The 144,179-nt window shown below is 42.6% G+C and overlaps 2 protein-coding genes and 1 long non-coding RNA gene across 27 annotated transcripts; 1 reads left to right on the forward strand and 2 right to left on the reverse strand.

The window, feature by feature from the left end:
* Nucleotides 1-39,726: 39,726 nt before the first annotated feature.
* Nucleotides 39,727-82,065, reverse strand: EMSY (EMSY transcriptional repressor, BRCA2 interacting). Of its 20 annotated transcripts, none has more exons than XM_075742574.1 (21): nucleotides 81,912-82,065; nucleotides 80,667-80,775; nucleotides 75,557-75,656; nucleotides 74,834-74,908; nucleotides 72,437-72,612; nucleotides 70,984-71,136; nucleotides 67,292-67,551; nucleotides 62,464-62,740; nucleotides 60,235-60,516; nucleotides 57,985-58,134; nucleotides 56,306-56,479; nucleotides 54,099-54,235; nucleotides 52,350-52,523; nucleotides 51,214-51,412; nucleotides 50,305-50,469; nucleotides 49,881-50,036; nucleotides 48,063-48,122; nucleotides 46,870-47,024; nucleotides 44,101-44,664; nucleotides 42,712-43,080; nucleotides 39,727-41,159 (listed from the first exon to the last, which is right to left on the reverse strand). In XM_075742574.1, the coding sequence occupies exons 2-21, from the start codon at nucleotides 80,734-80,736 to the stop codon at nucleotides 40,965-40,967; spliced, it is 3,891 nt and encodes a 1,296-aa protein (XP_075598689.1). In that variant the 5' UTR covers nucleotides 80,737-80,775; nucleotides 81,912-82,065; the 3' UTR covers nucleotides 39,727-40,964. The 20 variants fall into 20 exon arrangements, with proteins under 20 accessions (XP_075598689.1, XP_075598683.1, XP_075598690.1 ...); XM_075742568.1 differs by having other exon boundaries at nucleotides 49,881-50,039; XM_075742575.1 differs by having other exon boundaries at nucleotides 49,881-50,039; nucleotides 80,662-80,775.
* A 3,177-nt stretch (nucleotides 82,066-85,242) lies between these two features.
* LOC142599950 (uncharacterized) lies at nucleotides 85,243-89,469 on the reverse strand. Of its 5 annotated transcripts, none has more exons than XR_012833452.1 (3): nucleotides 88,934-89,469; nucleotides 87,119-87,197; nucleotides 85,243-86,235 (listed from the first exon to the last, which is right to left on the reverse strand). It is a non-coding gene; the product is annotated as an uncharacterized LOC142599950 (long non-coding RNA). The 5 variants fall into 5 exon arrangements; XR_012833454.1 differs by adding an exon at nucleotides 86,889-87,003 and having other exon boundaries at nucleotides 87,119-89,469; XR_012833451.1 differs by having other exon boundaries at nucleotides 87,119-89,469.
* Nucleotides 89,470-91,541: 2,072 nt separating this feature from the next.
* THAP12 (THAP domain containing 12) lies at nucleotides 91,542-106,878 on the forward strand. 2 transcript variants are annotated; one of them, XM_075742591.1, is made up of 6 exons: nucleotides 91,776-91,849; nucleotides 93,751-93,870; nucleotides 100,933-101,053; nucleotides 102,581-102,688; nucleotides 103,696-103,732; nucleotides 104,013-106,878. In XM_075742591.1, exons 3-6 carry the CDS (start codon nucleotides 101,039-101,041, stop codon nucleotides 105,959-105,961), a joined length of 2,109 nt encoding a protein of 702 aa, XP_075598706.1. In that variant the 5' UTR covers nucleotides 91,776-91,849; nucleotides 93,751-93,870; nucleotides 100,933-101,038; the 3' UTR covers nucleotides 105,962-106,878. The 2 variants fall into 2 exon arrangements, with proteins under 2 accessions (XP_075598705.1, XP_075598706.1); XM_075742590.1 differs by lacking the exon at nucleotides 93,751-93,870 and having other exon boundaries at nucleotides 91,542-91,849.
* The last annotated feature ends 37,301 nt before the right edge of the window (nucleotides 106,879-144,179 follow it).

Consider the following 144,179-nt stretch of genomic DNA (forward strand, 5'->3'; position numbering starts at 1 on the left):
TCTGACATGAGGGACAAGTCAGTACTTCAGGGGCTCCAGCAATAAAGCCGTGAAGATGCTGATCCCTCGCACAATGTGTTTCTGCTTCAGAAGGAGAGGCAAGTGGTCCAGAAACACTGCAACCTGGGCACCAAAGGGCTGAGAGACCGCTGGGGAGCTGTTGCTGGCTAGGGACCAACAAATGCCCTCAGTTAAGCAGGGTTGGCCATGGGAAGTTGGTAGGTAGAAAGAAGCTCAAGCAAAACAGGGAGCAACACGGAGATCTGGAGAACCCGAAAGTTATGGCTAGCAAAATGAACATCTCTGCTTTGGTGGGGGTTCAACACTGGAGTCTGGACTTTACGTGCTATCCACTATCCCAAGCCTTTAGGTATTGCATCCTTACAAAGAGCCACAGACTTTGTTACTTGGTGTTTAATCTAAACACCTTCTGTCAGTCCTACAGATATTAATGCAATTTTTTGTCACTACCTTGGTGGCTGTCATGTTCACTGTTGCATTTGCTGCCCCTCCATGAGGAGCAAGCATTGTGGTAGCCTTTTCTGTGACTTCCTACCAGGCCCTCTTCAAATCCTTCCATCCCCCAGGAAGGAAACTAACTACAGACAAAGATCAGCAACCAGCAAGGACAGCTGGTATTCTTCCTATCTCCCAAGCCTTCACGTCTCTGCAGAAACAGAGACTCTGAAGCACAAAGTGTGCACTCTGCTGTTTCATGCCCTTGCAAGCTCCCGTCTTGGGGACTCCCAGACTGCACTCCTATTTGCCCAAACCTGTTTGCTGTGTGAACTCAGAGCACCTTTTGCCTTCTCTGGGGAGCAAACCTCCTCACAAACTCTGTTTCAGATGCTCTCCCTGCTCCTTGTTCTTGCTCTTTGACTCCTGGCATTTTCTGCCTGTGCTATTTCAGCCACTTTTCTCTGTGTCTTTCCAGCCGGGTGGGGCTAAGCTATAAAAGGGATCTGACTATCTTCCATCATCTCTTGGTGCACAGCCGTAGGCTATACACAGCTCAGCTAAATCATTCCATGCATTCCTTTCTCTCCCAGGGAAGAACGTAGTTCATTGCAAAATGTTTCTTCACCATGCCCTCCTGAGACAGAAAATTCTCCGCTTTGCAGCTGCCTTGACACATTGGTCTTGGGATGAACTTATCTCAAGCATCATGTGTGCAGAAAGATTCCATGGCAGCATCAAATAATAAACATCTCAAAAAAGTGTGTGATGTGCAAGCAGCCAAGAAAATGCTCTGTGCTCCTAGAGAGACATTTCTACCCCAATCCTTCTCCTGCTGCCATTATCCAGTTAGAAATACATGGTTTGAACTGACTGTTCAAATATCAGCATTTTATTAAATCTGCTGCAGTTACTGTTGGGTGGACCATGATCCAGCTCCCTTTTCCATCACTGATCCTGACGAAACCATGGTTGCTGATATTATTATTAGCTTTCATCTACAGAATCTTGAGAAGCAAGACACAAACATCATCATGCCAACAGGTTGTCTTTGAAAGTGGGTCTCAGCATCAAGAAGGCCATTTGCCTGACCTCCAAAGTCCTTGGAAGGCATGAAAAGCCACAACTACTTTACTACAGGCATTTGCCCCAAGGAGAGAGCCTTGGCCGCAGGGCTGGAGGCACGGGGCACCTTATTTCTGTATATTCAATGCGTAGCTCTTGGCGCTATGCATATGTATGTTGTGCTTGTGTCTTCTCAGACAAAGTGTTTGAATTCACCAGCTCTGTGTTGCAGCCCCAGAATGGTGTTTTATACCGTGGTGGCAAGGACATGTGTCCATCGTTGGGCGCACGTGGGGTGTCCTGGAGGTGACTGTGGGTGCAGGGTTTCCTCTGGAGGACCATGTGTGGAGGGTGCAAAGCTACAGAGTTGGCTCATTCCTAAGGATAAATAAGCATTTCTTTAGTCTGGATGATCAGGGAGGTAGGACTGGGATTGATTCAGGGAGATAAATTACACAATTATATTGACAATCTGCTGTCTCCTGCAGTCAGAGAGAAAGCTATAGGACAAGGTAGGCTAGAGTTTTGAAACTGTATTGACATCTAGTTGTATTTCCCAGAAGCCTTCCATGCCACAACCCCATCTGAGTCCCTTATTACCGCCCATTTGCAACCCCAGGCTGGACATCCAACATCCAAGACTGCTAAAATTTCCAAGATCCAGCAGCTCACAGCCTGGTTTTTTTGCCCATCTAGGCAAAAGAACTGAGAATATCCCAAATCTGCCTGAGCATTTGGACTGAGGCACAACATCTTTCAGCATCTGGTGTAACTGTGGACATGAGACCATTCTGAGAGTTGCACATCTCCTTCCTAGAAGATTACCATGTATGTTTATTCACTTGCACACCATATTTTTCTTGTGTTCAGAGCAGTAACTGAATGTGTTGCAGAGCGAACACACATCATCTCTGTGGTCTACGGAGATGGTTTGTTGGGAATTTGGAAAGGCCAGTACAATATCATGCCTTTATGATCCTCTGTATTTCAAATTTCAGACCACTGGACAAATATTTGGCTTACGCTGTGGGCAGCTTCTGGAATGTGGCTGTGAACTGTGCAAAGATATGAATACTTGGTCAGGGTGAGAGGGCATGACCTTGCTCCAAAGGGCCTTATAACTGGAGAAATAACTTCTTGGAAGAGCTTTGCCATTGTGCATTGGATGTGCTGGATGGTCCCCAGAGGATGCCCAAGAGGAAGTGGCTTTTCTCTAGCACAGTTAGAAATGTGTCTGCATAATCTGGGCTGTGGGTGATGCTCTCGTTAGGAAAAGAGTGCTGGGATTTTCAATGAGAAACTCAAACCAGGACGGAATATTTTATATGGTTTCTGATCATCTGCTTAAGGTTTTGTAGAGCACATCCTGTCTGAAGAGTCCATTTTTAGTAAGCAAAGAGCTTAACTTCCATTTGAAGTGCAGGGGATTTAACATGTGCCTCTCTGCTTTGCTAAATCTGAAACACTGAGCATGGACTCAGTGTTTTGGCGACTTCAGTGAGAAAAAGCTTCTGGGGGTCTGCTCAAGTGGTGACTAATTAATTACAGACATACCAATCCGGATACTTATTCCTGTAGTTCTGAGCCAAATGTCACTGTCATATTTCTTGCTGCTGGCTCCATCTCCATTTCTTTTAGTAATGAACCAATTGAGGTCTATGAAATACTCAGAAGATAAATTAAGAATTCAAAGTTTATTGTCTGAAGATAGCACCACCACAGATTTATCTCACTGACACATGAAAAATTTAATATTTAGTATCATGCAACAGACTTGCTTGCTGACACAAAACAAGTCAGAAAAACAGGTGAGCTATTAGGACACTCACCAAGTGCTTAGTTTTGCAGCCCTTGCTCTGGCGACGGTGTCTGCACTTGAGGGAACTGGAGCACCAGGTAGTGCATCATCTGCATTTATCAGCAGTATTTCTCTTGTCACATCATTTATCACCATCTCATGGTTTAACATTCTTACTTTCATAGGAGCAGACATTTAAAATGAATTAAATGAATTCAGCAATTATAGAAAAACATGCAGGAATCTGACCACCTAACTAGGCATTGGGTATCATGCCTTAGCACAGAAGCGGCTGCCAAATGGGTGATCTGTTATTTATAGGTCACGGAGTGAAGTGGCAGCAAAAGAGGAGTTGGCAACTTCTGCCTAAGGGCAAAACTTTTTTCTTTGCAACAATTCTGTTAAAGGGATTGGTATGAGCATTAGAGGAAGCCTGTTATTGGAGTAAAACCTTATACTGTAGCCCTGGCTCAGGGCTCAGGGCTATTTTAGCAACAGATTAGAAATCTCCTCATCCAAGCAATATCCAGTATACATGTTGGAGTACGGCAGATGAGGTGTTTTCAGCTGGTTGCATGTTTTGTAAAGCAGGTCACAGCTCAGAACTTGCTTTGCACTTTCTCTTCTTGATTATGGCTTGTGCCACTGCTGATCTAAGTCATCAAATAGGTACGTTATCCAGACTATAGACTGTGAGAATGAAACAAGAAATATTTGTCCCTTTTGTGAACCCGGATTAGAAAAACATATTGGGAATGGCTGAGCAAGCATTAGCATGGGGCACACATGTTGTTAATTCCCACATATTAGGATGCCATTTAGTCTAGTTAAGAGGCTGAGGCCCACGTAAGAGGCTGCTTGTTGCGTGGTCTGATGCTGCTTGGTAGAGCCTGCAAGGAAGGAGATGCCTACAACCTGCTCTCCAGCCTCCTGAGGCAGCATCATCACAGGAGCAGGAGGAACAAGAAAATGCATAAACATGGAACCTGCATTTTGCATCAGAAAATCTCCAAAAACCTGGGGGGAAAAAAAAAATCCTTATGATCCACCCTTTACAGATGAGCTGGCCATGAACAAACATACAAAGAGAGGTCCTAAGGGTACCTAGCAGCACAGAATGTGGTACCCAATGCACGATGGTGAGTACAACCCACCCAGCTACCTCGCTATGAGGTTCTGCAAACAAATGAGCGAAAACATCCATCTCCCCACCAGCCCAGGACTGCGGCCAAAAGGCATAAAAGGCTTATATTCCATTAAAGGAAAAAGAGATTTTTAAGGATATAAAAAAAATGAGGTCAGGATGACCTGAAAGCCTGGAAAATATCAGCATCTTCCCATAGTGTCTTCTTCAGCTTCAAACTTTCTTTGAGTTTTTCCATCTAGGCTATAGGTAATTTTACAGATTCTTTCTGTTACACATGCTTATGCTATGGCCCTCCTAACCATCCTCACAGGTAGAACGTTCTCAAGATCTTGCTGCTTCGGTTATTGCAACTTCCTTTACTCTCATTCTGACAAATACAAACCAAGTATTTCTTGCCACTCATTAAATCATTCTAAATCATTTTAACCATCTTTCCCAACTTTATATACCAACATGAGCTTCTCTTTTTTTAGCTCATAATCAAAACCAAGCTGGTTTTCTTAGCTTGGGCCTCTTTTCAAGTTATGCTTGCCCTATCTTTTTTGTTTTGGGTCCAAAAGTTCATATCTCACCTACAATTGATGTATTTGCTGTGTCTTAGACCTCTAAGTAAATCATTATATATGGACCTGGAAGACATGGTTCCACTCCCGGCTGCATCCTTGTAAGATTTTTGCTCTGCAGTTCAATTCTCACACTGTATAGAGAAGAATAATCTTTTTTGCCCATTATTTTTAACCACTTATGGCAGTTGTTATGCCTGTTTAGTCCATGTTTGTAGAACATTTCACACAGCAGAGCCCTGATCATAGATGAAGTCTTCAGACACTACCAAGACCTAAACAAAAATGACATTTTTGGGGAAAATAAATTCTAGATTATCAATGAGGAATTCCCAATGATGTGAGCTATTTGGGTGCAGAAATATCTTCAGACATCTACCGTATCTTCAGGTTATGGTAGATAAAATACAGTAAATAGTGGAGGCCTATTCCTGCTGTCCCATGGGGATGGAGCAGAGGACGTCAGACTCCTGAAATCAAGATCCCCTGAGCAATAAAAAAAGGTATTGCCAATAGCAGTCTGGACATGATGCAGATGTGTAAGTGTGTTTCATACCCTCTCCAACTACTCAACAGGAACGGTTAGTAATTCTGAGCCCGGGGATATTTTGGGAGTATGCGTCTTTGTACTTTTTTTTAACTTACATAATTTTTTTTTCCACTCATAATCTGATCATCTTCATGTTCTGGGAAAAAAAAAAAAAAGCTCTGGTGCAAACAATTATTGCCCCACACAGTCAAGATTGTTTTCATTTACTCCATCACAGCACAGACAAGTCAGAAAAGAAGTCTTAGTCATGAATCTAACACCGCATGAAGGGAAATTCCTGGGGAGTGAATGAACGCAACAGTATCTCGATGTCTTTTTTTTCTTTTTTTTTTTTTCCTGAGTACTCTACAAGTAAACGTCTGCTAAACCTTTTTTAATGATTTGTCATCGTTCCAGTCTGAAGTCAGCACTTCACATGCAGCAGTTCTCTGCATGGAGTTAGGCTGTATTGACTTTACCTTTCCAGTGCCATGACGAGGTGTATTTTTGCTGGGAACGGGAAAAGGACAGGATTTCCCCACAGCCACCACCCCACCCTGGGTCAGTACTGGTAGGACACGGTTCAAAACCTCCTGATGTAGTGATTGCCTTGCAGCTACACGGGTTCCTGATTCAGGTGGGGGTTGGATTTACCCGTGATCAACCTGCATGTATATCTGCTACCCTGACAGAAATTTGGCCAATATAAATAGTGTTATCGAGCCTTGACATGCTTTACTCCATAGAAAGAAAGGCTTTAAATGGTTTAAATGATCCCAGTAAGTTTTTCTGAAAAACACAGCAGGAAATAAGTTATCATTAGTGAACTGCAGATAGTCCAATGCCCAATCTTTGGTCTTCATTTCTGTATCTGTAGCTCAACAAGTGCAAAGACAGCAAAACACCTGTGCCCAGATCCTCTGGGGAAACCTGAGGGCATGTTTATTGAAGGAAACATGAAAAATGGAGCTTCCTAAATATCTCTCCATCCATTGGAAATGATTAAGGTGGAAATCAGAGTACAAATACCACGGGAACCTCTTAGATGTATGCTCCTATGTTTTCATATTTCATCAGAGTGTGACCAGCAGGTCAAGGGAGGGGATTCTGCCCCTCTACTCCGCTCTGGTGAGACCCCCCTGCAGTGCTGCGTCCAGCTCTGGGGACCCCAGCACAAGAAGGACATGGAGCTGTTCGAGCAAGTCCAGAGGAGGCCACGGAGATGATGCGAGGGCTGGAGCACCTCTGCTATGGAGACAGGCTGAGAGAGTTAGGCTTGTTCAGCCTGGAGAAGAGAAGGCTGCGGGGAGACCTTAGAGCCCCTTCCAGTCCCTGCAGCGGCTCCAGGAAAGCTGGAGAGGGGCTGGTGACAAGGGCAGGGAGTGACAGGCCAAGGGGAATGGCCTGAAGCTGCAGGAGGGGAGATGGAGATGAGATGGGAGGCAGAAATCCTTCCCTGTGAGGGTGCTGAGGCCCTGGCCCAGGTTGCCCCGAGGAGCTGTGGCTGCCCCTGGCTCCCTGGCAGTGTTGAAGGCCAGGTTGGATGGGGCTTTGGGCAACCTGGGCTAGTGGAGGGTGTCCCTGCCCATGGCAGGGGATTGGAACTAGATGGGCTTTGAGGTCCCTTCCAACCTAAACCATTCTATGATTCTGTGATTCTATCCTTCTGACTTTTTAAGCACTACCACAAAAAATAACTGTACCTAACTCATTACATACCACCTCTGAACAACCCAGTGAAAAACAGCAGTTGTCACTTGCAAGTCATTCCTTGCATTCAAAGAGCGTGGACATGGACCAACTGTTGACATTGACTGGGGGGGGGGGGGGGAAGTGGATCCTATTTAAAGATCAGAAATAGAGGCATAGACAAAGCCTGGATCATCGAACCAAACACATCCTAGGGTTTGAGTCACCCTGGGCTCTCCTTGTAACCAAAGGGGAGAAACTCCCGGGATGCGATTCGCCTTCTTGGGAAGCAGATGTCTAAAACAAGCAGATGAACTGCACCCTAAAAATGCCCACTTCTCACTACTGACTGTAAAGGGAGTCATAGGTGACTCAATCACATATAGACACCGACACAACATGCATCTAAAGCCATGTGTGAGGAATCATATCTTCTGTGGGTTGCCCAAGACCTGACAGCCATTTAGGTATTGCAGCAAAGTCTGAAGCTTGTTTTAAAATGATATTTCTTTAATGAAAAGGGAAGGGAAAGGAAGGGAAGGGAAGGGAAGGGAAGGGAAGGGAAGGGAAGGGAAGGGAAGGGAAGGGAAGGGAAGGGGAAAGAAGGAAAGAAGGAAAGAAGGAAAGAAAGAAAGAAAGAAAGAAAGAGGAAAAGAAAGCAAAAAAAGAGAAAAAAGAAAGAGAAAAAAAGAGAAAAAAGACAATAAAAAAGAAGAGAGAAATATATATATATAAAACTGGTACTCTGTTCTGAGGTCTGACTACATTATCTGACTCAGACCCCGTTATTTGTCATTTTTAAATCTCTGTAGCAACAGGAAGTCAATACATTGTGGACTACAGGATATGTAGCAACTTTCTGCTGCAATAGGATTGCCAGCCACAATGAAAACTCCGGGGGACCTATGGGGGATCAGGTCATGCTTTGTGTACGAGGCATACAGGCGATGTGAGTACCTTCACATCCCACAACATGTTGCACAAAGCATGGAAGCTCGAAACACCACAAGTGGAAAACCTGACCCAAAATATCCTGCAATTTATCTTTTGTATTACTTTTTCTTCCCACAGTTACTGCTGCACTTCTGAATTGAAAACAACCGTGAAGCAGCTGGACTGCTCCTGGCAGGAGGAATGGGAGTCTGACAAATCCCCGTGGATTTGAGACTTGGGACAAATGGTATCAACTCCAGAGAATGAACCCAAACCACACCCAGCCCTACCAGTGCTACGAGCTGTGGGTTTTAGGAGAAAGTCGGCGGTAAGAAAATGCTGTTATCATCTGGCCATGGTTCCTTGGCCTGCGTTTGGTGGTCTCACGACATTTCAGCAGCGGTCAGGAGCCTACAGGAAAAATCACCACCCCAGTTGATGCTCATCTGGGGTAGCTTGCACTTGCATAAGCAAGGATAAGAACTGCTTGGACCTGTTCCAGTATCCTTAGCTCAGAAACCCCTTTTTCCTTTTCATGGGGAGGCTCCGGTAGACACAGCATGAAGAGCTGTAAGAGGTGAGGGAATTTGCAATGTCTCTAGATTGAAACCCTCAGAAAGCTTGAAATGGCCTCAGAAAGCTTGAGTGGTGCCTTCAGCTGAAACAAGGTGGAAAAGACCCAACATGGAGATTTTTCCTCTCCCTGGTATGAGCTCTGCTCTTTGCTGGGATGGCCCTGGCTGGGTTCAGCGGATGGAGAGTGATGCTTAAGTGCTGCTTGACTTCTTCTGCTACGATTTCTAAGGACTCTATACAAATCCTTACATTATGGGCACACAAGAGAGTCAATTAACATAAATCACTTTTATTACTGTCGGTTACCTTTCCTGAGGTGTCTTTGACACAACTTTTGTGGTCAAATTCCTTGGTAAACCTACATTCCCCTGCAAGGGATCGCAATTACCATGCATGTCTTTCACAAGCCCCTGAAGCATTGGGGTTTGCTTCAGTAATTATTTACAGTCTTTAGTTCAGACTCAGTTTTACTGTCAAATTTTCAGGCAAATGAGTCAAAACTGGGTGCCTACAACCGTATTTAGGTTTTCTGAGAAATGTGATCTCATTCAGAGAAGTGTCAAGAAGTTTTCTGTGTCAATGGAAAGCAGAGGTGCTCTGCACCTTTGAAATATTATCATCAGACTTGAAGGGTCTAAATATAGGTGTTAAAGCCTAATTTAAGAACATAGTTTAAAAATTTGTTTCCAGAAAATTCTGTGGTTGAAGTTTTGTTCCCCTTGCATATCTACTGAATGTAAAAGGTCTAGTGCAATGAAATACCAAATACTTGTGACTTTGAATACTTCACCCACCAAGCAGTTGCATTTCAGTAGGACTGAACATTCGTTCAAACTGGGTTTAATATGTTGTCCCATTGCATTTGGGGTGAATCCTGTTCTAAATATTTTTTTTTCAATCACTATTTTAAGTATCTATTATGAGTAAAGTCTTATGAATCCTTCAAGATGCAAAGCATGTAGACCTATGTTTTTACTTTTCTTGTGTAATAAAGCTAGAGTAAACAAATATGTACAAATATGTACACATCCCTTATGCTACTTTTCAAAAGCAGAGAACATTATTTTGGTAAGATGTCATTGAACCAAGACATCTGATGAACTTTCACTGAATGACATGAATTTACATTCTCAATTTAGTTTAACATCCTGCCTTGTATTTTTGTTGGGAAATACTCAGAAGAGCAATGGGATCATCTGGGACAAAAAAAAAAAAAAAAAGCCAGAATTTCTCAAACTTTGCACCTCTCCTAAACATGCTTTTTTCTGTATTGAGGCAACAAATTGAAAGAAATGTAGCTAGCTTACCAGTTGCTTATTGAAATCTCATTAAAATGTTTCAGTTGTCATTTATTTCTACCCAATTATTCTCTTACATGGCCTAGGAAGTTGGGGCAGGGGGGAAGATTCTTCTGATGCATAAATTTAATTATCTCATTTTAGGATCAGCTATACATTTTAACACTCGTTTTTAAAAATAACCATGACTTTTATTGCTGGTTTGCATTTTCAACAGATACCTGCTGAGTTTCTGAGCATGTGTATTATCTTCAGTAAGATGACATGTTTTCCCAGGCTTAGATATTTTAAGACAAATTAAGACATGATTTACAATTATTTACATCACTTTTTCCAAACAACCCGTCCCATGGAAAGTCCCCAGCTGTGAAGGTTTCACAAAAAAAGTGATGAACTGGTATTTGGCAACAAACCTGACAGATAATTTTAAAAATTAATCTCAAAATAAAAGAGGGGTGGAGGAATGAGTGGTTTTAAAAAATTAACCAGCTTATATTGTCCCCTCCCTGTAAGCCCACGATCTTGCTGCACAACCAGTTACATCCTTGAAAGAAACCTTGCTTGGTAACAGTCATGTATACAAAAAGGATCACACCACACATCACGGCCACAGTGATGCATCCTGGGCCTGATCCAGAGCAGGCTGGAGGTGATGGAAAGACTGTGCTTGCCTCTTAAGTCATCCCAAGATGCATGGCACATTGCCAAGCACCTCCTCACTAGCGAGGACTCCCAAGGAGAGTGCAGATCCCATCTCTCCTCTTCTCACCAACATTAAGTTGATTGAAAGTTGCTGGTCATCATCTCCAAGGCATCTGGTGGCCTTCCCTGGTATATCTGAAAGCCCCTCTGCTCCTCCGAGCAAACCCAAACAGAGCTCTGGGGTTGTGCATCAACTGCAGACGTGTGCAGCATGATCTGCTGTGATTGAACATGTCATTGGGCCAGATGATGTGTCCTGTGGCTGCCTCCCATCCCTTCCCCTCCAGAAGAACCTGCACCCAGGTATTATCCCAAAACACTTTTGAGATCCCTTATCCATCACCAAGAGGTGGGAACATGTGTTGTGGCTCCAGTAGGAAGACAGAGTTGGGATCAAACCAAGCATTGCATCACGTCCTGCAGATACAATCGTCTTTCCACCAACAATCATACAAAAACCACGTACCTCCAAGGAGTTATAGTGGTGTCAGAACAGCAAGCAACAAAATGAGCTATAACAAACTGAATCTGAAGTATGAAAAAAATTCCTAAGAAATGGGAAAGTCAGGCAAAAATCTAGCTGCAAGTTGTTTGAGTTTGTGCAACAAATGTGTCTGGCCGGGCTTTGAGCAATCTTTGCCAATTTGAGGTGAAAGTGTATGTGAGTCAATGGTTTGCCTAGGTCACTTGCTCTCTTCTGGCCTTGCGGTGGGAATGCAGCACAGGGAAATGTGGAATGAAGGAACAATTTTGAAAAAGCAAAGACTTGCACAAGATTATTTCTTTTGGCAGTAAGAATTTCTTAGGAAGAAACTACCGCTCATTGTGGACACATCCTAGATGTCCAGCCTCCTCACAGTTTGAAGGGGGACAGCAGGACACCTCTGCCTAGGGAAAAGCACATAGCTCCGGACATCAGAGCATCATTTGTTTAACCTTTTTTAATGCTCTGTAGGCTCCTATCTGTTAGGCTCTGCTTATTATTGACTATCAGACAACTCCTAGACAGCAGCTCTGTTTCTTTATGTTCAGTTTCAGCCAAATTTAGAACAGCAGCCTAAGCAACTTGACCTCTCAGCAAAGCTTGATGTGAATCCATCCCATGTCGGAGACTGCAAACATTCCTTAGAAGTGAAGAATTTAAGTGTTCGTTGCCTTCAGACCTGTAACCGTGTGAGCTTCTAAAGCAGTTAACTGGGCATGATGCTGCAATATTACACTTTAGCCCCTTTTTTATGAACAAGGACCCAGACTCCACCAGACACAGATATGAGACATCCTCAAAGCGTGTTTGAAAGCGAGTGCTGATAAAAGCAATTAAAATGAAAGCTGCTTTGAGGATGCAAAGGTCACTAGGTAGGAGTGAAAGCAGAAGACGATGTCAGGCTAGAGCAGAGGAAATGAAGAAATGGAAGCAGCTTATGCAATGGAGACCTTGCTACTGGAGGAAACATCTCATCATACCTCCGACTGGCATCATTCATCTCGCAGCAGAGCCGCAGCAGCAGCAGCAGGTTTGGGGAGTTTTTCCCCTGCAGATCTGCCAGCGGGGGGGGTCACACCAACTGTGACCTGCTTAGACTCACACTGAGCTCTACCCGCGCATGAAGGCGGCAGCGGGTTTGCAAGTACGTCTTGCTCTTCTCAGAAACGACTATCACAAATTAGGGGAAGACAGGCTGAAATCCTGCTAAACTTCTCAAGCTGCAAGTCCTTATAGCTAATTATAGCTGAGACAACCCTGAAAACATCTGGGCTATCAAAAGGCATATCTGTCACACAATACATGCTGATGTTGCCTCAGAAAATTTGGCCGAACACGGGACTCAGACAACTGAGTTCAGGGGCAACTCTAGCTACAAAGAACCTCTATCTTTTTTTAATGGTATTGTGCAGAATTGAATTTAGCAGCTGTCCCAAACAAATCCACTAGAAAAGCAGGTCAGTAGGCTTTCATCGTCTTACAGATAAAGACACAAATCCACAAGCCCAGTCTTTGCCAAATCCCTGCTCTGCCATTCCATCCCTCCTCCCAGGCTGCAGAGCAGCACCGCTCACACACCATCCAAGAGCAAAATAGTCAACTGCACTCCAGTGACGGGTGAAGTGACACCTAAGTGTTGCATCTCGGGGACGGTGCTTGCCTCAGTTCTGCCCACACTCCTCCATCACTGCCCATCTCTGTTGGCCTGCACAAGACGAGAATGGAATGGGGCTTGCACCAGCCATGGGCTCCTGATGATGCTGCAAGGACCCGTGCAGACCTCAACACCTCTGGAGAGACACTTCGTGGCCCCAGTGTGTGCAAGGTGGGGACATTCCCAGGGGTTGCCATGGGGGCTGTTTTTGCGTGCACGCTGATTAACAGCCTGGAAACCACCACGAGAGGTGAAACCAGGAGGTGCTCAGCAGCCTGTCAAGGCAGCAACTCAACTGCAGTGTTCACAAGGGCACCCTGAAGTGCTGATAGCAGTTGTGTAGGGACAGCTAAGAAATGGTCCCAACCCCTTTTGCCCCACAGGATCCAGGCACAGCAGAAACAACGTTGTTTCGATACATTTTGGGGCAGAAGATACCAAAATCCAGTTCAAGTCCCTCTTGAGCCTTCTTCATGTTCTTACAGGTAAATGAAGGGGAGTTTATACAGTGAAACTCAGCAATTTACATATAGCCACAGAAGCTGAAGCTACTGTGAGAAAGGACAAAAATAATTGTGTTGACCAGCAACTCCTACACATTATTCCCACACACCAGATAAGATTTGTCTTTCAAATTAAAAGACTGTGACATTTACAAACCACCAAACAGTGTAGGCTTCTTGATAAATCATTATTCAATGGCAATTTCCCAGCTATTCCAGGTCAAAAGTAAACACTCAGAGAAGAAGAGACTCGTGAGACGTTACAACGATGAGGTAGGACTAAAGGGCTGGAGAGAAGAAGCTAATCAATGCACAAGCGTAATTGGGCACACAGACATCCATGTCATTTACTGTGAGATGCATGCAGCACTTGTAAGATAGAAAGCCAATGAATAGTGCTAAGAAAAGAGACAAGTAGCAACAGTCAAGATTAATCCTTTGTGCACAGGTAATCTGTAGCTCTGTTCTGCATTGTGCAATGGGAGGTAGTTAGGTACCGCATTGAGCAAATACCTGAAGCCTGGCTGTTAATAGTCGCAACGATGCTCTGAACAGTTCTCGGATATGCTGAGATTGCTCTGGGAAGGAAAACTCCAGGGTCACCAAGATTTCGGTAAATGTCAATGAACTTTGTGTTGCGCTGGGCTGCTGGTGCAGTAGAGAAAGAAATCAATCTGCTTAGTCATTAGTGCAGCAGTTATTTCTATCCACATACCCACACTGGATCATGCGTGGGAGAGTGCCATATTGATTGCATTTCTTACAGACTTGATTGGGAGTGATCAGTACACCAATTTTCCTTGATGCTTTGCCATGTTTACTCCAGCAAAAACTTTCATTCCCATGGAGTTGTACTGGTGTGAATCTGGAGACCAAGGGAAAGAGCAACCACCGGTCTGGGAGCAAATGTGTGAAGCACTGAGATTGGACATTAATTTAATAATATTACATGGTTATTTACCCTTTGAACAAATTTCACTGGTGTTCGGGGTTTAGAATCATGGCATCATAGAACAGTTTTGGTTGGAAGGGACCTTTAAAAGTCATCAAGTCCACCCCCCCCCTGCAGCGAGCAGGGACGTCTTCAACTAGATCAGGTTGTTCAGAGCCCAGTCCAACCTGACCTTGAATGTTTCCACAGATGGGGTATCTGCCACCTTTCTGGGCAACCTGCTCGAGTGTTTCACCACCCTCAGCATAAAATATTTCTTCCTTATATCAGGTCTGAATCACAGAATCACAAAATTGGTTAGGTTGGAAAAGACCTTTAAGATCACCAAGTCCAACCGTTAACCCAGCACTGCCAAGGCCACCACTAAACCATGTCCCTCAGAGCCACATCTACACAGCTTTTAAATCCCTCCAGGGATGGGGACTCCACCACTTCCCTGGGCAGCCTCTTCCAGGGACTGACAACCCTTGCCGTGAAGAAATATTTCCTGATCTCCAACCTCAACCTCCCCTGGCACAACTTGAGGCCATTTCCCCTTGTCCTATCGCTTGTTATTTGGGAGAAGACACCGACCCCCACCTGGCTACAGCCTCCTCTCAGGGAGTTGTAGAGAGCCATCAGGTCTCCCCTCAGCCTCCTCTTCTCCAGGCTCAACACCCCCAGTTCCCTCAGCCGCTCCTCATCAGACTTGTGCTCCAGACCCTTCCCCACTCTGTTGCCCTTCTCTGGACACGCTCCAGCACCTCAATGACCTTCTTGGAGTGAGGGGCACAAAACTGAACACAGTATTTGAGGTGAATCTAACCTCTTCTAGTTTAAAACTGTTACCCCTTGTCCTATCACTACAAGTCCTACTAAAAAGTCTGTCGCCATGTTTAAGGTATGATGCATCACTGACTGTATCCCTTTGCTGCTTAACAAGAATCCTGAAGCAATTTTTTCCTCATTTATGTCACTGAAGCATAGCCTTGTCTTTCCTGACTGCTCCAATACACTGATGAATATAGTTAACAGTGATATTTTATGATTATTCCAATTCACTTCTTCCATTCAGCCTGAGCAGAAATTCACTTCCCTCTCAAAAGAAGCCAATGATTTTTAGTATTATTTTGTTTCAGACTCTAAACACCCTTCAATTTATATCAGTGAGTCAATCCCCTCCAGCTGTGAACCACTGATTGGCAGCTTCCCTGAAAAAGCAGCTTTCGTCCTTCCCAGCATCGCTGCGAGAGGGTAAAAGACATCGTGCTAAGCGAACGGTCCTCCTGCTATTATTTTTCAACATTTTTGCCTTCGCTCTGAATTTTAATGCAGACAAGAGGTGCCAGCTGGGGTGTTTTATACACTGAAGCTCCTGAGCAAGTTCCCTCTACTGTTGTGAAGCAGGAAAGAGCATAAACTTCATATAATCACATGGAGGTATCATCACAGGTATTGTGAGTCCTCCTGAGGGACTTCACGGGTTTTGGATAAGGAAACCTGTTCCCTGCGCCAGGGTGGAGTGAGAGATGGATGTGAATTAGGCATAAATGAAAGTATGGAGTTTATAAAATTTAGCCCAGAAGAGAGCTAGGTTTGGGTCCACATCAAAGTTAATCCCATGAGATATAAATAGTGGAAATTTCACAAGGTCAGAGATGCGGGCTGCACTTAGTTACATCTGGGCTGGATCAGGAAGCAAAACTTGGATTTAAATAAACAGCTTAAATCTATGGAGAGAGTCAGTCATCACAACTCTGAGGTTGTTGGTCCTGATCCTGAACTCAGTGACACCCCCTTTTGCTACAGGACTGATTCAGAGATGCCTTTAGCAAGACATTAACTTAGATAGACATATGGAGAGAGCTCTGCCCACCCATCAAAATGGTTATAAAGCCCCAAAACCTGGTTGTATAGCCACGTATTCCTCTTCCTCTACATGTGCAGTTCCTGCTAAATCACTGAGCAATTTACAGATGGGCTGAAGTCTCAGGAGGATTTTTTTTAAGCTTTGTTACTTTATTAGCTCTGTTTATCTTTCTGTTCCGTGATGACGGCTGAAATAACCCCAGCCTTTATGAATAAACTCAGAGTTTCACCTGTGTTTAGTTAAAGACTACGAGGTACAATACTTCCCACAAACACAGCCTTGTCAAAGGAGTCATGCATCATTCATTGTGCTGTAAATTATATTATCCAAATTTAGTGGCCATTTGATGCCCAATGAAGCTGATGGAAACATTAAAGATGCTGGCAGCAACTAAAGAAAACAGCTCTTTATTTTCATTCTGCCAAGATCTCAGCTGAAAGTTTGTTAAGAGATCTCCCAGTCCACCTCCTTTCATTACAAACTAGCTGATTCTCAATGACTTTTTTTTTTCCCCTTAAAAGAAACTGTAGATGTGACTGGCAAATTGTGTTAAAGTTGTGTTTGTTTGTTTGTTTGTTTGTCTGTCTTTCTTAAGTGTCTGACAATCTACATAAAAGAGTGAAACAGAGTGTTACTGGACAAGTTTCAACTTTGCAAAGAGAAGCAATAGCAAAACAAAACAAAACAAAAAATAAATCTCCAGTTAAAATGTTACATCTGATCAAACTACTGGCATCACTTTATGTTCTCAGATGAATCTTCATCCATTCTGCAGTATGACTTTTAGCCAAAGGGTCTATTGGCCAAGTATAGTTTCTTCAGCAAGGTCAAGCCCTTAACCTCCAGTCCTTCTGTTGCTGGCAGCCTGGAGCCTGAATATTTTGGGACAGATGTTCAGCACTGTGGATCATTAATAGGGGACCTGTTTGCCTTTCCCAGAGTTAATCTGGAAGATATCATTCAAAGCTCTTTTTGCTGTGTGAGGGATTTTCCATTTTAGTTTTTAACTAAGAGATCTGTTACCTGTTTACTTGCTGTTAGTGAAATAAACCGCAAAGAATTTCTTTTCTCATTAAAAAAAAAAAAAAAAAAAGAAAAAGAAAAAAAAAGAAAAAGAAAAAAAGATTGGAACAGTGGTCCTGTATGGGGGTCTTAAGAAAAGAGTGCATAACAACCACAAAATATTCAAAGCAAGTGGCAAGCTCCATAATCTTCATCCAGGAGACACCAACAGCAGCAATCTATGCTCCACAATTTGGGTTGTTGTCTAGTTGCTGCTCTGTGCAGGTTGTACAGGTGCACCAAGATAGTATTTCTAACAATCTCCTTGGGGACAAGGAGCAGAAGAATTTACATCCTGAATGAAATGGAGATCCAACAGAAGATTACACTGAGTTAATCACTGGATGCCCAAGCTTGGTCCCCAAACCCACACTTGGAAAACAGCATGGAAGGAACAGGGATTTGTCAGAAGGTCATTTATTGTATGTAAGCTCAAAACATGGTGTGCAAAGCCACATCTAGTAATCCATAAAAGATCAGGACTGATAGCGCCTTCATAATATTTTCAGTTTAGAGTTGAATAGAAAGGTGCAGCTTGGTCTGTATGAAGTTTCAAGGACTTTGAAGGTTTGTGGTCCAAAATAATTGGTAGCCTTTTCTCTAGACATTAAGAAATGGGCAAGGACTTTCCAGCTTCTGAAGAAAATGTAGTGTATCAGGACGACTCTAGAAGATGAGCAAATACCTTGTGAAAATCAATATACATCCCAACATGTCTTTCAGGCATCATCTACTCTAGTAAACTAAACTCTGTGAGGACTCAGATTCGGTGTGTCAGTGTCGGTGCTGCTAAGCTATCCCTGGTACACCTCTGCCCTGGATGAACCAGCCACTAAACTGCCACTAAGAACAATCTGGGAAAAAGCAATTTTTTGGTGACAAATAGACTATGGACATAGGTTATCTGTGCCAGTTGGCCTTGGTGCTGGAGAGCAATCATGGGCAAGTTCATTTGCTAGTGTAGACATAGCCTTGGAGAATGAATTACTTGTGGCATGCTCAGGAGACAGAAATAACTGGGGCTCTTGGATGGGACAGTTCTTGTGCAACTTCAACCCAAAAGAAAAGGAGGCTTCAAATTAATTTTCTGAGTCTAACAGAAACAATATTTCTACCTTCAACAAAAGGACTCACAGAAATCATGGAATCATAGAATGGTTTGGGCTGGAAGGGACCTTAAAGATATCTAGTTCCAACCCCCCTGCCATGGGCAAGGACACCCTCCACGTGCCAACGTATTTAGCTATTTGGGTTGAATATGGAGGTCATGATTAAAAGACATTGAGTTGTTGCTTACTGCTTCTTAGATCAAACACAATGAACATGATGAGACCCATCAGCATCCCAATTCTTCTTTGTTTTTGCTGTGCAAACATCCCTTTTGGCTACTTCGGAGATTCAGCCTGGCTGTACAACGCCAACAGCAAAGGAGCTGAAGGAGCAGCGCTGACACATGTCAAATAATTTTGGTTTTAATGAAAAAACTCTTGCACGAGGTTGATATTAGTCCACATGTCATGAGTGCAATCTGTTCCCGACAAAGCCAGTGAGTCAGTGGCAAAGCCAGAAAACGCACTCAGGATTTGAGTCCTAACCTGGTGCCCCGGTGTCTCCAGCAAACAAACAAACAGTGAAAAAGCAAACAAACAAACAAAACACCAAATAAGGAAGAATTTCTGATAACTTCTGCCTGGAAATGTGGCTGCGGATAATTGATAACAATACAGACACAAAACAAACGTGCTGTCCCACTATTTGTTGGCAAGAATTGTCCAGCAACTCAATCCAAGCTGCTGAAGGGAGGGTGAGATGGGATGGGAGCCTGAATATGTTGTACAGAGGAATTTCTATCACATGCTACGCTTCACATGTGGTGTTTTTTTCCCCCCCCACCTACTCACACAGTCGGTTTGCAACTTTAATCTGTTTATTTTTATTGGGAAGCACAAGAAGGTAAATATGTGCTCCAAGCTGATATTTTAGGCAGGGAGGTTTAATTATGTATGTGTGCTAATTGTTGTTATGTTTCTGAGTATTATTGATTTTGGACTCACTCCTGCACACCCCCACGCACCAGAAGAGGAGAAGAAGTTGTTTGGCTGTTATCACAAACACTTGCTGCTACTACTGTACAAACTGATCAGGGTGAAGGTTTTTCCGTGCCTGGTTCCTTGCTAAAAAAAAGTTGGAGCTGTTGGAAGCTGCCAAATAGGTCTTGGGAAAGAAGCCTCTGTTTTGACTGCAGGATAAGTAGAGGGGAGACAATGGCCATGCACATTGTCCCTACTCTACGCTGGCAAAATGCAGCCACCAAGATGTTCAAGTGAGACACGGACTGAGCCCCTGCTCTTGCTCTGCATTTGCTTCTTTTGCTGCAACAAGTGATGAGATCAGCTGAATCAACATGGAAACTGGCTATGAGCTCTGCTCACCCTGCTAAATGTGTTGATGACTTATGTCTTGCTGCCTCCAACAAGTCAATGAAGCGGCTCAGGGCTCAGGTCAGTAAGAAATGGAGTCTTTCTCCTTCTGCTTACATGGTAAGTCTGCAATCCTACAAGTAGTTGTGTAAGCACTTGGTCATGACCCAGTCACCCCAAATCCCACAAGCAGCATGAGATTCCTCAGTCATGCACAGATATGTCCTAGGACATCGTTGCACAGGAATGTTTGCTGATGAAAGCTTTATAAACTGGTAAATTTGCACTGAGCTTGAGGTCTTTATGCAAATGTCTCCTGACTACCTTTTTCATTCAGACTTCTTGGGTCAAAACCTCTGAGGATAAATACCTGTTTTTTGGGAGGAACACTCAAGTTCTATTCCAAACTTGATCTACATGGTTTGGGTAACATCATAAAACTAAAACACAGTATAAATAATGCTGAAAACCTCAAAGCAGATAGGAAAACATAGTACAAGGTATGATAAAATGACATAATTTTGATTAAAACCAAGAACAGAAAGGCAGACCAGAGTTCAGTCTTCAAATGACCCAGGCCAACTTGGACTAGCTGAAGACCTGTCTTAATATCAGCCAAAGCTTTATCCCACTCCATTTATTTGCCTAGTTGTAAATCAGGCTCTAACTAATCACCTCCACCCCAAGCAAACAATCTCCTCTAATCACCTTGCCATGACAATACATCTTTGTAATATTGCAGATGCTCAGAGACATCTTATAAACAGGATGTAAGTGAACGTCTATTAAAAAATTAACCAGATTACTGCAGTTGCTAAATATTATTACAAGTTTCATAATATTATGTGCTTCATGGCCAACATATAAACCAGCAGCTGCTGTTAGAGGAGTTTGTTTTTCCACTCATAATCAAATTTTGGCTTGTGGAAGGGTGTTATTTTGCTACCCTCATTCTTTTTCTGGGAATTGTTGCACGAAGCACAGAAAAAAACCTGTCCTCCTAGCTTTTTTTTATGGGTTTCTTTATTTTTGTCTTTAATCCACCCACCTACTCCCCCGTCGATTGCTGATAGCTCTCCTCTGTTACTTTTGTGCTGCTGGAGACAGCTCATTGTGTCTGCATTTATATTGCTAAACCAGGGGTTTTCCCAGATCCTGTGTCCGGGTAGGTGCCCCAAACCAATTCCTGAATCCATACGGTTATGATAATTTCTTCTCAGATTGAGTAAATTACAGCAGTGTAAAGATGGAGCGCACTTTTTGACACAAATAGCTGTACCCAAGGGAGAGAGCTCCACTTAGTCCTGCCAGAAAAAGGGTGACAACCCACCCAGCATCAGCTATCAGGGAGTAAAACGTAGACCAGGACATGACTTTCCTCTATCACTGCAGCACCCTGAAGGTCCACTGAAGGGTCTGCTTGACTCACAGTTAAAGTATAAAGCAAGGAGCAGACAGATGAATGCAGACAGGGGATCACAAGGAAGCACTGAGAGCAACCAGCAACTGTCATGCCCAACAAAAGTCATCATCGTTTCTGTATGCATTGATGATGTAGGTCTATCTGTAGGTGTCTATAGGGGAATTTTATCAAGGATAAGGCACAGAATGGAAAAGCACAGACTTGTGTTTTTGGAAGTGTAATAGATAAGCAATGATAGCCTCATCCAGGCAGAAGCAGTTGGTCTCTCCACACTGGGTGTGAGAAGACAGAGGGAACAATGTCTGCAACAGAACAGAGATGAAGTAGGTGTCCCTGAGCATTTTCCTACAGACCTATCTGCAAGGGCTCCTCTATCTCTAGTCTTACTCTGTGTATTCGTGTTGGACTGGATCCTGGTTTTGTTCCTCTGTTTCCTTCTATCCACCTTCTATCCTGACATACTTCATCTGTGCTTCTCCTGCCATACAGCCAAGATGCTGAACCTCAGCACTGGGCTCCGACCTCTCTTCCCCCTCTATCCTGACACTACCCATGGGACCCACCAGGACCTCTGTTTCAAACACACTTGTTTCCAGAAATGAACACATTTTCCTTCCAGATGCCACCTCTCCACCCTCCATTGACTCCCAGACCTTTGATTCTTTTTCCTCCCTTCCTGTCTTTACTGCAGCACATCACTTGCTCTTCTCTTTTGTTCCCAAGTCCACACTTCCCTCCTGGAGACCAAGGCCTCACACAGTACACAATCACACACCCGAAGTTATAAACACAGCTGTCCTAAGACTTCTCCTTTTCTACCTGCAGTGCCTCCCCAACCTTTATAACTTGAGTTTTTCCTGCCAGGACCAAGATGTAGACCATTATTTCACAGGGCACTGGCTTATCTCTGTCTTCTCATCTAATTTCTTTTTTTGTCTCTTCGCATTCTTGGCCCTGTGCCTTTGCCCCTTCCCTGTGTTCATCTGTCAAACATCCTCTTTTCTTCAAAGCGCTGCTTAAAATTCAGCTCTCCAAGCAGCACTCCTCTTTTCCAATCACTGGTAACCCCAGATAATCCTTATGATGAAATATTTTCTCATGTTCTGCCATGTGTTTAACTTGACTACTTTAGATTTCAAAGTCTCCTAGACAGGGAGTATGTCTTATCTGTAATCTATAAAATATTGTTCACAACTATGCTACTCTAGAAATGTTATCTAATAAATGGAATTCACTGCAGTGTATTTATGATCAGCTACAGAAGGATGAGGAGGACCAGCTAAGATGTGAAGTTAACCATTTAAAGCCTAAAACAAAGAACCCAGCGACATGAAGAGACTGATTTTGAAGAGAGGTTTTGCTTTGTACTACAAAGAAATTATTATTTGCAGCTACACTTGAGCAAATCTCTGGGTTTTGCTTCATCGCTTCCATCCAGGAGGAATTTACTCTGAACACGTGCTCAGATTCATGAATAGGCATCTCACATTGCTTTGTACTAATAGCAATTGCTGTGCTAACAGTTAAGGTCTTGACAACCACAGGACCATGCTCAGGACCCTGTTTGGCTTATTGGGAGAGTTGTAACCCGTGAAGTTAGGCTACCAGGAGTATGGGTACTACTGTAAATCAGGGCAGTAGGGAATGAAATAGAAAATATAAAAGTGACGTTTGAAAACTAAGAAGAATCCAGGATGACCTTCAGTTCTCTTATAGTCACTGAAGTGGTACCTCCTGACCTGCTACGTAGTGGGAAGATGATTTGGGAATAGAGGGAAAGGCAGCTTATATTAGACCCCCAGCAAAGATGCTCCAGCTCTAAAAACTACATCTCTGCAAACATACTCAGCATTTGCCCCGCCACCCTCAGCAAATGTTTTAGCAGAACATATGGCAGCAGCTGCTGTAAATTGCATACAAAGTCAGCACCTAGACTACTTTTCCTTGTAACTTTAAGTTACAATGTGCATCTGTTCCTAACATCCCTATATCCCACCAAAGTGAAGCATGAGTCTGGCTGACCTGCTGCCTTTGTAAGCGTGGCCTTGATGCTGAGGCCAGGAGGAAGGAAAAAGAATGTCAGCAGCAGCTAATAAAGCCTAATTGCTGTGAATGCTCCCCAGAGCATCTCAGCATCATGGGTTGCTGAGCCACGCAAACTATGGTGGTTCCAGGGGAGACCCAAGGAGTTGCTGTCATGAGCTTTCAGAAAGCAGTAAACTTAACCAATCATTAGCTGATATACACCGTTTAAGAGATATCTCTCTCTCTCTCTCAATAAATACATAACAATTGCCAGAAGTGGTGCAAACCTGGCTTCTAGCTAACAGCATTGAAAAGTCCATATTTTCCTATAGTGTGTGCACGTGCACAATATAATTTAAGGTGAAACCAGTAATTTCCTTCTCATTTGAAAAATACATCTCAGTATATAATTAAATGGAATCGAGGCTCATAGGCAGGTTTCAACTAGTGTAGCTCTACTACTATCAGTGTAGGCTGATCGATGTACATCCCCTTTAAACCCAGCCAAATCCTCTTAACCAAGCCCTACTAAATACTTTATCTCATATCAGAACTACAAACACCTTGAACATCATTGCATGGTAATACTGTAGCTATGACTTCTAAGGATTCTTCAGTCTAACTCATAATCTTGGCCTAGAATTAAGTAATAAAGATTATAAAAATATATATAGACATATAATCTTTATATATATATATATGTATATAAAACTCAACAGTAAAATAAGGCTAAAAATGAACACTGCTCATTATCAACAGCATAGGCTTCCTCCAAGGAGCAGATGGTGCTGGGAAAGCCCTGGAAGAGGATGTCAGCTGTGGTTTATTGTTCAGGCATCACCCAGGGACACTGCAGGGAAGGGAGGAATCATGCTGGAAAAGTGCGATGATTAGCCAATTAAAAGCTTCCAATTAGGGAGAGAAGTTGCAGGGCCCTGTGGGGAGCTGCTGAGCGAGGATACCAGATGAGCAGAAGCTTGGGATGGCAAACTGGCCCGAGGAATGACACAGCAGTTGGTAAATTACATGAGGAGGGCCAGAGACCAGAGGGAAAACTCTAGAAGATGTATTTTTCTATTTATTTATTTTTTTATTTAGCCCTAAGTCCACACAGTATCCAAGCAACTTGGAATCACAAATGGATTTTATCCTTACGCCACCCTGTGGAGTAGGGAGATGGCCAAATGCTCAGGGAGCCAAGGCAAAGAGCAGAGCAAGTGATTTATTGGCCTGAGGTCATAGAGACCATCTAACCCAGATGATGCGAGACCTAGTTCAGCATATTCAGCACAAAGGCATGCTTTCCCTGAAGGAGGGAAGCTGGTCAGCAACCTGCTGGTATTTATTGGAGAAAAAAGGCCTGAGGATAAGAAAAACAATAATACAGAAGAGAGAGAAATTTCTCACACACACACAGAAAAAAAATCATAGAATGGTTTGGGTTGGAAGGGACCTCAAAGCCCATCTAGTTCCAACCCCCTGCCATGGGCAGGGACACCCTCCACTAGCCCAGCTTGCCCAAAGCTCCATCCAACCTGCCCTTCAACACTGCCAGGGAGCCAGGGGCAGCCACAGCTTCTCGGGGCAACCTGGGCCAGGGCCTCAGCACCCTCACAGGGAAGGATTTCTGCCTCCCATCTCATCTCCATCTCCCCTCCTGCAGCTTCAGGCCATTCCCCTTGGCCTGTCACTCCCTGCCCTTGTCACCAGTCCCTCTCCAGCTTTCCTGGAGCCCCTGGAGGGACTGGAAGGGGCTCTAAGGTCTCCCCGAAGCCTTCTCTTCTCCAGGCTGAACAAGCCCAACTCTCTCAGCCTGTCTCCAGAGCAGAGGTGCTCCAGCCCTCACATCATCTCCATGGCCTCCTCTAGACTCGCTCCAACAGCTCCACGTCCTTCTTGTGCTGGCGACCCCAGAGCTGGATGCAGCACTGCAGGGGGGTCTCACGAGAGCGGAGTAGAGGGGCAGAATCCCCTCCCTCGACCTGCTGGTCACACTGCTTTTCATGCAACCCAGGACACAGTTGGCTTTCTGGGCTGCAAGTGCACACTGCCGGCTCATGTTGAGCTTCTCATCAACGAACACGCTCAAGTCCTTCTCCTCAGGGCTGCTCTCAATCCTTCATCCCCCAGCCTGTAGCTGTGCTTGGGATTGCCCTGACCTATGTGCAGGACCTTGCACTTGGCCTTGTTGAACTTCATGCTGTTTGCACACTCCCACCTCTCCAGCCTGTCCAGGTCCCTCTGGATGGCATCCCTTCCCTCCAGTGTGTCGACCACACCACACAGCTTGGTGTCGGCAAACTTGCTGAGGGTGCACTCGATCCCACTGTCCACGTCACCAACAAAGATGTTAGTGCCGGTCCCAGTACCAACCCCTGAGGAACACCACTCGTCACCGTTCTCCACTTGGACATTGAGCCGTTGACCACAACTCTTTGAGTGCAGCCATGCAGCCAATGCCTTATCCACCGAGTGGTCCATATGTCAAATCCATGTCTCTCCAATTTAGAGACAAGGATGTCGTGCAGAACAGTGTCAAATGCTTTGCACAAGTCCAGGTAGATGACACCAGTTGCACTTCCTTTAGCCACTGATGCTGTCACCCCATCATAGAAGGCCACCAAGTTTGTCAGGCACAATTTGCCCTTAGTGAAGCCATGTTGGCTGTCACCAGTCACCTCCTTATTTTCCATGTGCCTGAGCACAGTTTCCAGGAGGATCTGCTCCATGATCTTGCCAGGCACAGAGGTGACACTGACTGGCCTGTAGTTCCCCAGGTCTTTCTTTTTTCCCTGTTTAAAAATGGGGGTTATGTTTCCTCTTTTCCAGTCAGCGGGAACTTCAACAGACTGCCATGACTTCTCAGATATGATGGAGAGTGGCTTAGTAACTTCATCCGCCAGTTCCCTCAAGACCCTTGAATGCATCTCATCAGGTCCCATGGACTTGTGCACCTTCAGGTTCCTTAGATGGTCTCAAACCTGATCTTCTCCTCCAGTGGGTGATTCTTCATTCTCCCAGTCCCTGCCTTTGCCTTCTGCCACTTGGGCAGTGTGGCTCAAGCACTTGCCAGTGAAGACTGAGGCAAAAAAAGTCTGAGTACTTCAGCCTTCTCCATATCTCAGGTAACCAGGTCTCCTGTTTCCTTCCAGAGAAGGCCCGCATTTTCCCTCATCTTCCTTTTATCACTGACATACCTATAGAAGCTTTTCTTGTTGCTTTTCTTGATGTCCCTGGCCAGATTCAATACTATCAGGGCTTTAGCTTTCCTAACCTGATCCCTGGCTGCTCAGACACTTTGTATTCCTCCCAGACTACCTGCCCTTGCTTCCACCCTCTGTAGGCTTCTTTTTTGTGTTTGAGTTTGCCCAGGAGCTCCTTGTTCATCCACAGAGGCCTCCTGGTGTTTTTGCCTGACTTCCTCTTTGTTGGGATACATCGCTCCTGAGCTTGGAGAAGGTGATCCCTGAATATTAGCCAGCTGCCTTGGTCCCCTCTTCCCTCCAGGGCTTTGTTCCATGGTACTCGACCAAGCAGGTCCCTGAAGAGGCCAAAGTCTGCTCTCCTGAAGCCCAGCGTAGTGAGCTTGCTGTGCGCCCTCCTTGCCTCCTTGCTGCCCTGAGGCTCCTGATCTCCACCATTTCATGGTCACTGCAGCGAAGGCTGCCCTTGAGCTTCACATTCCCCACCAGCCCCTCCTTGTTGGTGAAAATGAGGTCTGGCATGGCACCTCTCCTTGCTGGCTCCCCTGTCACTTGGAGAAGGAAGTTATCATCAACACAGTCTAGGAACCTCCTGGATTGCTTATACCCTGCTGTGTTGTCCCTCCAACAGATAGCAGGGTGGTTGACGTCCCCCATGAGGCCCAGGGCTTGTGAACGTGAGGCTGCTCCTATATGACTATAGAGGACCTCATCTGCTCGGTCTTCCTGGTCAGGTGGCCTGTAGCAGACCCCCACTATGGTGTCCCCTGTCCCTTCCCTCCCCATCAGCTCTTGGTTGGCTCCTCATTCATCCCCAGGTGGAGCTCCATGCACTTCAGCTGCTCATTGACATAGAAGATGACACCCCCTCCTCATCTCCCCAGCCTGTTCTTCCTAAAGACCCTGTATCCTTCTACTCCAACACTCCAGTCATAGGGGCCATCCCACCACATCTCAGTGACGTCAATGAAATCATAGCTCTGCAGGTGTGCAGACATCTCTAACTCCTCTTGTTTATTTCCCATGCTACCTGTGTTTGCACAGAGGCATTTCAGTTGGGCCCCTGATGAAGCCGACTGACTGGCTGGAGTGGCTGGAATTCCTTTGTGCTGCCCTTCAGGTGCTCTCCTGCTGACCTGTGATCCTTCTCCAGGCTCTGGGCTTCTATTGCTGGCACTGGCATCAAACTGGTAGGAGCAGGATGGATTGAGGTTCCGCTCCCCTGTTTATAATCACATTTATTATACAAGTTTTCCACTGGAAAAAAAATACATTATTATATTTGTCCACATGCTGGGGCAAAGCTCAGTGCATAGCACTGTTGGGTCAGCTCATGAGAGAGGGTAGTGGGATGGGTCCTGATGAGAGGTGAGACATTGGTCCACTAACGCTATCCATGTTTTTTTTCCATAGGTTGCATGAAAAGGACTTCTCCATCCTTCCTGACCTGGAAGCCACAGGTTTCCCAGCTGTGCTCCCCACCACCCGAACAGCTTGGTGAGGGTAATGCATTTTCCCCAACACTGAAGCACTCCCATGTGGTTTTTAGACTGGGTGCTTAGTATCAACATAAAATTGACCATTGCTGGATGACCTCAGTCACTCAGATCCAGTATGGTCTTCCTTGCTTCAGTGAAAGGCTTTCATGCTCAGCAGCTTTATTATGAAAGACGACCTGAAAAAGCAGAGTATGGGAGATGTATCGTCTACGCAAGAGTCAGAATTCATCTTCCTCTGCTACACGTGCTCATCTGCGCGTCTCCATAAATAGGAGCTTTTCATTTTCCTCTTCCACCAGAGTTTTGCACTACCCCCGAAATATAAGCTGGATGGCAACCATGGAAATTTAGTAAACACCAGGACAAGAACCATGTCATCCCCACGACTCACAGCCAGTTTGTGTTTGGTTCCCTACAGGATGCCCCATGGTTTTGCCCTGCCCAGGAGACTTCATTAGGGTTTCCATCACCTCTCCTTAGAGACCATTAGAATATAAGAGAAAGTGCATTGGATTAAATATGAGGAAATATTATCTTTGCTCAGTTCAATTTCTCAAAAAAACCCCTGTGATATTCACCAGGAGAGCTGCTATCCCAAGCAAAGTTGTATAAAGGCAAGAAATTAATTATGATTTTCCTGCTCGCATTCCCTCCAATCTTCATTTCTCTTACATACGCTGCCTTCAGTGGTTAACATAAGCACTTTATTCCATTACATGCACCTACCGTCCTTCCTCCATCTCATAGGACAAATAACAGGATTTTCCACAAATATTTTAACCAGTGAACTTAATCCCATTGCAGTTTCTTCAACCGTGGACTTTGGAGAACAGTCTAAGATGCTTCTGAAAAGAATAATAGGTTTTCGATTCCTATGCATATCACTTATGAAATGTCGCCCTTGAAGAGTTGGAAAAAAAAAAAAAAAAAATTAAACTGGACTTTCACCAGAACCGTTTTTGTTCACTCTTGGACATCACTTCAAATGTCAAGGCATGAACGGCAGAATAAGAAATTAAATGCAGATTGCTAAAAAGCATAATTTCTCTCTTTCAGTTGAGTCTGGGAAAGAAGAGAGGAATTCATATTTATAATGTCATGGTACATAGTGTGACCAGATTAAATAATTTTGGGGTTTTCTGGTAGTAATTTGATTTTTTGAGCTATTTCCTTTGTCAAGCGGTCATGAAGGAGACTACCCTGCCATCAAGCTCAAACTGCAACATAAAAAAGTGATTAAGTATTATTGTTCTTCACAGGAAACTGTGTTTACAGCGGGATGCAGTTTGTGCTGTTCCGGCTTGGGTTTGCTGTAAAACATCTGCATAGGATTGTTTATGCTCCTGCAAAACAAGAGCGAGCTTGCAGCATGGCTGCAGAAGCCTGGCTTCATTCCTAGAGAGCTTCACACAGGTGGCATCTGATAAAGACACCTGACCCTTTGATTTGTCTTTTACGTCAATAAGTATATGTTTTCGGGATGGGGGTGTGAATCATATGTTTAATTCAAAACTCACGTATGTTTTCTGCCAGCTCAGTCCCTCAGCATCCAAAAAGGAAAAAAAACAAACGCACAACATTATGGGCTTATGTTTCAGAAATGAAGCATCCAATTAAACTAGTCAGTTTTTCCCAAACAGCAGTCTTTCTCCACTTCTATTATAATCAAGTTCTATTATTTTGACAAAACAATTTTTTTTTTAAATTTTTTTTTAATGAAACAAGAAATTATCAGTAGCTGAACCTAAAAAAGCAAACAGGAGTTGAAGCAGCGGCACAGAAACCCATGGAAATCCAAAGTAAAGGTGGCCTTTAGTTTCTTGGTTGAACCCATTCATGCTACATCTGGCCCTGAGTTCCTCACTGTCATGGACATTAGAAATTTCAAGGACTCCTTGCTGGTTTTATGACCACAAGCTAGAATTATCCTACATAGTTCATAAGAGAGCCATACCACCTAAATAGTAATGGAAAACTATAATTGTGTGTTAATATAAGACCATAGGGCAGAGGAAGCAGGAGTGAGTTGCAGAGTTTGTTTCACATGCATCCTCCATGGTGAGTCCTCTCTGGTCAGGAGAGGATGGATGAGCGCAAGGCACTAGCATGAAGAGGAAACTTTTCAAAAAACGGATGGTTTGTGGAGGAACAGGATGAATTTGAACACACCATGACAGCAAAGTGGGAACATCACTGCCACAAACTCAGAGGAACAAGACCGTAGCCAAGACACCATGCTCAGCACGGAGCGTGTGGTGTCAACACACAACGAGGCTGGGTCCCTGCCAAGCCAGCCAGAAGGTATCTACACTAAGCTCTCTTGGGCTGGATTATTTATGTTTTGGTATTAAAATCTGACAAATAAACCTCACAATATTTTTGGCAAGACTCCAACGGCAGCAATAGCTAGTGTTATGCTAACATAAGTTACGACTTACTACGCTGCAATGCGCAACACCTCTGGTCAAGGAAAGCAGAAGACAAGTCCACTGGACAAGTCACACCAGACAGTGTGAAGTGCAGGAGCAAGACTGCCCTGTTTCATTGGGCTTCTCGAAGTGGTTTGGTGGCAACGAGGGATGCACACTCAACAGCAAAGAGTATGATGAACAGGATGGGTGAAATATAATAAATGGATGGCTCAAATCACAAGCATCTGAATTTTGATAAATCAACAAAACAAAAAGTTAGAAAGAGAACAAAGAAATCATAAGTCTGTAGGAGAAACAATCACCATTTTCCACAGGCACAAAACCCAGGCTATCCAGGTGCATCCTGCCTGTTATCTTCCAGGGCTCACGAGTAATCTCAAAAACCAACAAAGGAGCTGTCGTTACTTTAAGGGACATTGCCATAGGACGTTGTAGCAAATGGGGTGTCCAGGAAGGGTGAATGTTTCTGCAGTGCAGGCCCGCTCATTTGCGGAGACCAGCATAGTATCACCAAAGAGCACACAGACACAAAACAAGGTGAAGAATGAAGGTACGTTAGATTCCTTGCAGAAGACTCCAGAGGTCCTTGGCGATTAGAATAATTTTTATCCTCACTATTGTACTGTAACATTTCATCACATCCGGGACTCTTCGCACATCCCATGGGACAGTGGCGGTGATTGCACGGTTGATGTCACCACACCTCTTGATGGCATGATTGACAACCTGAAGTTTGCAAGATCACGCATCAATTCACCTGTTGAGCTCATCAGTCCTAGGCTACAAAAGAGGTCTTCTTTCTTCCTTCCTGCTTCTCAATGACGCCGTGGGCTTCATCTACCTATGGGGGAGCTCATGCATCTCTCCAAAGACAACACACATGTGCAACACATCAACATCTTGCTTTATGCCATGCAGTCAGCATGCCATGCACACTCCTCCCAGATCTCTCAACCCACAACAGGCCTCTTCTATGTGGTGGTCTCCAAGGCATGGGAATCCTGACCTTCTAGACCTATGGTGAGGAAGTGGTCCTGTGCTTTTCCACAGCTGTCCTAACCAAATAAGGAACTTCTTGGTGATTTCCAATGGGAACTTCACTTAGATTTGACCTGAAAACCTCCCTTCATTATGTTACAGCTATCCTGCTAATCTCTATGCTGTAGAGATTACTGTAGCATGACCACAGAGTCCAGAAAAAAAAGGAGAGAGAAGAAGGGAAAGGAAAACCATGAAGTCCTTTGGCAACCACACAAAGGACATTCTTCCTGCCAGAACCAAGAACAAGAGTATGTTTTGTGATGAAAACAAACCTCACTCTCATAAGGAAGTTGTCAGACAGGAAAAGTGATTTTCAGTAGCTTTAAGAAAGAAGTTGGGGAATTTAAAATTTATTTTCTAGGGGTGGAAGGTGAGGAGGAATGATGTAATAGGGTGCTTAGTCCACCTCAGTCAGGAACTTGATAACTTTGTTTTACTTTGAGAGCCTGTGTAAGCTTTGCAAACAAGTGTGCCACCACCAACTCAACTATCTGGGTACAAACCAAGGCTAACCATGTCTCACCGTAACAGGAGCTGCACCTCTCAGCAGTGGATTTTGGTAGTTCCCCTCCAGTTGTCCTGCTGGCATAGGCACAACATCATTTCCCATGTCCCACTCACCATCCGCAGACGCCACATATGCCCAAGGCAAGCAATTTCCCAGATCACTTCTTCCACTCAACTCTTGCAAGGGGACTAAAGCTCCAGGCCCAGACTTGTCCTTGTGTCTTCCTGCACCTTTAAGAGAATTGAAATGATCCAGGTTACATTTACCCTCAACTTCAAAGTTTGCAACCCCCATCCCCCAATCCCAGTTTATTTCAGCTTGAGGTTCCTATTTTATTTCCAAACATGGCCACAACAAACTTCCATAAAGCACATGTGCTAACCCTAACGCAACGGTAACTCCCAGCCCTGTGGTACATTCACTGCGGTTGATCAGACCAGGCCATTGCTCACTGAGTCCAGGCACTAATATGAGTCTAACTTCATAAAAATTATTTGTAATAAAGCCACTTCATAACAACTGTCTGTAATGAAGTCTTATCCTGTGCTGTCTGCACTCAGCCAGCTCTGGTTTGCAGCATCTTCCTGGGTTCTTTGTCATTCCAGTCCCCAAAGGGGCTCCAGGAAAGCTGGAGAGGGGCTGGTGACAAGGGCAGGGAGTGACAGGCCAAGGGAGAATGGCCTGAAGCTGCAGAAGGGGAGATGGAGATGAGATGGGAGGCAGAAATCCTTCCCTGTGAGGGTGCTGAGGCCCTGGCCCAGGTTGCCCCGAGAAGCTGTGGCTGCCCCTGGCTCCCTGGCAGTGTTGAAGGCCAGGTTGGATGGGGCTTTGGGCAACCTGGGCTAGTGGAGGGTGTCCCTGCCCATGGCAGAGGGTTGGAACTGGATGGGCTTTGAGGTCCCTTCCAACCTAAACCATTCTATGATTCTGAGATGCTTTGGCAGATCTTTATTGTTATTTTGGTCTCCTCAATCCCATTGATCACAAGAGAACTTGTCCATCCCTCAGGACAAATTCAGAGGGCACTGAAGCAGTATCATCAAACGAATGCATTTGTGTGTCCTGAAGGCAAAGCTAGCCAGGCTCCAACCTGACCAAAATCACTGCTTTACAGGAAAGGCAGCTCTCCAGTTCTCAAATTAGTCCTGCTGGGCTTGTGTGTTGCACATTTACGTGGTGGGTTTGAGCAAAAATCATAAATCAGAGCTAAAACCATGCCGCAGTCACCCATGGGTCTACGTTACGTATTTTCACGCAAAAAGAGGTGGCTGCACAGTGCTCACTAACAGCTATTGCATCCAGCTGTAGATTGCTGCAGTTGAAAAAAAACATTTCTGAGCATCCAAATCCTTCTCTGGATTTTTTTTCAACATTAAGAAATACTAGAAAGTGGGAGCTCGCTACAGTGCTTTGTTAGAGCCTTGCGTCACCACAGTCCAAATGTGGCTGCAGGGAGAATGTACAAGTAAGAGTCCAGAGAGGAAAACAAATATCCCTATTTCTGGGAACACCGCAGCTACAAAACTTTGTTCTCACTAAACTTGTGCTACTTCCTACTTCTTGTGGTTTGTTCTCATGCTGTTTTTAACCTCTTCTCAAACCAATATAGTATTTCTATTTCATGTCCAAAACAAACCAAGGAAAAAACAGAAAACACAGCACATATGAAAAACAATTGAACAGAAACCTTTTCATTCCCAAAAGGATTTTAGCCACAATTTAGGTCAATTCTTTTTTTTTTTTTTTTCTTTTTTCCTAATGAGTTCACATGTTCCTATTTTAACTTATTACAAAAGCAGCACCATAGTGCCTCTAAATAAAGAGTAGGCTCTATTTTCCAGTTAAATAACAAAATTTGCTTTGGGGGGAAAAAAAAATCAGATAAATTTCTAGCTAGACAGACTGCTTTAAAGGTGATTTTTCTTATCTCATTACTAGATCCTCCTATTAAGAAAAATGGCCAGATGGGATGAAAGGGGATGTCCCCCACGTGCTTTGAGAACATGCAAAACCAATGTATGCAGCGAGTAAATATTTTTTAAGAGCTAGTGAAGCAGTGCTTCTTTTTCTTGACCCTTTACATTGGATTTTCACTTCAATGACAGTGGGATCCTGTGCCACGCACACTCCAAAGACCCTTCACGCCCTTAAGGATAATTTAATTCCCCACTGCAGACTGCTTGCAGGAGAGCGCAGAATTTGCTAAGCATGAGAGAGATGGCAACGTAGGACACTTCTTCCTACCATTGTGGACTGGAAATAACTTATTTTCAAAGAATCACTGAATAACTTCTACATTTCGATCTAAAAGCAACACGATCAAGTGAACATGAACCGGCCACGTTCCCAGCTGCAGCAGTAAGACACGTCCGCTCTTCGCTGCGATGAGAGATGGAAATAACTTGCATTTTTTTCCTTCCCGTGACCACCCTTCTCAGCAGATGCTAACAGGAGAAGGGTTGAAAACTGATGAAAGGAGATAAGATCCCAAAGGTGTAAGTACAGAGGGAAGAGCATCTTCTTCAACCACCTGTCAGGACAAAGAGAAAGGCAATCACAACAGAAAAATCTTACTTTTGGCTCAGGATCAGTAATGTTTTATGTAGTCCCGGTGTCCAAAAAGGCACCCCCCTCCCTCACGATACCCCAATGTGGCTATTTATAGTACAGGCTCTGCTTTTACTGCCTATTTCAAAACAAACCTTTGCCATTTCCTGACCAGAAAAGCTGCGCTTTTAATACTGTGCTAGAGACTTTGAAAGTCAAGATACTGCTGCTTTCCACTATAAATAGCCCAGGCTTGCTATGACATCTCACTGTGACATTTAGTTCAAACAAAGAAAAAAAATCTTGACAGGAAACAAACAAACAAAAAAAAGAAACAAAGAATAAAATAAATTTAAAATTATAAGATAATGAGTTCTTGTGTCTCTGGGAGAAATTAATTTCTGGATAAATTCAAAACCTTGAAGAAAGTCCTGTTTTTCCATCTTTGGGACACGTAGACACCCCATAGAAAGTGCCTGATCTGACTCTGGAGGAGGCAGATGATCTCCACGTGATACACAACAGGAAAATATTATTCCAGCCTCTCTGGGTATAATTTCAAACTATTTCCTGGTATTATTTTCATGCTCCCAAAACCCCATGGCTATCATCCCTCCAAGCTGCCTTGACAATGATTATAACTGCATTTATTTCCCAGAGCCCTGAAAGCAGCAGATTTTGCATTGCTTGCAGTTGAAATCCTCCCAGCACGCAAGTCAGAAGCCGAACATCCCAAGACAAGCGTCATGCCTTGGGTCAGGTTATTGAAAACTTAAAACAGAAGTGATTTCTCAAAGTATTTTTTATCATTGGTTTTGTGACCATTCAGGTTTCTGGGCGTAAGGCTGAACAGGGATTCCCTCCCCAGGTATAAATACCTGATGGGGGTGTAAAGAAGATGGAGCCAGACTTTTCTCAATGGTAACCAAGGAAAGGACAATAGATAACGGGCATAAACTCAAAACCATGAAATTCTACTTAAATACTGTGTGTGTGTGTGTAAATGTATGTGCAGGTGGTCAAACACTGGAACAAGTTGTTGAGTTTCCATCATGGGAGATTTCCAAAAACTCGGCTGGACATGGTCCTGAGCAGCCTGGCCCCGCTGACCCTCTCTGAGCAGCAGGGTCAGACCAGATGATCTCCAGAGGTTTCTGCCAACCTCACTGAGCACATGAGTGCATGAGGAACCATTCCCAGCCCTTTTCTACTCAGGTCTCAGGCACCGAGCAGTCTCTTGCAAGGAAGGGGTGCAAGCATTCCCATTCTCTCCCTGGAAATTATGTAAGTTACACACAGCTTTATCTTCTTGCAGGAAGAATGGGAGATAGCAGAGCAGATTACAGGTCTGAACTAAACTTACGGGGAAAACAGCTTTCTAGGAACAAAGAGAATTAGGAAAACAGTCTTGAACCAGACACCAAGCAAAAGATACCCTGCACATCGGCTTGCTCTGCTGTTAAAAAGAGGCTGCGGTATCAAAGAGTAACTTGGCAGTTAAGGATTAACTAGTCTGCAGGAAAAGTCTGGCCTGACCAAACATCCAGCTCAAAGGGTTTACGCTTATGGAGACAGTCAATGGCCACGGTGACGGCTACCAGGCAGCAGCGACAGACTCACTGTCATCTCTGTAGAGACAACCAGCCTGTTATGCCTTCCATATGTATATATTTAAAAAAGAAGGCTCCTTAACAGCAATAAAAACCTACTCAAAGAGACTTCCAGAGCCTTTAGTTGGCCTCTGGTAGAGGCTGACGTGAAGGAAGTCCCAAATTACCGGAGCCCTACAAGCCTCTGGAGAGTTCTGGTTGACAGCTGCAAAAAAGCTGGATTTCTTACCATAAAGACAGCAATTCCTGAATAATGTTTGCTGTAATAAGTTAGACAGGCTCACACACTAAGAATTTTCAAAGTTTTAGCAAAAACTCCATCACAGAAGATTTGTGCTAAGTAGTTTGGACATTCAAGTGGCATAATTTGATGATCTTTAAAGGTTTCTTCCAAACCAAACCATTCTATGGAGTCTAAATCCCATACATAGTCCATGAGAGACTGGCTGACGTGCCTACCACTCTCTGAAGGGTTCGGTGATAACCCAAAGAGCCCAAAGTCCTAATTACCCACCTCCCATGAGGTGATAGAAGTATCTTCTCTTTATGACAAAAATCCATTTAATAAAGGCAGCTACAGAAAACGGGATCCCAGAAAATCTCAAAACTGCTAAAACTTACTGAGATGGAAAGCTGAGAAAAAAAATCAAGATATTATCACAAGAAATTCTGTTTTTCAAAAGCAGCCAAGTACTGGGCAAAACCAAAATCATAAGAAGTTTTGAGTAGGACCTGATCTGGAGTAGTGACAATTCTAACAGTCCTGGACTCCAAAAATGATTCAAGGCCATGCCGTTACTTGTCAGTCCCCAGTGCTTAAAAACCCTCTTAATATCTTTCCTGCCCCAAATAATTCAAAGACCCTTTCTCTAGAAGCGATGAACAAGTTCCCTAATCCTAGTTAATTATCCTCAATCTATTGATTTTTTTTCAAGTTTCCATTTCTATGCCTCTAAAAAATGCCCCTAATGACAATTTCATTTTTCATAGGAACCCACGAATACATCTTAAGGCACTACTTTACTTTCTCTTTGATAAATGATATTAAGCTTTAAATTTATCATAAGCTGTGTTTTGCATTTTTACTGGAAGAAACCAGATTCACAGATTTTCCGGACAGAGTTTGGGCAGGGTTAAAATGCTAAGCCCCATAGCATGGAAGAAAACTTTGCACAAAGTTAGCAATCATTCTCCGTGGTTTACATCAGACCTAGGGAAAACAGCAAGCCCTGAGCCCAGCATTGACACACAGGCGCTTAATATTCTGTTTTTCCAATACAGGCAAACCCCCAAACAGTACAATTTTTCTACTTCATTATCTTAAATTAAGATCAGAGTCTTCTCTGGATTGAACATTTCCAAGCTGAAACCATCTGCCTCTGCAGCGTAGCTATGGGGATGCATAACCACCTTCATCGGTGAAACCCGTAGACTTCAGGAACTATTTATACACTAGAGGGGAAAAAAAAAAAGGCATATAGTCTTAAGTTTCCCTGACTTTTGATTTTTTCTTTTCTAAGCTCTTGTGTTATGTTGGGGTTTTTTTAATCCCACCTATTTAGTCACACATTTTGTTCAAAGGGCCCTCCTCATGTAAGATGATACAACTGCCAGCAGCTTCTGTTTTTCTACTTTGCCCTGAAATATCAAAAGCTGATTTTGTCAGTGGGAGAAAGACTGAGGCTGAAAATACTTTTACTCTGATGGTTAAATCTTTCCAGAAAACGCATAGTCCTCTATGATTGCACACATTTTTAAAGTCATGTAACTCCTCCCTTATTTCAGTACTTCCTCTAACTTCGTTTCACTTTCTCAGCATCCTTTTTTGAAAATTCGTGTACATACTATTGCAGTGCCAGAACACATTAAAATGCTGAATTCAAAGCGACTCTTTAATTTCTTGCTCTCCAATTCATCCACAGCTTCCTGCTAAGTTACAAGCCTATTACCTACTAATTCCTAGTACCAAAGATCATCATCACCACCATAGCTCGTCTTTCTTCTATTCCAAGGAGGGACATCAAAGTAATTTCAGGAAGGAAAATGCAGCTTATTAGGGAGAAGGGATATGCAAATGTTATCTTACACACTGATGTTTTATTTTTAGCGGCTCAGTGATATTTATAAGGCTGTGAGGAGTGGATACATGGCTGCAGTAGGATGAAGTTAGCATCCCAGGGACAGGTATGAAAAATCTGCACATCTGCAGGGCAGGACGAGGAACAGGCAGTGCTGCCTAGAGTTCATGAAAAGGGGGAAAAGGCCAAACGCTCTGAGCATGTCTTCTTACAGTTGTTCTCAAAAATCAAGTAAGTAGGAAAAAAAAATTAACATCTTGACCCAAAATTTTAGCATTTCAAGAATGAAACCACCGATTACAAAAGTTCTTTTTTTTATAAATTTCTCACATGGCCCCTTGGTACCCCCACCACGTGCTTCGCTTTGCCAATCTGAAAACAATTACCCCACAGAGCAACTCTAAAAGCTTTTGTGCTCTTAAAAGAGAGATTCGCTGCCTTCAAGGAACTGTCAGAATAGTTAGCTGTAGTTGTTCATACCTTTACCAGCTGTAAAGTCATTGCTAAAGAGGCGAAAAGGAATCTTACATAAAACATTAGAATAAATTGGACCAGAACTCAATGCAGTAGGAGCATTGAATTCACCTTACACCATTTTTTAGTATCCCTTTTTGGCTGGAGAGAGTACACACGTTCACCTAAACCTGAAACCATAACTTAAAGGCAAACTTCTCAGGCAAAAGGGCCTAAGAAAAATCTTGCTCTACTTTATGTTCTCATGGCCTTTGTCCTAGATATGCCAGGGACACTCAAAATACTGCAAGACTCCATGTGACAATGAAAATTTGATACAAGACAGGAGAACTACGCATCATCGGCTTTGGGCTTTTGGCAACTGTGTATGGAAAACCACAGACTATGCCTTACACTGGCATCTGCAAAGCACAACAGTCTGTCCAACCCCACCGATGGTAAAATCTGTATTAAAGAGCTTTTTTCTCTTTCTGTAGTAACAGGGAACTTTCAGGACTTAGATCATAACTTAGTCACTATTGTTGGTCATGGTTATTTCCACCAACACAAGAGTAGCAGCTCCCAAGCAACTACCAAAACCTGAACAACAGTACACTGGGTTTGTTGTTGGTGGGTGGTTTTTTTTTTTCCCCCTAGAGAAACATGGTATGTTTCATTTCATACATGTTATTCTCTTCCATCATGAGCACTAAATACAGCAGAAACCAAACGAATACCTATTCCAACATAAAGGTAACACAAAAAATACTAGCTTCCTACCCCACTATTCTGGCATTTGCACGTTGAATTTATCAGGACATTTACCCACCATAATAAACTATATTATTTTGGAAGTAATGCTATGGAAAAGAAAACTGAAGGGCGAAAAAAAGTGTATGAAAGACAGAGGGACTTAATTTATAAAATAACTGTTAAGATGAAAAACCAACAGCACCATCTAGGGGTTACTGTAGTTCTTACAAGGTGGATACTCAGGACAAGTAAGATAAATTGGGTTTTAGGTTTTGTGGGTTTTGTTTGAATTACTCTAGTTGGAATTTAATCTTAACTACAATATCAACAGTAAAATCACAGCTTAAAAAAAAGACTGACGCAAAAAAGCTGTATTAGACTTTGGATGAAATCTACTTACAGTAGTACTTCAGCACCAAAAAGTGGGCAGTTAGGCTGATAGATGTATATACAATTAAATGATATGTCAAAGTCTTAAAATGCTTAGTTATTTATAATGAAATCTATACAAAACAGTTAAAAACGTGTTTTTATATACATTTGAAAAAAAAAAAAAGTATTGTCTTCATTAGCAGAATGTATTAAAACTGGTTCTCTTATCCCATTCGAACCCAAACCTCTCTCTGTGGCTTGTAACTATCACAAAACCCCAATGTATTGCTTCAACAAGCCAAGTCATAAGGCTAATTTCTGAAACCTACCGCTGTATACCAATTTAAGCTTTTACACTTCCAAAATGGTCACTTTAAAAACAGCATGTAAGAGTAAAATACAGATTTTTAAAAGCCTTAGCTCACTTCTAAATTCAGAGGTTCAACTTCGAAAGATGCTGAACCAGTTATCCCCAATTTTCAAAAACTTGAGTTATAGCAAAATACATACCCCCCAAGCACGTTTGTATGAGAATTAACACACCTGCCTGTTTCACAGGAACTTTTTAAACAACTTGGCCTCACTTTAAATTTTATATTTAAATAAATAATCGAAGATTAACTAAAGTAGATGAGGTTTTCATGTGCTTATGGCACAAAGAAATGCCTCATACTCTGTTACCCTACTTCTTGTAAAGCATGAAAACAAAAATCCACTAGCAAATCCACTTTGCTACCAGTTAGTGATTTTGCTTATTTCCAAACATTCACCAACAAGAATTTTAAAAAAATAAACTATATTTTTAGGCTTATGAAAAAATCTTAACTCTAAGTGAGCACAAGTGCAAGAAAGCTAACCAATTCCAAAATTCCTGGGGCTTTTCCAGCACTGTCAGAGACACTTTTTCTCTCACATGCTATTTAAAAATACAAATATTTATTAAACATTCTTTTTTTTTGTTTTTGATGGTGTTTTGCTCAACAGCTAACAAAAAGACACAGCAAAATAACGATCCCTTTTCACTGAAAGCTGTTTCAGTATTTGGGCAAGGGCTTCAATAGCACGAGCTGTAGAATTCGCTGCAGATTTGCTTTTTTAACAGGAGTACATTCCACTGTCACAGGTTTACTAAATCTCAGTAGCTGCATATTTTTTTTTTTTTTGGAAACAATTTTTAAAATGCAGCTTTTGCAATACCGTCTTGTTAAAACACACTGATGCTTCAAGGGTCCAATGAACAACTCTAACAGGCAAAGTGCTCTAAGACATCACAATACAAGGGCATCTTGGATACTCAAAATCCCAAGATATTTTAAAGTGCACTCCAGTGTCCCAATTCCTTAGGATTGTTCAGCAGAACTTCGAGAGGGGCTGGGCTCAGTGCCGTCCTCAGTGCTACTGTCCACATCTTGCTCCATTGCAGTCTCCTCATCGTCGAGGCGCTGACTGGTGAAGTTGTTGAGCTCCAGGAGCCCGCTGGGTTCCACTACCACATTGGAGCTGGAGTGACAAGGGATGGAATAGTGAGGGATAGTCTGAAAGAAAGAAGAAAGTTAAGTTTTAACATGCAGTTTTCACAGGTAAAGGCATCTGCGCAAGCACAGGTACTCATGGAAAAGGGATGTTCTCTTTCCAAGAGCAATTTTCTCTAGATAAGGCCCGTTGCACATCACATTACGTGACCTAAATCTTCAAAGCTTTTCACTGCATTAGGTTGTGAAAGATAAAATTTGAATAATCTTGCTCTTAAGGAACTGATCTCGGCCTTGGATCTTCACTAAAAGTCTGTGACAGCATAACCAACAGCTGAACCACCAATGCCCACCATCCATCATTCCTCAAACACAAAGCAGACAGAATACTTTCTTCAGCCTTATCTTTTCCTTCTCTTTTTCAGACAAGACATTCAGATAGAAGGACTAGCTATACTTTTTGTATACAACACAAGCTCTGGCCTGGCTCAGAGCTGCAGCAGCATAGAGGGTGAGGAAACACAACAGATCTAAGCTATTTATTTCTGCTTATACTTTCATAGGTTCTAGAAACTAAATCTACAACTTTATACAGCTGAAATTCTGGGCAGTATTTTACTTTTGAAACAGCTCATAGCAAGCCACAATGATAAACAATACAGATTTGCAATATATACAGATTTGAAGTAAAACAGAAATCTACCTTTGTCTATTTAGGGAAATGAGGACTAAAAACAAATACAAAAATGATGATTTCTACAAAAGCGAAGTTAGCTGCAATGAAGATTTTACAAAGTAGCATGAAAAACTCGAAAAATTCTGTACACAAATTATTTCCCACATCAGAAGCATTTTCACTGTAACACAAATGAGATACACAATAAAACCATTTTAATCCACGCTGTCATTTGTGTGAACATATACCATGCCAACTTGTCTACAAAGATTCATATTATACCACTATGAGTCCTCAGATGACTTAAATACTTCCTCAGTTGACATTATGACCATGTATTACATCATCAAACATCATATTTAAGACAGGAGAACCAATGGAAATCTCAATCATCAGTTAGGCAATGACTCAAAGCATTTAGGCTAAAGATCAATAGTCATTTTATCTCAGAAGTGGCGAGACTGGCTATAAATGAAGTTAAACTTTCTTCTAAATCCAGACCTTATTTGCTGAACTTTCCCAGTAAGTAGAACCCCACTACATTTTTTCCGCTAATTTTACACTCAGAGGTAACACTAATAGATACTACAAAAATTCTAGATCGTAGTTCCATAGTAAGTGTTGAAAGTCACATTTTTAAGCATTTTAAATAAGTGTACTTTGTAAAATTAGATGAGCTTGGATTGTTTTCTTAACAGAAAAAGAAAGGAATACACTGAAGACATCGTGAATGATACAGTGCTAGAGAAATTCGAGCTCAATTTAAGAAGAATTACACACTTTGAAGTAGTAATCCATTACAAGCGCAATAGCAGAAAAAGAACCAAAAACTGTGGGAGGAAAACAAAAATACTCGAACATCGTTCAGTTGCTATCATCACATTAGACACGAGGTTGCTCTGCTCAACCTTTGCCTTATTTGCTCTGGTCTTCTCTTACCTGGATAACAATTTCTGATGAACTCTCTTCAGCTTTCTTTTGTGATATATTCTGAATGTGTATAAACTGGTTTGTTGTAGGCATTCCTTGTGCATCGAGTTTCCTCTCTGTTAAAGTAGGACCAACAGCAGGAGGACTTGAACTGGATTCTGTACATGTCTGTTGCTGGGGGATGGAAGTTGCCGTCATCCCTACTGCAGTCACCCTCGGCACCTGGGTACAAGGTGACGACTCTGTTTCGCTAGCGAGTTTACTAGTGGACATGGCCTTGTTTGGGGAATCCACTATCGTGCGTTCTACGTTTGTATCAATCTGAGCTTCCACCATAGACACTCTCAAAATATCTGCTACTGCTGTCTTCACAGATGCCTGCATGGGAAATAGGCTGGTAACCGGCAGTGCCAGTTTGGGCACACAACTGCCACCTGCTACCTCTGAAACAGAAGGAGGCTGACGCCCCTCAAAAGTTATCTTTGTAACAGTGGATCCTTGCGTTACAATTGGATGCTGCACCTGAAAATCAAATTTTTGTTGTGCATGTTACAGCTACATTATTTTATATTTTTTTTTATTGAAAATCTAATCAATATTTCCAAGGACAGTATGGCACAAATAACATACTTGCTATTAGGAAGACAGTTGAAACTCAGTGTTTTAACAAAGGAATTAGCAATAATATGGTAACAGTTAATTGAAGCCTGGGGAAAAGCAGCTTTTTAGGCTGCTAGATAAAGATTGTAGCAGTATAATACCACGGCAGCCTCGTTTTCCTTTGGGATTTACATCCCCATGTGATGTTGTTAACCCTCTTGTTTTCACATGTATTCCTGAAAGGGCCAAAAAAAGAGAAAAAATTGTACTTTTCCAGAGTTAGTTAAAATACTTTTTTTTTTTTTCTCTACATTGCTCAGTCTTTACATTTTCCCCTCCCCAGGAAAATCAAATCACTCCTGCACATGAAAACCATATAACTTCAGGAAGATGTAAACTACAAAGGAAGACGTACAATGGAGAGCCTTAGGAGACTGCAGTGTATTTATCTTTATTTCCACAGAAATAAAAAGTGCTACGGGAACGGAAATTAATAACGTGTCATATCTAAAAATTAAAAGAAAATAATTAGGGACAAATTCCATGCACCAGTGGTGGCAGAAATTCATAAAAACTGTCCAACAAAACACGTTTGTGAGCTCTATGGATTATTTTTCCCCTATAACATGTGCTTCTCTCTCCTAGTGTCAAACCTTCTGATGGGGTAATTAATACCAGCGGAATGAGGAGTTCTCTCTTGCCAGGACAAAACACTGCTACAGCGACAGGGTTGGTGTTTTGATTTTTTTTTTCCTTGAACAGCGACGTGTATTTTGCATGCTATCAATATTCCGTTACCTGGCTTGCTGGCTGTTTCTCTGAAGAGGCAGGTAGCTGCATTTGACTCTGGGGGGGTTGGGGTTGCACGTAGATTTTTTGTGCCGTTGGTGCCTGTTGCAGTTTGGGCAGCTGCTGCGTGGTTTTTACTGCAAGCACCTGTACTACAGTTTGCTGTGGCTGTGCCACTAAGGTAGGGAGTTGCCTTTCTTTGGCCATCATGTGGTGGGGGGGGTGCTGTGCATCTGGTTTGGTCTGTGCTTGCTCTTGCTGCAGGGGGGTTAGCTTTTGATGCCTTATAGAAAGCTGGGGCATTTGTGGGAGTTTGTGCTGGATTTGATCGGCCTGCAGGTGGATTGTCTGCTTCTGCTTAGTCTGGAAACACTGCAGAGTTTTCACTTGCAGTTGAGTCTGTTCCAGCTGTGGCTGACTCAGTTTTTGCTGTTTTTGTGCCTGTGATTGTGTCAGGGCAGATCTGTAAAACAGGCCAGTCTGAGGATCTAAGGTGTCCATCTCTTCCACTTCTCCTTCCTCAGTTCCAAGTTGTTCACTGTGTTTGGTAAATGCAGTGTGACTGCTTAAGGCCTTAATAAGAAGAAGTTAGAGCAAGTTAGTAAAGAGAAATATAAATTGTAAGAATGCACAATCTAAAAATATTTTTAATGTTTCAACTGGACTACTTTAAGTTATTTTACCATTACAGAATCCCAACTCATGTATAAAGATACCCTTACATGGAGATTCCACATTATGTAAGCAATCAATAGCTATTTTTATCATGTTAAAATGATAAAATGTCTCTATATGACATTAACTGCATAACAAATCCTCAGTGAAGATTACATAGCCCTCGTGTGTGTCAGACAAAGGTTGAAAGCCCCTAAGGTTGCATGGCAGTTGGATATGAAGCAGCAGAGATTATCAGGTGGTTGAACCAGTAGCTCCTCAATAAAGCCAGAGCCTCTCTGCACAATAAATTCTCATTCTGCCTCTTGAGAGCCTAGTCATCATCCCCATGATTTCCTCTACTGCTCCCCATATACCCACAGTCTACCCTATTTGAGTAGAGATCCTTTTCTCCTTCCTTCCTCAAAATTTTATTGCAATTTTTCTTGGGTATTGCAAAAACACTGGTTGATTTTTTTGGAAATTGAGGGAGGAAGAGATCTACACTACTATGCTTTGTATACCATGGTATAAATGTATTAATAAATGGCCTTAGCAAGATGAAGCAGCCTACTCAAACACCTGTGAAAACACACTCTCTGCAGTAGGTTTATAACTCTAACACAGTACTGCCCTGGTCCACAACTGAAGTTCTGGAAGTTAAAGCACTGCAGAGTTGAGCAGGTATTGAACAAAGGCAGTGGAGTGTCTTCAGTAAGATTTCACCACAATCTGCACTGTTTGTTTGAAGTGTTTGGGATCCTTGCAGTACTCGTCTAAATATGATCTTACTTTTTGATTCTATGACACCAAGTTGTGCAGGACTGTTCATCTGCTTGAGGGCAGGAAGGCTTCTACAGAGGGATCTGGACAGCCTGGATCCATGGGCCAAGGCAACTGTGTGAGGTTCAATGTGGCTCAGTGCCGGGTCCTGCACTTGGGTCACACCAACCCCAGGCACCGCTACAGGCTTGGGGCAGAGTGGCTGGAAAGCTGCCCATCAGAAAAGGACCTGGGGGTGTTGGTCGACACCTGGCTGAATATGAGCCAGCAGTGTGCCCAGGTGGCCAAGAAGGCCAACAGCATCCTGGCTTGGATCAGCCCTGGTGTGGCCAGCAGGACCAAGGCAGTGACCATCCCCCTGTACTGGGCCCCGGTGAGGCTGCGCCTTGAGTACTGTGTTCAGTTTTGGGCCCCTCACTCCAGGAAGGACATTGAGGTGCTGGAGCATGTCCAGAGAAGGGCAAGGGAGTGGGGAAGGGTCTGGAGCACAAGTCTGATGAGGAGCGGCTGAGGGAACTGGGGGTGTTGAGCCTGGAGAAGAGGAGGCTGAGGGGAGACCTGATGGCTCTCTACAACTCCCTGAAAGGAGGCTGTAGCCAGGTGGGGGTCGGTGTCTTCTCCCTAGTAACAAGCGATAGGACAAGAGAAAATGGCCTCAAGTTGTGCCAGAGGAGGTTTAGATTGGAGATCAGGGGATACTTCTTCACTGCAAGGGTTGTCAGTCACTGGAACAGGCTGCCCAGGGAAGTGGTGGAGTCCCCATCCCTGGAGGGATTTAAAAGCCGTGTAGACGTGCTGCTCAGGGACATGGTTTAATGGTGGCCTTGGCAGTGCTGGGTTAATGGTTGGACTTGATCTTAAAGGTCTTTTCCAACCTAACCAATTTTGTGATTCTGTGATTCAGAGAAGTTTGCCTATTCACAAATTAAAGCCCTCCAATGAAAAAGACGTGTGCTCTGTGTACTGATCAGATTCTGCTTCATCCCTCTTCCCCCTACACTTAACACCAACATAATCTGAAGAGCCTAGGCCCTTGCAGTACAAACACACAGAAAAAAGCAGCTTGTTGCTTTTGAAGAGATGACATACAGACAGCAAGAACTCCCCTAGAAAGCATTCTTTTCCACAGTGGCTGTTAACACCTGTTAGTTAATAGTCTCAAGTAATCTCATTAATTGCTTTTCTTTTATCCCACCACCCTCACCATCAAAACAAGCAATACTAAAATTTTGTTATTAATTTCCTTTTACACTTAGCATTTTCAGTGGCAGCAACATGACATTTTCATTGAGAACAAGCCTACATAATTCACGTAACAGCTAGGAAAAGAAAGGGTACAACCTGCTGCATGATATGGGTAATTGCGCCTGTGGAGGATGCGGGGATAGATTTCACCACAACAGAAGTCTGTGTTGCTGTCTGCGACTGAGCCACGTGCTGCAGGAGAGTCCTCTGGGGCTGGGATGACTGCTGGTGGGGCTGGGACCGATGGCTGACTGAAAGTAAAGAGGTCAGTGGCACTTCTCCAGAACTAACTGCAGTAACTTCAACTATCTGCTTTGCGTTTAAGCTTCAACTGAAAGCACATATGAGTGAAATAAAGATCTGAGTATGAAAAACATCTTTTACTGTATGCTAGCTTCAACCTTAAAGTGTAGATCTATAATGAGAAGCCTCTTAAAGTAGCAACTCAGGGGTTTTGGTTTTGTCTCTGTTTCCTAAGTAATCACGCTTGGGACAAACCTCCCCTGGCGTACCTCTCCCAACACACCAACTTTGCAAGCGGATTTCCAGCTTGGTTCCTTGTACAGCACCAGCATTAACACTGTAGAGCACAAGTGACTCTGTGGTTTTTACACCAATAAAAGCACCTGCACAATTGACTGCAATTAAGAACAGCAAGCCTTGCTCACTGAACTTCCACCACTGATAAACTGCAAGAAATACTCTCCAGAGCACAGGCTAAATTTGAAAGATTAGCAATTAGAAAATGTTTGGGTATTACGAAAGCAAGTGATGTTGATCAGAAGTCACAGACCAAAAAACGGAGGGCTTGTCATGAGTCTATGTCACTTTTTAGAACCGACCCAGCATGAGTTATGGAGCTAAGGTGATGGCTCTGTAATTAGTAGATTGACAGAGAAATGATCTTCTGCTGAGGGAAAAACCACTACAAACCATTCTATATTGCAGTCACTGATAAGACACGAATCCAAATTACTTTATGCCTCTCCACACTAAGATGTAAATATTTGCTTAACTTCTTAGTTACAAAATAATTAATAACTGAAGGAGAACAAGCAAAGTTTAAATTCAGTTGTAACATAAATTAAAGTTAAAAACTTTCTAGACACCTTCCTGAAAGTTAAAAGAAAGGTCATATTTTGAATTAATATGATAATTTTACTTTCCCACTCCAAGAAAGGAGTTGGGTTATATCAATACCGGCCTGCATGCTGTGCCAGATCCATCGTGGATATGCCCCAACAGCTCCTGCACAATGGAAAACTTCATTTAAAAATAAAGTTTCTAACCTATATGGTTGTGTAGATATTCTTCCGAATGTGAACCAATACAGTGTTGTCTTCCTGAGTCTGCAGACAGACAAAAAATGGTGACACGAAGATGTGTGAACCGCTCCCTTCATCTCACAAGGAAGCACGCGCTGAATCCCAGCTCCCATATAGATTAAAGTGTGCCTAATCCTTTGGTCTAGGCGCATGCAGGAGATTTCACAATGGATTACAGACTGTTTACTATTTTACTACGGATTTTTTAGCAGAAAATATAGCTACGGGGATTACTGATGAATAAGAAGAAGCACAAATTAAAACAAAAACTCAGTTACCTGCATTCCCTAGCAGTGTTCTCTCTAGGGAAGGGACAATAATTTAAGAGCAAAGTAACCAGTTTTGTGCTGTAGCAGAAACTGCTGCTAGTCAACCCACAGCAGCCTGCATTTCTCTGGTAGACTCCTGTATATCAACTGAAGGTTTATAAAAACTCCAGTATTTCAAATAGTAATCATAGCTCAAAGAAATTTTTGACTTTTGTACTTTGTATAGCTTCTAAGCTGCAGAAAAGGACTTAAGTCTACCAAGGTAGCAACTGTAAATTCCCGTCCTCCCTGCAAAGGGCTCTATTTTACATCAACTTTTACAGCAAGACCCAGCAAAAACTGGAACTTTGAATAGAAGCTCAATGCACAGTATCTGTGTCAGTGAAGATCAGTTTAACACTATTTATTGTACTTTTGAGTTTGTTTTAAAAAAAGATCCAAGGGATCATGACTCAAACATTCAAAATTGAAGCCAGATACAGTAAGTATTATTTAAAAGAATAACAGTAACATCCCACCCAGCTCCAATTTCACACAACTTAAATTTAGACCATACAAGGGATGGAAGCAAGGGGAAGAGGTACAGAGCAGGCAAATGAAAAATGAAAATATCAGATTAAACATTTAACACTAAAACCACTGGAGTTACAGATATGTACTTATACAATTTAATATAATCAAGTTTTATTCCTCTTTTCCAATGTGGGTTTTCAACACACTTTTGCTTTCATTTTCCAAGTAAAGTAGAGAGACCAATAATGTGGACTTGAGAAATTAAAACAGAAAACAGCTAATTTGATCCTCTCACATATATATGGGAAGTGGCTCACACCTAGTGTTCTGGGGTCGTAGGGAACATCAGAGAGACAAGGGAGTCGAGGACTTACACAAAACAGACAACCAGAGAGGAGGAGTCAAGAGTTTAAAAAACTTAGAGCTGAATCCCAACTGTAATTTCAATTTGAATAGTTTACTTGTTTAAAAAGCACAAATTTATCAGTTCAAAGCCTCAGGAATGAAGAAACTGGGGACTACATTAGCATGCTAAATGCACACCTGGCTTAAAAACTCACTTAGTCCCAGTAAGAAAGTAACATTTTGCAAATATGGGTTAAACTAACCCAAAGTCTAACTCCTCTTGACATGCACAAAAAATAGTATACAGTTCCTGTAACTTCATTTTCTACTTTTTCCTTAATAGACATTTTCCTTAAAGACAAGTGGGACAGCCTGTCCTCTCCATCAGATCAGGGAACAGAAAATCTGTTGAACTAGGATGTCCTGAAGAAACAACCCCTTGTTTCAGTTAGAAATATTCTCCACTACGCCCCAGAAAAGCAGATGCAACCTCCATCCCCTGCACAGGGTCTCAAGAGTGGAAGAAAAGACTCATTTTCTCTACAACAAATTACAGTGAAAACATAAAAACGAAACCTATCGTGTAAGAAAACTCCAAAATTAAGTCCCCAGACTTCAACTGCAAACCCACCATCATATTACCTTAGTCACTTACCAGTTGTGATATATTCAGCAACTAATTCCGACTCTACTACAGCAATTGAAGGACTTTCTGGAGAATGCCTCTTCTCTTGGGTCATCTGGATTGGGACAGCCATTTGGCTCAAGTCAATGGTAGGCTGCCTTGGCTTTGATTCTAACTTTTCCTTCACTGCTTTAGAAGAAAAGAAAAACATAAAATAAACCTCCAATATATAAACCTCCATAATAAAATAAACCTCCAACATAAATGCAAAAGTTTAATTAAATAGATAGTGAGCATTTTCTAACAGATTCAAACAAACCGTTACAGGATAAGAAGAAAGGAATCAAGTTGATTCCAGATACGTGCTTTTCAATTATGAAACTTATTAGAAACTGCTGTTTAAGCAAGCAATAGCCTTTGAAGTTATCCTAAACAACCGCATGTGTTTTCATACCTGTTGTCTGCTGAAGTTCCAGCAAAGCTTTTATCGTGGAAGTAGCTGACTGAGATTCATTGGATACATCCTGGTAAATTATTGTAGGGCTTGTGTCCACTGCAATTTCATGTTCTGACCAATCTTGACTTCTTGAAGCTATCACATGGACTACAGGCTGAGAATCTGTTTGCAAAAGAACGAAGGCACATCAAGTCATGACAGAACCATTTTGGGTTGGAGGTCTCTTGTCCAACTTCTTGCTTTAAAGGAGGGCTACAGTTCAAAAGTTAGACCAGGCTACTCATTATCCATTAGCATTTTGAACACTGCCAAGGATGCATATGCTCTTTCTGTAATACTTCAGTTTTTATCGCAATTGACTCTCGAAGTAAAACACTGCTGATGCAGCAAAAAAAAAAAAGATCCTATATCTTGGCTGTTTGTAAAAGCTTTGGTTCAAACAGTCAAAGTTCAGCAGGTTTCTTTGTATGTTGTATTTACTTGGATGGAACCAAAATTTATGTTGGTCACATGACAGCTTTCAGTCATGCAGTGGAGAGATTCTTCAATACACTCAGGAAAGAGGGTGGTGAAGCACAGGCTGCCAAAAAAACCCCCAAACCTGCTGCACTGCCTACCTCTGGCAGGCTCCCCAAAAAGAGGGAACAGGCTGCAGGCTACAAGCATTGTAACAGCAAGTCAGAACCCAGCAAGAAACCATTATCTCCACTTTTCACATAGGAAACGGAGACATAGAGTAAATGGCTCATAAAAGTTAAATAAAGCTGTAAGGGAAGTGAACAATGACACTCACTGCTAACAAAATGGGTGAAAACCTGTGCTAAATGGAGACACAGTGAGTTATATGAAACTAGCTAGCATGCTTGGGGACAGTCCATTTGTATTTCACGCGACATGAATACACACCTTGGGAGCTCTGGGAGGACTCTGTAGAAGAAGAGCTGCTATCGGTGTAGGTTTGTGGTTCTTCTTTCACCTCTGGGAGAGACGAGTTTCCTGTCTCTGCTACTCTTGATGCCTGCTGTAACGTTTCAGTCACCAACTGCCTAGTCTGTTCACTCACAACTGTCGCTTGAAATGTCACTGGCTTTGGTTTTATGAGAACCTAATTAGAAAGACAAACTTTGTGTGTAGTAAGAGCACTCAAGAAAACAGATTTGAGCAATCAGAGTACAGGGTGCCACTCAAATAGATCAATGTACAAGACCTATGTAATATTCATAATTCACTAAAAAAGTCTACCTGTAAATTCAGCACCTCTGATTATTAAACGACAAAGCCCAAGTAAATGACAATGCACAAGAACGTACCTCTCAGTGATTTGGAGTACTTAACACAAACCACTGAACAGTCATTTTTCAGGGCTGGATACAACTATGGCGTGACAAGAGAAAGCTACGCGAGTGAGCTGGAACAGGCATTGCGCTGTAAGGACAAGCATGTCTCTTCCTCAGCCCGCAATTAATACAGTCTTGAACAATCAAGACATGCAAAATATTTTATCTGATAAAAGTTCAGTTCTTTTAAATACGAAGTGCAACCAGAGAAAAAGCTAAAACTGAAAGCACCCAGAAATAAGCCAGATTCTCTGTATACAGCCCCACCAACTGCACAAAGTTGCAGGGACAACCTGAGCATACATTAACCAGAACATAACTTCAATAAAACCTCAGATTTGATGGATAACCTACGTCCAGACTCTGCATCTTTGTTTCTCATGATGTAGCCATTACCTGTAAGACTTAAAAAGGCATCTAGAGCCATGACCAGACAGTTTCAGCTATGCAGAGACCAGACAGTTTCAGCTATGCAGAAGGCTTGGTAAATCCTTTTGGTTTGCTCTAGGCCTCCAGGAACAGCTGACAAATGCAAACGCTGTGCTCAAGAAATCAGAATCAAGGCCACCTCATTATACCCCTAAGTCTTATTCCCCACAGACAAATATTAATCCTGCAACAAATGTGGCAACACAGTGAAAGATTATTTACTTCCCATTAAAATTCAGGAGTACATTTTAAGACAGAAATGGGTCCTCACTGTACCTGCGTTTTCCCTTGCTGACCATAAACAATTTTAGTTGGGATGATTTTGGTGGCTGGCTGGACCGTGGACCCTATTCCTTTTGGCTGTGTAACAATCATTTTTGTGATGGGTCTTGTGGCAGTGATGATAGCAGGTTTTGCTCCTGCTGGCACTGCCTGAATAGTTTTCTCCCCCTGTAGAGAAGTCAAAGTTTACAAGTTAACTTAGTGAAATTCTTCAGACACCCCCACTTCTCTAAAAAAAAAATAAAAATACACAGTTATAGGTGAGAGTGTGTACCATGAAATCAACCCACTCCTGCTGCAACTAGACTTATCTGATACAAAAAACACTCAAGGACCAAAACCAAAAACCCCTATGGCTTTGAATGGAAAAGCTACCAAAATCCCCTTCTGCATTATCTTTTGAACAGCTCTGAAGGGATGAACAAAAAGGAGTATCTAAAAGACACTGACAAGTTCTTTGAAGTTGCTTCAAGGAATTCACATAAAGTGGAACTTTCCTCAAATCCTTCGTAAATGTTTTTTTAAAAATCGCTTATTTCTATTAACACTAATTTTGGCATCTGAAAAATTTGAACTGAGATTCTAAAATGAAATTATTTAAATATGGATCTTTGTATTATCCTCATGATCAGGACATTAATTACGTATGGACTTTTTCTCTTTTAAATAAAGGTTCACTTAAAAAAAATGCAGATTCAGAGCTGTTTCACAGGAAACTTTTCACTTTGGAATAGTGCTGATTTATGACTAGACTCCAGACAGCTTAAGAAAAACAAAGACATGGAGCATGCTTTTTTTTTTTTTTTTTTAGCTCTGCACAGTAACAAACCAGATGAAGAACAATATTAGTCGCCAGTTCTCCCAGTATTTCTACCAATTCCCATCAAGTAGCTGGAAATCCCAAGAACCATGCTTGTCTTGGAAACATCATCACATTCTGGTGGTTCTTACTGTGTAACATCATGAGATTTCCGCTTGTGTGAATTTACCAAGCTCTAAGTTTTGCAAACTAGGAAAGTTCAAAATCTTTAAAAAAAAAAAAAAACCTAAAAATTTTAAAAAAGAACAATCCTCCCTACTCAGCTCTGCTACTCAAGTACATTTTTAAAGATTACATGATTAACACATTAAATTTCACAGTTCTATCTAGGAACATAAAGCACGTTCATAGTATTTATTTACTAGCACTTACAAGTAAATCAAGTTGAAGCCAGAAACTTGATTTTGTTCTTAGTACACATCAGGTTATCCAAAAAAATAATTCAACACCATACAATACTCAGGCACAGGATGTTACGGTGTTACGCACCACATAAATTGAAAGGTGGTGCCCTTACTGTGAAGGGACAGTTTATTTCTGCCCTTTACATCCAAAAGATAAATGGTTGGAGATGCAAGTTTATAACAAAGGACTCAGGTTCTCACTAGAGCAGAAACAGGGTAAGAGTCTAGTAATTTTCTTCCACTTAATCCCTTCAGCATTACAAATCATTAACCATGGACAAAAGGTAAGCTCAAAAGTTTTTATTTTCCTTTGAGAACATTCCCAGCTTGCTTTAAGCATCTTTCATATCCTGCAAAACTTACTTGCTTTTCAAACATCCCTGACGTCAAGGCATGCTGCATCTGTTAAGGAGCTGATGCACAGTTCGCTTTTTAATAGGGATTTTAGCCGAATGAATGCAGCAGCCACCACACAGCCTGGCACTTGGCTATCGATCTGAGACTTGAACTTTTACTTACCCCAGCATTCAACAGCGTTGTGACAACATTTTTGCCTGGAAGCCCTTGAATTGTAGTTCCTTTTCCAGTAGTCTTTTGCACAACAATCACATTGGGTTTCGATGTCATTGGAATTGTAGTGATTTTGGTTGTAGTTCCTAAATTGTTGTGGGAAAGAAATAATGTGCAGTTTAATCACATGTACATTTCCTTCCACTGTACAAGTTGGTGAGCTATATAGGAATCATTGCATTTAAATATGACAGCACGACAACAAAAACAAAAGGGCAGCATCTGGAATGGGAATTTATGTCACCCAACTCAACATACAAAGATTAGATTCCCACTCAACAAATCTTTCACCTACAGTAAAAACAGGCATGCCCAGGACAGAGTAATTTATTCTATATTAGGACAGTCAGCCCCTTCTCACAAATTACAGAGCTAATACAGCTTTCTCAAGCTAACAGGTCTAACTTTTCAAAGGCTAGAATTAGGGGGGGGATAAGGACACCACTAATACTCAAGGCCCTATTTGCACCGACAAATATTCTTCTACAGGTAACTTCTGTAGAAGAAACTACATACCAAGAATGTATCTCTGGTCAAGAAAAATACCCAGCTCTCTCTCTGGCACTGAACTGTTGTAATACAAGTGACCAGTAGTGGATTGAAAGAAGGAAAAAAGAAAAAAAATATGCTATTGTTTTACAATCAGTTCTTAAAAGTTGAAAAGGGTGGGGTTTTTTGTTCTTTCTTTGAAGAGCTCTGTTGGCTATTTCTGTTCCTCTACCAGTATTTAATTAATTCCATTCCCTGTATCGGGTTTTTATTTACCTGCAGTGACAAGTAATTCTGGTCAGCCCTCTACAGTCTACAAGAGTAGATACGCTGATACATAAGTTATCAGTGTTATCAGACTGCCACTTCACTATCGACTCAGACAGCTTTTTAGCAACACCTTCCGCTTTCTCCTTGAAGAAAGTACCACTATCACAGCAGAGCTGCAAGCCCAAGGGTTCATCTCACTACCTTCGACCCATTAGTCATGCCTGTAGATACTTCATTCCATATTTCAAATTAGTAATTCTACTAATTCTGGGAAAGAGAAGACATACTGAGACAAGATCATGATTTACTTAATTCTAGTGATTTCAGAGGCATCTAAAGACTGTTCCCTTAGGAGAAAAAAAACACAACAAAACTACCCAACCAAAAAAACCCCAACCCCCAAAAAAACCCACCACAAAACAACAACAAAAGCAGCAGGCGTCCTTTCCAAACTTGGATTGTTTCAGGTTATTGTCCTTATCAGGACCAGTCAAGGGTTTCCCTGCTTTAGCTGGTGCACAGAGAATACTACTTGCATTTGTGTATAAGTCTTAACAACTCATCATACCCACAACAGCCTAAAAAAGTTACTTGTTCCCAAAGACGCTACTGAATATCATTTTGTAGAAATCGAATCTGAAAAACTGAGGTACACCCCATAGTGGCTTTACTGGGCAGCTTGTGCAACACCTTCCAGTGACAGGAGCTGCCTGGTGCCAGGTCAGGTCTTCGGTAAGCACCAACAACTTAAAAATACTATTAGACAGGATGAACAGACCCAGTGGATCTTAGAAAAGATCTTCATAGCTAGGAATTCATAGCTAGGAAATGCAGCAGACCTCCTCTGCATTAGCACTGTTAAAAGTCCAAAACAGATACTAAGAAATTGTGACTGGTGTGAGCGTGCTTGGTCCTGGTCCTAAAGAGACCATATGTTTAGAGGCTGTACTGGCAGAGAGCATCAAGGCTGGTCAGCAGACAAACAAAGATAAGCAGCAGGGTCTGCATGAGGCTGGGAGGAAAAACTTAAATTAGAACATGGGGTAAGGGAAAGACAGGCTGACACTGATAAAAGAAGAACAAGATAAGGTGGTGACTACACAGCTAAATTTAACATAGTAGTAGTTCTCCTCCCCTACATTTCTCTTTTCCTCCCAGGCTTCCCTAACATTAGATATTTCCTTCTTAAACACAAGAACTACTGCAATCTTCAAGAACACTTCCCCTCCATAACTTCTACCCCCTATTTTCTTCTTTATCCTCAGCTGTTTTTCTTCTGAATTAACTTCTCCAATAAAGTTCCTAATAATTATTTGAGCATGTTACCCACAGAAAGCCCTGAACAATTAGAGCAAGTCTAAAGTTACTTTTGAAATAAGTTAAACTAGTATGCCTACCGGAAACAATATTACTGCTGATAATCTTCCCTCCCAGCGTAGCCAGTGATTTTGGTACTACGGTAATGATGCTACCACTCGTAGTTTTCACATAAGTAGCAGCTCCTGGAGTTCCAGCCATCCGAGCCCCTATAGAGGGGCTGACCGTTGGCCGTGTATATGTTGCTTGAGTTCCTGTTTTAACAAGAGAACGAGAAAATTCATTGTTAGAACCTGATCCTCTATTAGTATTTCTGGAAAAAAAATTTTTAAAAGCTAGTTTAGAAGAAAAGCATTAGATTTTATTCACAAATTTATTTACAATTCTCCTAGTACTTTTTAACCCAGCAGAGCAAAAGTGAAGCATATACCAAATTCAATCTAAGAGTTTTCTGAAGTATTTTACAAAGTGTTCCATGACTCCCGTATTTTAATTCATGTCCTTGTGCCTAAGATTGTAATTTTCAATAGGCGTTTAGATTCTACCCTGCAAGTTTGCCACGTGCTCCCTTAGATGCCCAGAAGTTCAGCATCTGGTAACACTACCAGAACTGATCCCTTCCTCTCTTGAAGGAGACCTATAATCTCACTTCTCCTATATGACAAATTCCTTTATAAAGAACATCGCCAATGACTGGTCTAAATATCACTCTACAAGAAAAATATAATCTATAATGATAATGCAATTTTATAGATTTAGCATTTAGCAGTACAAAAGAAAACTCCTGACACAAATACTGGGTTTTTTCCTACCCACTCCTTCTCAGAATGGAAACAGAGCTGAGTCCAGAAAAGAAACTTGATCAAAATAATAACAGGAGTCAAAAGCTACATAAACATTGTAATTCCACTCCTGCTCGTACTGCTGCAGGTAGTGCACTACAGACCGTAACTGCTAAAGATTACAGAGCAAAACAGTTTGTTATAACAAGAAAGCCATGTGTTCAAATGTGAGAGAGCACAATAGAGGTTTTACCAATTAAATGAACTGCAAAACTGCTGGATTTTTTCAATGTACTTAAGAATGTTTTAGTGCAATACTTCAAAGTTAAAAAAAGAATATTAACCATTAGTTTACGCTAATATTCCCAACCCATTCTCAAAATTCAGGAAGTAAGTTTTCTGAAAACTAGGATAAAGCTGCCTTTCAAGTTTTCCTCATGCAAGTTTACAATCTAAACAGTCTGCATTATTTCTGCTATTTAATCAATAAGAAAACACAAATACAATTAGATCCCCAGAAAAAATACTGGGAGTTTAAAATTCAATTTACTGGCCTTTTTATAAATTCACTGCAGGACTATGAGCAAGTCACTTGTCTTTTAAAGTCCATATATGTAAAATAGGAATGATACTGACCTATCTGCTTAACGTACCTAAAAAGTGAAATTAGTGTAAATTGTCTAATATAAGGTGCTACAGAAGTGCAAAGTATAAGTTGCAAGAAAACTTCCTTTAAAATAAACCCAGTGGGGAAAGAGCAATCATATTTTTGTGTACCGATTCAAAAAGATGCTACGAGGAATAAAAGAGCACTCAGTGCAAAAATCCTAATCTAGAAGAAATATCACCAGGATTGTGAATGTGCTGTTGTGCTCACTGTTCATGAGAAAGAAGTGGGTTTTTTTACCCTAATAAACCATGATTGAACCTGTATGTCTGGGTTTACCCTCCCTTCCCTTCTCAGAACCATAACTTACCAGTGGGAGTAGTGACCAGTTTAGTTGTCATGATTGTCCCATTACTGCTAACCACCATAATAGGTGAATTGCTACTGCTGGGCAAGGTCGCTGTAACTGGTTTGGGAAGGATTTTACTGGGCTGCACCTGTTGAGTGATTATTTTAACACCTAGGAAAGGAGAAAGGTCACTGTTAAAATACAGGCACGAAAAGTTACTTTCTGAAATGCTTTCTCAGACCAAGCCCTAGTAGGCAAAGAGCCTCACAAGGCTTCTATTCTGAGCCCGTTATATTCTTGATCCTGAAAAGAATTTTTTTGTTTTGTTTGGGCTGTTTGGGGTTTTTTTCTTGGTTTTTTTTTTCCATTTGTTTGTTATTTGCAAATAACAAGACAGTCATCATCTTTGCCTTTCATGTGCCTGTTACAATTCCTAGCTACTCCCACTGAGGCACGGGATTTCATTCCATCATTGATTTGTTGAAGTAATTTTTAACCTTTTCTGTTCCATGATTCAAAAAAATAGAACATTTCCCAGGAACCAACAGGTTACAACCAATACTGAATTGGTTCATATACAATGAACCATCTAAAAGTGAAATAGTTCTTCATCAACTTAGTCTGTAAATTCTGATGTGTCTTAATTCTCCTAGTTGAATTTCATCCTTCTGAAAAATTAAAAAAACTTTCAGCACAAAAGAAGGAACTCTGGCTAGGGAAGGTTGCTTTAAGTAAACTGCTCTCTTTCCTCTTGATTTACTGGTTATCTTGAAGCCACAAAGGAATTGGGCTGAAACAAGCCCTGAGTAGAATCAGCAAGGACAAAGGCCAAGGACAGCTTAATACAGCAAGGATTCTGCTCCCTCTCTCCCAATTTGTGTAGTGGAATGGGACCTCCGCAAGATTCACTTCTCAGCTGCAAACCAGGAGATTCATGACATCTGTTCAGAACTATGTCCAGGATGTTTGCATCTTGCGTTCTATTCCACGATGAGGTAAACGTATTGCACTGTGATGATAAAATGCCACAAAACACCCAGTCTGAATTAATCCCGTCTAAATGTAGGCACTGATATTCATAGAAAATTATTTCTAGGTGAACAATTTTGTCTATTCAGGATGTGAAACACCCTCTAGAGCTGTCTTCTTCTTTCTATGCTGACTATAAAAGCAGTATGGAACAAGATAGTTCCAAACTTAAATAATGAAGATAGGAAAGAGAAATCATCCAGGCACGATACTGGATAAAAAGAAAAGTCTCTGTGAAAATTGACTCTCATCTTCCAAAAAGAATAGGTATCAGATGGTATTTCAAAGAAACTTTAAAAAGCACACTGAGCCTAAACCCATGGTAGAAGGCAAGGAGTGAGGCTCTTATTGATCAAATACTGCTCAGTGACTGGAGGATGGAGGCCTCATCTATCTTCATTAGTAGATATTTTTTTCTGAGGCAATGGTCCTATAATCCCAAAGGAAGTTTATCAACAGACAGGAGTAGGGCTGTTTATTCTTTCATTCTACAGTCTATTTGAATTCTTTGATCTAAATAGTACGAATATAAAATAGTAATTTTACTGACATGATTAATATAAAATATGGACATAAAAATACTTTGCACTTTTATAGCACTTCTTCCTTTAGAACTTGATAATTTCACAAGCATTACTTCTTACTACATCTCACAGAGATAAAAACTGTATTCTACAGTAAAGCCAAGATAGAAAGATTACACGACTTGCCCAAAGTCAACTGTATGAATCAATGTTACAAGAAGAATCCAGTCCAACTTCCAGTCTCAGATCTAATTGTATTTGTTTTGACAAGTACCTCAAAAGTAGGTTTTGATTTCTCTGCCCAAGAAAAGAATTAAAACATGGATTAACTTCTTTTTCCAGGTGATACAGTTGAACAGCTCTTGAGTCTTCAGAAAACAGGTGTCTTCTAGGTTGCCAATCATGTTATATTTGAAGATACTTACATACCTTTCAATCTCTAAAGATAAAACATTTATTCCTAAAGCATGGTCTGTAGTACCTCAACCAAACAAGAAGAGTCACAGAACTAAATTCTTCAATTATTGTTAGCTGAAAACATTAAGACATCCTTCACTATCTACTCACATCCAGGTTTCATGCCAGATCTTGTACTCAAGCAATTATGCCTTAATGATAGCTCCCCATGCACATTTTAGGACAGAATTCTGCCCTACTTTCTTGAGTTGTGGTTAGACCTCACCAATCAGCAATATGACCCAAGATTAACTCCAACTACCTGATTCCTGTTTGATCTGAATGGTGGGCTTGATGCCAGGTGGCAACTGAGATTGCTGTGGCTGCTGTTGAGCTACAGAAGACTGCACAAGCTGTTGTTGTTGCTGTTGTTGCTGCTGCTGCTGCTGCTGCTGTTGGGCCTGTTGTATTTGGTGCAGCTGCTGTTTGGGGGACTGCTGATGCTGTTTGGGAAACTGTGCTAAGATCTGAGTTGGATTTCCAACCAAACCTTTTGGGGAAGGTAGTCTGGTAGAGGCAACTTTAATGGCGGATGTAGACACACCTGTGAAAGAGTAAATGGGTTAGGATTGAACAGTGCAACACGACAGAAAAATATTACAATTTCTTAAATACTTTTGGATTTAAACTGTCTTTACTACTGAAAGATGCGTAGATATACACGAGTAAAAAAAGGTCACACATAGCAGAGGTGCTCTGTTCAGAGGCAAGGGAGCTTTACACAGATTTTCAATGTGGCAGCAGAACAGTAGCTAATGGAAAGACCACAATCTTGGTCTACTTCCTGCACCTTTTGTAGTACAAATAATTCACAAATATTTTCAAAGCCTGATCTTCAAGCTTCAAGAAAGCTAAATATTTATAGTGAAAATCATGACTACAAAAAGCTAGGACATGAGGATGACAAATATCAAATGCATCAACATTAGAAGGGAGTACCTGTTAGTGAGCACAGTGTTATTTTAAAAGAATGAATCAAGTAATGCAATGTAATTTAAAAAACTGTGGAACACATTTTTTTTGTGCAGATAATATAATAAAGTTATTAGAACTGATTTGCATTAAGATGGAAAGACAAAGCTCCCAAATAAATCTTGATATTCATTTCTGTCATCCCCTTACATAGATGTCACAATGTTTCCAGCAAAATTTTACTTCATCTATATTCTAAACTGCACATTCGTAAGCACCAAAAAAGACAAACATACAGTCTATGTCTTACGAAGGCAGTTTTTAACCAAGTCCGAACTGCAGTGGAAAACAGAAAGAAAATCTCTCTTATTTGTCTACATTTACAGATGGCAGTGATAATGACAGAAATCATAATAAGCTACAATTCTGGCAAACTAAATAGGCAACCTTTTTGTCATTGCATCATCTAAGACAGTTTCTCCATTTCCTTGGTCAGCTGTTTTCATTCACGAATTTAACTTTCTTCACAGCTGGAGTGATTATCAGTTTATGTCAAAATGTTTCAGCAGCATCTTCTGCAGTGACACTGATAATCTTGGGGGGGGTGGGGAACAGAGAGAGATATTCCACTTCATATTTTAGAATTATAGCCTCTTCCATCATCAAACTAAAAATCCACAGTTCAAACAAAATGAAATTCTGCTCTGTAAATCAGTATCTTCGGGATCTGATTAACAGAAGCAATATAGAAGGCAAAATGCCTCCTCAGCCTTGATTTGGTTGCACAACTTTTTGTTGAATGGAATAAGAATGGAAAATACAGACCAGGAGAATCTGCCATGTGACACTTTTCATTGTCAGGCAGAGTATTTTTCAAGTGCTGGTCATTGAGGCCCTTTCATTCATCTACAGCTTCCCTTCCAAATGGTTAGGTAGTGGCTGTGGAGATGAATCAGTAGAGCTAGCATAGTTGGAATTAGAAATCGGAAACCTAGGAATTTTAATCCAGGCCTACTCAGGTCTTAATTCTTAAGGACTTGAAAAACTGAGATGCTGATAAAATGTACATATAAAAAGGTACAGGCACTTCTGTACCTTTCAGAACTGTCATCAAGATTAGTTAACCACAAGAAATATTCTAAAGACTGGGCATGTCAAACCTAAGTTGTATTTGATGTTAACTTTACATGTTTTTGTAAATCAAGCTTTAAGAGAAGCAATCATCTTCAAATATTGGAAGCGTCCATTGCCCATGCATCAGATAGAGTTCTTAAAACCAATCATTTTCAGGCTATAGTGTTTTAATGCTGCAAGTAAAATCTTTTCAAAATAAAAGCTGTCTCAACACGTTCTCTTCAAAAGAGGACCTGCACATTAATTGTTGAAGTAAAGAGTGAAAGAGTTCAACAAAAATTTTTGAGGAGTAGCTTGGATTAGTTTCATCTGTAGACCTCTTTCACATCTCCTGTGCTTTACCCATCATTTATGTAAACATAAAGCGTATCTCCCCTATGTTATTCGCAAAAAAATAAGTCCAATTCATCAGTGAATTTTAACAAATAGAATGTTATTGCCATACCTTGTGCTACTGTTGACATAACCACTGACGGTGTAGATGATACTACAGCAGTCACAGCAATAGTATTCGCAGTACAGGAAGGAGTGGAACAGCTACTGCTGCTGCTGCTGCTACTGACCAAAGAGGACTGGGAAGCAGTTATGACCACTGGTTGCTTCTGAGTAGTTGAGGCAATGACTGACGTTGGGACAAGTTTCGTAACTGCTGCATAGTTGTGGGACTTTGAAAGGATGTTGGGTACAAAAGTTGAGCTTGGAGAGGTGGTTACTATTATCACCTGAAAGAAGAAAGAGAACAACGAGAAATTCATTTGTTCTTTGCATTTATTTAAAATGCATAAAGTTTCAGTAATATATTTGCCTACCTGTGTTTAATTTTAGGGATACATGTTTATTGAGACTGTTTAAGTGTCATATTCACATTTGCTGGTAACAAAAAAATTCAACTAGTTTGAAGAAGTGGTGATGAACAGTTCCTTAAAATTAGGAGGGTGGAGTTTTTCGTTTGCTTTGGGTTTTTTGAGGAAAACAATTGCTATCTAATTAAAGAAGAATTATCTCATGTATGAAGGCAAATAGACAGGAATGAACTGCTTGGCTTCATTAAACTGGGCCAAGAAGCCTGAAGCTCATTTTAAATGGAACTGAAGGGATTTCAAGCAAGTTTTAAACACTATTTTCCCACACCTTGCACATACATCAAGAAATGGCAATGCGAGAATTGATGTATTTGGGTTTTTTTTCTTTTTGACAATTAACAAGCAGTTGCAGAGTCAGTAACGGGAAATATTTTTGATCCACAAGGCTATAAACAATATCTCACCAGTGAAAAATCTGGTTTAGGTTTAAAACAATTTCTGCTTTAATTAGTGCTCTCTATAACAAGAAATTCTCTTATCTGTCCATTTGTCTAAAGACAATAAACATTACCCCTAATGCGAGTTACAATTACAATGCCACGAATCTGATTTGACATAGAAAAAAACCCATAGAATTCATTACAACATTGGAAGAGGTCTGTTCTTATGCAACTGACCTAGAAAACTAAGCATTTCTTAAGTCTTGAATATCGGACTGTTTAAATAAAGAGATTCCTGTCATTCTGCTCATCCGTATCTCCTTGTACTTACAAACACACAGTTAAAATAGAAACATACAGCACAGAAATACAACATATTATCAGTTTACCACGCAAAAACATTGAGAAGTTGTTTTAAAGATGTAATTGTCCCAATAAAAATTTAATTTATTAAAAACCTTGAAAATTAAAAGTTATTAATTATTTGATTTAACAGAAGCAGATAGAAAAAAAGGACAGAAGGAGTAAAGAAAACCTGTGTCAGCTCAAACCAAAAGTCTTACACTACTACACAAGGACTACTGAAACCTTGCCTGATAGAGAAAAGAAATAACATGATAATGGCACCAGAAGTAGACTTATGTGGCAGATCAAGCACTAAGAGTTTAAGAATTTATAATTAACAAAAAAAAAAAAAAAAGAGAAGAAAAAACCCAAGAGATAACCACATGGATGGAATAAAAACAGCCAATTTCACCACCATGGCTGCCTCTCCTTTCCCTGCCAGTGCTGCTTAGTTTTATGGTTCCCACTACTTAGCTGAGCCTTTAATATCTTGATCTGAGGAAAACCAAAACCTTACTACCTCCATGAGCTATAGTAGGTTGACCACAACTGACCAATGCCTGAAGGAAAGGTTTCCACATCTGCTGCTCAACCACTTTACCGCATTCTCCAGGGAGAATGTTTCCTCTGCATCACTCTTATTTTTGCCTTCTGCCTAACTTTGATTTAATCAAAACACCCTTCTGAAATTGCTCTCAGGCTATGACCACATAGACGAGCTGAACACGACACAGCTTGATTCTGGTACAAGGCTTGCAGGTGAAGAGATCCTATGATGCGCCTCTGGAGTTTTATTCCATTTCTTAAATGGTCAGTTAACACCCGCAACACTTCCCAAGTGTTCAAATTTTAGGGACAGATCCATTCCACCTAGGATAACTAATTTAGGAACACAATCAAAGGACAACTTGCAGTTAAAAAAAAAGGCAGATTATTCACATTAAACCTCCTATATAATCCACAAGTTCAGCATCTCAACTAAGTACAGATATGAAGAAAGAATCTGTGCGTAATCACAAGTCCTGAACACTATTGCTCTTCAGTCAAAGACAGAGATAAAACCATCAGTCCGAGATTATCACTTAATAACACTTTATTTAATCACTCAAGGAAAAAAAAACCTTGTAAAGCATTATAGTTCAACAATGATTGCTGTCCTGTGACTACGCAGGTTTGGGTCTTGTTCTGTTTCTTCTTTCAAAATTAACACAGCAGAACAAAGTTTAGTGATCTCCATGTATAAAGTATATCCAGAAAAGATATTTTTTAGGTAAAAAAATAAAAGTATTAAAGCTTAAATCACAACAATTATACTTTCGAGATACTATTTTCTCACGAATTTTGCAATGATGAAAGTAACCTCATCATGGGTACCAAAACTGCATCACATCTTTTACAGCAGAAAGATTGCCTGATTAAAAAAAATACTTTACAAAAAGGCAATTTGTTTGTTTGTTTTTGTTGTTGATTTTAATTGTTCAGGTAAAAACTAATTCCTAACATACACTGAAATTAGTCCTGTCAGCTCTATTTTGAGAGACATCAAAACCTAGTCCCTGAAGAAATAAAGGCATTAACTGCCAGAAGCTCCGCTAGCTAGATTCCTTCTGTGTCCTAGACAGAGGACTTTATAATAAGAGAATCCAGAAATTGGAGCTGTGACATTATTAGTTGTTACGACAAATCTTCCTCCAACCTACTAAAATGTCAAAACAATTCAGAGAGCTGGCATACAGAAACGGAGAATTTCATTCATATCCAATAACTTCACTCATATCCAACTGCACTTGTTTAAAATAGTACATTTCCAATTTGAGTCTAACAAGTCTGACATTTAAAACCACTAAAAGGCATTTCTCTCACCAAAATGATCCAGTTACGTATTTTGGCATATCTAAATCCAACAAAAGAGGGTAGTGTGACAAGTTCAGATACAAACACCACTGTGGCTCCCTAATGAAACAAGAGATGATTTTCCTACCATTGCAGATTAGTAAGAGAGAGAAACAATACTATGCAAAGCAAACCCTATAATTTCCATGCCAGACCAAGCAGATGCACAAGTGCAGAAAAGGCCCTATCAACAGTCCATTCTCTTCCTTTTGGAGATTTAAGACACTCCATCTTTAACTACCATGATATATAACACTCATACTTGATACAACACTACGGCAGTTTAAGACAAAAAAATTCTTCCCGCACAAAAAGATGAGCCTAACAAGAGCAACGGGATGGGTCCATTAAGCCCTATCCTAGCTGTGGATTTGCTGCATTGAATGCAGGACATTTTATTTGATGGTTTATGCTCACTCACAGACTTCTATACGTGTCTCCAGGGACGAAATTTGATTGAGGATGCTGTTAAAGAAGAGTGAATCAAATGAAAGCATCAAAGAGCTCTGAAGTGGGAAAAGGCCAGAAAGCAAGTTCTTTATTGCACACTACTTCAGTTAATCTTCCTTGGTTTTAAAGTTTCCAAAAATCAGGACATGGGAACTCTGCTAATCCAAATAAGAGTCATAAAACAATTAAGAAGACTAATAGAACAAATACTCTGCAAAGGTTTGAACTCAACAGTCAAACTCTCACAGTTGGAAAAAAATGCTTGTTAGTGGCCAGCCTACCATTAGTCTGTCAGTATCAAGGCCAAATTAATTCCACAGACACCTCCCCCCCGCCCCAAGTCTGCCTTAATTAATAACCATACCAAGAATTAACTTGATCTGAGCCATTAATCTTTTTTTTTTTTTTTTTAAATCTTAAGAACAAAAGAGTAGACACATCTGAAACGCTTCCTAAAGCATGGGAAAATAGTCATACCACAGATCAGGCACGTAAAATCTAGGTCCAATACAAAATTTCGACACAGAAAACCTCTTCCACACACTGCATTCTGGTGAAAGCTGGGCACGATCAGCTGAAATAACACAACTGATTTGGACCACTGTTAACACTGTTATGTAGAATGATAAATGGCACACTAGTACTGAAAGGAAAATAAAGCCCCCCAGTCTTTGATCAGCTCCAAGAATAAGCTTTATAGCCCCCAAAAATAGTAGTCTCTAGACAAAAGGCTTAGCAAAGGAAAGCCCATGCCACCTCTCCTGGAATTCTACTACTGCAAAGAATAATTATAAATAAGGAAAATAGAAATAAGAAAGATTACCTTTGACCAATAGTTGTTACCATCTGAAGGCTGTTCAGTGGCCTATGTGATCCAGTTCTCAGTGGACTAGTGTCCATATCACAAAACCCAACACCACAAATGGTACTAACTGGCAACCTTGTTGGCAGTCTCACCAGAGAGGCCAAGAATTGAATGAGCATGGAGACTGAATCCCCTCTCATCCCTAGAAGTGGTCCCTTCAGGTCAGGGTTGAGGCACATTGGTGGGGCAGTCTGGGGGAAGCTTGCACTCCCGCTGCCTGTGCTGTACCTGTTCTGTGGATAAAAAGAGGGCTTCAGTCTCCACGGCTGTCAATCCAGGTCCTTTCACACACAGGTGAACTAAATTCATACAAGAGTTTGGTTTTCTCTTTGCTCTTTTTAAAGAGGGATTACTTTATCCCAAGTGCAATCCTTAAAAAACCAGCCAGACAGTTCATAGAAAGGAAGAGTCAAACATCACATCTTATTCATTGATAAAGCCAGAATAAAGTAACATTTGGCAGCTTCCCCCACATACCTTCTGTGTTGTTGTGTTTGTTGTCTGCGTTGAGGGCTTAGTGAAGGTTATTTTCACAGGCGACATGTGTGGTGGTAAGGAGTTGGCAATGCTCTGCATTATATTACTCATCTTGGGGCTGCCACTTACAGGCACTGTGATAGTTTTAGTGACAGGAGTCACTGCCTTCGGAACTTCTTTCAGGAGAACAGGGGAAGAACTAGAAGAATTCGTTCGCCGTCTTTTGCGGGGCTTTTCATCATCATCTGAGCAGCTGACACCTGGAAAAGAAGTACTTTTCCTAAATTATATTTTCCCCATCTGCAGCCCTCAGTGCTTTCTAAAACACAGCAAATTTGCTGAATCTTATAGTCACTTACAAATAAGACAAAAAGAAATAAAGGATAAATTACACCTTATGGTCACAACTAACCTCTACCACATCACAGATGGTCTTGGTCCTTGACATAGACCACACTTACAGTGTCATAAAGCAAGGAAACAAGACCCAAAAAACCACAAGCTACTCAGTTACTGGGTTACTTCATTCAGTCTAAGAGATTAAAAGAACATAAGAGCCAGTACAGGGTTTTCATTCTGTCTCCAGAAGTTTGACTAATGAGACTACACACACAAAGGGGTTGGGATAACATCATGCACATTTTAGTATAAAACTTTACACTACACTGTTGTTGTTGTTGCTAGTTTTTTGTTTACAGCAACCAGACTACTGAAGTTTATCCTCCTGCAGTCATCTCTGATTTCAACCTTTGTACCTGCTTTCATGCCATGCTCATCATTACTATACCCTTCTCCCTTTCACCTCAACGTAGCATCTTGAGATCCTTTTTTTTTTTTTTTTTTAATGACATAATTTAACTATGAAGGTCAAACCTCACTTCATCAGCTTCTGCCCTGTTTGGTTTATATCTGTTGCATAAAACAGCACCTAACACACAACCATGAAAAACAAAAGAATTTTGGCCTCAAAGGAGTTCATTCTTCCTCACAATTACCTACTGCACATATATAAAAAATATATATGCTGCAATATTCAGCTGAGCAAAGGATAACAGTGTGATTAATGGATCTTAAATCCATACAAAACTTTCCAGAGTAGGCAGTAAGTTCATAAATCGGCACACATTACAGAAAGACATAGTTTAATAACCTTGAAAATCTCTTACAGCCATTGGGTAGCATTTACGGTTACCAAATTAGCCAGTGTTAGACAATTTTAAAATACAGAGATAAGCCGACAAGACGCAATCCCCCTATGCAGAGTAAGACTGAAGATCTTGTTCTGTATGCCTGAGACTTAAAGACAAAAACCGCTGTCACGGCAAAAAGCGGTCTTGCTGGTAACCCAAGTAAACTTGGTTGGCAGTCAATCTCTAATTAGGGTCAAGATCTAATTACGGTCAATCTCCAATTAAAATAACTAAATATTCTGGCATTCGAAAAGTGAAGACGCAGGAATTACCAGGAACAAGAAAGTGCCTAGTAGCACAGCAAGTGATTTCTGAAAAATGGGATTCTCTCTTAGTCCGAGTACCAGCTCATTTGCAGGTACACTTCAGAAGGCTGACAGTTGTATCCACACAAAGACGGGAAACTGAACTAGAGAAGCAAAGGCTCTATTTTAAGTTTGCTTTGAACTCCGAAAAATAGTTTTAGCTGGCTGCAGCAGTATGGATGAAGAGTGGATCTACGAGTCCGGATTTCAAAGCTCTAATCAACAATGTACTTTATGGCCCTGAACAAGCCTAGCAGTGATCTCCAGGAGATCTCCAGCAGAGATTTGGTTACATGGCTTTAAGGTCTATTATGAACAGGCCTTTACAGTATTACTGTGAGTGCACTACACAAGCTTGCAAGTGTGAGGTCAGTAATCACATTGAAAATGTGCAGGAATTTCAGAACCTCAGAATCCATTTGAATCAAAAATCCACATGCAGCTAGGATGCTAGGACACAGCTGTTATTTTGGTGGGTCACCAAGAAATATCGAAGAGAAAGCTATTTTTTGCGGTCCTCACCCACAAAAAAACCCCCAAACAACACAGAAGAAAGAAAGAAAGAAAGATTAAACTAGCAGAACACAATTTTACATTAAGTACAGCTCATTTCTTCTCCTGTTTTCACTGCTGGGGTTCTGTTAGAATGTCATTCCTGTAATTTCAAGTTAGAAGCTGCATTTGCACAAAGTTTTCTGCAAGCATTTAGCTAAAAGGTAACACAGCCCGACTAGAACTCACACTTGACAAGCAAGGAAGCAGAGGCACAGAGAGGTTAATGGCTCAATCAGACTGTGACTTGGATGAGGTCACACAACAGATCAGTGGCAAAGTCACGACTATAACTCAGGCCTCCTGAGTTTGCTCTTAAGCAGGTTTGTTAAAACTAACGTGACTGATACAACACATTCTGAAAGACACACGATTCTTTTTTTTTTTTTTTTTTAAAAAAAGGAACAAAATGAAGCACGTACAGTGCGGAAAAAATTGAAATCTAGGGATGGATGGAATAAAAATGAGAACCTTTCATCCCTCTATCATGTGTCTAGACCAGTTTTACACTCATTACCATGTAATAATTCAATAAAGGTCTAAATTTAATTTTTAAGAGGTTAAGCACATTTTCTCCTGAATCTTTAAACTAAAGCTGAGTGATTAGTGCATTAAATCAGAAAAATGAAAAATCTTAATGTAATGGGTTCCACGGGCTGATATAACCATTAAAGACGGTGGTTTGCACGTCACATTATATTTACGTATAACGTGACATTTCTGACTAGCTAGAAGTTTATACAAACATGCACATATAGCATAAAGATTAAAATATTTTTTTAAATATTAAAGGTATCCACAGCAAGCATAAAGATGGCACTTATCAACTCCACTATTAATCTTTGTCACCTGCATTTTGATAAACACCAAATAAGGACTGAAGAAAACATTTTTAATTAGTAAATAAAACTACCTTTGATGAGCTGGGCATAAGTATGAGGACATATTCTGCTTTTAGAACTAGCTGATTTATTAGCCGAAGAAGAAGAGCAGGAGAGAGACAAGAAAAAAAACCCCTATTTCCAGATGTCATGCCCTGGATTTCCAAATTTAAATACATGAAAATGGGTATCTGGTGGGATTTCGTATGGAGTTTTCACAGTTGCCCAGGAACACAAGCCTCAAAGATTTGCTTCCAAATAAATGACAAAATGTCCAGACATAGTTAATGCAAGCATATAAACGCATCCCAAACTACTGTATTCCAAAAAAGTCTAGGTCAGCTGCGAAAGTGGAAAGGAGGTACCCTTCCTAACTCAAGCGACTACTATGCATTACTTGAGCAGAAGGAAGAGGGATGCCTTCTGCAGAAGCAACCAGCAGAGCCACCTTAAAGACAAGTTCTGAACAAGCTGGACCAGAAATCCACTGATGTACAGCAATTCCTACATTTTATTTTCAAAATACTTTTTGCTCCTGTTGTCCTTGCCATTACTGTTCCCTGCAGCACTTTACAGTGAGTGGATTTATCCTGAACACAGTTTCTCTGAAAAAGGGAAGCAATAAATTCATTCTTTAGACTACATGAAGGCATAAAGGCATTAAATGACTTGCCCAAGGTCAGAGAGTTTAACTCAGTCCATGCTTCAGCCACAAGACTGTCCCTTTCTTTCCCTTTTGTTAATCAGTTGCTAGTGTCACTTACTTTTGACGTAAACAGTACTTCCACTTGGCAAGACGACTACATTGGAGGCTGGACTGGCGGGTCTGGGGGACTTCACTGTTGCTACACTGCCACTTGGAACAGGGGTAGATGTTGGGGTTGAAGTGGTACTTGTGTAGGAATAGCAAACCACCACTGAAGAGGAGAAAAGACACCTTCCATATAACTGAAGTGCAGAATCCCATTATTCTATCACTGTTTTAACAATTGAAATGGAAGCCAAAGACTTATTGGGTCATTATCCACATCTTTGCCTCTGCAATCCTGTCACGGTTGAATACTCCCCAGTTTGACCTAAGCATGGCCATGGAATTAACAGCCTTCAAAGACAACATAGAAATCTAACCTCCCCTCCTCCCATCCCCAGAAATCTGTGCTGCCAATTCTAGATTTTTTTATTTCTGTTAAACTGATGTTAAACTTTACAATTTGTTATTTTGAATTTTAGCTTTCATTTGATATTTCAACCTTTTTTGCTTTTCTGTAAATGACCATATCTAGACTGGCAACTGATAGAAAATAGCTAGTGCCTCTCCTCAACGGTACATCAGTTGAAGAAACCAAAATATTCCTTCAGTAATGAATAACTGATTTTGCTAATCAGCTTTTTTTTTTTAAACTGTTGCTTATAAGTAATAGTACCATGATCCAGTATTTCTTATAAAACCAGAATAAACCAGCCTATTTTAAGAAGTGTTACACATTCTCTAGTTGCATGAAGCATAATTCAAGCCTATTCAGCCAAGTGAGATGGAATGTGTACTACCATTATTTAAAAGGCACAGGGAAAGCAGAAAACAATCTCTTAACTTGTTAACTTGGTATGTTTATTCTGAAATAAAAAAAAAAAAAAAATCAACAAAACAACAAAATGTTGACTTTCACCAAAACCCACTTACGTTCTTAAAGTGTTCTGAAACATCTTTTATCACTTGAAGAACTTCACAAAATCTTAAGCCATCAGTCCAACTTTTTATAGTTTACAGAGCTTAAGTTAACCAGTGAAATTCCCCCACATTTCCTGGCAATTTGGGGTTGTTTACTTCAGTTGCTAGCGTGCTCACTAACACAAACTTGTCAGATTTATGCTGCAGATGCTGCAAAGGCATCTTTAAAAAAAACCAAACAACATTTTTTCATATTTCTATGAATACTGTTCACAGATTGCTAGGGGCTGGAAAGGACCTCTAGAGATCATCTAGTCCAACTGCCCTGCTAGAGCAGGATCACTCAAACCACTCTGCACAGGATGGCATCCAGGTGGGTTTTGAATATCTCCAGAGAAGGAGATTCTACAATAAGAAGAGATTCAGTAAGAAAGATTCAGATTAATTTTTTTTTTAAATCTAACACTTAAAATCTAAGATAACGATCTATACCGCGACATTATTTTTATATTCCCATAGGCTGTAGTAGAATCTTGGCTTTCTCTCACCTTCTTTGTTTCCAGTTTCTGCAGGAACTGGAAGAGATGCGTTGTGCTGAACAGCTGCATTGGCAACAGCATTAGCGGTAACAGTAAAAGCTGTTTGTGGAACAAGCCGTGGCATCAGCGGCACCAGTCGACGACCTTCTATAGACCATTCTGAAGAGCTATTTGGTCCAGACATACTAAACAGAAATGCACATTCCGTAAGTATTCTGCTGGGTTTCCAAAATACTCAGTACACATTTAAGTGCCCTTTTTCAACAATGAAAGTCTAAAAGTCAGTTTCTAAAGACATCTTCAACTTTATTTCATGAAAGCCCTTATGCTTCTCTGACCCAATGTAGAAATCCTCCCATGGAAAATTTAAGCATTGCTTCTTCTCTTACCGTTTGTTTTACAGAGCCCTTAAAGGGCCAGAGGGCTATGGATGTCACATTCAAAAGCCCATCATTACATTAGTTACTATTCAGGTAGTTGCTACACTCTCTACTTCTGGATGACAAAAATACCTAGATATCCAATACATTTCATAAGGGACTATTGAAATTGATTATGTTATGGGGAAAACCCTCAGCTTCTAATGCAAATCTTGTTTTACCTGAGCAGAAAAGTTTCTCAGACTTATTAAAGTAGTTCCAAACAGGGTAACAGAACACGAAATTATTTAAATACACCCTGTGCATATTCCTCAATTGCAACCAGCCTGCTACTCTCATTTTCTCTTAACCTTACGACTTACACACAAACTAGAATGGATCCAAAAAAATGTTCTTATCTAGATGGAGAAGTGTTTGTTTATGACTGTTTTATACGAGTCATTTGTCAAATCAGCAAAACCAAAATTGCAAATTATTTTTCAATGCTGTTATGTTTTTAAACAAATCAACCCATTCAATGTATTAATATATTCTGAAAAACAACTTCTCACGTGAACTGTTGCAAGCAAGTTGCAGCAAAAGCTACCATAAATTAGCCTGTAAAATGCAGAGGATCTGCTCTGTTGTTAAGTCCTGATATGCTTCAGTGTTCTTCATACGTATTCAAACAGTATGAGCAGAGCTGCATCAGCTGAGGTAAAAAACACGTTTTAAAAATCAAAAATAAGACTACAAATGTCGTACATAGCAAAGCTAGCAAAGCCTGCCTTTCTAATGAGTTAGAAAATTATTTAAGTCTGTATTACCAACCATCACTTGCAAAGAATTTACCACAGGAAAAATAAAGAGATGCAGTACTTCACAATTGCATCTTGTCTGGATTATAGTATCTCATCTGTCTGAGGTTCAACACCTCAGGACAAACTTTACGCTTGTTCTGCAAAATGCTAAAAACAGAACTACTACTTAAAAAGGAAACTCGATTTAAGAAAAGAATCCTGATTTGACAATTAAATACTTATTTTTCATTATTTTTTCCCCTTTCTTTAAAGAAGTGTAAGGAACGTGGTGTTCTTTGTTTGGTAAACAATCTGTTTCTAACTCTTTAAAATCGAACATTAAAGCACCAAAATGTTAAAACGCCCTTCTGCAGCACTAAAAGAGTATGCTGATTTTGGCAAGTCTTGGATCAGACAATTGCTAATTCCAAATGGCCTGCTATTTATATGATTTGCTTTTTTTCCTCCCCGTAACACCTAAGCTACCATAGTAAAACTTAAAAATCAATGGTTGTAGCACAGAAAAAGGAAAAAAAATAGACACTCGCAATCCAGCTCTGTTTAAAAACAGTTTTTACTGTTAAGTATTTATCAAAAACATGTAGGCGTTTGCCCTCTTGCTCCTCTCCACCTCTCAAAACCATGTGGAGCTTGTGAAAGTAAACGCAAGGAGTAACCAGCCCAGATGATGCCAGCACAGCAGCTGCATCAAGCAGAGAACAGTGGACACTGATGTAATCACTTAGCTTGCTGCAGTTCTTTTTACTCTGACCATTTTTTCCCCCTCTGTGCTGATACACTGTTTTCCACTAATCTCTGCCACCTCTTTCCCTCCCTTTGTCTTTCTATGTAGTTAAGTCCCTCTTCATATAACCTTTCCAAACGGATTTAAATAAAATTAAAAAGAAAACAAAAAATAATAAAGCAAACATATTCATCCTGCTTATGGATTTCTCTATTTTCTCTACTCTTTCTTCTGGTCTACCTTACAGAAAGCTCTTCAAGACAAAAGACTGTTTTTAATATTGTACTTGTACAGTGAATGGGATGCTTTCAGATCCAAAATACAACAGTACTAAATAACAGTTTCTAGTTCCCTGATAAAGTAATTCCTTCATCCATACACTGTTTCAACTACTTTACTTTAAAACACCATCAATCTTCAAAGTTCTATCATACAGTTAAGGCATAATGGATTTTCCAAAGGGTACCTTTGGAAATCACGCAGAAAATGACCTATAACTTACTTGTGTGCAATAGTCGTCAGTCGTTCATCATTTACTGCTCTCCGAACTTCAGCACGATGTCGCTCCGTTGAAATACTATTAAAAAAAATAGCAATATATTTTAGTCAGACAGAGACATGAACATTTATCTAAAACTTCTAGCTAAAATGAAACTTATGAATAATCCACTCAAGAGACAAAAGGGAACAGGCATTTACATTTAAGAGATCGTCGCTTAACTTCTTCTATCACAGTGAGAAAGAATGAATGTATTATTGTTCAAAAATATTACTGAAGAATAAAAAAACGTTACTGTTCATAGGGTACCCCTGCAAAACATCTAGAATCCAACCTCCTAACGAGAGCAATAAATTTAAAGCACACAGTAGAAAAATTTGCACGGAACACGCAGCGTTCTTTCTGGATGTAACTTGGGCCCAAAGACCTTGAGGTCCTACCTTGGTGAAACTCCAAGCTAGCATACACTCACGAGCTACCTGTAACGATTCTGACACTCGGTATCTCCCAAAACACCAACAAAACAGTAAAGCTCCAACCACAGAAACACAGTTGTTTTCCTTACTAAAAACTCAAAGCAGAATAGGAATCAAACCCCCACAAGATGGAGAATTACTTCTCTAAATTAAGATTTGTTTTGTGAGACTAGTGATAGAAAAAGCACGCGATACCGGAAAAAAACCCCAAACAGGTCATCAGTTCTTATTTTAAAAAGGTCAGGGTTACCTAAGCACTTTAGAGAGTTCTCCAAGAAGATCCTTCTTCTCTTTCGTAAGGTCTCCCTGTGCACGTAAGGCACTGATGACACCTGCGTACGCCTCCAGTTCTGAAGAATTAGAGCAAATAATATTTCTATTTAACACTCACAGCAAAGGGGGGGAAAAAAAAAAGTTATTTTCAGTATTACTGACAGTATTCTATTAATTTTCAAAATCATTAAAAGGAACATGTCTTTCAATTATTTAGTGCTTTTCAAGAGAGATTGATGGTTTAGAACTCTTTCAGTCAATTACTCTGCAGCATACAGCTTTTCTATGAAACAATTGTATCATCACAGAGGATTATCTAGCTTATAAACCCAACTGAATATTTCAAGCTCTCTCTGAACTGACAGTTCAGCCAGAAAGCTTGAGGATACAGTCCTCAAATTTGGAGAGTAGCTCAGAATTCTCTAGAAGCAGGAGGAAAAAAAAAAAAAAAATCTTTAAAACATATCATTATTAAAAGTTGCATGGAAAAGCTTGGCTTGAGAAATACATTCTCAGAAGAGCAACTGATTCTTCCCTAACACTTTTCTTTAATTAGCATGGAGAACATCAGCTCCAGTTTGTTAAATACAGTCATCATAATCTTTTATGCCCATTTACTTGATATGTACAAGTGCTTGGTTCTGAAAAGAATGCGACACACTGAATTAAACCTGCTCAGCACGAAAGAAACAATCCAGCTACTCTTAAATGTAAAGCCATCACAAAGATTAACTCACAAAAACACAATTCTGATTTACTGTCAATTTATAATTCCAGGTGACGTATGTAAACATCACACCATCAGTGTTTCAAAAAAATAGAATAGTTGAAGGCTACTGAAACTTCTGAGTTTTGTCCTACTAAGCAGGGTAAAAAAACCAACTAATGCAAATAATGGAGTCTGCTAATTTGCCAGAGAATGACTTGCTATTCTAAGCTTACCACGGTTTAGAGAAACCTTACTGACACTCCTGATTTAAACTAGAAATAGAAATTCTTTCAAGACTTGCATAGGTGCCTTTCATTTGGCACCCCCATTTTAGCAGCCAGCCAAAGCAACCCCACCACAGATGCCAGTTAACAAAAAGCAAGAATAAAAGGGGCAGGCCAAAACCTAACACATCTGAAGTCTGCTGTAAAAGAAAAGACTGATGCTATTCTGCAAAGCTTTCAGATCAGGACTGCCCTTAGATTCCACACTCTACAAGGGTAGAAGCAGGGGCAGATAGCCTGGGAGGAATACAGAGCAACTGTCCAGTGAAGCTCCCACTGACTGGAAAAGGGAAAACATAACCCCCATTTTTAAACAGGGCAAAAAGAAAGACCTGGGGATCTATAGGGCAGACAAACTCACCTCCATACCCAACAAAATCATGGAGCAGATCCTCCTGGAATCTGTGCTCAGGCATGTGGAAAATAAGGAGGTGACGGGTGACAGCCAACATGGCTTCACTAAGGGCAAATCGTGCCTGACAAATCTGGTGGCTGGGTGACAGCACTGGTGGCTAAAGGAAGTGCAACTGATGTCATCTACCTGGACTTATGCAAAGCATTTGGCACTGTCCTGTAGGCCACCCTTGTCTCTAGAGAGACGTGGATTTGATGGATAGACCACTCAGTAGATAAGGAATTGAGTAGACGGTCACACTCAAAGAGCTGCAGTCAATGGCTCAACGTCCAAGCCAGTGACGAGTGGCGTTCCTCAGGGGTCGGTACTGGGACCGGCACTGTTTAACATCTTTGTTGGTGACATGGACAGTGGGATCGAGTGCACCCTCAGCAAGTTTGCCAATGACACCAAGCTGTGTGGTGTGGTCGACATGCTGGAGGGAAGGGATGCCATCCAGAGGGACCTGGACAGGCTTGAGAAGTGGGCCCATGTGGACCACGTGAAGTTCAACAAGGCCAAGTGCAAGGTCCTGCACGTGGGTCGGGGCAATCCCAAGCACGACTATAGGCTGGGCAGGGAATGGATGGAGAGCAGCCCTGAGGAGAAGGACTTGGGGGTATTGATTAATGAGAAGCTCAACATGAGCTGGCAGGGTGCGCTTGCAGCCCAGAAAGCCAACCGTGTCCTGGGCTGCGTGTTCAGCAGCGTGACCAGCAGGTCGAGGGAGGGGATTCTGCCCCTCTACTCCAGCTCTGGGGTCCCCAGGACAAGAAGGACGTGGAGCTGTTGGAGAGAGTCCAGAGGAGGCCACGGAGATGATGCGAGGGCTGGAGCACCTCTGCTATGGAGACAGGCTGAGAGAGTTGGGCTTGTTCAGCCTGGAGAAGAGAAGGCTGCGGGGAGACCTTAGAGCCCCTTCCAGTCCCTCCAGGGGCTCCAGGAAAGCTGGAGAGGGGCTGGTGACAAGGGCAGGGAGTGACAGGCCAAGGGGAATGGCCTGAAGCTGCAGGAGGGGAGATGGAGATGAGATGGGAGGCAGAAATCCTTCCCTGTGAGGGTGCTGAGGCCCTGGCACAGGTTGCCCCGAGAAGCTGTGGCTGCCCCTGGCTCCCTGGCAGTGTTGAAGGCCAGGTTGGATGGGGCTTTGGGCAACCTGGGCTAGTGGAGGGTGTCCCTGCCCATGGCAGGGGGTTGGAACTAGATGGGCTTTGAGGTCCCTTCCAACCCAAACCAGTCTGTGATTCTTTGAGTCCAAAGAAATAATTTACAAATCAAATCAATTAATTGTGCTGAAAAGAAGTCCTGCTCTTCTGTCCTGATTAAACAGACAAAACACAAAGCAGAGTCACTTTGGTTAACTATGCAGCCTGCACAGGGATGCTGAGTGACCCACAGAAGCATTTATGGCTTCAGTTACAAAACATTTGCTAATTAATGGAATGGTTATTACTAATATCAACATTTATTTAGACAACCTTGTTACAGTATTTAAGATACTAATTATTTTCCTCTGTTAACAACATAAAGTAATTCTCAGATACAACCTTATAATTATTTAGCAAGGATAGATTTTATTTTTTTTTTCTGTCTGCATTTTTAATAGAGATCATTTATATTAGGGCTTTAAAAATGCACATCCTAACCTTTTGGAAGCCAGTCAAGATTGCAGAATAGCTGTAACTAGCTTCCTCACCCTTCTGTCTATGTAGCAATCACTAACTGGTGCACTCTTTTTCCAACATGAAACACATCGAAGGGCCAAAACAGGTTTACACAAATAAACACCATTATTTCAAGTGTAAGATGCTACCATCATCCCCTTACTCAGTTATAAGCCACGAATGCCGCAGAACAACGCTAGGTACTGCATACCTCAGGACGCATTCCACCCATTACAGAGTACCCCACAACTGCTGAGCAGTCAACCAAACAAGATGTTGGGCTGAGAGCTGGAAAAGCAGAACGCTATCAAGCAGAGGCATATTGCTGGATATGACGGTTAGACATCTATTTGCTCCCACTGCCCGTGCTCCTTCCCCCTCCAGCCTTGCATTGCGTCTATTTAAACTGAGAGCTCCTCTACCCTAGAGGAGAAAGGATTGCTACAGGCTCTGATCCTCCGTTATGCTGGCAGGGCCCCCTTGTGGGGACACAGCTTATGCCAGCAAAAAAAAAAAGATACTTTTTTTTTTTTCATTTTTTTATTTATTTTTTTTTCCCCTGTCAGCCTAGGTTATGTCATTGAAGGAGGTGTAGCTGCAGTTCTGTTTGGCTCAGCTGCACCAGCAGGGTTCTGCCAGCACACCACCGTCAGCTGGGCTGGAAGTTGGGGTTTTTTTTGGTTTTTTTTTTTTTTTCCACACTCCTAGCCAGCAGAGCTACGTTAACAAAATTTAGTAGCACAAATCTAGTCCCAATCTTTCAGCATCCTGCACTTCCTCCTAGTTTTTGTATTTCTTGAGCCTTGTTTAAGACCCAGGGCTGTCACCTTAATGGATGTACAGCTTAGTTGCAATGTTGTGTGCAACATCTGCATCAATGTCTGTTTCAACAGAACACAAATCCCAGATTGCCAAGAAATGAAATAAAAAGGGCAAAACAAGGGAAAATAAATTCTCAACTCTCAGAAAATAAAGTGTATGGCTTCATAAGGTATGAGAACCTTGGCACAGTTAAGAAGTACATCGTCTTTTAACATTCAAGTAAAATGAGAACAAGAAAATCTGCAACTTGACTGTCACAGGAAGTTAGAGCGAGTCTCAACTTTCTTCCTGACATCATCTCTCAGATTATGCTCCTCAGAAGAAAGTCCGAAAAGATATCTTAGGGGTTTTTTCCCCTCTAATACCACACATCATTTAACTGGCAAAAAATACTTAACTAAATAAAAAGAAATTCAGGACTGAGAACTCAAAAATGACTGCACAAGATCAGATCAATGGACTAACAAAGGATTCTCTCTCCTGTGGTAGCCAAAAGTGCATGCAAGGGAAGAGCAAGTATTTTTACTACCTTCCAAAATACAAAAGCATGTCTCCTTGTATGCATGTATTTACAAGGACAGAGTGCAAAAAAAAGTCTCCCGATATGTATCTATTGATTAGGGGGTCTCAGATATTGAAATACGTTTGAAACAATGCAAAAAGCGCCTGCTGCTATGACAGTTAAAAGGAAACATTGTTTTCACACTTCCCTGATAATTTGTGTAACAGCAAATCACAAACCATCACAATTTTTTTCTCCTGTTTCAAGTCTTTAGTATACTACCTATACTATTTGAACTCAGTCCCACCGTGCCAGTTAAACCAGGGTTCCATGACTTTTTGGGTACAGAAAGGCGTCTAATACAAAACTGAAAAACAAATGAAGATCCTTCTCTCACAAAGTATCCCATTGCATGTTAACAGTCGTAAACACAACAGCAATGCAACACTGCAACATCGAGGCAGAGATGGACCAGGACATCCATGAGAGATTCTACCAAACCAAAACAATTCTGCTCCACACATTTTTCTCAGGCAGAGAGCGCCTGCCAAACATCATTTTAAGCCAGGGCTGTCAAACCAACGACACATGCAATATTCAGGAAATGACTTGTAAGTTGCCTGTAGAGGTATTAAAGTATTTCATGGAAGCAGCGGGCAGGCAAATCTTAAAAGTGCAAACATACAGACCCACAAATTGCATCTTACTGTACCCAGTTTGCGAAGGATCCTCTTGCATTCATCTCTGCTGAGATCCAGGAGAGTCGGCCACACCACAGGCATCTTTCCCTTGTGTTTGCGCTCCCACAGAGCTCAGCCTCGCTGAAAAAGGAATATAAACGCAGTAAGTGCCAGTCCATCATTTATCGATTTCCCTAGCCGATGAATGTAAACTCTCCTCAGCCTGCTCACAACTCCACCGACACATTCGCTCCCATCCCTGCTCCAACCTCTGTAATGGCATGCTTTGCCATGCAGGAATTCAGCAGTTTCACAAGGGCACGGACTTCCTACACTCTCTTGCTCAAGTCCATCATCCAAGCCTTTCCGCCGAGTTTCCTATCTCCTTCTCAAACCCTTTTTTCACGCCGAAAGCTCTCCGAATTGATGTTCAAGTCTCCTCCCTCTCTTTATGCACAGAGCACCTATTATAAGAACTCTTCCAGCTAACCGCACGCCCCCCCCTTCCCCCCGGGGAATGCATTTAGCATTAGCCTATTATATGACAGAATGGCAAAAACACCATGAAAATCTGCTTTCCACGTACCAACACCAGCCCCCAAAAAAACCCAAACACGGGAACACCCCCTCGTCCGATCGCATCTCGGCGAGATTTCGTGGGGTGGCGGGGAACGAGTGCGCATCTCCCCGTTGCAAGAAGGATAATAAAGGAAAAAGAGGAGCCGGAGGGGAGCGGGGCGAGCCGGCTTGTGCCAGCCCGCGGCCGTGTTGCGCTCCCCGGGCAGGGAATGGCACAGCGGGGGGGGGGGGGCACCGGGAACAAAAGCCCCGACGCCGTCGCACCTTCCAAAGCGGGGCTGGAAGGAGAGAGGCTCTCCCACAAGGGCGCCCGGAGGCAGCCGCCACCCGGGGACTCCCCGACTTTCGACGCGGGGGACCGGCGGGAGCCAGAGGCGCTGGATCCTCGTCGGGCTCGGGGGCGGCCGCCGCGGGGGCCCCCGTCGGCAGGAGGGAGGCAGGGAGGGAGGGAGGCAGGGAGGGAGGGAGGGAGGGAGAGCGGGCGGGCGGGCGGCGGCCGCTGCTGCTTCCTCTCGCCGGGAGGAGGGGCAGCGCCGGCGGCCTGCAGGCGGGGGACGGGGCGCTGCCCGCGGGCCCGGGCCCGTGAGGGGGCGGCGGGTCCCCGCCGTCCGGGGAGGGGGAGCTGCCTCTCTCCCAGAGGGGAAGCGCCCGGGGCAAGGCGGGGAGACGCGGCGGCGCTGCCGGAGAGCGGGACCCACCTGCCCGGCCGTGCCTGGCACATCGAAAGGCTCCTCGGCGGCAGGGCCCCTCCTCCCCCCCGGTGCCGCTCTCGGGTTTGTTTAGCGGCGGCGGCGGCGGCAGCGCTTCCCCGGACCAAGATGGCGGCGGGACACACTGCCCATGCGCGAACGCCGCGAAGCACGCCGGGAGTTGTAGTCCCCACGCCCCCCCGCCACCACCCTTCGCGAGTGAGGAGATGGAAGGAGTAGGTGCCAAGATGGCGCGGGGACAGCGCGTCGCGCATGCGCGGCGGCGCAGGGCACGCCTGGGAGTTGTAGTCCTCTCGGCGTTTGTCGACGCGGTGGGAAGCGCCGCCGGCCGTCCCGCCATGGCCCGGCGGCTGGGTACGGGCGGCGAGAGGGGACAAAAACCCGTCCGCGTTCTCCGTCGGCGCCGGGGACGCGCTGCACCGCCTCTGCGTGGAACCGCTGCAAGCGCGGCGTGGTTTAAACTCATCCCCCGTACCCCTAAACTTTGGGCGTTAACGGCTGACCGCGGGTTCTGCAAAGAAATCTGGCAGTGCTTGACATCAGCCCTGACGTCATTTGGCGGTTTCCAGCTTTTCAGCCCGAAAAGCGGCACCCGTAGCAGCGGGGCTGCGTGGGGCTGTAGTCATCCACGCTTCCGTGCCAACAATAAGGTCATCCCAAAATCCACGCCCGAAAGCCACGCTCACCGCCGCTTCGGGGTGCGTTTGGTCCCCGCGGTGACGCGTCGGGGAGCCGAACAACCGCCGACCCAACCAGCGCAGCCCTGGGCCTGGCCCATGGTTCATATATAGGAGCCATTATAACTTTTTTTTATTTATTTATTTTTTTCCCTCTCTGCAAATTTCCAAGAAAAGCAGTAATTATATTTTTTTTTTTTTTTTAAAGAAGTCCTTAGATCAGATTAGAAACGGAAAAGAAAACATCTTAAAAAGCAATGCGTCTGCTCGTGGCTGCGTGTTGCTGAGAGAAAGTTAAAAAAAAAAAAATAAAATCTGATCTATAGAACTGCCTGTAAGGCGATCGCTGGAAAATCGTACCGAAGCCCCGTCCGGGCGAGCTTTTGCTCCCGTCTCCATCTCACAGGGTTTCATTTTTGCTGCAGGCACTTGTTTTCCACGCTTCATCTTGCACGCTTTCTGATTTTGCAAAGCAAAACAGGCGCCCCGGGGACAGGCGGTTTGATGAAGAGGAGGGCAGGGCTCCTCCTTATTCTGCTCTCCGCCAGAAAAATCTTATTTTATAGTTTGCTTTCAAAATGCCAGAAAACAGCTGGACGTTTGCTGAGGTGAAGACACGGCAGATGGATGGTTGTGCGTTGAATCGCAACACCTACTTCCAGATCTGCAAGCGCTGTTATTTCCATTTAACTATAGATAAAAATGTTTCTTCCCTGTGATCATCGGCGAACATTTTCTCACTTGCGATTTCCTATTGTTCTTCACAGTGGTACAAATCTCAAGTACTTGAAAACAATTACGCTGAACAGTAAAAGAGAGCTAGAACAATATTTTTTTTTTCTTTTTTTAATGCCTTCCGAAACAAGAACCAGCTGAAGGCAAGTAGCGTCATCTCTGCATAATATTACCTAATAAAAATAAACGTCCTCAGCTTTGCACAGAAAACTGAGGAAGACGCAGACCAGGTTAGTGCCAGAAATTTGCGGGTCAGAGCCACCACTGCAAACTGATCTGGAAATGCGTCTTTTACTTGGATTAGTCTGGTCAACGGGAAGAGGCAGGACAGCCTCGGCGCTTACCAGAATAAAATAACCTTTTTGAGGTTTATTCGTCAGTTTTAACTGTGTTGCTCTAGCAGAGTCTCAGTTTTATTGCATCTGAGGTGTTCAACAGCTGGCCCTTATATTTGTAGAATAAATCATTCTGCGAGCAAAAAAAAACCTACCAAAACATCTTTTTTTAAAATAAAATGTATCAGTAAGGCGTAGATTTTAGCTGAATGTTTTCTTTGAGTTTGTGTGTTTATGAACGCACTCTGTTCTCATACACGCTCTCCAGTGAAATCTCTGCTAACATCACAGCTCGCAGAGAGTACAAACGTTTAAATCTCAGCTCTGCTCACCAGCTATATTCATTAAACTTAATTAATTTGGTGGGTGGTTTTTTTTTTAAATCTTTAAAATATTTTTTTTTTTTTTTTTTTTTTACAAATGCGGATGAAACTAGCTAACGGGATCAAAAGTTACTACGGGCAAGGTGGACAGACACGCACTGACACTCACGTACGTGCATATGTACGTACTCAAGAAAATGGTATACGCTTCATTTCCTTCGGCGCACAGAGCAGAAGAGAGATGTAAAATTGAGCCAGTTACGTATGAAGTGTCTGAAACTGCCATGGCTGCGTTTCTACAGGTGTCATAAGATGATTTTCAAGAATACTTCATATTTTAATTAAGGATGAAGGCTCAGACTTGGAAATACACATTGAGAGGTCCAGAAAGTCCAAAGGCCAAATTCTGCTTGTACTTACGGCAGCGCCGTAGCCGTTTACTTCAGATTAACCCACAGTCAATTCTCTATTCCCCATAAAAATGGGAGGGCTGAGATACCATGGAAAAAAAGCAAAAAACAAACCCAAACCACATAAATAATGAGTCCTAAAAATCCTCAGTAACCTGAACCGAGGTCAGAGCTCTGCGGTGGTTCATCAACGGGGATGGATCCACCAAGGTTGTCCCTGCAGGGATGAGTCCCAGCAGATGTTCCAGAGCTACCCCAGCCTGTCCCAGGAGCAGCACGGATCTTTCCAGAAGACTAAATTCAGGTTATCTGGACTCAGAATGACTGCACGCAGCCAGCTTGGATCTGCTAGCCTAATCCGGAGAGGTCACCCGAAGGAGACTGAGAGTTGACAGTATTTCGTTATGTCGGATGAACGGAATGTCAAGTGTTCCAGTTATATACTAAAAAATAAAAAAAAAAATATGGTTTAGGCTTACTTCATGAACACAGAAAAATGGCTAAATGTCCCGCAGGTGAACTTTTCCCTGTAAATTCATATAAAACAAATGGATTTGTTGTAAGTAAAGGAAGAAAATGCAGAACGTGAAAATGCCAGCGTTTTTTCCAGTCTTAGTTGCGCTCCAGATATTAATCACTTTGTTAGTTCTCATGACCTCCATCCTCAGTTTCTGACTGAGTCATAAGTTAAGGAGGCCCAAAATGACAGAGCGCTTTCTGACTGTTCAGAAAGCAAAACATCAGGAAAACTCGTTAACAGCAGCAACGTTTCATCGTTTCCTAAGGAGGCAATGCTCAACAGTGTAAAAAAAAAAAAAAAAAAAAAACCAAGGTAAAAGTAGTCTGTAACAATCCATTTTATTTTGCAGTTGAGGCAAGCTAAGAACTCACGTAATTAAAACAGCTTCAAGCAGTAAATCACTGAATTTTTGTGGCTTGGTGGTATTAGGCTGTTACCGTAGGTCTGGATGTGTTAACAGCATCTCAGCGTTCGCTTTCCTGAGATGTGGAGATGAAACCGGGACCTGCAGTGTTCTTCTTCTGATGGTGACCCAGCGAGCAACCCTGCACAAGTTCTATCACCTCTCCCGCGCCTCCTTTTCCTGCTTTTATAATGCTTTTTAAAAACTGATGACAGACAGTGATTTACCAAAGCCATGCATTATTATGTATAACGGCATACTGCTGGGTATTCTTTTTAAGTATTTGGTCAATTATATGGATTTCAGCAAAATTTGTTTCTCTTTCCAGTAAGGGAAAGACGTACAGTGACCACCAAACACTACTTCGTATTACGTTCTCTCCAACCTAAGCAAATCCCCCCATCAGCTTAAATACTACGATTCTCATCAATTACAGGTCTATTAATTAAACTTTCTGGGCACTTACAGAATGATCTACGTCTCACCACGCTTCCTTCCATCCCCTAAGACAATGGAAGGGGGGAAGACAATGAGCTGTAGCCTGGAAGCATCAGCGATGAGATGGCCCAAGGGAGGAGCATCGGTTTCCAGTGCAGAAGGTGATTTGTATGCAGCCCAGGTCCCCAGGACAAAGCTCCGCTTCTCCGCTCTTGGGGGCTTGTAGGAAACGAACACAGCCGCTTCGCTGCGGTCCTTGCTGGATAATTAACTGCATCTCCGCTCGCATCGCTACAACCTGATACAGACTCTGAAATAATCTGGGTTTTTTTTTTTTTTCCCCTCAGAGCAGCCTTCCCCAGGTAGAAGAGAGGCGCATCGGCTTGGTACTAGACGGGAATCGTGCACAGCTACTGCAGCTGCTTCTTTTCTGCCATAAACGGTGAATTTTCAGCTTCTGAGAGCCTTACGCTGGTAATTTCAAAAGTAAAATTGGAAAATCAAGGAAAAAAATTTATTTGTACCAGCCTGCCAGCAATTGAGAAAAGAAGAAACCCATTATACTTTTATACTCAGATGAATGCAACATTGTAGGTAATTTCAATTTTTAGGGGATTTAAAGATGGCTTAAAGTATCTTCTATGTCTTCCATAAGAGAGAAATAGCCTAGAGTCTAACAAAAGTTAAATTATTTCTTAGTCTTTTTTTTGTTTCCGAGTTAAATGGCCAAACCAATGGAGTTTCCACTTCTCCGAAGAGGTTATTCAGTGACTCCATACGCTTTCCTGGCATAAGCATCTCTATTTTAATTTCATTCTATCGCCCTCAGACCACTCCTAAACTCTCTCTTCCTCCTCAAACGCTTTCCTGTCACATTTTTTCCCTCCCGGCTAAGATAAGAGCAGAAACCTCAGCAACGTTTAGGCACTGGCAGCTCGCCAGAGGAGCCTTTTTATATACAGCCTTGTCAGATACAGGGATTGTCACCCAGGACTATTTGTATTTAAATCCACAAAGATGTTTCAACTGCTTTCGCCGAGGATGGCTTTGTGTTGCCAGTTAATAGAGATTTTCTTCCCCCCCCCCGCCCCTATTGTAAGTAATACGTATTATATTCAACATACGTATTTATTTTACGAATTCTAAGAGCTTCGGTGCTGTAAGTACCTAAATTCAGCAAGGCTGAAATCCATTTAAACGCCACCATGCATCAAGTTGAGCACCTATTTAAACACCTCGCTACACTGAGGCAAAAACATAATTATATAACCTCAGATCAAGTGAAAAAAAAAAACCCAAAAAACCTTCATTGTGTCATTCTGCGGCACGTCGAAGAGCGAATTAAAGTTGGTACCTTCTGCAATCCAGGAAGGCAGATGCAAACCTCCATGCTCTTTGTAGCGTGCTGTATTGGTGAAGAATGTGTCAACTTGCTGGGAAAAAAGCAAAGGCACTTCTCAGAATAGAAAGCGTGGGAATAAAGCAAAGCATTAAAGCTATCGCTCCGTTGTGCAACATGTGTCCTTATCTGTGGTCACATACGCACATTACAAACCATCTAGCGTACTTCTGCAATTCAAAGAACGTATCCCAGATCAGCGTTTAGCAGGATTCAGCCACGCTAGGTCCTGATTTGTGTTGTATTTTAGGGGAGCTTCCATCTTCTCCCTTGAGTTGCACTTTTAACCCATCAACAGAGTGTGTATTGCTTCCAAGTTCAAGTTGACTCAGCAGTGAATGACTTCCTCCTGATTTTTACTAAATACTTTTACAAGGCTAGATGGGATATATATTTATATAAAAACGGTGGGGAAGCAAGTGAAGGATGTATTTGATCACTCTACCAAGACTGCACAACAAAGGCAGCTCCATAGACAACAATACGAACAATTAACCATCGCAATTACCTAATGGCCAACGAAACTAGGTGTTTGCTTATCTGGACTATCACCGACCTCGTTTTTCTGAGCGATACGATCATTTATAAACTGTTTATGCCCAACTGTTTTTGAAGGATCCCATTCATTTGTTGTGCCCTGAATTCAAGAAATGGTATTGAACACCTTGCAAATAGAAGTTCGCTTAAACATACAGTATTGCTGCAGGGTGAAAAGGAAAAGCAAGCTGGTGCTGAGTTTGCAAATTACAGTCAGTAACATCTCTGTGATCGCACAATCTTCACTGAAACTTTGGGAAAAGTTCACGTACTTTTTCAGAGGTCGGTCTTAACAGCAGTGGTTTGCACGGCTTGTGCAGAGAAATAAAGACAAACTGTCACCCCTGGGTTGGCGCAGGCAAATAGTGAAAATAAAAGATAACTCAGATTCCCTCATTTTAACTCTTCCACGGTGATACAAACTCTGTCTTTCTGCTCACACGTGCTGCCCACGGAGCAGCGCGGCAGGCTGTAATCGTCTGCTCGGGCTGGCTGAACCCTTCAGAAACTGCAGCAGCCAGGGCTGGACTTGGAGCAGTTGCTTTTAATTTAGAAGGCTGCTTTCCTATGCAGGGAGGGAAGCAGCTGGAGGCCAGAATACAGACCGCTGTGGGTAAATTTCTTAGTACAGGTCATTTGGAAAGCTATGCCTGTGCACAGAACCACCTCAATTGGGCACTCTGACACAACGCCATCGCGTAAAAGTACAGTGCTGCAACGCCAACAGCCCTCTGGATTTCCTCATATTGAAAACCTGATACAAAACCTCTGAAAATCAGCGTTCTTTAAATCAGAATCATAAAACCATGAAAAAAAAAAAAAGATCCCCGTGAAATAGGGAAAATGCAATGGGAATTGGGTCTGATAACCCTCAAATATCATCATAGACATTGATAACTGTTATTTGCAAAAAACTAACCACAAGGGAGGACCCAGGATGCTGCATTACTCTGACTTAGGGCTGGAGTAAAGCTGCATACTGGCCACCAGTGTTGCATACTGGCCACCAGCGCTGCATACTGGCCACCAGCGCTGCATGCTTCAGGAAGCACCCACACGGTCTGCAGGTCCTCTCTCACACAGCGTGCAAGACTTAGTTACTCCCCACCTCTGCCTCCCAATTTTCCAGAACTGCAGGCAAGCCCTGGACATAAGCATCCTATTTTTCATCCTGTTACTGCAAATTTCGGCACGTCTTAAAGGGAGCATGGATACAGATATATACAAAAGTACCTCTACGGGATTAAACTGGTGTTCTTTTACTTCTTACAGATGGGTTATCCCAACAACAATGCAGCTGTTAGACTTGCAAAAGAAGAAAATAGTAGTAAGACTCAAGAAAGCATTTCAGACTTCAAATATACTCTTGCAAACAAACATTTAATAGCAGGAAATCTGCAGGAGTACAGAATCATACTTAACCAGTACAATCAGAAAATAAAGGCATACCAACTTGCACCCTGGGAAAAAGACATGCAGTTCATTTCCAGAAGTGCATTAAAGAGGTTATTTTACAACCACTACTGTGTGATAGAGAATGCTGGATTTAAGATACAGATGACCTTAAAGACACAGTGGGGGGAAAAAAGCAACTAAAAAATCCACACAAACACACAAAATTCCTTTAAAAATAATTTATCCAGAGAACACAGATTATCTGTACAACACTACTAATACAGTCTGTAATTCCCATTCAATGTCAACAGACAATAGACAGGCACACTTACATACATACTGTGAACAGTATATAATAATAATCTGGAATATTATTTAAATAATCTGGAATATTATGTAAATAATCTGGAATATTATTTAAAACCCAAAACCAACATATGAATTATTTATATACACTTCACAGGCTACTCTTCAGGAAAAAAGGTTTCGGTGATTTCTGTACTCTACAACAGAAGCTAATTTGGGGGAATTTCCAACTAAGTAGTAAACTGTTTTTCTTTAAAAATAATGGGTTTCTAGTAATACTGTTGGGTTTTGAAAATAATCAAGTTCATTTTTTTCCATTATATAGGAATCACTTAAAAATTAGTCTCCCCTCTGATAAAAAACATCATCCAGCAGACTTCAGTAACATAACTTCATGCACAAGTCATTCCATTAATTTTATTAGGAAAGCTCATATGAAAATACATACACATTTAGACGACAGCAGCCATAACATGCTTGTATAGCGATTAAAGTGATGTAGTATCAACAGAAGCTTCAGTCAGAAGTGGCAGTTCAAAAATATGCGCTGTGGTTAATTTTTTTTAAATACTGCCATTATAACGTTCTGGTTTTGCTAGTTCAAAAGCAAAACTCTTAAGGAGGAGTTTCAGCACACAGGCGCTTTTGTTTGGTGAATCAATTTGGAAGAGACAAGGCCCTTGAATCTTGGGCAGAAGATACCATTTTCTTATTATTTAAGGGTGAAGAAGTATTTTTTCCTACTGAAGCAGGTTTTAAGTGTTTTCAAATTCAGGCCAACATTATGCAATCCTGCTCCTAAACTATTCTGCAATTGAAAATGATCCTGCTCTCTTTTTTGTGCTCCCTTGTGTCAGCATGAGCATTTATGCAATCTGACAGCAAATCAGATGGCAGTTACCTGAATTAAATCTAACCTAAAGGTAGTATATTTTAAAAGGACACTCCTAAAGGAGTGTATTTTAAAAAAAGGGTACTTATCTGATTAACTCCCTTCTACAGTTGTATATGAACATTGGTGATCGCCCAGTAAAGTGAAAGCAGCCAGCTGCAGCTAAGCTTATCTTTAGCATTAACTTAAATGACTCCTCAAAACTGCTTAAAAGGAAATAAACTCAGCTAGATGCCCAAGTTAGAATTCTGGCAAAGAATTAACACCAAATAAATTGTTGCTATTGAAATGAGTTCAATGGAATATGCTTTGAGATTCCGAGTTTGAAGAGCACTTCATGGCCAGGCTTCCTCACGTAAGAGACAGCTTTTGTCCTACTCATACTAAACAAAAAAGCTTAAAAGTTTTGAAGCCAGCCAAAAGGAATCAGTAACTTTTTTTTTGTTTTTCTTTATGCACTTTTTTGAAAAGACACATACTTTAGCTAATGTTTGTATTTGGTTTATGCTTCCTAAAGCCCAACAGATTTCCAGGTCAGGATGCTTTTTACGCAACTTCAGATATATAAAAGATGTACCACAGCTGAATTCTTACACCACCGCACTATTACACCTGAAACAACTACCATTTGCCATCAGCATTTATACATTTCACAGCTCCTATACCTACTTCCTCAAACTACTAGCAGGCCACGTCTGGTGAACCAGTCTTTTTCTTCTCCCAACTATCCAGTTTTCTGTTTCCCGTTCCTTTCTTCTAAGCTTTGTTTCATTTTTACCTATGACAGACCTGGCAGAGTCTTCACACTCCCTGCTTGATTCCTTTATTGCTTAAAAGACTCGTCATTTCCCTCATTATCCATCCAGTCTGTGGAGCAACGACATCTTCCAGAAAAAGCAAAACAGAACTGACAAGAGGAAAAAGATTATGACCTCACTGCACATCCCCAGTTAATTTTTAAGGTAAATATAATCCACGTACCACACACATATATATATATATATACACACACACACTTTGCGCTCCACCCCGCAGACGACCCAGCAGGGGATGAGGCAGCCCCGTCCCCCGCGCCTCTGCGCATGCGCGCCCCCGCCGGCGTCCGTTCCCTATGCGCAGGCGCGCCGCTGGCCGCGCGCGCAGCAGGGTAGGGCGGAGCCCCGCCGCGGACGCATGCGCACGGCTCATCCGGGCTCCACCGGCGCGGCGCGGCGCATGGGCACTCTGCCTCGGGCGGCCGGGCGCGGGGCATTGTGGGAAGGAGGCGGCTCTTGTCCCGGCGGAGGGTGGCGGTGAATCCTCCCGGCCGCTCACAGCAGTGTAGAGCCGCTTCCCCCCCCCCCCCACCCACCCCCCTCCTCCCTCCCTCCCCCCCGTCCTCCTCCTCCACCCCACATACACACCCCCCCCCCTCCCCTCCCTCCGGCCCGCGGATTTAAAGGGGCAGCGGCGCCAAACCGGGGGACCATGCCGAACTTCTGTGCGGCTCCTAACTGCACCCGCAAGAGCACCCAGTCCGACCTGGCCTTCTTCCGCTTCCCCCGGGACCCGGTCAGGTGAGACCCCAGCCGGACACTGCCGGCGCCGCCTCAGGAAGGCAGCCCGCGCTGCAGAGGGGCGGGTTGGGAAGGGCGGGCGCTCGCCTCTCCCCTCAGGCCCCGCCGGCCCGCAGCCCTCCGCTCCGCCTGAGGAGACACCGCGGCGGGGAGGCGCCTTCTTCCCTCCCGTTTCCCCCCGCAACCCCTCTCCGCGTCTCCTCACCTAGGCGCGGGGGGTGGGGGGGCCGCCACGGGACGGGACGGGACGGGGAGGGGGGTGTACGGGGCCGGCGGCTCCCGGAGCTGCTGGCTCTCCTGGCGGAGGCCGCGCGCGCTGTGGCGCCAGGGGGGCGGGGCTCTGCGGGACCCTCCGGCCTGCGGCGGGGAGGCGGGCGAGCGGCTGCGCATGCGCCGGCGGGGCGGGACGGGACGGGGGGGGGGACGACACACACACCGGCGGGAGTGATGGTGACAGGCAGTGGTGCCGTTCCGGGGGGTGGCGGGTGTGAGGGAGGGACTGACTGACTGTGGGGTGAGTGGGGAGCTGAGGGGGGGACTGGCTGTGAGGGGAGTCGGGGGGCTGAGGGAGGCATTGCCTGGCTGTGAGGGGAGTTAGGGGACTGAGGGAATTGGGGGGCTGCCTGGCTGTGAGGGGAGTTAGGGGACTGAGGGAACTGGGGGGCTGCCTGGCTGTGAGGGGAGTTAGGGGACTGAGGGAATTGGGGGGCTGCCTGGCTGTGAGGGGAGTTAGTGGACTGAGGGAATTGGGGGGCTGCCTGGCTGTGAGGGGAGTTAGGGGACTGAGGGAATTGGGGGGCTGCCTGGCTGTGAGGGGAGTTAGTGGACTGAGGGAATTGGGGGGCTGCCTGGCTGTGAGGGGAATTGGGAGGCTGAGGGAGTGCGGGGCTGCCTGGCTTTGAGGGGTGTGAAGGAATGCCTGGCTATGAGGGGCTGCCTGGTTGTGAGGGATGTGTGAGGGGGTGCACATCTGTTCAGAGTGTGGGGCAGCGATGGAATGTATGGCTGTTAGAGGTGTAGGGGAGCAGGAGCAGGGGGATGAGGCAGGGGAGCTGATGCGTCGCAAGGAGCCTGCGCAGGGCCAGCACTGGTTCAGGTGGTGGAAGTCTGTCAGTCATACTGTGTGTACTGAGGTGATGTGGAGCTGGACGATGAGAGGGGTGTGTGTGACAAATAGGACACAGGTGTGACAGGCAGCTGTTGCGGTATTACAAGGATGATGGTGATGAAGCATCGTGAGCAACAGCAGAAGTGATGGGATATTTCAGTTCCCAATGGGTGAAAAGCGGAGGTGGTGCACTGGTAGAGCGTGTGAGAGGCCATGGGAAATACCACACAAAATCAATCATGCACTGAGATGTAGAAGCCCCCACATAGAAGCTTACCTTTAAATCTAGGTAAAGCTCTTAAAATTGTTTGACTTGCTTCTCACAATTTTGGAAGGTACATAGGCGCTAGAGCAATACCAGTTCTCTCTCTCCTAACAGTAGGTAATTAAGGCTGAAATTTTTGACAATTTTTACATGATACTCCCTTCCTTACTTCCTTGAAGCTGCTTGACCTGATTTTTGGAGAATTTCAAAACCTATGGGAATTGTGGGTACATAGTTTTTTCTTAAGAAAACAGTCCCCTGTAAGTGATTTCAAACAAAGATAAAAAAAGCTCCTATAGGTAGTAGCTGCTGCTTAAAGCTGTGTTTTCAGATATGTCGTCAAGCTCTCCTGGGTGAACGCAGTGCCTTGCGTTAAAGCTGGAATAACCAGACCTCTTTCTGATGCCCATACACTGCAGGGTTTTCTGGCACGATCCATATTACATATGTTTGTGCTTTTAATGAAAAAAGAATTAGAAATAGTGGATTGCCTACTCTTAACCTTTCATTTGTGTGATTCACTCCTAGTGTTGTCCCTTTCCGCCCTCCGTCCTGTGAGAGCCGCAGGTTCTTACACGGTCAAAGGAGTGACTGCAGTTTGTGAGGAATTGAAGAGATTTGGTGCTGTCTGAACTTCACTCTTAATTTGTAAGGAGACCGTGCTGTAAAATCTGAGTCAAGTCAAGTTATGCAAAATTCATCAATAGGTGACAGTTTACTGCATGAAGAAAATACCCCCTTCAGCTTATAATTTTTCTAGTTAAAGACATTTTGAATTAATGTTTTCCATGGTAGCAATACAGAGGTATATTAAAAAGTGTGCAGTTAATTAAATGATGCACTAATTTCTAAGATTTTTTTTTTTAAACTGTATTTCAGAATTAGAATACTACTACTTTTAACCACCCATTTGTGGAAGTTTAGAAATAAAAACCTTTTGAAATAAACAGTGTGTGTCAGCTACAGTGAGTTGGAACAATATAGATTTATGGATCTTTCTTTTGCAAACATTGAAGTGGATTGCAGAAATGGTTTTAGGATGCACATACTGGCTTATGTTTCCACAGTGTGTGAGTAAGCGTGCTTTCTGAGTGCATAATTACTTCATAATCCCCTTGAAGTAGTTCAGGCTGATACGATTAATAGAATAGTAGAAAATAGAGTTAAAATTGACCCTGAAGGGTGATCTGGACCTTTCTACCATCTGAAGGAAGGATAAACTATAACTAATCTGTTTCTCACATCTTTGTCGTACTCTTAAAAACATGCAGTGACAAATGTGACGCTCTCTTTAACTTTTCTACAAGTTCTCCCACCCCCTTTATATCCTACACCTTTCTCATTTAAACCTATGTTAAAATGTCCAAAGTAGATCATATATTCTAACAATAGCATTTAAAGATTGATAAATCGGTGCAAACTTCTGGCTTTGTAGGCTGGGGGATGTTAGTGGTTTATTCTCCTGTTCGGACTACAGCAGTTCTCTGCAGTTGTAAATCACAACGAGTTACTTGTACTGCTTGCTGTCATAGAAACCTCTTACCGTTATACGTCAAACTGGTCTGGCGAGCAAAGTACTTTATGCCAAAAATGTGTTGTTTGCACTTGGCAGCTTACAGTGAGAAAGTTTAGTATAACGGCATTAGAATACACCTTGAAAAATACAATTTTTAGAAAAATCATTGACAAGAAATACATAGTCCCAGGTAAATTGTCTCTACTACCTTACTACTTTCAGTTTTTCCACAATAACTGAATAATTGCCTTTACATTTTCCCAATTCAGTGCTAAGCCGTTCCAGTCTGATCTTTTGAGCATCAGCAAGTCGGTGAGAGCTAACCAGTTAGTTAAGACTAGCTTCATTTATTGTCGCTACCTGAGAAAACAAGAAGGGGTGCGCAGATTAGGCTTTGAAAAAGAATCGGCTGCGTTTAACAGATGGTATGTAGTCTTTTCATATCAAACATTAATGTAAATTACCCCAATAAGAATGGATATTTTATAGTTTATACAGTCTAGGCAGTGATCCCCACAGTAAGATCTGTCTATTTAACCCTCCTCTGTGTTTCTGACTGTTCACCGTGGTGGTTTGAGTTAAGGTGAGGTGTGAGTGTTAGAACAAAATACTTCTTAAGCAAAGAGATGCTATTCTGCTGCAGCTGACCAATACTGAGGTAACATGAATGGTTTACACTCTGTCCACACCTCCATAAAATGCCATTTCAGCTTCCATGAGATGTCAGCACATCCCTGAAAATGTAAAGTTTGCGACTGAAGAAAACCTTCATAAAAGCTAATGAGCAATACTTAAGCAGTGGTATAAGATACTGCATTGAAATGGCTTTTAATTTGTGCCAAATATTTTGCAACTAAATCACTTGTGTGACAGTGTACAGTGTGTGTTACTTGAATACTAAAAAACTGGAGAAAGTATTACATGCAATTCTATTATGAAAACTTTTTAATTGCTGCTTGGATAATACCATGCAGAGCTATGTTGGGGGATTTCATGGGTCTGACCTCTTTTTTTCTTTGCTCTTCCATTTCTCAAAGAGTATTCCTTTTGGAGCCAAACTCAAAGCAAGACTGAAGGGCCAAATTCAGACTCAGATGAAATTTGCATGTTTGTCCAGTCACAGAACCTCCACCATCCCCCTCCAGTAGCTACCTAAGAGAATGTCAGCGCTCCAGCCTTTCCCAGTAGAGCTTTCTAGATGTCTAGAGCTTTGGTTACCAATCTGCTGCTCCAGTGGGGTGTGGAGCTTGGCACCAGTGTCTGATCATAGAATCCCAGACTGATTCGAGTTGGAAAGGCCCTCACAGCCCACCTAGGTCCAACCCCCTGCCATGGGCAGGGACACCCTCCACTAGCCCAGGTTGCCCAAAGCCCCATCCAGCCTGGCCTTCAACATTGCCAGGGAGCCAGGGGCAGCCACAGCTTCTCGGGGCAACCTGTGCCAGGGCCTCAGCACCCTCACAGGGAAGGATTTCTGCCTCACATCTCATCTCCATCTCCCCTCCAGCAGCTTCAGGCCATTCCCCTTGGCCTGTCACTCCCTGCCCTTGGCACCAGCCCCTCTCCAGCTTTCCTGGAGCCCCTGTAGGGACTGGAAGGGGCTCTAAGGTCTCCCCGCAGCCTTCTCTTCTCCAGGCTGATCCAGCCCAACTCTCTCAGCCTGTCTCCAGAGCAGAGGTGCTCCAGCCCTCGCATCATCTCCGTGGCCTCCTCTGGACTCGCTCCAACAGCTCCATGTCCTTCTTGTCCTGGGGACCCCAGAGCTGGACGCAGCACTGCAGGTGGGGTCTCACGAGAGTGGCGTAGAGGGGCAGAATCCCCTCCCTCGATCTGCTGGTCACGCTGCTGGTGATGCAACCCAGGACGCGGTTGGCTTTCTGGGCTGCCAGTGCACACTGCCAGCTCATGTTGAGCTTCTCATCAACGAACACCCCCAAGTCCTCCTCAGGGCTGCTCTCCATCCATTCTCCATCCAGCCTGGAACTGTGCTTGGGATTGCCCCGGCCCATGTGCAGGACCTTGCACTTGGCCTTGTTGAACTTCATGTGGATCACACGGTCCCACCTCTCCAGCCTGTCCAGGTCCCTCTGGATGGCATCCCTTCCCTCCAGCATGTCGACCGCACCACACAGCTTGGTGTCATCGGCAAACTTGCTGAGGGTGCACTCGATCCCATTGTCCATGTCGTTGACAAAGACGTTAAACAGCGGCGGTCCTAGTACCAACCCCTGAGGAACACCACTCGTCACTGGTCTCTGCTTGGACATTGAGCCATTGACTGCAGCTCTTTGAGTGTGACCGTCTACTCAATTCCTTATCCACTGAGTGGTCCATCTGGATGTCATGCAGGACAGTGCCAAATGCTTTGCACAAGTCCAGGTAGATGACATCAGTTGCACTTCCTTTAGCCACCAGTGCTGTCACCCCATCATAGAAGGCCACCAAATTTGTCAGGCACGATTTGCCCTTAGTGAAGCCATGTTGGCTGTCACCCGTCACCTCCTTATTTTCCACATGCCTGAGCATAGTCTCCAGGAGGATCTGCTCCATGATTTTGTTGGGCTTGGAGGTGAGTTTATCTGCCCTATAGATCCCCAGGTCTTTCTTTTTTCCCTTGTTTAGAAATGGGGGTTATGTTTCCCCTTTTCCAGTCAGTAGGAACTTCACTGGTCTGCCACGACTTCGCAGATATGATGGAGAGTGGACTAGCAACTTCATCTGCCAGTTCCCTCAAGACCCTTGAATGCATCTCATCAGGTCCCATGGACTTGTGCACCTTCAGGTTCTTTAGATACTCTCGAACCTGATTTTCTCCTCCAGTGGGTGGTTCTTCATTCTCCCAGTCCCTGCCTTTGCCTTCTGCCACTTGGGTAGTGTGGCTAGAGCCCTTCCTGGTGAAGACTGAGGCAAAAAAGTCATTGAGTACTTGAGCCTTCTCCATATCTCAGGTAACCAGGTCTCCTGTTTCCTTCCAGAGAAGGCCCACATTTTCCCTCATCTTCCTTTTATCACTGACATACATAGAAGTTTTTCTTGTTGCTTTTCTTGATGTCCCTGGCCAGATTCAATTCTATCAGGGCTTTAGCTTTCCTAACCTGATCCCTGGCTGCTCAGACACTTTCTCTGTATTCCTCCCAGGCCACCTGCCCTTGCTTCCACCCTCTGTAGGCTTCCTTTTTGTGTTTGAGTTTGCCCAGGAGCTCCTTGTTCATCCATACAGGGCTCTTGGTGTTTTTGCCTGTTTTTACCCGAGTTCCTCTTTGTTGGGATGCATCGCTCCTGAGCTTGGAGGACGTGATCCCTGAATACTAACCGGCTGTCTTGGTCCCCTCTTCCCTCCAGGGCTTTGTTCCATGGTACTCTACCAAGCAGGTCCCTGAAGAGGCCAAAGTCTGCTCTCCTGAACTATAATCGGGATCCACAAACTGGGGCTCTGCATGCCAAGTGCTTCTTTCCGATTGTGTGCTCAGTGTTGACTTCAGCACAAAAGGCAGTGCCCACAGCTGCTTTTATGTAACTGTAGAAGAAGTTGGGAAGGGAGAGGAATATTGAGTGGTTTATTTAATCTTTTTGAGACTCATTTCCTGAGTAAGACCCCTCTGAAGAGCTCATGGTATCTTTTGCCATCACTCATTGATCTGGTCCCTGGCTGTTATTAGTATCTACTTAACTTGTTCTCTGGTTTGCACCAACATCGGATGTGAAGGGATTCAGGCTGATGTTTGTCTATTCTTCACAACCGTGTGCCGGTCGTAGATGCACCATCTCTGCCACTGATTTATCCCTGCTTGGATGCCAGGAGGTGATTCAGAGGGGTTACCCTAATGTGAGCAGCTCTGACTTTGCTCCCTGGCAGTCTTCCTCAGCTTCCCCGAGTCACTGAGAGAGGCAGGTAACGCCAGGTATCCTGGCTCTTGCTCTGGATGCCACTCTGGACTGAAACCCTCCTCCCTGACTGTAGGGAGGCTCGTCAACCTCTGTGACAGCCTGATGCGATCACTTTTAGTGGGTGACATAGTAATCAGCACCCACTCAGAAAGTATGCCAGCCAGATTCAATATAATCTGCATGCTAAAGGTCTCCTGTGTAAAAAGACTGTGTTTATACCATTTGGTTAAATCAAGAACCCTATTCTGTTCTCTTTTTGGAGTGATTGCAGTGTCCAGGCAAGAATATAAGATCTGTACCGTCAAAAGACTGAGCAAGAAATTATTTTTATTTTTCTTATGATTATTTTAAGTCATTATTAAGGATACTATGTCTAGATCTCCGAGAACAATATTAGAAATGATTCATGCTTTATGGCACTTGCTGTCACTGTTCATTTTTCATTCATTCAAAATATCAAAATAAGATGCACAAACAGTTCAGCCAGCAGAGATCGGAATCCAAGATTCCCCCTTTCATCTTCACAATTGCCCTTTATTGCACTCGGTTAAAGTAGAGGTGATGGTGAATCCACTTGGAGCTGTGGGTTGCCTCATTTGGGCTGCCCACGAAAACATCTGGCAAGACAGCCTTCATTCCTAAATTGTTAAATAATCACTAATTATTTTTCTCCCTCCTTGCTCCTATGAGAATAATTCCATGCTTGTAGTCAAAAATAATAAATTGCTTTCTCGTAACTTCTAGCTGTTTCTTGAGTACGGACTCATCTTCTTTTTAATTTAGGAATAAAAAAGATGATTTAAAGCCTTTTGTTTTTAAGTGGACGGAGTAATTTTTTTACTTTCATGAATTTCAGCAACGATTGGGTTGTGGTGAGATCTGCCCAACTTTGCCCTTCTGAAATAGTAGGGTCTCCACGTAACTTGAAACTTTGCCAACATTGCTGACATGTACCAATTAAAAAAAACCAAAACTCAACACAAAACAACACAATACTTTAAAATATTAATCCATGTTGAAAAATATGTAGAAAAGTGATGGATTGTAAAATAAAACAAGTCACTGAGACTGTAGTGAAGGTTCCTTCTCCTTTTTGCTATGGAATTATTGTGATATTACCTCAATAATTACCTTAATAATGTGGTTGTCTCTGGTGTTCTTGAGTTTGTCTGGGGAAGGATTTACCCTGTGAGGAATGGGAGCTTGTGTAACCACTCTGTAAAGTTAGAGTAATGAACAAATCATCAGTTGTGTTCATGTGAAGGTTTTAGTCACCTGTATTGTATGTTTTCAACTCTGTTTACTTATGTGCCATTGTAAATTAGTGGCTTTGTGATGCCATGAGGTGTAAGCAAGTGCATTAAAATAGTGCTGCTTCAGAGGATTGATTTTGCAGGAAGGAAATAACTTTTTCTTTTTTTTTTACCTTTAAATACAGAAATACCAGTAGCTGCTGGAGTCTTATTAATTTATACATATATTTTTACTGCACAAATACAATAGCAGATGAGTTTTACTGGAGTAGCTGTGCAGAATCAGTCTATGCATGTTGTTGCTCAAAAATTCATAGTAAGAAAGTGATTGCATAGTAAGAAAGTGATTTCCCCCCGTTGGGGGGAAATATAAGCCGACTAATGCATTTGCATCAATTGCTTCAAGTGGTTTACTCACTAGAGGAAACAGTATCTCACATAATTAAAAGGAGCCCTGTTGGTAGGGAAAATGTTTCTTTAGTTTTGTGTTTTATCTTGGAGAAGTAATCCAAAACAGAAGTAAATGTTGTAAAAAATATACATCTAACAAAAACTTCAGACGTGTGAGCGCTGTCTGTAGAATGATTGCTTTTTTATTTTTATATTTCACTTTTCACAAATCTACTCTAAACTCCCCAATGACCACAATAAAAAAGAAAAATGCTGTATTTTGGAGGGAGGCAGAGAAGGCTTCAAAAACTTAATGACTTCTGTCTACAGGCATATCTCTTTTAACTTTTCTTTTTAAGATTAAATTCTTCAGAATTAAATGGTCTGGTTTCATGAGCAACTGCGTTACAATCTGGTGTGTGTGTGACACAAAGGCAAGAATGTATAAATTAAGGGAAAAGATTCCTGAATTTGCTGGGGCGGTGTTAAGTGGTGAGCAAGAGGAGAACAATTTTTGAAAAGATTTGATGGTATGTTACAGCAGAAGGTGCACAGAACTTGCCTTAGCCTTGCATAAAGGGCAGGGCTCACTGCACTCCAATTTTGAGTATGGTTTTAAGTTGTTTTATCTTAAAACTGGCTAATTCTTTTGCTTACACGCAGATGTCAAAGATGGGTAGAGAACTGTCGAAGGGCAGATTTAGAAGATAAAACTCCAGATCAACTCAACAAGCATTACAGATTGTGCGCTAAACATTTTGAAACTTCTATGATATGTAGAAGTGTAAGTAAAGCCAAGCGGTTTTTTTATTGCATCTTGCAAAATGTCATCAGAATGCTGCATTTTAATCTTTGATCCCCTGGGTAAGTGGTCCCTGGGAAAATTAGTATCTTAATCTTAATTGAGATCATCGTCATGGTCCAGGGCACCACACAGACTCGCAGATGTTGGCACAAAGCACGAGGTGGAAATGAGCAGTTGGGGAAGAGAAAAGCAGAGCTACTCCCGTTGCTTTAATATATTTGGTCTTCACTGCAGTTCTTTCCCCATGCAAAGCAATGCTTATTTTGTTTATTGTCACTAGGTGTTACAACATGATATAAATTTATTTGGTGTAAGTATGTAAGTTTGCATACCTCTAATTATTTAAAATCCTTAATGTACTGCTACTGAAGTCCGTACATGGTGTGATTCCGTTGAATTACACTCTGTTGTTGCTGAGAGACTTAAACATTCTTTGCATCTGTCAAGCTTTTGGTTCCTGTTATATTTTATCCTGCTAAAATCATGGCACTGCTTCCTGTTAATGAAATAATAGCTTTCAATTCTTCTTGTTAACACGATAACACTGATTTTAACAGCTTACATAACAGTAGGAAACAGTGGCTTGGGGTTTTTGTATCAAGTTTTAATTTCCAGGCTGATTTTACATTGACAATAGGCAAAATCAGTCCTTTAGTTACAAAGGGTAATTAAAATACGCAGGTCAGACAGCTCCTGGTGGTATGACACATGACAGGGTCTCTGATTAGCCAGCATACCAGAAACAAACAAAGGAATATTGGAAGTAATTCTGAATGGTAAATAAAGCTTTATGAAACTCTGTTTGTTTAAAATGTATTTCAATCTAATGAAATAGGTATAAATGTCATCAGTTAAGATTTTGTAATTACTGAAAATCAGCCAGTTTAGACAATATAAGTTTTAAGTAGATTTTATATTTGGATATACTGTAAATATTTTTATTTGACTGCTAGAAATATTTACATGACCATCTAGAAGTCTTTTCTCCCTCCTGCTCATTTGACAGATAAATTGTCCTTCAATATGATCTTTCACGATCATGTTTTGTGGAATTCATAAGTCTACATAAAGAAGCAGTTGAACATTTTCACAATGAAAATGTTTATGTGATTGTTTCTAGAATTGTGAACAATGTTCACAAACAAAATGTTTCCTTTCTGATGCATAAATGTCTTTTTATCCAGAATGTTTATTTTTAAAAAAATCATAATATTGTGGTAAATTAAAATTATTGCATCTGGGGTCTTTGATGTGAAGATAATGAGGAGGAAAAAGTATTTGTGGTTTGGGTTGGGGTTTTATTTAGTATCTCTCTTGTCATTTTCAGTGTTCTATTGACATCTCTGAAATGTGAATTGCATAGCATAGCTTTCTGTTTGTTTTGAAAAATCAGAAAATGAAAATACTTTTAAAAAAATTTTAAAACATCTGAAATTCTGGGGGTTTTTTGTGTACATGCAGTGAGAATTTCCCAAGGAACTCCCTAATCTAGATGTTTTCTTATAGAGCCCTTACAGAACGGTTTTACGGGATAATGCTGTGCCAACTATATTTGACCTTACCAGTCACTTGAATAATCCTCACAGCAGACATAGGAAAAGGATAAAAGAGCTGGTAAGTTTTTCATTTACGAATTTTTTTTTTTTTTAAATATTAAAACAATAAAGGCAAATACGTTCACATGGAACTTTTATAGAAAAGTGTCAATATTTAGCACTTGAGTGTTTGCATTTTCTGCACTACCTATTCTAGTATCTTTTTGTTGATGATAAGTTAAATGCCCAAATATTATGCGGATATAAATTTTATCTACTAAGGTAAATTTAATGAAATAATCTGGAAAATGACATGCGTTATCTAGAGCTGAATCTGTCTTTCAAAGAAAGTGCATAGCTTCCTCTTGCTTGTTATTGCAGTGCTAACTGAATACAGCTTATGCATGATACCCTGAAATTCTTGCTATGTATTTATTGTGCTCTTCAGTTCACCCATTTAACTTTTGAAGCCTGCACCAATTCAGACATGTTTGGTTTATCTTACTGTTCTGAAAAGATGATCCATGTATAAAAACAAGAGCAAGAAATTTTCTGTGGAATTGTGTCTTGTTGATACCTCTTGTGTAATTTATACAAAAGGTGTCTCTAGGTCTCTGCGATTATCAGTATAGTGACAATTCAACTCCTAAACTTTGCTCATATGTTGGAAAATTGCAATTTTGAAATATTCTTCATGCATTTGAGTCTGTTTATTGACTGAAAATAGTTAGACACAGTTCTGTCTACTGACAGTGCATGTTCATATTGAAATAGAATTCTTTAAATGAATCTATTTACTAATAATTATAAAATACAAATTGAACAAACTCCTAATTTAAGTATGAGAATGTTAGCAGTAGTAGCAGACTATTCTCATGTAGATATGTGAGGTGGCAGTAATAAACTACCTGAAGAAACCTCCTAGAAACCTCCTTCTCTTGGACCTTCTAGCACTTTTTTGGTAAATATTAACACTCTTAATAGTCTCATCCACAGTATTTGTATCTGATCTTGATGTGTTTTAATATTTTAAGGTCATGTGCTAGACATGATCATCAATATATGTTCTTTTTTTTTTTTTTAAAGAGCGAAGATGAAATAAGAACGCTGAAGCAACAAAAGAGTAAGTGGGCAAAATAACTGAATTCATAAAAACTTTGTTTACTAAGGCTGACAAGGTAATGCAGGACACATAACTGTAAGTTTATATATATCAGGAGGATAATTGAGTTGCTGCTTGGTTCAAACAGCCAGTGTAAACTCTGAAATGCTTGTTCACTTTTAAACTGGAAACATTCTTCTCTGGACTGCAGTAACTTAAAGGTAATGGGGATAGTAAAGGAAAGCAAATGTGATGTTTTATTCATGTTATCTTGACACTCACAGTATTTTACATTTTGTAGTTGATGAAGCTTTTGAACGGGAGCAGGCAACTCAAGAACTGAACGAAAGCAATGAACAAAATACCATCTCAGAGGAAGGAGGGGAAGAACAAGAGGAAGAAACTGTCCCCTTAACACTGGAAGAAAGAGAAAACAAAGATTACCTTAAATCTTTGTTTGAAATTTTGATCCTAATGGGTAAACAAAATATCCCTTTGGATGGCCATAATGTTGATGAGCTTCCAGAAGGTATTTTTACTTCAGATAACTTTCAGGCTCTACTGGAATACAGAATAAATGCTGGAGATGAAGTTCTGAGGAAACGATTTGAGATGACTGCAGTCAATCTTGAGTATTGTTCAAAAACTCAGCAGAAACAAATGCTTGAGATCTGTGAAAGCTGTGTTAGAGAAGAGACACTGAGGGAAGTCAGAGACTCGCACTTCTTTTCTATTGTCACTGATGAAGTAGTAGACATAGCAGGAGAGGAACATTTGCCAGTATTGGTGAGATTTGTTGATGAATCTCATAATCTGAGAGAAGAATTCATAGGGTTTTTACCGTATGAGGCTGACCCTGAAATTTTAGCTGTTAAGTTCCACACAACTATTACTGAAAAGTGGGGTCTAAACATGGAGTACTGTCGAGGTCAAGCCTACATCGTCTCCAGTGGGTTTGCTTCTAAAATGAAAGTTGTGGCTACAAGACTCTTGGAAAAGTATCCACAAGCTGTGTATACACTGTGTTCCTCTTGTGCCTTAAATGTTTGGTTGGCAAAATCCGTTCCTGTTGTTGGTGTTTCCATTGCATTAGGAACAATTGAAGAAGTTTGCTGTCTCTTTAATCAGTCTCCGCAATTACTAGTAGAACTGGACAACACAATTTCTGTTCTTTTTCAGAACAATGAGGAGAAGGGTAATGAGCTGAAGGAGATCTGCCGTTCTCAGTGGACTGGCAGACATGATGCTTTTGAGGTTTTAGTGGACCTCATGCAAGCGTTGGTACTGTGCTTGGATGCAGTAAGCAGTGACTCATCCATCAGGTGGAACAATTTCATTGCTGGTCGAGCATTTGTACTTTCAAGTGCATTAACAGATTTTGACTTCATTGTCACTATTGTAATTCTGAAAAATGTTCTATCTTTTACAAGGGCGTTTGGAAAAAATCTCCAAGGACAGACATCAGATGTATTCTTTGCTGCTAGCAGCTTAACAGCAGTGTTGCATTCTCTGAATGAAGTGATGGAGAATATTGAAGTTTACCATGAATTTTGGTTTGAGGAAGCAACAAATTTGGCTACAAAACTGGATGTACAAATTAAACTCCCAGGAAAATTTCGCAGGGCACAACAGGGGAACTTGGACTCTGAGGTAACGTCAGAAAATTACTACAAAGAAATCCTTAGTGTCCCCACAGTGGAGCATATTATTCAAGAATTAAAAGATATATTCTCAGAACAACATTTAAAAGCTCTTAAGTGTTTATCGTTGGTGCCCTCAGTCATGGGGCAGCTCAAATTCAATACGTCCGAGGAGCATCACGCTGACATGTACAAAAATGACTTGCCTAATCCAGACACGCTTTCTGCTGAGCTTCATTGTTGGAGAATCAAGTGGAAGCACAGAGGAAAAGATATTGAACTTCCAGCTACTATTTATGAAGCACTTCACTTGCCTGACATAAAGTTTTTCCCTAATGTTTATGCTTTGCTTAAAGTCTTGTGCATACTTCCAGTGATGAAGGTGGAAAATGAAAAATATGAAATAGGACGAAAGCGCTTGAAGGCGTACCTGAAAAACACCTTGACAGAGCAAAGGTCAAGCAACCTAGCTTTGCTGAACATAAACTTTGATATAAAACATGACTTAGATTTAATGGTGGACACCTACATTAAACTCTATCCAGATAAAGTGGAGTTTCAAGAAGACTTTATTCCCTCAAACAACTCTGAAGTAACAGAAGATGCTTAATTTTTTTAAGCTCTAAGCAATCTGTTGAAACAGCTTTTTCTTAGCTAAGTTTCAACACTGAGAAAAAAAACTGTGAAGTCTAAAAAAATGACTGCAATTATATTTCCATTTTAGGTCTTGGACTGAAGAAGCTGTGGTCAGTGACCCAAATTATGTTTTGTTAGTCTGCATTAAATGTGTTACACAAACAAAACCGAGCCTGAAAATAAGTCCATGCTCTTGGCAGAGGTGCTTTCTACATCTGATTGACTTAACTAGGTGCTCATTTACTTTATTGCATCTTGGAAAAAGTACATTGTGATTGTAGATCTGATGGGGCTGTTACATATTTGCTCATGAATTAGGAAAAGAAAAAAAAAATCTTAAAAAGAGTATCATTTCAGTTCTGTTACTTAGGATTTTATTCTTTTTGAAAACTTTAAAAAAAGTCTTTGTATATTTAATTGGCATTTTGGAGAGTGGATTCAGCTATTGCACGATCCTCGTGCTGTGGACTGTTGTCAGTGTAAAGTGAATGTAGTGGTATAAAGGTACGTTTACGGTTTCATTGGAAGAGTCAACCTCTTTAATCTCTCAATGACTGTTTACATTCCTTTGTGTGAGACACAAAACTTTTTTTTTTTTTTCTTTGGGCTTTTAACAGGCATGGCAGGAATACAGAAATTCCTAAAAGACACTAAAAACTTAACATTTATTCCACAAGCATTTACATCTGTTCATTCTATCCTGACTCCGACACAAACCCATGTATCTTATTATCTGTTTATTTGCAAACTCACCCAGGAGAGATTAAAATAAGAGTTTGTTGTTTGTCTAGAAGTAAGATTGAAAATATTGCTGTTATTTTTGGCAAGAATAAAACATTTTTGTACAGTTTATTGCAATTTAAAATAAAATGTGAATTGCTTTTTACATAATATTGAATTTCTAAGTAAAGCTGTGCCTCTGACAATGTGTATTCTTTTGTAAGGTACCTTTTAGTTTTGGCATTTTTTTCTCTGTTGTTTTTGCAATTCTAGAGTGTGGCATTGTCTTAAGACACAGGAGACTTTGTGTAATAACACTTCTGTATGTTCTGCTGAAGGTTTTTTAAAGTATTCTGAGATAGCACAAAATACAGTGCTTTTAATTATGGAAGTTCTGTCTAACTGAAACAGGTAGAAATAGATTAAATTTGAAATGGTTGAAAAGTTAAGTTTTGCAGCTATCCTGATGCATGCCAATTTTACAACTTATTTACAGTCATCCTTTTATGTACTTTCCAGTTGCCGTGGGAAAGGCCCCCAGCAACATAAAACTGAGTGATTGTAGAGACTATGGCAAATACAGTTCTTAATGTTTTAATGCAGTCAAACAATAAGAATAAACGTGAAAAAAAACCCAACCAACTTTTCTAAGTAAGCTTAGATATTACAGTGGCTATCTTAAGAACATCTTAAGAAATGCTTTCAGGAGCTTTTATTTGCATTAGAGTAGTAAAAATTACTCTTAAAAAGTATTATCGTTTCTTTCTACTGCTATTTGTATATGCTTTCTGGCATGCTTTCATCTTAATACAATTGTTGCCTCGATCAGTAAAAAGTGTTTTAGCTAATAGCTTGCTCTGTTCCTCTGAATATATGAAAATAGTCCAAATTTATGTTAATGCTATAAAAAAGGGCATTTTTTTAATTAGAAGTCTTATGGAAAATTGTCTTTTATAAAGAAGATCTCAATTACAATTTTAATAAAATAAATAATAATAAAAAATCTTTCCCATCCAGGGAATGTCTGTGGGTTCCCCTGGTAAAGACAGCAATGCAAGGCGGTCGTGACCTCTGCGATTGTGAGCCCCATATCAATAAAGTCAGGTTGGATGAGCCCAGGTTTACAGACATCATCAGAGAAGGAAAATTGATACCCAGTGCCATATAATTGGCCAAAAAAGCTGAAGACTGCTTTCTGACTGTGTAAATGAGATCCTTTTTGACCAATGTACTGAGACAAATTGAAGAAGGGGAATGCGGTAAAACACTCCTTTAGCTACTGAAGTGTCCTCTGGAGCTCAGCTGAGACATACAGTCGTGACTAGCGTTGCTAATTAGCTGGCTCCAAGAGCCTCGGTTGCTTGGTGTGCCCGATCGCTGCACTGCCTTCCACAGAGATGCTTAGATTGTCTGTAATCAATCAAAAGCTCCTTATTTAGCCTATTTGGATTGTCCTCTTGGTGCAGAACGCCTCATTTTTTAGGCATGTCAGTGCATCACTTAGGAACCTGTAGCAGGTAGTCTGAATAGCGATGGCTCGGCAGGATGCCGAGGAGCAAAGGAATAGCAGATTGCAATGGTAGGTACCCCTTCAACTCAAGAGATTTGTGTGGAGGAAAACCATTTACTGAAACTATAGTGGCTCCCATCTTATTTCTGGGGGTGCAGAGAAAGGACGTGACTGAAGCGGAATCCAGTAATAGAATTTTAAAGAGAACACTACTGCTAGAACAGGTCAGTCACTGACAGAGAGGTGTCTGAAAATGGGACAAATAAATCACAGAAGATAAATTTTTATTTTATTTTATTTTTTACACCAGATTCTTGAGACAGAGGGAATTATCATCTTAAATATCCTGCCAATTCAGGGCAGTATATATTTCCAAAGTGCATCTGAGGTGTTTACCTTGCTTTAACCTGGCTTTTTGGCACATTCTATGTACTGAAGAAATGTGTTTGTTTAAGTATCACTGCTGAGAAATTAATTTAGTGAAAGTGGATTTTCCTTAGCTGCTCAGCTGATTGTGTTTTGTGAAAGTGATGTCTTAAGAATATACAAACTCTATTTCCTTTTCCCATGTGCAGAGTTCCTGTTAGAAATCACTATTACTTCTTTGAAAAGTAGCTTGTAGCACTCTATCTCCTGTGGTGTTATTTTTGTCACTGGCTGCAGAAATCCTGTAACTGCCTGTTTAGCTGCCAAGGTTCTGCTGTAAAGAAGCAGAGGACCAGAACCACTTAATGATTCTGGATGCAGCTATCCTGTTCCCCCCTGCACTCTGTTTCTGTGAAACACTGCAAATCTCAGAGTTGCCAGAAACATCCCAATTACTCTAACAAGATGAAAATAAATCTCTTTACTGGATCTGTTTCAAGAAGCGGTTGCTAACCTAGAATAACAATAGGTGTTATCCCAAAGCAGGCTTAACATTCAATAATTTCCAGACCTCTAATGCTCCCAATTTCCCTACAGAAAACAGTTCTTACAAAGAATAGCAGTCTCCCCAATATTTTGCCTATGTATAAGTAGTGAGGCATCAGCAAAAAATATGGAGTTGGAAATTGTAGACAGATCTGTAGCAATTTCAAAATATGTGCATGTTCATTGTAAGTTTTCTTTACTTTGCAAAATAACACTGTTAATCAAATAGAATTCAATGTGCATGTTCCATAATGCAAAAATTGTTCATTTTATTATTGCCATAGTTGTCCAGTGTTTCTATTTATTTATTTTTGTGTGTAGCAAGCTTGCTTTTTTTCTTAAAAACCATGCCTGTGTGTCTTCTGTTTTAGCTGGCGACAGTTATCCCTGGAGGTGTCCTTGAAGGCAAGGCAGGCAGTAGTAAAGTTTGTTTGGTGAAATTGAGGAGCAGCAATGACAGAACAGATGCCCGTGTAGTCCCATGTGTCCCATGGTTAAATAAGTCAGTGAGTAAACCGGCGGTGTGACTGCCCGTGTGATTTTATGGTAGATGCTGCTCTTGTGTTGCAGTGGCTGCTGCATAGCTGTTTTGCATAAAGTTCCTACTGACCCCCCCATGCGTGTTAATTGACATCAATACTCTAGGAATAAATTAGTGTCCTAGTTGTAGAACTGGGGGTACAGACTAAAGGATGGCTTTTACCATCCCCCAAAGCCACCCCTGCTCTTTGCAGACCTCCCACAAACCCCTTAGGCGTTCATGACCGTGTGTTCCACCAACAGCAACGTTATAACAAAGCATTTGTGGGGACAACCAGGTGGGGTCCTTCTTGCTGAGAAGCCAAGCTGCGACCCTGCAAGCGTAGTGTATGGAGTCCACCCTGGAGCACAGGCTTCCCTTGCAGAAGCTGGAGGAGAGGGTTCTGTTACAGCTCCATCTTTATTGAAAGATAGTGATCAACACTGATTTACATTTAAAAATGGAGATCCCCGTGAAAGCCGGGGATGGAGGTACTTCAGCACATCTGCCAGTAGTTTCGGGTGTCTCATGGCATCTTTCACTGGGAGGTGACAGGAGTCTCTTGATTATCTGTGGCAGTCTATCGTTAGAACTGGGACTACACACACAACTGCTAGAGCCTGAACATTCAGCATCTGTTGTCTCTTCAGCCAGCAAATGTCTGAGGATCTGGGGAAAGAACTGTCTTTCCTTGCTCCTGGAAGAACCTCTAGAAGGTCTGTTCAACATGGTGACACATCTGACGTGGTCCACAAGCCCCAGTGGGACTTTCTAGCAGGTAGATTATGGCAACCAAGAGATTTCAGCATCTACCGTCAACAGGACATGGTGTTTGAAGGGAAGAGCGTTATCGCTAGCACCTTGCTTTTTTTGTCCTCTCTTACTCGCAGAGCAGAACTTCAAGCTTCATGGCTGTTTCCTGGTGAAGCAGCAGGACACTTCTGTACAGTTAGCACCTGCTAACTTGGTGAAGGAAAGATGTTTATAGGTTTGGGTCATGAGGGAAGCCAGAGAGGTGTGGGGAGATGTGTAAGAGAGTTGGTCAACAGCAGGGGTGGGTTGATAGTGATGCTCCAAGCCTGCATACTATGTAAACCCAGAGCTAAGTCCAGGTGGGGTCCTGGTCTTCTCCTCCATCCCTGGTGATGGCAGGCTGAGCAGACACAGGCTGGAGGGTTTTGTGCTGCTGAAGGAATGGGTCCCTCGCAGAAAGCGTGGAGGAGGCAGGCAGCCAACTAAAGGCACACTTGACCTCCTTCCTAGACTGGGGGACTTAACGAGTTGAAGGTGAATCATCTGTTTTATTAAATCAGAGGCCACTTCAAGGACTGCAGCCCAATTATGCCGCGTGTTGTACATATCCTGGAAAGAGTATTTGTGGAGAAATAGGATCCATATGGGCAGATCCTTATTGGTGAGCACGTCTTGCTGAAGAACAGCCTTGGGTATCTGCCTGCAGACATCAGGCTTAGCAGGATTTGGGCTTTAACTCTTAATTTATAGCATTGAACAGCTCTCGGGTAGGTGATGCAGTATAAAGAGGATGGTGCTGTGACACGCATTTCCCCCCAAGGAGTGAAGCTTGCTGCCTTCGCCTTGGTGTGAGGCTCTGTGCTCCAGGAATGAGCAGGAATATCATGGTCTGGCCCATATTCCACCCTGGAGGAAAGAGACAGATGATATCATTGTTGGAGTTGTTTGGACATCATAAAGGTACTTACTGAAATGAGAAAAATATGGGTTTAATTCCTTTTTTAATAATAAAAAAGTAATGGCAAGCTATGATTGCCAGGAGCCTCACTGAGAAAGGAGGCTTTGCACCCTGGAGAACTTCTCTTTGCCTAATGAATAAGCACTTCTAAGTCACTTTTTGGTTCATTTTTTGTGAGTAGATGTATGTATATAAAGTACCCAAAGCCAGATGAAGTTACTTGTTTGCCTTGCAGATGTCAACTTTGCTGAGCAATGTTTTGATTAAGAAGGAGCACGCCCACAGTGAAAGGCACAGGCTTATTCCTGGGAGACTTTGTCTACACTGTACACAGCTCCTCCTGAACCCTGTACCCTACGATCCAAGCATACGACTGTTAAATTAGGAAAAGACATGGGCCTAAACGCATGCTAATCATCAGATGGTTTCCACTCCACTGTGAAAAGATTAAGTGGAAGTATGCAACTGAGCATTGACTTTAAGACTTTTCAAGTTCACCGTATAGAACTACACCTTCCAAATCACTGTCGTGCATAAAGCAGGGTACTCTGTTCAGTGTCTGCAGAGACGGCAGAAAGCTTGAAGGAATTACTGCTTGGCAGGTGAGCAGACCTCTCTCCGTTTAGCTGTTCTTATAAACTTTAATCCCGTAAGTGTATCGTCGTTGCAGAAGATGTGTTTATTGAGAAACCTGTGGCTTCGGTGTGGGTTTTGGCATATGTAAAGGCACCCTTCTGTGTTATTATAAAAGCTGGATTTGGAAAGTGCTTGTAATACGTACAATTTGACATCAGGTATTCCTGTATTTTCCAGACTATTTCACATTCTTATTGTAACAACGGGGATAATGGAACAGATTCGCAACTCTAATCCTGACTTTGCACCTTTCAGGCAGGACAATGCAGCTAGAGCATGGATGCAGTTCCCCATCTGAGAGTGCGCCATTGTGCCTGGGAGACGCTTCAAGAGTGAAAAAAATGCTGAACATACCGATGCAGCCATTTTCTGCACTATTTGCTTCTCCAAGGTATGCATAAGCTACTGCACGCCTTGTGGCTATGTGGTCCTTCAGGTCTCACCACTCTTATTTTCTCCCAGAACTGATATGGAAAGATCTGCAGGGACAACAGGTCTCTTTCCAGGGCTGGGTGCTATTTTTCTGCCCCTATAGTTTTGTGCCTAACTTGCTGTTGTCTAAGGTCATGCTTTTCAAAGCTCAGTGTTCTTGGATGCCTGTATTTTATATTTCTCAACTGGATATGCATTGAAAGGCTATGATTTTTAGAAAGTGTTTAGCAATAATCCTCTCTGTGGAAAGGAGCTTTAACGCAGTGTCAAGCTGGGCATGTGCAATTAAAGGCACTAAAATGCACGTATTTTGAAAATCTCGGTCTAGGAACAAAGTTCAGCATCTGAGTAGAGCACTGGGGCTGTATTATTTAGCTGCCTTGGTATTATATTGCATTCCCTAGGTGGCTATCAGTAGATCCTGTGACAACAAAACCTTTCTAAGCTATTCTAAAATTTGCCTTTTTTGATAAATTTGCCTTTTTACTGTGTCCAGCTCTGGGGTCCCCAGCACAAGAAGGACATGGAGCTGTTGGAGCGAGTCCAGAGGAGGCCACGGAGATGATGCGAGGGCTGGAGCACCTCTGCTCTGGAGACAGGCTGAGAGAGTTGGGCTGGATCAGCCTGGAGAAGAGAAGGCTGCGGGGAGACCTTAGAGCCCCTTCCAGTCCCTCCAGGGGCTCCAGGAAAGCTGGAGAGGGGCTGGTGGCAAGGGCAGGGAGTGACAGGCCAAGGGGAATGGCCTGAAGCTGCAGGAGGGGAGATGGAGATGAGATGGGAGGCAGAAATCCTTCCCTGTGAGGGTGCTGAGGCCCTGGCCCAGGTTGCCCCGAGAAGCTGTGGCTGCCCCTGGCTCCCTGGCAGTGTTGAAGGCCAGGTTGGATGGGGCTTTGGGCAAGCTGGGCTAGTGGAGGGTGTCCCTGCCCATGGCAGGGGGTTGGAACTAGATGGGCTTTGAGGTCCCTTCCAACCCAAACCATTCTATGATTCTGTGATGCATCTCCTCATTTTAATTGTAGTTTGGACAATAGAAAAACCCCACTGTATTCCATTTCTTCTAGTAAATATTACCCATGCTATGTTTTTTTCTACTTTGTTTACTTTCCCTTTTCCAAATTCAGTCCTTCACTTTTTTGTCTGCAAAGTTGCATTCTCTTCCCAAGTCCCCTTCACATGTTAGTCATTGCTCCTGATCTTTAAGACTTTTCTATTCTGACCAGGACATATTTGCATGTTGTATCGGGTTAGGTTTACTGTTTAAACAAACCAACCCACTCATTTTCTCCCCTGGCCTGCTGTTTCTCCCCCCATCCTAAAATGCTGCTTTTATGGATCACAATTGTAGAAAACCAGCAAGTTCCTCTTCACTTTTCTTGAAATACCAATATTCTTCAAATATTAAATAAAAATTTGTGTGTTCCTTCTGTAACCTTGGCTATGCAGGGAGCCCAGCCAAGGGAACTACTCTTACAGTCTTCGGGGAAAAGGTGACCTTAAAAGAGCTCAAACTGATGAAAAAAGACTAGGCTTTTATGATCCTAAATAGCATAACCCCCAAGGGATGATTTACCCACTAACTGTAGCAACTGGTACAGTCAGGATCTACTTGGAACAGCAGCTTAACTCTGCTTACTCCTCCTTGGGTTGACCAGCTTGTTGTTGGTACAGTCATTGCCTGTTGTTTAATTTAAATACATAGCAAGCCATGACAAATGGCTAAAAAGTTGGAGTGTTTCTACTGTTTCTTTTCTCATAGATCGAGAGTGTTGTGAGATGTGATGGTCACACAGGTAGCCAACTGCTGAGCATGCTTAGCGGAAGAGGTTCTAGCAATGCGGATTTGGGTTAGATACCGAATTGTATGGATCCAGACTTTGCTGTTGGATTAGGTCATACGGATCCACACACTTTGCTGTTTGTACTTCTTTATCTTCTCTGCACTGACTCTCAGCTTTTAAAACGTTGATTTGTATCTGTATTTGTAGCTGGCAAAGGGTCTGGAGCACAAGTCTTACAAGGAGCACCTGAGGGAACTGGGGGTGTTGAGCCTGGAGAAGAGGAGGCTGAGGGGAGACCTTATCACTCTCTACAACTCCCTGAAAGGAGGTTGTGCTGAGGTGGGTGTTGGTCTCTTCTCCCAAGCAACAAGTGATAGGACAAGAGGAAACAGCCTCAAATTGCTCCAGGGGACGTTTGGGTTGGATATTAGGAAAAATTTCTTCACTGAAAGGGTGGTCAGGCACTGGGACAGGCTGCCCAGGGAAGTGGTGGAGTCACCTTCCCTGGAGGTGTTCAGAAAGCGTGTAGACATGGCACTTTGGGGCATGGTCTAGTGGACATTGGTGGTATTGCATTGATGGTTGAACTTGATGATCCTAGAGGTCTTTTCCAACCTTAAAGATTCTATGATTCTATTATCATGTTCCACTCCCTACTACTCTGTATGAATGGTTGCTGATCATGGCCTGCTTTGATGTCGTGCAGGTCTCTGGTCTTTGCAGGCAAACTGCAGCCTGTGCTCTGTCCGTGCTCCGGGCATACTGGGAACCAGGAACCTGCAGTTGAAAGCAGGACCAATGCACCCTCCTGCAGATGGGGAGGTGGCTCCAGGATTCCTGGTTGGCTAGGGACACAGGTGGACTCACTTTCTTTCCTGTGCAAAAGACCATGTAGATATAATCAAAGATATTCATGTGACCCCCATTTCTGGAATATTTTCTATGTCATTGATCTATTTATTTTCATAAAATCTCTGGATATGAGGCCCAGTTACCAGATATCTGAAGTGATTATGGCCTCCATCTGGTCACATGAAAAGTTTGTAGTGAATCAGGACACTATATCAAGGTCTCCTGAAGCCCTGCCCAGTGCTATAAAACAATGTCTCTAGCCCAGGAGACTGACAGATGTGACATGAAGAGAGACAGCAAAAGCAAGACAAATTATACTCAAAAAGAAGGGGTAGCAGGGGTGAGTTAGTTTGGGGTAAATGAACGTACAGTCCATGGTATTCATAAAAGCCAAGACGACAGCCCCTCCTAACATCAGTATCCATTTGGATTCCTGCATTGTCAGCAGACAAGGAAGGATCACCAGGAGAGGAAGAATCTTAGACACTCATTCAATGTGGTTTTGGTTATTTAGGCATCTTCTCCCATAACAGCACTGTCTCCTCTTGCAGTGACAGCATTTTATGAACGATTCTACTTCACATGTTCCTCTTCACACTGACACTTGCACTCCGAGACTGAGCATCTCTTCAGAAAAGAAGGTGGGAACATGTTGGAGACAGGAGCGTAGGTGGGTAACATCCATTCGAAATACTAAACAGAAACCTACATCCCATGTTTATCTAATTACAAAAAATTAAAATAGTAATTTCTTCATTTCCAGCAAATCAGTATTTCCTGAAGTATTGTGATACTTTCCCTGAGCTGAGCAGAACTCCACTAGGATTTTCATTTACAGACAATTTGGTAATATCTTATTACATGTAAGACATGCTAGGTCAGATAAAAATGTGTCTTGCATTCCTTGCTTGTCCCAGAGCTGCTGCACGATAGATATTTCGGTTTGCTAAAGGCATAAAGACTTATGAATATGCAGGTTTAAATTTATTTTTTTTAGGGATATTTGAATATATTGTAGCCTTTACAGAGTAAACACTTCTCCTGGGCTGAGATAGAATTTGGGAACAGAGCTATAACATAATTGGTAATTTTGATTCAACAATAATCCTGAATAATAAAAAAAGATAGCTTTTAAGTAAACAGTCATAATCTGGTGTGAAGCATAATTTTATAAATTTTTAATCTTCTCAAGATTATATTGAAGATGAATTAAGACAGACTTGTGTGGTTAGATATCATCAAAATAAAATATATCATCTTAAAAGCAGCGTTTCATTGATCCTGAATGAACCCTGCAGAAAAACAGAGCAATTCACAGATCATTTTCCCAGTTTACACAAAGTTTCGTTGAAAAACTTGGATGAATACTGTATAAAATCATATGTCTGTACCACTCCAATCAACCTCATTTTCATAATAGATAAAGACAAATTAAATCTTCCTTTTGTTTTAGTTTTCGATGTATTAGATTACTCATCTAATTGAGTGCAAAGCTAAGCAGTGAGCAAACCTTTTGTCTAGGCTTGGGGTTTTTTGCTTACTTTTATAGATAAGTAACAAAAGTTGTTGCAGCAGGGTGAGGGGAAGAACATTTTTGGTATTTGAACAATATAGCATTGCTTTTCCATGTGGAATAAAAATATGTGTTGTATTACAGAGAGTCACCTTAGACCTGACATACTTAATTTCCTTCTTGTATTTAAGAAAAAAAAAAAAGCAAAAGCAAAAAAAAAAGCAAAGAACAACAAGCAAAACTGTGTACTAGGAAAAAAGATGGCAGTAACAATTTCTCACTAGGAATGCAACGTGGGCAAATAAATTGGTTTCCACCCAGTTGAGATCCAAGGTAAATGCAAAATGATTGTGTATGTGCACATTTCCTGGAGTCCTTGAAATCGGTGTGTTTCAGAGCAGACTTTCCAGATGCTGCAGTTAAGTCTTGAAAAGTTGTTCTGGAAAGTTATCCCACATTTATGATTCAGTACAAGCTCAGCAGAACTAAGTGGGAAATTGTGGCTTTTTCTGTGCTCTCAGCACTTCACTATATTTGTGTCTAATATGTAAAAATGATGTTCATATGTTCATTGTGTGATACTATTTCGTTGCCACTTCTTAATACACGATTCAGCTCAAGCATTTGGCTCACTGTTCCTGAGCATGCAAACTCACATTGCGATGTAGGGAGTTATGAAAATGAAACCTTCATTGTGTAACAAAGGACATTTAAATGCTCAAGAGCGGTTGTTCCTACAAGTGTTTGGAAAAGACATCTATTTTGCAGCAACTTCTGAAGTTCGCCAGACTGCACAAGTGTGGTACTTGGAGGGCAAGGAGAACAGTGATGTGTTCGACAGCTCTAACTCTTCCATGGGTTTATTTCCTAAAAGTAAAAGCAATAAACCGTGCCTGTATCCCATTGTGGATGAAAAATTACTGGTGGTTCCCTTTGTTCTTTGCAAAGCTTTGTCACTGTGATTGCACAGGATCCCGGTAGGGAACGGAGATGGGGGCTGCTGATGTGACCTCGGCTGCTTCCTGGAGAGCTGCCAGTAACTTGCAGAACTTGACTCCATTTCCCTGTGCAAGCAGAGGTGGGGCATGATCTACTCGTCTATTCCCACATCATCCACCCGTGGGAATGAAGAGGAGAGGCTCACCAAGAGGGTACCAGCTCCCTTCATAGAATCACAGACCGGTTTGGGTTGGAAGGGACCTCAAAGCCCATCTAGTTCCAACCCCCTGCCATGGGCAGGGACACTCTCCACTAGCCCAGGTTGCCCAAAGCCCCATCCAACCTGGCCTTCAACACTGCCAGGGATGGGGCAACTCCCTTGCACTGCCATGGAGACGGCTCCCATTCTGCTTGACTCTTTGTCCCTAGTAGGAGGTCCTCCAGGTCTCACAAATGAGTGAAACCCCTGTCTTCAGCTGCATATCCAGCCAGCTCATGAAGGTACACCATCATGTGATGGATATGGTATAAACCAGCATGTTTAGGCCTGTGCAAAGCATGAGTGACTGCTGCTAAGCTGCCACTGAAGGACATGTCTTCTGGAAGTGGTTTCCCTCAGCTAGGCAGGATGCCACCACCTGCCTGGACCATCGCAGCATGGGAGAGCAGACCAGCTGTGCTGCTGGTGTAGGAGAGGATGCACCACAGGAGGAGGACATGGAAGGACCAAAGGAGTCAATGTCTCATGCACTTTGTGCTATTCCTCCTAGGTTTTTTTTCCCATTGCCTTCTCAACAGCAGTTAGTTTAAGTGCAGTATTTTATTGCAGTAGGAATGGCCACAGGGAACTTCAGCAGAGCCCTCCCCTGCTTTTTTGTCTTCTAAACCACCAGGATCACAATTTTTGTGTGACTTTTTCCATAATGCACTCCAGCAGAGTTACTTTGATCCTGTCCAGTGGAAGGATGGTCCACAGACCTCAAAATCTGTTTGCTCAGGTGTGTGTCCTTTTTTTTCTTTTTTTTTCTTCCTCCCAAACGCCTTTATTTCTCAGTCTTTTTTTTTTTTTTTTTTTTTTTTTTTTTAAGGAGAAAGATCAGTCAAATGATTTTCCACAACACTTTTTATTTGGCTCCAAATTCAACTTTATTGTGGTGCTGATGATGATCCTTTTATTTTCTTTCTACAGGGTGGCTGTAACAGGTTGGAACACCTAATTTGTACAAGCAGAGAGCCCAGAAAATAAGGAAAATGCAACAGCTGGAGAAATCCAGCTCTGAAGGCTGGAATGGTTTCTCTGTGCAGATTTCTCCAAATCACAGCTAAGAAGGGGCACGGCTCGCTGAGAAAATGTGTACCCTGTAAAATAAAAGGATTAGGAAACTACTTTATAGCTTGTGAGATTTATGGTTTCAGAACAAACGGCTGTAGTTCACTTGCTCTGCAGCTCTTAAGGAGGCCAAAACAAACTGCTTTAAAGCTTTGGTTCAAACAGAAGGCTCAGATCCCCCCTTATGTGGGTCTTTGTAAATGATGGGAATACTGGAAAGAGTCTTGTGTGTCCTGCAGCACCTCTAAGCTACCACTTTATGTTCCCTGAATGTAGTAATATTGAAAGGTAAATTTGTTCCAAATGTCCCAACGCAGTGGAAATGTCAGCCTGGAAAGCAAGTGATGGAGCAGAGATTTAAAAAATATATATCAATCATGGGAAAGAAAAAAATCTGTGATGTTACTTTTTTCTGTCCCTTGGAGAGATACGAGCACAAGGCGTGGCACCACTCTGTTAAAGGCAAGAATTGAAGTTGTTTTGGGATTAGCAGAGCCAAAGAAGCTTCATTTCATCTTGATTTGTGTCTCCAAGGGGAGCTCGCCTGTGTGGATTCTCTGATGTCTGATAAAGGGTGAGCCCACATCCAGCTGTTTCCTACAGTGGATGGAACTTAAGGGTCTCTGTCTCTGGTAGCTCTGCAAGACCTGTCTTCCTTCCCCGTATTTGTATGAAATTGGCCAGTTGGTTCAAAGGTACTACTGGAAGGCTTGATAAGCTCACACAAACACCCCAGCACAATTACAGGGGTTTAAAAATTATTTTTCTTTCAGAAACTGGGCTAACAACATCAAGTCAAAGAACTGCATAAGTAAGAGCATGCAGAACTGTTAACACCATTTCTGTCTGGCAACTTAGTATATTCTACCAGACAAACAGGGTCATTAATTTACTTTTTTCTATTGAAAAGCCAAGTATATTTGGATTCTTTTTGCTTTTAAACATGATACTTAGAATTGGATAACATACTAAACTCTAGATGAATAAACTTGATTATTCTCAATAAGCAGCTCAAATTAAATTTATTCTGAAGGATTCAGTCTTCCAGCCCAGTCACATAAGGACTCGTTCTTGTGTGACCAGAGTGATTCTGGCGTAGGGGTGTTTGTCCCTGCCTGATTGCTTCAGATTTGTTCTTGACACTGGGAGCCCAAAAGGACTCCCAGGCTGCTGACAACATTTATCAAGCCCAGCTGCCAAGGAAGGATGCTGATTGTAGGCAGCCCATAGTATGTCATGGAGAAAACATTTCCTTCTTCTATGCTTTCCAAGTCACTGAGGTCCTTCTGTGCAAACAGAGACAACGTTAAATTCCTGCTTGGCAGCCTCCAGCACGGCCCTATGGAGTCATCTGCCTACCACAGAGAGCCACCTGCATTTAAATATATTCACCTTCTTTGCATTAATCTAAATGTGCTCAGGAGCAGTAGGGGTGTGCAAGGCAAGCCAGAAAGGAGAGCATCTGTCACCGACAAATGCGTCCAAATTTTCTAATGAGCTTCGTGATCGTGGATGCTTCAGGTTTATGCTGGTTAATTTGCAGCCCCTGCTCAAAAGGCTTTCTAGCAGTATGTTCATGGCCAGTGCCTTTGAAATCAGGTGCATTCAAATGTCGTCTTTCATGTAATTTCAGATTTCTGAGTATTTCAGCCATTCTGAGAAATGGTGGCACTGAGAAACTGTCAAAGGGACTTAAAGACTGTAATAATTTGGTTTACTGGAATAGAAAATACAATAAAATTCTCACCTTTCAGTAAGTGATTGTGTGCTTTGGTGCTTATATCTAAATGTTGAGACAAATGGCCTGATTTTGAAGGTTCAGAGATTGTCTTGAATCTCCCATGCAGCTAGCCTGGCTTTTTGGACTGACTTTTCATATTATTTAAACAGTGAAAAGCAATAATTTGGGAGCTGGAATTGATGCCAAGGTGCCTTGTATAACCGATGAGTCTTCCACTGTCTGGCCAAGAGTTTCCCTCCACCTTGTGGGTTGACACTGCGAGAGCAAGTCCAATAATGATGAGAGAAGAGAAAGAAGAGGTTTGTGGGAACAGCAGCCAAGTCTGTCCTGAGGAAGTATTTAGAGCTCGGTCTGTGGTGGATTTGAGCTCTTCAGGCTTGCACTGAAGTGAAGTATCAATTGACAAGAGCCACATTCACTGGTTCCTACATTACAGCAATAGTGCAGAGAAAAAGAGGTCTTCGTAATTCTGTGAGCTAAATAGTTACTTTTAGTTCATATCTTTCCCATTCCCAGAAGGGAATACACGCTGGAGAACTCCTCCATTGTTTGGGTTTTTTTCTTCTGGGAAATGGTGGACATCATTGATTTGCAGCACCACCAAAATTGCCATTCTTTGTAAAACGGCAGCTCAGTATCTTGCTGCAGATACTGGGCAGACCCAGCACCACAGGGAAAAGCGCAAAACACTCTTTAGGATGTATTTTAAGGTGAGATGCCTGAAAGAAAAGCTTTCTCCTGGCCCCTGCCTTGTCCCTAGTAGCTTGAGGTTCAGCCACACACTAAGCCATAGGTACTGATAGCCTCCCTTAAGATTAATATTACTGATTACAGCTCTGGATAATGTTTTTATCCTTATACAGCTAATCTTTCCTTTGAAGGGTACTGGAACTAACAAGGACCAAGGCATGGACCCTTCTACTGTCCTGAAACAGTCCAGGTTGCGTAGTTGTGCCTGTTCCCCAGCGTGGTTTTGGCCATGCTCTCCAACAGTTTCCAGGGAGAGCACAGCCCTGGGGTTGCTGTCAGCGGGCGGCATGGTTGAGGCCGCTGCGTTTTGGTGATTATTTGGGTGTATGGATGTTGGCTATGCTGTGCAAATGGTTTTCGAGACCAGCAAACAGTCCCTGAATCATCTCACTTACTAGAAGAGATGTAGCCACTAATATTAACGTGACTCTGAACTGCAGAGACACTGGTTGTCCTTCTGTCCTCTTGCCTGCAGAGAAGGAGTGGTGGAGTTGCCAGGTTTGGAGACAAGGACATGATGGGGAAGGCAGCAATGTTCAGGCTGGAGGAAGGTTGTTTTCAACAGGGTAATTAGCACTAGAGCAGGTCACTAGAAGGCAGAGTGGATTCTTCATCATGTGAAGGCTTCAGAGTTAAATTAGATATTTTTCTGTAAGATGATGCACCAGCTGGGTGCAGGTATATTAGTGGAGACAGGGGGGCTGTAGCTCCCTCCAGTAACAGTCCTTCCTCACAGGTGTGTTGTGCATCCTTCGCATAGACTGCCTCAGGAGAGGGTATTTCAAGGACCCGAAAGAATACCAGTGAGCTTTTGGAATAGCTGCCTTGGAGTCAGAGGAAATTAAACAGCTGTCTACCTTGTCTGGTCTCTCAGGGGACCCTTCTGTTGTGGAGTTGCTTTTGCTAGGGGTGAAGACTGTGCTGATTTTGGCTGTGATGGAGTTAATTTTCTTCACTGTAGCTAGTACGGGGCTGTGGTTTGGATTTGTTCTGAAAACAGTGCTGATGACACAGGGGTGTTTTCGTTCCTGCTGAGCAGTGCTTACACAGAGCCAAGGTCTTTTCTGCTCCTCACCCCACCCCACCAGTGAGTAGCTGGGGGTGCACAAGGAGTTGTGAGGGGACACAGCTGGGACAGCCGACCCCAATGACCAAAGGGATATTCCATACCATGTGACAACAGCAGTCCCTTCCAGAGGTGAACATCCTCCCCGGATTAATTTTGGGTGATACCCCCTTGTCCTTCTGAGATAAGTGGTCCTCGCTTGTCAGTACGGACAATGCTTGGCAGATTTTTTTTTGTGTTTCCTCTTTTTCAGTTGTACTTGAAGGTGGGGGAGACTTTCTCTACTGGACATGACAAGTCAAAAGGAGAGGGGGAGGAATGACAGTGAGAGGACCAAGGTATTCAACAGACTACCTGTGAGAACAGCTGAAAGGTTGCAAATGATATAAAAATGGTCTTCATCAGTTGCTTCATGGATTTGATGTGGACACTACTGGCAAAAGTGGTGCTTTTCTTTGCAACTTAAAATGTGTCAGGAATCACTGCCAAAAGAAACATCATAACCAAAAAGAAAAAAAATCACTACCAAAAATCACTACCAAAGTTGAAAGGGTAACTCAAAAAAAGCCCTGTACTGCCTTCATTTTCCATTGAATCCTCTAAACCTTTTAATGTTTCGCAGGTGGTATGGAATCACATCAAATATCTGATCCCAGCTGCTTCAGAGATCTCTAACTGCCTCTTTGGCCCAACCAGCGGGTGATGAGGTGTTTCAGTGTCTCACTGTTTCACTTCGCAATGCCTAATTGACTTCAGAGCCTAAATTTGGTTTTCTGAACTGATTTACTCATGTAAAAGCCTGCAGCTTACTGGCTTTCAATAAGCTAAAATATTTAACGCTGCAAGTGGGTCAGGGTAGGACCGCACGCGTAGTTGGGTACCACAGCCCGGGTGATGAACAGAGGTTTGCTAAGTGAGATGCTAAGTCACTCACTTTAGCTCTTGATTGCTTACAATCACATCCTTACACTCCAATGTTCCTGTAAGTCTTTTAGGTGTTGCAGTACTGAACATTGCTAAATACCCATTAAAATCTGGGCCATGGTCTTCTACTGCTTGAGCAACTGTCTTGCTGTCGCAGCAGCGATCTCCTGTCGTTGGCCAAATGTCTTTCGTGAGATGTACGTGAACCCTGCAAAGTCATTATAAAAGTAAAAATTTCTACCTAGACTGGCAGTTCAGTGTTCACATCTTTCATTTGCGGTGTGATATTTAGTCTATTGTCTGTGACTGTAGAATAAATGCAGAATAAGGACTACAGGCTTTAACAAAGATAAGCCAGATTTTCACTGTAGGTAAATTGGCAGTATTACCTGCTCCACTAAGAAACTAAATTTTGCCGTTGCTTTGTTACATTCTTAAAGGTTGTTTGTTGTTGTGTTTTTGTTTGTTTTTTTTTTTTTTTAAACAGCTGCCAAAGCTGAATAGCGGCTGGTTTGTGTCCAGTGAGGAGCAGACTTGGACTAAATGGAACAGCTGCACCAAGATGTTCAACATAATAGGTAATGCGAGTCTTTAAACAAAACCCAGTGCCATCAAAGCCAAAATCCGAAAAGCTCTTAACAAAAAACATATTTGTATAGAACAGATGGAAAAAAAATTGTTCGGAGCTGTATAACAAGATCATGTCAATCAGCCTAGCAGCAATGGCATACAGAAACCTTCACACATGAACAAAAAGCATAACTAGAACCAGACACAATACTGACATCTCCAACTCCTTTAAAAGTAAGAGAGAGTCAGGGTGAACAACGTCCTGGGAGGCTGAGGACAGGCAGGAAGCACAGTAGTTATAGAGGTGTTTTATCTCTGTAAAGCTGGGGTTTGGGAGATTTAGGAAAGCATCATTCCAATACATTTTTCAACAGATCAGTTAAAAATACAGCCTTGAGCTCCCAACGAGTCCTTTTTATGTGTACTAGAACGCCAGCAATAATCGAGCTGTCCGTAAGATGAAGCAAAGCACTCCAGTATATTCCCCTGCGTATTTTTCTGTGTATTTTTCTGTTATTTTTGCCACTAGATGTCTCTGCTGACTTCACAGTGCGCTGGATGAGCCGCTTTCCCTGGTGGAGAGCAGAGACCAAGGTGGAAATCGAGCTGTGACAAAACCTGCTTCTGACTTCAGTTCTGAGGGTTTTGTTTCTGATTGATAATATCTTCTGTTTAACACAAAGATAAGAATCTGTGAGAACTTTCTCACCTATCATCTCCCTTTTTTCAGGTATCAGAATGGGAATGAGACACTTGCTGCCCTCCATCATTGCTCCTATTCCAGAGCACTTGTTGCCTACTCTGACATTCTGATTCTCATCCCCTTCCCATCTCCATGGTGGTCTCTTTGCTTGTTTCCAGGGTGTTTGTTCCCCTTGGATCTCATACGCACCTACGAATGCTGTGGACTAAGAGCAGGGATGCCTTGAAAGCACCCTTTGGCCAGCACAAAGGGCTGTGGGACATTGTGTAAAGATCATTGTGCTCAGACGAGCAAGGCGTCGTTTTGATAGGTGCTAATGACAGACATAAGCATGATGGGAGGGAAGTCATAGGGGTAACCTGTATCATCAGGTGCAGATGTTGACTCCAAGCTCCTGTACTCCAAGATGTGAGGTGGCTTGGGGTTGGAAACCATATCAGATGGTGCCTAAGCTGTGCAGTCCAAGAGCCAGGACTGGAAAAAATCATGACAGCATGGCTGCGTGTCCTCTGGAAGAGAGCTGGTTGTCTTCTGCTGGCTCACAGCAAGGTGGATGGGCTTAGAACGTCCTTTGGCCATGGCTGCGGGATTGTACCCAGTGACTGACGGGTTATACTGAGAGTTGGGGAACAGTCACAAAATGGAGGTGCTGGAGACTGTGGCAACTTTGATAGAATGGAATCATAGAACAGTTTGGGTTGGAAGGGACCTCAAAGCCCATCTAGTCCCAACCCCCTGCCATGGACAGGGACACCCTCCACTAGACCAGGTTGCCCAAAGCCTTATCCAGCCTGGCCTTGAACACTTTCAGGGATGGGGCCTCCACAATACCATAGCTCTTAAGACGTAAAGGGTACCCAGCTTAGAGGTTAAGCAACGTGTGCCTGAGGTCGAAGCTATGGCCCCAGCAGGTTACTCATATGCCCTCATGCTACAGCAGTGCTGTGCCAGAGGTTTCTGATCACCCAAGCATGAGCAAGCCTGGCATTTATGGTGGTGTTTTGCACTTGTGGCTTTAGCAGTCCTAGGGCTGCAGTGGAGGCCACTGCTGTTTGCCTGAGATTTGAAACCTGGACCAAAATGGCTTTTTGCCACTGGTGTCACTACAGAGACTAGTCCCTGCCCTAAGAGGTGTTCTCCCCTCTTGGATAGACTGAGCATGCCCTGGATAGGCTTTGTGGGGGAACGTGAAGTCTCAGGGTTATAATCTCTTCACCATTACGGTGAATAGATAAACTCAGCAAGACTTAAAAAAAATCTTCATCACTTTTCCTTTTTGCAGCTCACCACTCTGTTTCCATTCATTCCTGACAAAACCGGGAAGCTTTCAACGCCAAATGACACCTTCCCAATTTCAACGTGTTCCCACGACAGTTCAGGGCAGTGTCCAAGTGCAAGGAAATTCCAGGGATGCTCAGAGGCATATCTCAAGGGAGGAGCTTGGAAGAAAATATCAGAGAGTTCATGTTTTAACAGGCTGCTCTCAAGATAATGGTGAGAATTAGAGAGTTTTCTCCCCTTTCCATTATTTAGCTCTGTATCTTGGTAGCAATTATCAGAAAGGAAGTGCTGCATGGGATAGGTGGGGCTTTGACAAACAACTGTATGATCTAAATTCTGGTGCTGGCAAATATGGTCAACGTATCTTCTGAACTCACATAACAGCGCACTCAGACTGAGTTTAAAACCAGTAACCACAGGAAGAGAAGGTGGGATCCAGAGCTTGGGCTGATCCCCGGATCTCCTATGGCATATCGAAATAACAGACCTGAGGATGGGAGGACATGTGGCTCTCTCCTCTCTTTACCTGCTCCCACTAATGGAAAAGCTAAGCCTAAAATTGATGTGTGTCTGAGCGCAAATCCCTTTTCTCCTTACCTCATTCATTCTGTTTGCTTTCTTTGTTATGATTTGGGTCAGCAATAAACCTTGGCATAGTACTGAGTGCTGTTCTGAATTGCAAAGGGATGCTTTCCCACTCTGTGGGTAAGGTAAACCACTTAACATCCCCATTCCTCAGTTTGACCATCTGAAAGCAGAAAATAGCAATATTGACCGAAAAAGGTGGTGACATTTAAATGCTTGACAAGTCCTGGGGGACGGAGATGACACTGAACTGCATGAGCTCCTGTGGCACACTGAAGAAGAAAACTAGTAGGGTTATATGTGCAAATCGTGCTCCAGCGTGGAATTTCCAGGAATCAAATAGTCAAACCTCATGCAAAAAACCCTGCCTTAAACTTGTGTTTGCATCCACTGAAATTAATGACATTATCTGTGATTTGTCGTAGAGAACTAATAATGATCTTAGTAGTTAAAGGGAGTTACATGGGGACTTTTTCCTCCATTTGAAGGCTGGATGAATCTAGCTTAGTCCAGCTTAATTATCTAGTTTCATCTAATTCATCATCTGGCTCATTGACAAAGGTTCTTAGAACATGCTCCAAAACCTGTGGTGCCTGGACTGCTTTGATCATAGATGGAGACAGGCTGTTACAGCCACAGGTATGAAGAAGCAAAATTGACTCATTGCTTCATTAAATTAGGGCAGAGAGAAGAGCTGGAACCCAAATGGGGACGAGTCGCTCTTTTTCTAGTCCCTATCAGCTCATCCATCCAGTAGATGCTGTCTCTACCGCTGACTCCAGACAGATGTGGAATAGGCTTTGGGCAGGGTAGTTGAATGCCTGGTTTACTGACGGTTCCAGTTGCACAGAAAAGGCTATAAACACAATGAAAGGGGAAAAAGAGGTGGGACTGAGTTGGTTGTTTGGGTTTTTTTAACGTCTTCCTTCTCCTCCTCGTAAACAATGTAGCCTATTAGCTTTTCATTTCAGTCTTGGTCTCTTTGCTTTCAGGTGACCTCCTGAGCAGAATCTGAACCCTTGATCTTCACTCATGGGGTAAGGTTGGACCTCACTGGACCACCTGTCTGACGAGTCTGTGACACCATTGCTCTGCCAAGCAAATAAAACTCTGAGTACATCCATACTAATAACCAGCACAGGTCTCAGCTGGCCATACAGCTCAACTTTTAGCATGGTCTCTGGAATAGTTTTAGCCAAAATCTAGCAGTCCCAAACAGTCCTGTAGCTGTGCAGGCCAGATAGACTTCCTGGTGACAAAGATGGATGTGACCAACCTGTTCTGGAAAGCAATAGAGATTAATGATAAAGGTATATAGATCCTTCCATCTCATATGGCCATTGGGCCAAGGAATGGGACTTGGCAACGCTCATTTTTCTGGCATAAAGACACCTAAGTGCCTGCTCTAGAAGATGTTCCGGTAAGATGAGCCACATAGGTCACCATGTTTCAGCTTTTTATGGATTTGTTTTGTTCTGCCCCTTCCCACATATGAAGTGCATTTGGGAGCTTAATCCTAAAGCTGGCAGGGGAAAAGATGGGGAGGGAGCAGAATGGGTTTTATTGGATCACTTTTACTCAGGGCTGATGTCTCCAGCTTTCCAAGGACACCTTGCATCTCACTGCTTTGCTGAAGCATGAAGTCAAGGAGTTTGGCAGCAGTTGAGCAATCAGTCACTCCTCTCTGCTTTAAAACTTTCCCTAATTCTTCGTTCCAGTAAGAACCACTGAATTCAAAGTGGGAGATCATATCCAGGGTGGATGCTGAAGGCAAGGACGCAGAAAATATTTTGAGTAAAGTTTACAAGCAGCTTCTCAAATGGCTTGAAATAAGTTCCCTTGGCTGTATGTCAGTTGTTTCCCCAACTTATCCCTCCTTGCCTTGTAAACTGTTTGTACAGAGGGACAGCTACATCTATACTTTGTAAGTATTTTTTTCTGGTTCTGTATCACATTTTGGGTCAAACCAGAGATGAGATTTCCAAACCACAAGTAACCCATGTTTTAATAATTTAGTAATATATTTATTTAATTATAATAAATGTATTACATCTTCTCCCAAAAGCCTTCTTTTATGAACAGATGCTGGTGGGGGGGAAGCTTAAAAAATAGTAGTTGTATCTAGATTTCGGATGCATCAGACATCTTATCATTATTGCATCAGTATTTCTTACACTGCTTGCACTTTCAATGTGTTTTACGGTGCCAGGAACTACCCATGCCAAGAGTCAGTGATACGTGGACACACAGTCTGTGTGACATTGTCATACATTAATGGTGGTCTTTATTGTTATCTTGCTGCAGACAAGGACTGGTGCTGGATCAGTGAGGCAAAGGGAATTCATCCATGGAAATGCAATCTGCGTGGCTGAACACGGATAAGGAGGAGACAGCAGGAGTGCTGGGCAGGATTGACTGTGCACCACAAATTAGACACGAGGGGAAGAAGACAGTGAGATTTTCAGACAATCTCTCCTTGTGCAGATAGGATGGAGGTAAGCTCAAAGACTCGGCAACACATTTGGTTGCAGAAGCAGCAGAAGGATGAAGGCCAGTGGGAAAAGGTGGAGGTGTTCATCACTGAGGACAGTAGGATGCAGATAGGGCACGTGTACATTGGCATTCAGGTCAACTTTAGCCATCTAAGGGGTTCAAATATACATAGTTGACTGGGCCCTCCCTGCGTCCCATGGGAAAAAGTGAGGCATTTCCAGAGGGCAGTTGTAGGCCTATGTTAGATATCCAGCTCGGGGTGTGCTTGCTTAACCCCACTGATACCCCACTCTCCCTTTTCACTGTGGGAGAGCACTACGTGCCTATCTTGTGCTGGGCTTAAGTCCATGAAAACCCTCCCTGCACACACTCCTCTTACGGAGGAAAACCCAGGAAAATCCAGGCGTGAATGCCCAAGTGACAGCTTGTACGAGACACGGCCAACAATCAGCTGCAAGTGTGAGAAGGGTGAGAACAGCAGGCTAAAAGAAGGGCTGCCTGGGGTGCCAAACAGGAGAGATTATTTCGAGTGGATCAAAGGAAAGGGAAGCAGGACATGATAATCTGGGACAGCCCTTCTCCAGGATGGGATCTACTGGGCTGCAAGCTCACATCTGCAGGGAAGCAGCGGGAGCCACAGGGACCGGGTCTCAAAGCAGGACTGGATGAAGAAGTGATGCATGTGCTCTAGGGAGCTGTCTCAGAGGAGGCAGAGGACATCTGTATCGAAAGACATCTCCAGCTCTTATTTTGTCATTGTTTTAGAAGGAACAGTAGTTCATTTGGAGACTGTCGGGACTATTATCAAAGTAATCCGTGGAGCAAATCCCCATTTTGCTTCATGACAAGAGGTGACTTCACTACAGTGAATAAAGCTGCTGCAGCTTTTCTCAGAGGAGGCTGTGAAGATGCTTTTCGGTGAACATGAGCCGCACCGTGCGTCCGATTCCCACTCCTGAACTCTTTGGCTCTGGGGACCATGAGGTGGCGCAGTTACCTTGGATATCCGATCACAGCTGGCTGCACACTGGCCAGGTATCTTCCCAAAATACGTGTCCACTCCCCAGCTGCATAACTACAACCATGTGTTAAGGAGCTGCTGCTTTATATACCGTATAGCTACATCACCTAACCCCTCTTTTTTTGCCTTCCCAGGGAGTCAGTGGGTTTCTGCGGGACAAGAAAGAGCAGTCAAGCGTATTGCGCTCTCCTGTTAGCAAGTGTGCCCCTCGCAGGGATCCCTTTCCTCTCCTTTTCTTAAATAGGGCTTTAAAAAAATAAACTAACGGCAAATGCATTTTATGTTTCCCCCCCTGGAAAGCACTACAAGGACATTGCTTGTTTTATTAGCGGGGCAGCAGGATGCAAACTAACAGACACAGACCACATGGCAGAGGGTGTCGGCGGTGGCTTCCCTCCCTCCACATGCCCTGTCTCCAGGAGTGGGAAGAAAAGATCTGAGAGTTACGTCCTGTTTGCAGATAGTGTCCAGTGCTCTCTGTCTTTGGGTCCTTTTTGGGCTTGTGAAGGGGTTGTGGCTCCAGTGCCCTGGCTGATTTGCAGGGAGAGGTACTGCATTAAATCTCCCTCAGGTTTGCCATCAGTTTGAACTGGATCTGGGGGTTTTTCCTGCTTCCCCTTTCCCAGCTGTTGGGTCATCTTGCTGTGTGCTCACAGATTGCCCCAGTGGTGATGCGTTTCAGTGGAAAATCTGCATCTGCTCATGAACTGGGACCCTCAACCCCATGCAGAGAGTCCCACGTTTCACATGAGCTCCATCCTGGGAATAAAAATTGCATTGGGATACTAACAGCGTTTCCTCCCTACCATACCGTGTTTGCTTATGCAATGGTCGCAGCTTCATTCAGCCTAGAGTTTGCCTTCAAAAGCTATGGTGAAGCTGAGGCAGACAGATCTTCTTCAGCTCCTGGCAGTCAGCATGGCCATAACGTGCATGCAGTGTTACACGCATGGGTGCAGTACGGTGCTGCATAAGCACCCGTAATGGGAAACACACCCTGTCAGTAGGTTTTGGTATTTGTTCCCTAGAGCACTGCTGATCCTGAGCGTGATACGGTGCGAACTCACCCTCCTGCTCCACAGGCGCGTTTCACTATGTCTATAAATGCTCTCCCAGCACGTCAGACCCTGATTCTTATCACCTGTACACTTGAGAGATCAAAACAGCCATAGAAAGGCTTCTCCAGACTCTACTGCAAGTGCCCCCGCCACCCACCTGCCCCCGGCCACATTCCAGCACAGGAGAGGATCTCCACACTCTCCTGTGCAAGCACCACACCAGCACCATCCCCTCCTTTGGCCAAAAGGCTGGCCAGAAAGCCCAACGGGTGCGGGTGTTGCTTTTGGCTCCAGGGAGAGAGGGGACAAGTGCCCCGTGTAGAGCAGGGAGCAGAGAGGCCACTTGTTTGAGCATGCCCACCTCTTCCAAAGTGGTTTTGCAATTGTCTTCTGAGCTCAGTACAGTGTCCACCATATCCTGCCTCAAGCAGGACCAGCGTTTTGGCAAGGGTTAGCACAGAAAAACCCTTTAGTGGCACAGATTCACCCTACAAGCATCGTGCTGAAGTGGCCAAGCCATGAGCCTGGCTTTCCTCTGGGCACCTCAGGAGCCCAACTAAACCCCCATGAGAACTGATGTCCCTCCAGGAGAGAGAGACATTCACCCTCCACCATCCACTCGGTACCCAGGGCTCCTGAATGAACACCTTTCAGGATGTAATTAATTATATTTAACGTTTTCTTTGCCTCCCACCTTCCCTCAGCAGTTTTCATGATGCTGGTTCCCGGATCAGCCACCCAAAACCTTCTGGGTCTTCCACTGGGGTGGGCTGAGAAGTGGAGATGTGATACCTTCAGTTTCATCTCTGGCCTTGGGGCAGTGCATTGGGATGAAGGATGGGGGCAACTGCTATAGCAGAGACCTGGCCACCCTTGGCATCTTTGGTCGGGTTGCACTCAAGCTTTGCCCCACGTTCCTCTGATGCCTGACCCAGTCATCGCATCTGCTTTTGCTGTTGGCTCCTGGTTGCGAGCCGAGCCCTGCAAACCTACGCATTCCTCCTTGCTTACACACCACAAGCTTTATTTGTTTTAATCAAAGGGGCCCCTGATAATTATTAACATATTTAATTATTTTTACTCTGAATCACTTGGCTTGGGTGTGGAGTGATCACAAGGATTGCTTTACTACAAAGACACAGCCCTGGAGCATTTGCACCACCAAGTAATCGCCCTTTGCAGATAGAGCTCCCATTGATGCCTGCCTCGCAGCCTGCCTTTCCTCCCAGTTTGAGCTGGTTTTTGCTTCACTGGAAAGTGCCGGCCTCAAAAGGAGCAGAATTGGGCACATTCAGACAATTTGCAGGTCTCAGGGTTTGCACGCTGAGGTTGCTACCTCTGGGACAGAGCTGGCAGGGAATGATGTTCATCTGAGCTGTGCTCCAGCCCTGCACCTCATGGGGGGGTGTTAGTCCACCGGCCCCCTGCCCAATTGCACCACCCCATCCAGCACCCCCTCCTCCCAGGCTCACCGGTGAGTTACGTGGCCTCACACCAGCAATCAGAGCACGCTGCAATTAGTGGTGTTTGTCTGAGGAAACTCATAACTCTGCACTTCCACATGATTTATGAGGTTCCCCAGCCCGGGCTGGCCCGTGAGCCGCGATCATTCCCAGCCCTGGCGGTTCACGGTGAGGCTACCCGGGCCGATCGGGTGTTTTTTCCTCCCCCTGTGTCCATCGGGGCTTTGCAGGGAAGTGCTGTCCTTGGCAAATTCCCCCCCTTGTGAGCCCCTGAGATCTGGGGGGTTTGGCTGGGGACCCATGTGTCCAAGGTGCTTTTGCATTAGGGTGCATCCATGCCATCCTAAGTGGAGCTTGGTTCCCGCTCCTTCCTCTGTGCTATGGGACTTTCCCCCCAAAATAAGACAGGACCCCGTGATCCTGGTTCCCACAGGAATGCCTTGGTCCTGAGCATCCAACATCCAGGAGAATCCACGTGGCTGGTGAGCAAGAATTACTTTCATTCTCTGTCCCACCAGTGATGCAGGATGGTATTAGCCAAATCTGTAGATGCGAGAAAACTGAGGGAGAGACTCATAGATGCACAAAGGAGGCATTGGCAGGGCTGGGAATTGAGCAAAAGTCTTCAGACACCTTAAAGAAGATGTTGGCCCCTGTTGGAAACTGTATTTAAGAATATTTTTTGTTAAATACATATATAAATATTTATACAGAGAGGGAGAGGAAGAGATGGAAAGAAATAAGTTTCACAAACCAAAAAACTGCACAATTTTAAACAAATCAAATCTTTTAATAAAAACCAGAACACTGATGCTACTTTAAAAGAACCTAAGATAAGGGCCAGTCTCTGCTTTCCCTGGAGAGAAAAGATTGGAAAATAGTGATCAGGCTGTTTCTACTATAGTTGGGCTCTTGCTCAGAAAGCTTTATTTATTCGTTTATTGATTGATTGATTGATTGATTGTCCGAAGCATTTTATCAGCATTTTAGCTCTAATAATAGCAGCACATCTTTTGTCTTGGCTGTTTTCACTGAAGACTCCAGGGAGAAGAGCTGATGCCCGGCATGTAAAGGCTTGTCCCCACCAAAGCCCATGGCTCGTTTTGTCAAGCCTTTGGGTGGGCATCAATCACCCCAAAGTCCTTGTATTTTTGGTGTTGTCTTGTCCCTCTAGAGTCTTTGTGTGTGTCTCCAGGCAGCCCCCCTAAAGCCACATCTGCAAGACCCCATAGGCAGGAGGTGCATGGGGAGGGGGTCAGGAGAAGGTGTGTTTGGAGCTGATTTTTGCTCCTGTGCCTTAAGCACAGCCTGGCCCCTGTGATGGCCATCCAGCACCTCTTCCCAGCACCATCCCAGCCTCCCACCCACTTTCCTGGGGGCGTTTAGCAGGTACAGTCCTGCTTGATTTGGACACAGCAGAGAAAAAGCAAATGCATAAGTACCGGGCAAATACCTGAGCTTGGCTCCATCTTTACCCAGTGCAGGGAAGAGCAGGGTTTGGGAACATAACATAATTGCAAAATAAGAGGGAATCGTCTTGTTTAGAGATGCTACGAGCTGAAGTGAGCGATAAATGGGAGAGCGGTGCCCAGCTCCACTTGCAGATGTTACCACGGAGGAAGAGGGACTTCCCGAAGTGGCAGATGACAGCAGCTGGAAAGTGCCGCGGGAAGCTGGAGAGAAGCATGGGGAGAAGCACCCAGGGGCCCAAAAGTGCAGAAGGTGGGAAGAAGCATCAGGAAGAGCCATCTCTACTGTTTGCTCCGGTTGCAGCAGCTAAGCATCACCTCCAGACATGTCAGGATCTCAAAATCTCTGCTTTACTTGAGCCTGGGCTGACTGAGCTAATTCCCAGCTTGCACGAGCGATCATCCTGGCAAAATGGAACGAAAGACTCTCACTGCTGCTGGTGCTCCGAACAGACCTGTGCCATCGCAGCATCCTCTGCTTCCCATCCCCTCCGCAAAGCACCAAACAAAGCCCCTTTGTTGCAAGGCCAGAGCAGGGAAAGGAAAAACAGGGACAATAAAGCCGAGTCTATATTAAGCCACGGAAAACCACAAAAATAAGTGCCTGCAATCCCAGCAGCGCTAAACCTGTCTGCTGATTTCCCCGCCGAAACCAATCTCGACCTGACCCGGGTGGGAAAACGCCTGTAGTTGTAACCACCCCGTCACGAAAACACAAAGCGAGGCATTTATCTGAGCGTTTGATTGCACAGCTCGGCGCTGCAATTTGCTCCGCTCTGCAAAATAACAAAGCCAAGACGCTGCAGGTGACAGTCAGGCCAAGAAGTCTGTGAGTTTCATTCCCTGCAAGTGAGTTTTGGCACAGTAGCTACTTCACACCCAATTAATTACTTCAGCACCAGATTATACTTGCAGGCTCCAATAGAAGTGATAATAGGAACCAATTAAATTAATTTATATTTACTTTGTAAGCATATTTTCCTTTGGTAAATCTTTGCTTTAATTTGACAGATTGGATTCCAGCATTTTGTTTTTGTTAAGAGATACAGCCCTAAATCCAGGGGAACAAATCCAAACCTGTAAAACCAAGAAGTCCTTCCCTTTCAGGTTCAAAAACATGTAGGACATGGATTTAAAAAAAAAAAAAAAAAAAAAAAAAGAGAAGAAAAATGTATGCACGTGCCCGGACTAATAAAAACATACTGTGAAATATGTGAGGAGGTGCCAGGGTGTCTTGCTGGAAGAACATGAGCATGAGCCGGGTTGGAGGTGGCGGTTGGCGAGATGTCTACACCAAAGCTCAAAACTGAGATAAGTTTTCATGTCGTAGCGGGCATGCTCACAAAACAGCTTGCATGGGAGAGAGCCACGTTCTGCTGTCACCTGCTGTCTGGGAACTGGCTTGCTAAGTGCAACTGGTTCAAATGCGATTGTTCCAGTTTATGCTGTTATATTTTGTTATAAACCTTAAATAGTTAAATGCTTTTGTGTCATAGTAGCATATGAACGTCTGCTCCTTTTGCACCCAATTTGGATGTCTCTACCACACATTCATCCAGGAATAGCTTATGTGCCGTTTGCAAACTCCATGTAGGATGACTCAGAAGTGAATGATTTATAACCCATTGCATTATTTCATCCACGTCTTGAGGAACAATCCTAATAAAGGATAGTGCCAGTCAGCTAAAGGGTGGCCTGCCAGAGACAGAAAAAGCCACAAAACCAGACCTGTGCCCCAGCGTGTGATGCTGTATGTTTATATCCCCGTTAGCCTTCCCTGTCCCACCGCAGCCCTTCTTTCCCCCCCTTTCCCCCTCTGGCACTGTCTCCACAGCCTCCGAGGGTTCATGAAGTGAAAACCTTCTTGTCATCCCAGTGAAAGCGTTCCTGAAATGTTTAAGGCACCATCTATCCTTTTTTCTCTCTTGAGCATCTATTACAAGGAAGTGCAAGTCTAGCAAAACCATCCTTGGAAACCAAACCTGGGGTCCTACCGGAGCCCTCCACTGCTAGAGGACACGCTGATCTGGTGTTTTCCCACAAGCTTGAAGCAACAGACTGGGAATTACAGTGTGAACCACGTTGTTTCTTGTTAAAAATCTCCATCAAAGTTGGTAGAGTCTTTATGGTGGTGTCCACTGATGGCATCAAATCACGGACTTGATTAAAGGCAGCAGAGCTAGGGACACCCAAGATGGCAGCGTGGCCCTGCGGCTAAGAGATCAGGAGAATTTCTTTGCACTGATGATGGTGGGTTGGGCGTGTGCAGGATGGGAGCAAATACGTGGACCTCATGGACCCTCACTTTGTCTACATGGAGAGGAGCTGGGCTGAAGCCTCTGCCTTCCTCTGAGCTGGCAGGAATGGGGACACGATGGGGAAAACCTGCCCCTTTCTTTCCCGGCAGCATGAAAGGCTCACCAAAGTTGTCAAAGGGGCTTTGGGGACACTTTAATGTCTTTGGAAAGCCATTGAGCTCCTTTTGGACTGTGGAAATTTGCTACTTCCAACGTTGCTGTTTTCTCAGCCTAGCATAGCGTGTGGATTTTACAGCTGTAGAGTTGCTACTCATTTTTCACCCTCTGGATGGTGATTTATGGCTTCTGGAACAAAGGTTAAACCCTCTTCCTCTCCTTGTTAGTGCTGTTTCACACGCTTCACACAGATCGGTGCCGTTGCACTCGGAAGAGTTCGTTGGCCAAGGTCCCATAAAATCCAATTTTCTCTTCATTCTGGATCTCCTGTGCTTTAAGTCTGGGAGATGTGTGGGTATCTCATCTCAGCAGACCCACGAACAAGAAGTCATCAATGGAACGCAGTGGAGAAGGATAAAAAAAAAAAAAGCATCTAGGATAACACAAGTACTCCCATCTCCTGTGACATATATGAGTGAGGCAATAACATCAGGCTGCCACAAAGTGCTGGGTAGGTCCCTGTTTTCTTTGCCCATGCAAAGGTATGTTGCCCACTCAACAGCATGCTTGTGAAGATAGACATGCATTTGGCAGGTCAGCAACCTTGTTTTTCCCCCTCCAACTCTTCTGAAAAAAAAATTTAAAAATCAAGGAAATAAAAACATTGTGTTACATGAAGGACATGCTGCATCCTTGCAGTCTAGACTTCCTAAAACCTATTTTAGCTAATTTCCCTTTTCTGAGTCACTCTTTTCCCTTTTTAATGCTCAGCTACTTTCTGCTGCTGACTACGATGGAGAACTACAAGTGGACGGTCTCTGTGGCATTAGCTGCTGCATTCCCTTGGGGCTGGGCTGTAGATGGGGTCATCGCCGAAATCCAGAGGTTGGTCCTTAGCTGAAGGCACCAATGCTGATTTGTGCGTCCCCTGACCCATCTGCTGGTGACCCGTGACGGATGAAGCTGCTGCGGGTGGTCAGTGTCCTGAAGCTAGAGGAAGGCTCCAACACGCAGTTCTTCGTCCGCAGTGAGACACTTAACTGCTTTACCACCACACCCCATGAGCTATTGTTATACTTGGCTTATTCTTCCACCAGATGCAGGTTTTCTGTTTAAAAAGAGAACTTAAAAATGAAAACTATGCGAGGAGAGATTTACGGGCTGTGTTACCACTGGGCCAGGCAGTGAGGGCCTTAAGAACTGAAGTCAGTCTGCACAAATATTCAAGTTCTGCTTTTCACCCTCCGTGAACTCCATCAGACTGACTGAGAATAGCCTCTGTGCTCTGCTGTCTACTGCAGTTAAATTTAGACATCCTTCAGAGCAAGAGATGAGACCTAGCCAGGCTGTGCCAGAAGAACCCCAGAAGGGAAACTGTATAAGCTCAGCAAGCCATGAAGATATCACATTATCATTTCTGTGTCTTCTCCGGCCCTTCCCCATCCTTAGTGGAAGCCTCTCCTGGGCCCTGGATATGTCACTGCTTCTTCCTCTGGCTCCCTCGGAAAAGCTAGTTTCTGCCTTAATAATTTTAGGAGAGGAGATGATGTTATCATACAGCATGAACATTTTAACACTGTCAAAGGCCCACACCAGACTGAGAAATGAGACTCTTGGTTTGTTTGAATTCTTCCCTCTTCACCCCTCACCCTTCTCTCTGCTTACGTCCCTCATGTGCATTGACTGCATCAATAAAAATCTAGTTTGTAAGTTGTCCAAGCTATTGCTATGTCAACCTATTTTGAAAGGCCCCCCCAAAAAAGTGAAAAGTCACAAAAAGTTTCAAAAGCCTAGGAAAAACAAGTCTCATGCTAGATCTCCACCTGCTTCACTTAGTGAGGAAAGGTCAAGAGGAGGCTCAAGAAGGGTAGAAGTTCATCCTCAGGAGAAAACACCCAGAGGCAACAGAGCCTTGTAGTCTATCAGAAACCTAAGGCCGGAACCTAAAAGCAGACATATTTCATTTCAAAATGAGGCCCAGTGTTTTAACAGTGGAAATGATTAAGTGTTGAGACAAAATACCAATGAAAGTAGTAGATTCTTCCTCTTCAGATATTTTCAAATTGTGAGCAGATGCCTGCTGGAACAGAGGTTTTAGCAAAGCACAAGTTATTGGGTTCCTTATTGGAGTATGCAATTTTATGGTCCATGTTATATGGAGCTCAGAATAGATGATCTTATGGCCCACTGTGGCTTTAAAATCTAAGAAACAGGTAGTTCTGGATTGAAAGGAGCCAGGTTTCCTTTGGATTTGTGTCTTGAGGCTGACTGACTGTGCTGCCTAAGAAGACACAAAGTCCGATTGAAGCTTTTCTCATTTAACAGCCGTGCTGTTAAAAATGCAGACTCTATTTCCAAGCTGAATTTGTCTGGCTTCGGTGTGGTTATGGTCTTCCTCTCTCTGCTTGACTGGCTAGAAAGCCGTGCTCAGGGGGATACCAAGCAAAGCCTCTTTGGTCTCTAATCTCCTTCAAGTGCGGTTGATTTTGGCCAACGGAGTTGGATGCTGTTACAGTGGGAATGGACAGACATGAGCACGCACACACGCTTACAATCTGACAGAGAGATGATTGCAATAGGTTCATTTCTCCAGGCTAAAAATAGAGAACAGCAAAGGTTAACATTAAATTAAAGGAAAATTTATCTCTTCAGATGGAGGTTGAGAACATCCTTAGTCAAAGCTGTTGCCTCTGATAGCAGGGGACTGAGTCAGGTGGCCCTGATGATCTTGTCATGTCTTTTGGGGTTATAGACTAAATATTCATATCAGCCTGACTTTATTTATTCTTGGATTTGTAAAATGTGAGAGTCATTCTGTGCAGAAATCTGGTCCCTACTCAATTTTCATGAGAGGTTGGCCGCTCACCCTCTAAAAATAAAACCTCAAACGGTGTTCGCTGTCCACATCATCTGAGCCAGTTAGGATTCAATTAAGAGCATTTCTGGGCTGTATTTTAGGAGTTAGTGTCTGTCAAGGTTTTACCTTGGGGTTCTTGGGTTAAACCTTCCTGTCTCGGTGTCGTGCTGTGTGGAATAGCTTTGCTCTTTGAAGGAATTCATCTCCCTGTCTTTCCCCCCACACCCTCCCACAGACACGAGGGTGAGCTGATTTTTGGTATGTAGTAATAACAATTTGTCAGGATGCCAAGTTCAAAGTCTCTAACCTACTGCCAATGCGAAGCCCAAGAGTGAGGTCACGACTAATCTCAGACTTCTGACCTCCCAGTCACACTCACCATTACTGGATCAGAGGAGAGAAGTGGAAGGGCTTATTTTGAAAGGTTTTAGATTTCAGGTGAGGTCAACAAAAGATTTGCCCAGATGGAAGAAATCAAGAGGATAATATGGAGCATATTAGGGAAGATGAAAGGTGTCATGTAAAGCAATCTCCTCCTTAGCCTAGAAAGGAAAGTCTAACTACCAGGGTAACCTTCTGGTAATGGTAAATAAGCCCGAACCATCAGAAATGTAGCAGAAACCTGGCATTGTCCTGGAGAAAGCAATACAAGCTTAGAGATTCAGAATGACGCTGCTGGGATTTTCAAAAGCTCCCGAAAATAGTAGGCTTCAACCTCTTAAGCCAGTGGGATTTAGGTGCCTAGACACCTTTGAAAATCCCATGAAGCATCTTTCTGCATTTTGAGGAGCATGCATAGCTCGGTAACCCAAGCCTGGGGACTTGATTTGCTGCGACTCTGTATCTGAACATTTTGAAAAATATGGGCCATGTGGAAATTAAAAATATTTGGGGATTCTGCCTACAAGAACCAGAGCATTCGTGCAGCATCCAGCCCCATTTCCAGCCCATTAGCCACCTAACAGACCTGATACCGCCAGGTCATTCTGCAGAGATGTGTTCCCAGCCATACTGGACGATGGTGACGGACTTGGGAAGAAAAAAACAGATTTCCTGACTGCCAGCTCTAAGCCATTGATAAAATGGAAAAAAGACTAACAAAATAGATTTCAATTTTTGGAACCACCTTTTGGACCAGTGTTTCTAGTGAAATGAGTTTTTCTTTGGGGGGAGGTACGGAAACCCCAAAGAGATGTGTCTGAGGTCCTGGGACATGGGCAGAGTCCTCCCCTCTCCTAGATTTCTCCCTACTGTGGTACTCGTTGCCCCCCGTATGCTTTATCTTGCAGCTTCTCTTCCACACGGGTTTGCTCTGGTCCTGATGCCCTGGAAGAGTTGGAGCACTGGTGAGTCCCTTGCTGGGGATACACCACTTGCCTGGAAGTGAGTTGTGTTGGCATTCAAGTCTGTATTTCATCTGCTAACAAAATTACATCAATAGAAGACTGTGTCCTGGGCTAAAAGGAGAAATTATAAGAAAAGAAGCCAATACTCCCATTATAAGAATAAGACAGAAGTTTTGTTAATCCAAGGTAATGGACACATAAGCATTGCTGGACACACAGATCTCGGGGCCGCTTCGACAGAGGTCCCAGCCCTGAAGGGCATTTGTTGCTCTTTCCAATGCACTCTGAAAGGACTTGTACAAGAGATCCCATTTCCCATCGCTTGGACACTCTTGTTAGTGTTTTGGACACAGACAAGTAAGAGGAGATGATGCTGTCAGTCTCTGTGCACGTGGTCTTATCTGGGCTTAGCTGGGCCATTTTCAGCTCAGAGCAGATAACTGCGTTTCGTGGGATTACCATATATGTGTTGCGTTTATAAACACAAATGTTGTTACAGACATAAATCAAATTAAAGTTTAGACTTTTCCATACAAGTTCAAATGTGTATTATAGCCAGCATCAAAATTAATTCAATTGTCTCCTGGAGTTTTTGTGAGCCTAGGCTAGATAATAAATCAAATTTTGTTACAGACAAAATAGGACATGCAAAGACTGAAGACGTCTCCCAGCTCATCCCTATGAAATCTGCTTTTAGCACCTCTTCCCTGACTTCTTATGGAGCAGCCCCCAGACAGGAGAAGGGTGTGATGCCTCTTGCATGAAAATAATCATCCGTCAGCGAGGAGCATGGCAGGTGGTTTGTGTACAACTCCCGCGCTCTCCCGGATAGATGAGCCTACCACATCCCAGGAAAATGACCACTGGACCTACACCAGCAAGATAAGCAACATGTTTGCTATTGCAATCCAAAGAACCTTCAACCTCTTGTAGAAATAAGACTATAAATTACAGTGGAAATGAGTCTTAGCAGGAAATGTGGGTTGCTGTGTCCAAAAATAACAGCAATAGCACTGTGAAAACAGAGCAGTTGATAGGAGGGGAGTACTAGTCGAGATATGGATTTTTGACTCCCGTTTTACACATCTTATGGGATTTCAGTGGGAATATCGGCAGGTTGAGGAACGGTTTGTCATCGGGAGCAGCCTGAAGTCCTGAATCATCTGGGGACAGATGCATGCTCCATTGAGGCATCGCTCTCTGGGCTCGTTGGGTAGAGCTAGTTACCAAAGAAGTGAACCCAAATCTTTTGAGACAAGTTCATCCTTTTATGTCACCCAGAGATTTTTTTTTTTTTTTTTTCACCTTATAACCCATTGTGTTTCACTTCGAATGAGGAGGACCCATTTTCTGTAGCTTGTTTTGCCTGGTGATTGTCTCAAAGCTTTTCCCAGTGGTGGCACACCGTTGTTGTTCTTATTAGATTATTAACAATGAAAAGGGCACATCTTTTAATATAGCAAAGCCCAAGTGCTTTATCTGAATATTTGATATATTTGTCAGGAAGAAATGATGTCCTATGCTCACATGGAGTGCAGTAAAAGGAGAGTCACTTCCATCACTGACTCCTGGCATCCTATTGCATTCAAATTCACATCGCCATGAAATAACAGCAAATGATCTTTACTCTCTCCCTGTTGCCAAGTTGTTCCTTGCCAAAATATTGTCTGCCTTTGAAATGACAATCATAACATAATCATGAGAGAGACGGAGGAAAAGTCCAATTACAGATAATTAGTATAAGGACATATTCTAACAAAAATCCTCGCCCAGGGGAAAAGCAGTAGGAGATGTTCCTCTGAAGCTATGTCCCAAATCTTCAGTCTTCAGTTGTCCTTCTCCTTTCCCACCTGCTTTGATCAGGAAAACCATTTACAATATTAATATTTTATTTATAATTTTTGTTCATATCTGCTCAGATGAAGAGGAAGAGGTATGATCTCCTCCATTACAACTGTGTATTCCTGGGTTGATTTTGCTCAGGAAATAATTCAAACTGTTTTTAGAAAGGCAAGCAGAGAGGGTTTTAGGTTTTCCCATTAAGAAATGTGAATCATTCAGTTGTTATAAATTAGCCTAATTTGATTTGCGCAGAACAGAGTGGAAATCAGGGCCTGTCAGTTTTCTTCTTCCTCAGATGTAATGGAAGATGGAAATGACAAAACAAATATAAAAAAGATCTGATATGATACAAGAGAGATGCTGACAGAATTAATCCTCAGTCATGCTGGTTATTATGCAAACAGCTTTAACACTACGGAAAAAAAAGACTCCTACTTGTTCTACTAATTTTTCAAGTTCCAAAAATGTTAAGAAAAAGAAGTGAACCATAGCTGCTGTTATTCAACCAGTTTCTCTCCATGGGAGACCTTGAGCACTTCAATCAACTTCCTCAAACACCAGCAAAATCACATTTCTCCACCTCAGAGCAAAGAGCTGAAGTTAGGAAAGGCCACCTCCCCTGCTCTGAAAAGCTCAATTTGAGGAATTTTTTTTTTTTTTTTTAAAATCCAAGCCAATGTTTAAAATGAAAGTGCTTTAAGCAATATTACTAAAGCCAGATCGCTCCAGAGATACCAGAGTGGGAAGGACTGGGAGAATTCTGCGCAATTCTGTGTTACTGTCTGCCTACCCCCAGTGATGGCTCAATTTATAAAGGCAAAATTACTCATCCCGTAACAATATGTTTGGCATGAGTGAGAGGAACTCACGCTTCTGTAACCGAATGCCCTGGCGAGCAGCAGAGGCATTGGGAACGCTCAGCTGAGTGATTTTTGCTTGGCTTCACTTTGGCACCCATCTCCAGCTCCCGCTGAGCCCACATTAAATGGAGCAAAAAATCAAACTGTTTCATACTCATTTCAAAGGAAGCGAGTTTTCACAGCTCCCAGGTCATTTCTAACAAGCTGTGCCTGCAGTTAGGTCCCTTCTGGTTCTGGCACAACTGCTGTCAGCTCCTCTACCAAAAACCAGTAGCCCATGACTGATGGAGTATGAAATGAAAGGTTGCTTGCTCTTTTTCTTGGTTTTCCTTGCTGAATGCAAAGCTCGCTGTAGGTCCCTTTGTTCTCGGCAAGAATGGAGATTAATCATTTTTAAAATGAAAGGCAGGATTTGAAAGACCCCCCTTTGAGATGAGCTAAGGTGATTGCAGCATGGGCTGCAGGAGTGGTGGGCAAGCGGTCTGATTTTTTTTCCTCCTGGCTATTAGCTTTTATTGTATGAAGCAGACACTGGGGACTGTGCACAGTGAATCTCAGCCAGGCTGAAATTAGTGTTTTCACCAATTGAAAATCAAGTTGTGTCTGCTGAGGATCAGCATTCAGCACTGCCACCATGCATTTCAAGGCCAATTAATTAGTCTGGAGAACCAATCAATACACCTCGTGATCCTGACAGTACTGCAATGCCATGCTTTGGCCATCTGAGCCTGAATGCAGTCTGACATTTCATGCTGATGCACCCAGGACCCAGACCTCCTGCACCGCTGATGATTCTGAAAATGTCATGTTGACAATGCAGGTCCTGGTGGAGCCTGTCATGACTGACACAGCCCCAAGGAACCTCAAAAGGTCTTCTGTAACTGTGGTCCACAGCT

This window comes from Balearica regulorum, chromosome 1, assembly GCF_011004875.1.
Source record: "Balearica regulorum gibbericeps isolate bBalReg1 chromosome 1, bBalReg1.pri, whole genome shotgun sequence".
Classification (NCBI taxonomy): Eukaryota; Metazoa; Chordata; class Aves; order Gruiformes; family Gruidae; genus Balearica; species Balearica regulorum.

What these genes read in the sequence shown, in the direction of transcription:
- THAP12 (XM_075742590.1), top strand. Translation starts at nt 91,761, where the DNA reads ATGCCGAACTTCTGTGCGGCTCCTAACTGCACCCGCAAGAGCACCCAG. An exon ending in CTTCTATGATATGTAGAAGT is followed by an intron (nt 101,054 to 102,580) that starts GTAAGTAAAGCC and finishes GTTTTCTTATAG; the next exon opens with AGCCCTTACAGAACGGTTTT. An exon ending in AACGCTGAAGCAACAAAAGA is followed by an intron (nt 103,733 to 104,012) that starts GTAAGTGGGCAA and finishes TACATTTTGTAG; the next exon opens with TTGATGAAGCTTTTGAACGG.
- EMSY (XM_075742568.1), bottom strand. Translation starts at nt 80,736, where the DNA reads ATGCCTGTGGTGTGGCCGACTCTCCTGGATCTCAGCAGAGATGAATGC. An exon ending in CAGCAGTAATATTGTTTCCG is followed by an intron (nt 54,236 to 56,305) that starts GTAGGCATACTA and finishes ACAACAATTTAG; the next exon opens with GAACTACAACCAAAATCACT. An exon ending in GGAACTTCAGCAGACAACAG is followed by an intron (nt 50,040 to 50,304) that starts GTATGAAAACAC and finishes TTTCTTCTAAAG; the next exon opens with CAGTGAAGGAAAAGTTAGAA.